Here is a 144,179-nt window from a genome sequence, read left to right on the forward strand (position 1 = left end):
GAAAAGCAGTTAGACTTGTTCAGCGATAGCTTGTTGGAACAACAGGAGTTGTTGCCCCAAACTCTCAGGACTACAATCAAGGGAGAGGGGTAGCAGCCAAATCCAGAGGGCAGAGGCATTTTCCCTGGGGCCTGAAGACAAGCATAGAGAACAGAGCATTGTTTGGGGGACCTGCAAGTGAGAGAGGGGCAGAAGTAGCACAGAAGACTGAGGAAGACAGCATAATCTTAATAAAATGCCTGCAGAGCTTTGGGACAAAATGCCAGACGGAAAGAAACTTTTCCTTGGTTCTTTCTGCTGGAATCCATTTTCTTTTTGAACACGCTCGCACCAGACTTCATCTCCCAGCAAAAAACAACCACCAGAACTCTAAACATTGACTAATCTGTCAAAAGGGATAATGTCCTTATTTTGACTTCTAACTCAAAAATGAAGGTTATAATTCTTCTTTGCCATTTTTCCCTGCCATGGAGAAGAATTTTCTAATAGTCACTGAACAGAGATGGATCAAAGCTGCTGATACCTGATTGAATCTGCAGTTCCAAAACATCAAGACGGCTGAGATTTGTACTTTTGCCATGGAGTCTTTTGTCTTGAAATGGGACACACAGTGAAAATCACGTGCAGAGGACTGCATTTTAGTTGTGCATAGGGAGTGCTTTTTACAGAACACCTATCAAAATCACTCGGCAAAGACTGTTTTCTTCCCCACTGCATGGTCTGGGCCATGCAAGGTCATAGCAGGAAGCAGCATGGGCCCGTAGTGTAGGCATCCTCCTTCACTTACCCCACAGGAGTTTTCCAGGTGATCATGTATCATGCCAGCTTTTACCAGTCTCAGTCTAAGTTCCTCGTGATTCTTGGACAGCAGATTATAGGACAACAAGGGAAACTGGTTGTTCCTGCAGTACCAACCAAATACGCTTTTCGAAGGGGTCGTGAAGCATGACCATCTGCCTTGCTGTGGAGTATTGCTTGTTTTGCTGGGACCTTCCTGGTCCACCTGTAAAGCTCTCAGGGCTTTGGTTGCCTTTCTTCTGCTGACTAGAACTCAACAAACATCCCACAGAGACCACAGCATATTGCCAGCCATGTCTCCTCTTTGCTCCCCAGGCAACCTGACTCTGCTCCTGCTGCGGACCAGCTCCCCTTGCCTGGCTGTTGTCTTCAGAGGCACGTGGAGAAGAAGAAATGAGGTAGACTTGTTCTTACTGCAGCTCCTCCATCTCTTCTGTTTGTTCATTCATTGGTATTGAATCTTCAGATTGCTGGTGGTATCTAATGGCCACAGACTCACAACAGCTTCGCTGTGCAGCATCACCACAGCCCCAGCACGAGTGAATGATTCCACTTATTAGCAAGTCTCTAAGATGAGATGGACCAGGAGCAACAGCATAATTAATAGAATAAGGTTAGTGTTGGCTTTAGCTGTGTTTCATGTCTTCATCTTGTCTCCATTATATCCTTGTTTAGGTCTGGTTCTGGCAATGAACTTTCTCTGGCGATACACAGCTCAGCTCCTAGGGCCTGTGCAGCTTTCAGGAGGAATGCAGTAAATTCTTCAGGGGAAGAGTGGTCCTTGGTGCAGTTTGGTGCCGTATTGTTAACAGCCATCCTATAAGACAAATAGTAGATGTCTGCAAGATGTGAACAGCCCAGTTCACCTTTCTTCTCTGTTTCTTGATTTTTCACTCCTTCTCTAGTGTTTCGCAGATCATTATTTCATTTGTACCCCAAACCTGTGCTGTCTTTCCAAAAAAGCAATACCCAGAGTCCTAATACAAAATGCGAACAGATCCCTTCATGCCTTAAATTCATTAAAAATGATCCTAAAAAAAAAAAAAAAATTTATTCCTCGGGTTTTTACCCAGACTTCTGCATGGAGTTGGCAAAGACATTATGTAATAGCTAAATCTTCATTAGTTATATCTGTTTGCTTTGTGCCTTCGTGACAATGATGAACGCTGTAAATAAGTATATTGTCCCATCTTAACAAGGATAGCATATCCATCAATAAGGACACTTACTCTGTTGAGATCTTTGCAAGGCTGTACAGGGGAGTAAATTAAAGGGAGAATAACATCCTTCATCTAAAGTGTCCTTGTTCTGTCACTTAATGTTTTACCCTTGCTAATATCTTTCAAAGTCTGGCTCTTAGTCAGAAAAGTCACTCAGTAAATATGACATATTTTATCCAACCTAAATCTACTCAGTCCTAGAATGATTTTTCTAGGTAGCCATGGCTGCAAGTATAACTTGAAACTCTGCCTGTGACTTCTCACCTTAATTTATCAGCAGTCACAGAAGTTTCTCAGCAGGGTGAGTGAGGCAGGAAAGGGCATCCAGAAGAGTCACTGATGCTCAGCTGGACGAGGAGCAGCAAACCCTTGTTCAGGCCAGCAGATGAGTGAATCTGAGTGAAAGGCAGACAGGATGAGGCTCTGTTCTCAGGAACATTCATTTCAGCCTAGACTAACTTGATTGGTAGCACCGCGCTTAGCCCAAGATGTCTCCACTCAGCAACAGTCTCAATGTGCAGCAAAATTATATGCTTACTTGTAACTGCCTTATATTTCAAGGACATCCTTAATTTATGCACAGATTATAGGATCATAGGTCCACAGTGTCCAGGCAGGAGCTAGAGGTGATCTTCAGGGTATTGTGAGGAGGGGGAAAGCATGGGTCTGTGCCACTTTTGGGACAGGTCCATGCTCACAGCTACCTACCAAGTGGAGGACCTAGAGATAGCACATCCACCATAAACCCATTTGCTTTTGTACCAGCATCGTGAGATCGATGCTGAGCAGAGACATCAGCTGCAGGCTCTCCCTCTGCAATGGCAGTGGACAGGAATTGTCTCTGACACATGGAACTGTGAGCTTTCCACCTGATGTTATGTGCACAGCTGGATAAAGGAGTCCGCCACGGTGAGGGACTGAGGTTCCCACCAAAATCAGCATGTCCCCTGGCTAATCTGCACAGTGCTTATACCACTGATTTCAGCACAGTTATTCCTCGGTCACCCCAGTGTTTAAAAAAAAAAAAAAAAAAAAAAAAAGGAAGCAAAAGCGAATTGTAGTGGTGGACTTGTTCCAGGTTTACGGAACAGTCCAGGAGTAAAAATCAGAGCATGGCCTGCAGAGGGAAGAAAAGAGCTGTGGTAGCAATCACAGCGGTCTCCTGGTCCTCTTCCCTCTCTCTGTTTCTGCTCCCTACCAAGTTATTCCTCAGGAGCAGGCTCTGATCTGAATAGCTTGTATTTAAGCATTAGGTATATTTAAAACCCATTCATATCAAACCAGAATTAAACTCCTGGATTTTATTCAAGGTTCATTCCCTCTGAGAAAGGACTGAGAAGAAAATTATGGTTAACTGAATGCCTCACCCATCCAGTATGCACAAAAAAATCCCCTCAGGAGGTAAGAAGTGAGGCTTGACTATTGTCTTGCCTCATTGCATTGTTATCTGTATATAGGCCAATTTCTCAATCCATTTAGAAATGCACTAATCGTCATTGGAGCTATTTGCTGACGACTGTGAAGTAGCTTAATAATGAAGAGGAAGTCCATTTATTTGTTAACATTTGCAAAAATAATTGCCTGTCACTTAACCGAACATCCTTTGCCCCAGAAACACTTGCTCTTCAGCACTTTTTTTTGAGCTGCGCTCTTTGAAACGCCACTTATAATTTCCAGTCCCTCAAGGGCTCATTCTCAGCTGCTGTGACATGAGTCAGAAAACACACTCCACAAGGGGACACTAAACGTCCTGTCAGTTTTGCTGCAACAAGAGGAGAGCATATTAATAGAGCAGCATTGCCGTACTCCAAGAGGCCTCTGGCAGTCGTGTTGCAGCTCCAAGATACTGCTTAAAACTGCAGGGGGTTAAGAGACTGCAATTCCTCTGCTGCCTGCCCTGCTCCTCCACTGGACATTGCGACAGCAGTGGAAGAGTTTTCACCTGCAGGGCCCAGCATCCACAGGACCACCTCTTGGTGGCTGCCCAAGGAGACAGGCGCATGGGGTAGCCCTGGCCCCACTGTCCACGTGCCAGCAGCTGTCTTCTGCCTCCCCTTTGCTAGCCCTGCGAGAGGGGCAAAAGAGAGACAAAATGAAGGCAGACTGGGCATGCAGAGTAAGTGCTAGGGAGTGAGTTCTGAAGCAAGGAGGAAAGGTTTGGGGAAGGTGGAGGAGAGAAAGATGTCTTGGGGGAGAGGGCAAGGGATGGAGACTTGTCTTCCTCATCTCAGCATAGCCCTCTGCCCACGAAACCTATCGGCAGAGACGGCACCTCTACCAGCTCCATTCTGTGCCTCAGTGAAACTCTGGGAGGGCTTTATCCTTTACATGTAGCAACACACTCCTCTCCTCTCCTCTCCACTAGGCCCAGCATTTCCTCTGCCATCCCAGCACTCCCACCACCAGGCATAAAATAAGCCAACTTGTTCATTAGTTCTGAGGAAGCAAAATTCAGCCTTTTTATACTACTGAGAAGCTTTGAGGTCCTCTGAATACCAGGGAAGATGGGTTTGCGTCAACAGAATGGACAGGTAACCAGAACATCTGAGGTGCCTTGCCAAGCCCCCTAGAGATAAGTGGGAGCAATCAAAAGTAACTCCCCCAAAATCAATAGAGATTTGCCTATTTACAACAGCTGGTCTTCTGCCACTGTAATATTTTTCACTCCAATGATTGCTCCATTGTATGCAAGCTGTGTTGAGTTTTTATTGCTTCCCAGGCATGTGAAATCCCCTCTCCGCCCCATCCGTTCCACAGGGCAAGGAGCTCCACTTCTCATCTCCTCGGGGTGGACAGCTGCCAATGTTGACTTAAGAGCAAGGTGAGCCAGGGAGCGCGAGATAAATGCCGCTGTCAGATACGGCCCAGCAGAGTCGCACTTCTCCCCAGGGTGCGCCACGAGCACATCTCACCTGGGGCGCCAGCACTGTGGGAGACCGGCGCCCAGGGCCAAGGATGCCTTGCACCTCGGGCTTGCATCATCCGCCCAGCAGCAGTGGGCAGGGACAGCGGCGGGAGGTGGGTGACAGCTGTATCCCGGGCAGAAGTGCAGGAGGAGCACGCCTTCACGCTGGCCCCAAGGAGCTGGCTTGGAGCACGCCTCCCCAGCTGGTGCCAGGGAGAGGAAGGCCACAAGACTGTGGGGCAACGAAGCAGGACGGCACTGCGGACAGGCTCAGGTATTGGGTGCTTCTGCGGCACAGCCACTGCAGTCCTAGCCTACTGCACCAGCAACGGCGCTGGCCCCATGACTTGGGTGAACTGGTCAGTGTAATAACACTTGTTAGGGTCCTGCGGGCACAAGTCAATGTCCTTCTAGGGGGCTCAGGAGACTCGTGGTATGTTACAGCTTCTGGGAATGGGATTATTAGATTTATTTACTTTTTAGGGGTGTCAGTGCTGCAAGTGTTTGCAAATGTTAATTTTTACTCGTACAGTGTCTCAGGATGATAGGATGAAAGAAGCTGGGTTGGGTAAGTGTTTTGGGTTGGGTTCCCTGTAGAGGGCTGGATTCTTGGTTAGGGTGGACTGGAGACACTGGTTTTGCTTGCTTCTTGGGGAGGAATTTGATGCATTTCAAGATTAGGCAACTGTCTTTTTGCTTTTGGGTGTTGCGGTGTTAAGAGGGAAGTGTGTGGGTGAGTGTAAATCAGCTCTGTGCACCGAGCGCTGCCTGTTTACACCAGGGGATTTAGGTTTCCAGATATTTAATTTCTGGTAACTGTACTTCAGCTTGTTGAAACAGTTCAATCTTGAAAAGCCTCTTGTGGATAATGAGACTATGGGGAGGCACTGCTCCCAGAGAGCCTCAGACCCGGGAGTGGGGGTGGACAGAAGCCTCGCTTTAGCAATGCAATTAATTAGGAAGTCAGTAGCCAGCATTTGCAAGAAAATTCATTGCAAAATTCTAAGTGAGATGCTGGGAGAGACAAGAATAAAACAAAATGAAGGAAAGGTTTTGATGCCTCTCTTGAAACAAAGAGCAAATGAAGCTCACATCAGTTTGAAAAGTCACCCGTGATCTTTCACGGGTGGAGGACCACAGATGGTAGGGAGGGAGGTTGTGGGGCTGGAGATGGTTGTTCTTTGAGAACCACAGGGACTGCCTGGGGAAAGCTTGTGCCTTATAGCTAGCTTTGTCACTGCTTTGCGATCCTGGTAGGAGCACTGGCACGCAACTCTCCCAAAGCTGTCAAAACAAGGGAGCAGCGGGGCAGCATGACCCACACGCCAGCCTGGGGCAACACTGATTCAGAGGCCTGGTGATGTCAAGGAGAGCTGGGTTGGTGCAGGAGGTTGCCCACCACAGATCAGGCAGGGTGGGTCTGCCAACCTTGTCCCCAGACCAGGTTGGCACCCTCAGAGCTGAGGACCCCGTCCCACATTGGAAAGTATGAAATAGCTGCAGGCAGAGGTAATGCAAGGACCTTTCCAGACAGATCAGAGCATTGTAGAAACAAGACAGGGTAGCAGGAGTGGTTTCCCCACCCCACAGAGCTACAAGGCTTCAGAGGAAGGTCCTGTAGAGCAGGGGACAGCAGTCTAGATCTTCTAAGAGAGCAACAAAATGCTGTCAGCTCATGCTGCCACTGACTGTTTTTCCAAGAGCGAGAATAATGTCTCCAGCATGCTGAGGCATCACAAAGCAGTGCAGACCCTGGAGAGCCGTTGTACTTGAGTCAATGGCTGAGATTGAACTAGAGCCCTTACAGGAAGAAAACTCGCCTCGCTCGGGTTGCTGGTTCTCCGGGAGAGCCAGACACTTTCCTCTCATAAGTTAGATTTTGTCTTGAGCCATGGGCTGGGAGAAATGCTCGTGACCAAGCTCTTGAAGACCCCTGGGGAGGCCATGAGTGTTAGCCCTTGCCAGGCCTTCTTGGATGGATGAGGATGTTTGAGTTTTGGGGGCTGGTACCAGGGTCTAGATAATCCTGTATGTGCCCTAAGTCTTATCCTCTTTCTCTTAGCATGCAGCTAGAGCCCTTCATGGTTTCTTTTCTGACAGTCCCCAGTGCAAACCCCACTGTGCCTGCTAGAGCGGCAGACTCCAGGCAAACATCTCACAAGGAAATCTGTCGTAGCTTCCAGCTCTGTCTGCTAGCTCTCTTTGGGAGGACGCCTGCCCCTCTGCTGTGTCTTCTACTGCAGTATCCCCTCCGTAGGAGTGCTCATGAAATGCCTCCAGCACATTCATGATCTCCTTGGTGCTACCACAGGTGGGGAAACTGAGGCAGAGAAGTGCAGCTCTCTTGGAGGGGAATTCACAGCACTGTGGGCGCTATGTGGAGCTGTCAAGGAGAAAAGTAGCTCTTCCTTAGCCAGCGGAGAGAGAGGGAGAGATATCTCCAGAGGGTGACCAGGGCCAGCCATGATCTGGAGATGCTTGTCTTTATAAACCAGGGAGGAAACAGAGGCCACAGGCCCGTGTGGCATTGGTGGTGGAATTGGGATCCAAAAGGTGGATGAGGTGAATGCCTTTTAGCATCTTGAGGAACCACCCTGGGAAGCTCAGGGTCTATGCCTGTGCTGCAGTCTCTGTCTCCTGGAGTACATGGATTATGACCAGCAGTTCAAGTGCCCCCAGGACTGTCCTGGATGCCTCCCATCCCCTCCAAACAAGGCCGAAGGGCAGAGGGAGGTGGAGGGACGGGTCCTGCTTGGCTCAGGTGTGAGGAGGCGGAGAAGAGCAAGACGTTTCCGCACAGCTGGGAAGCGGCCCCCACTGCGCCACGTGGCTGCCAACGCCTCCAGGACAGGCAGGAGGAGCTGGAGTTACCAGTTTGCTGCCGTGCAAACCGCGGGGAGAGGCCCCCTCCTACCTGCCCGTGCCCACAGCACCTGCTGCTCCTGCTGCCGGTGCACTTCCGTCACGCAGGGGCGCTGGCTGAGGACGTGCTTGCCACACAAGCGCCTTAGTGACGTTGGCTGAGGACGCGCTTGTCACGCAAGCGCCTTAACTCCCTCGCTGCTGGCTGCGGTGGTGCTGGGGAGCCTGCCGATAAAACTTAGCCGTCTCCCCTGCTGCGCTTTCCGCCCTTCGCTACCCACAAAGTGAAAATGTTCAGCTTAGCACACCTCCCCTTCTGCTGATGGGCCGCTGTGAGCCCTTTTGCAGCACAGAGGCTCCCCGAGCTACAGCGTGAGGCTGCGAAGGAGGCAGCACACGGCCGGCCTGAGTGAGGACAGAGGCACCAGTGCCCTGCCACGGCTCTGTTCCTGGGCTGGTCCAGCCCTGGGAGCCTTGGCGTAGGGGTCTGGGCGTGGGTCCTGTACCCCAGGGTGGGCTCTGCTTTCCAGCTGCTGCCCTGCCCGAGGGCAATGGCAGCAGCCGGCCCTGGGCCATGCACAGCAGTGGTGCCTGCGTCCCCTGGGCTCTTCTCACCTTGGCTGCTGCCAAGGGCTGTTTGTCCTTCAGCTTTTGGTTAAGGTTTGGTTTTTTTAAGAGCAGCTATACTTCAATACCAAAGTCCAAGATGCTCTTTGAGAGCAGTTCTCTGCAAATTCCAAACCTGGGGACTTGCTCCCATTTCCACCGCGTGGAAAAACCCCTTCTGAGGGGCAACGGGGTTAGAGCATCCTGCCTGGTGTGGGGACTGGGAACAAGGACTGCTGGCAGTTTCCTCCAGCCCTCAGATTCGTGATTTGTCTCAGTGCTGTATTTTGTGCCCAACAAAGAACTTTTAGGATTGTGAAAGGAACTACCCAGTCTAGGATCTTTTGTCCTGGCTCTCGCCATGCAGGGGAAAGTCTATGTAATGATGTCGTGGACATGCCTGCCATGTGCTTTTGGTTTATTTACTTGTCTTTACCTTTAAAGCTCACTAGAGATTTTTAAGGTTTCTTCCTGCGTGTGTGCAGGCTGGAAGCAGCTTTACTGTCTAGTGAAAACCGAGATTGTCACTGAATCACAGGATTCTGGCACCTGGCGCTTTAAGGCAAACACAAGCTAAACCAAAACTTGGAAAAGCAATTTGCTGCAATAGGAATTGAAATATCCCTGTTACTAACTGCCCATATTATGATAGCACCAAAGAGACCAACCACAAATTAGCACCAGATTGCAGTGGGTGCTTGTGACCACAAGGCGGGCAAGATAGGGTCGGATACTGATGGAGAGAGACACTCAAGGCTCATAAGAAGTTAAACAGGATAGATTTAATAAAGTACTTACTGAGTACGGGTCAGACGCATCGGCTGGACGCATGGGTGGGACTCAACTCGTTGTTCATAAGGGCCCCTTAAATCTACTAGAACTATTTCCTTATTTAAGCTGGACTGACCTTGAGTAGCTACTGCCCAGGAAGCAGCTAGACATTGTTGACAAAACAGAATATGCATGCCTGGCCCTGCTGGGAATTTGGTCAGTGTGTAGTTTCACATGCTGGGCCTGCTACCACGTACTGCCAGTCACTGACTTCTCACCAGATCTTCCGCAGGTGTTCTCACTACAGTGCTAAACAAGCACAGAACAAAATGCTTATTTATTCCTCTAAGAGCTGCCAGTCCAAATGGACTGTGAGTATTTATTTCCACCAAGTATATGTGGACTCTTCTCTTCAGCTGGCCATGGTCAGCAGATCCTGCACAAATAGACATCTTACACAAGCATGCCCTGAAAACCCACATCCAGAAGAAAGAATGACTTCCCTCTTAACTCAGTTCCTCTTAGGAGGAACTTTCCCTTCTAGGACACTATGGAAGAAGGTGATGGGAAACATGGGGGAACAAGCTGATCTGACATTTATTCCTTTGCCATCCTGACAAAGGCTGTCCCGGATGGATAAATGGAAAACAGAAGAGACCACTGGTCAGAGGACAGAGAAGCCACTGGGAGAGATGTTCACACCCCAGAGGTGCAGGGAGGGCCTTGCTCATGAGCCACGGTCCCAAAGACACATCAGGGGCCCCCAGGCAAGCATTAGCCGCAGTCCTGCCTGGCTCCTGCTGCCCACTAACACCTTCTCCACCCTGTTAATTATTACAAGGGAACTGAAGGAGGCCAATGTGCACCAAAGTCCAGTGCAAAAGGGAAAATCAGCAGTTCGTTTGCAGCCATGAGCCAGCCCATCTCAGCCGCCACGGAGCTGCCCACACTGCCAGAGGAGACAAGCGCGCCCTTTGGGGTGGCCGACATTGTCGTTGTGGTTGTTTACTTCGCCTTTGTCCTCGCTGTTGGGATATGGGTGAGTTTCCAAGGTAACCGGGTTTAGCTCTGCCTGAGAGAGAGCACCTGATCTGCACCGGGCCCCTCCTGCGTACAAAGGTATTTGCCTGCAAAGTGCCTGCATTATCCCAGACCTTACTGAGCAGGTTTTGGAGGTGACAGTGATCTCCCTTTGAGCATTCATCCCTCCCCCACTTCCCCATATGGGGACAACTACGTGGTCATTCCTTGCATTCCCTGAATGCTCTTCTGGGGTTGGGGTCCATCTCCAGTGTTGCAGTGTATTCTCAGACCAGGCTGGTGTCAGGCAACAAGGGCAAGAAGGAAGCTGGGGTGACGAGGAGGAAGACTGAAATGAAACCTTAAAAAGATTGTTATTTATTATGTGTTCTTGCTTTGCAAAGGCATCTTTCATAGATATCTACAGTGCTGCGGTTGGCTGAAGCGTTTTTCTCATTCCTAAGGGGTACATTCAAGGAAAAGTCATTAAATAGGCTCAAGCAGCCTCTCTCCAAAGCTGGACCACCAGAACTCCAAATGAAGAGAGGCAGAAGCAGAGTGTAACCTGGCACATCTAATAGATACACTAAACAATTTCTGGAGCTGTTGCTGATACCAACCACTCAGGCTTTTTCTGACTTAGTGGTAGTGCTGCTAACCAGTCCAGGTACTGCCATGCAGATTGGTGTTTTGCAGCAAACCAGTCTATTATGGTGTCCAACTGCAAGGGCCTAGTGGCTGAAAAGAGCATTCACAGTGAGCCTCAGTAACACCAGGGGTGCTTGCTAGCCTATGGCTGTCCTATGGCTCTTGAAATCCCTGCAGTTCCCATGTAGCCCCTAAATGGGACTGAGTAACACGACCACACTAATGCAGGGCTCCTGGATCACTTGAATCCACAGCAGTGGGAGGACACTAGGCAGCAGGGACTGCTGAAAGGGGCAGTGCTAGTCATCCTGGTGTGTAGCTGCATGCCATGTCCAAACTGATTCCTCATCAGGATCCTATGGGATACATGGTTGTCTCCTGCTTCCCACCCTTGGGCCATGCTCTCCATTGTTTGGCTCTGAAGGTGTTTGCTAGGTGCTTGGCAGCTCTGAGCCATATGAAAATTTGGGTCTGCAACTCCAAGGAAAGCTGCCCACCTTCTAATGAGGATATGAGTTCAGAGGAAGCATTTCCCTCATTGTGGTCCAGCTACACTGATCGGGCATGTTGGCCACTTTCCAGGGCATGGTGCTGATTGTTCTTTCCCTCATGCTGGGGAGAAATTGAGCTCCTGCACAGGCTTCACGCTGGTGCTGCTCTTCCTGGGGTCTCCACAGCACTCAGAGTCTCTGCTTTGTCCTGAAAGGACATCATGAATACCATGGTTTCCTTCCTCCAGCCTTGTCAGAGAAGAGTTCCTGGTCTTCCCTAGGTATCAGCAATAAGATTGCTATTGCTATCCCAGAGTGCCTGTAAATCAGAGGTACAGCAGGCTCTCTCTGGACGCAGGAGGATAATGACTGTTGGGGTCCCACCGGGCACTATGTTCAAAGAAGGGCTCTGCCAAGGTCACCACCACCAGTACTGGAAAACCACAACTTGACCCATTCCCAGTCACCTCCACTACCTGACACCTGCACGCACATCTTTCCTCCCACATCCAAGTGGACAACTGAGAGAATGTAAATCCTCTTCAAAATCAGGTCTCATCCACGTGGGGTCCTGCTTTAGCCTGCATCAGAGCCACCTGCAAACTACCTTTCTGTGCTGCTCTGAATAGGGGGTCCAGTTGACTTCAGTGATGCCTGAGGGAGCAGAACTAGGGTGGTGGAAGAGGTAGCTGACAGGATGTTTCAAGGCTAGTGGGATGGGTGCTGGGTCTGGCTTGAGGGTGGGTGAATGGAGGCGCTTACCTTTTTTCTGTGTTTTTCAGTCATCCATACGAGCAAGCCGGGGGACCATTGGAGGCTATTTCCTGGCAGGACGATCTATGACCTGGTGGCCTGTGAGTGAATTGCTCCCTCTGTTTCTCATGGTTTGAAAGCAATTCCAGATCCAAAGGAAGCAGGTCTAGCAAGGGGACCTGGTTCATACATTTTTTGACCATAGCCTTGAGACACAGGGGATCCACAAGAAATCATCCCATGCAGTTTTGCTAAAGGGCTGCAGCCTGGAGCTGCCAGGCCAAAAGGATAGTTTAGCATCTTCAGTTTTTAAAATGCTCAATTTCTCCACTAAAGTCAGCAACAAAAATGTTCATGTTGGTAGATGTGAGGGAGCTCTGATTGCACATCTGGGTTTGAAACCCCCTGGCCCCAACTCATGAAACATATGGTTGTCCCCAAAGCCAAGAGAGCATTAGGTAATCTAGGAATGTACTATCCAGTAAAAATGCATTTAGAGATTCAAAAAGAAAACAATCTCAAATCTCTGGACTTGTGATCCAAGCCCTTGCTATTTAGAGTAAAGTCGACATTATTGACTAACGATGTAAAGGATATAAACTTCAAACCACCAAAGTATAAATCTTCACTATGAAAGAAAAAAATCTGTTGAAGGTGCCTTTTCTTGGGAGTGAAAGGTACATATAAAAATAATTTAAAGGAATAAAAATGCCACAGGAATAAATATCCTTTTCAGCCAACGCCAAACTCTAGCACCATATATCTCTCCAGTGAGTCATGGGTAATGGAATGCGCTTCTCAACCAAAACACTGTGTTTTTTTCATTTTTTTTTTCCTTTGGATGTGCATTGCTCATAAATTCGCTAGACTTAATTTTCAACCTCTTCCATCAGAGACACACATGCATCTCTAAAATCTGTTATTTCTTAAATGTTCTTTATACTTCTGTCTCAGCCAAGTGGCATTTAGTGAAAAAGCTTAGCTTGATGTTTTTCTCTAATTGGGAAGGGAGAAATTAGAAGATATTAAAATGTAACATTTTCTTATCAATATCCTTCTTCTTTTAAAACAAATTTCTCATTGTTCTTGGGTCCAACCACAGGTGGCCACAAAGTCTGTTCAGTTAAATATGTTGGTGCAGGTTATTCTTCAGTCTTGGCTCGTCTGACTTACCTTCTTAGGTCCAAAGCAACCTCTAATGTTGTTCACTTTTTGATTTTGATTGTCCAGCTAGAGAGCTAATTCCAGCTCTGCAGATCTTTCTGCAGGTTCAGGTCCCCGTAGCCTTGACCTTGAATATGCAATTTACATGCGTATTTTTATGGGAGTGACAGATTTCTGCTGCGTGTTGGACAGCCTCAGACAAACCCTGACATTATGGCTGCTGCTCCTCTGCTACCGTCTTCTGTATTTCTGTGTCTGTCTGATGTATATATCAGGAAAACTGTTTACATTTCTTGGGAGCTCCAGTCCCTCTCCAAGGTGCAGAATCACATTGCAGCAGCCAGCTCTCTAATCAGGACTTTTCTTAGATAGATAAGAAGGAAGAGCTGTTGGCAGGATTCACTGTGAGCATTCATGCCATATTAATGTTTTACTTTGCTCAGAAGAGAGAAGCAGGTCAAATTCCACTATTCTTTGTTTCAAGTTGAGCAGTACCAGGGAGAGAAATGCTACTCACAGAAGATTTGGCTAAAAGCAAACTTCTCTGGAGAGTTAAGGGCTCGACTTGTCCTTTTGGTAACTTCTCAACTGACCCTGAAAGTGATTTGACCTTGGCATACAGAAAGGAGGTGTGGCTTTGTGCCAAATAAAAGTAGTAATTAAGTCACATATTCTTTGGCCTGTGTTTAAAGCACCTTGGAGCTTGCATTTTTCCAATTAGAGGGTCAATGAGCCGTGCTAGGGATGGTGTTATAGTCAACCTGTGGCATTAGCGATTTCCAACCTACTACAGAGCTGAGTAACTTTGAACCTACGTGTAGGCAATGAACACAAAAGACTGCATGTTTCTAGCATTGTCCTTGCTATGGGTCAGTGATCCCCTTCCTTAGGAAGAGCTCCAAAAGAGCACCATGGCTATGTAAACACTACATCATGTTCAGTGCAAGACTTAAAGAAGGAGAGATCTCTGCAAGCAACAGAGAGGTAGAGCCCAAAGGGTCAGCAAGGTTGGAGAAGGCACATTGCTAGCTGTATAACAAGAAAACAGAGAAATCTATCACATTTCCTGGTCAGTGAGGTGTCCGATTTGGCTGCCACCAGACTTCCCCTCCCTGCCAGAACTGATATATATCTAAGGAGACCATTGACAAAGTGAATTCTGACTCTGCGATTAAAATTTGCATTGGAGTGGGTGGAAGGCAGAAGACACACCTTCTTTAAGACATAAATATGTAAGGTCTTTTTAAAAGAGGTGGGGAGAAAACCCAACTCTCCATTACCACCCAGCCACCTACCTGAAAGGAACCAAGGCCCTGGGAAAAGTGCCTGAGGGAAACGTTTACACCAATATAGAAATTTCTCAAAGTGACTTTCTGTTATTTGTGCCTGTGCTGTGTGTTTCAGATCGGAGCATCTCTGATGTCGAGCAACGTGGGCAGTGGCTTACTCATTGGCCTGGCAGGCACTGGAGCAGCTGGGGGCCTTGCTGTTGGGGGCTTTGAGTGGAACGTAAGAGTCAGCTAAGCTGGCAACTAAAATATCACTATTTACAAAGGGACTGCGGGGGGGTCTCTCCAAAATCAGCTGCTAACAGTATCGGCAACTCCAAGTTCTCAAACCTCAGGAGAGAGACCTCCAGAAATTGAGACAGCTTTAAGAACATGACATCTTAATTTTACTTTAAATGGAATCCACTTAAATTATTAGCTCTCTGACCTTCCCAGAAGCACACGGGCCATGTTTTTAAGCTTTAGTCTGCTGTCATCAAGACGAAGATAAAACATACCATATGACAAAAAGGTACTTGGATGATCACAGGATTCTGGAACAGGAACTTTGAAAAAAGGCATCGTGTGCTGCTAAATGCAGTTTAAAGCCATGAGAACTGGCAACACTGTATTCACCTGTCATCTTCTGAAATGTGACATCTCTGGGGTGAACATCTGGGTGCGAAGGCAGATCTCATTCTGCCCTATTGAAATAACCTGGAAAATTGCCACTGACACCACATGGAGCATGAAAACCGGGCCCTTTGTGTGTGACACTAATGAAATTTCTCAGCTGCAGTGATGAGGAGTGAGATTAGTGCCAGCCTCACAATACGCATCACTCACCTACCTCTAAATCTCTTGTCTTCATCAGCAGAGACTGCTAATAGTGCCGGATACTTGCCCAGCACAGGCAGGGCCCACCAAAGGCCCTTTCCTGGTGTATGTATTCACTGCAAATGTTTTTTCCTAAACCATTAAGATCACCTTCAAACGCTTTGTGAAGAACCCAGAGCCTGCATTCAGGCTGATGCACGTAGAACATATCAATATTCCTGTATTTTAAGTAAATCAATGCAGATCATTTTAGAAACCCATGAAGACAATAGATTGAATTTTAGGGCAAATCTAACTTCATGAGTTTAGATTCATTTCTTTGAGATTGGAAAGGACCTTAGGATATTCCTTTATTTTTTCCCTGCAGCATGGGACACCATTCAGCTACAAGGATCAGGGGCAGCTATGGGCATCTTTTACCTAAGCCTGTCTCAGCCACTGCAGGAGCCATAGGTGTTCTCCTAAGTCTCTCACAGTCTCTGTCTCCAGGGCTCAGTTTCATTTCTGACAATTTAAATGACTAATCTAAGGAAAATCTAGACTAATATAAGGTACTTGGATGAAAGGTAATAGCCTGAGACATCCAGGAGGTGGGGTTTGATAGTTTAGTGGCTTTTTATATAAATTAAAGATCTCCTGTTTGGACTTTTGCTGGGTTTTAGAGAAGAAATACATGCTGGGAGATGCCTTTATGCCTTCCAAAAGAATCTTCACCTGTAGCAAAGCAACTGAACTGCCCTTGATCTGCCTGACACAGAAGCAGATCTGTCTGAAAGTAGAACGTCCTGGTAGATTCTTGCTGTTGCTTATTTTTATGCTCCACAGGGACTCTGTTGCCTCAGCCACATCACTTGCTAATCAAGCAACAAACAGATGCTCCCATCCTTCTCTGAATCTCTTAACTCTTCAATGCCACAGCAGCAATGACTGCAAAGGCCAGCAAATACAACATCTCCTTTTAGACACCCATAGCAACAAAATACATCATCTTGCCAGAGGCACAGAGATGAAACAGGATGTGTCACCCTGTGACAAAGAGGCAAGGGACTTAGGAGGAAAAGTTCAAAGTTTATAATTCTGTTGCAATAATTCATCTATCATCATATCTGCCGAGCAGGGACAAAATCCTATGTGCATCCCCCAGACTGTTTTCCAAATGTATTGCATAGCACTTCACCTTTTTGCTTCTCAGGGTGTCCACTGAAAGAAAAGCAGAGACAGACCTTCCCATGTGTTGAATCCTGTGCATTTATTTTCTCTTTCTTGTTACCAGGCTACCTGGGCACTCCTGGCTCTCGGCTGGATCTTTGTGCCTGTTTACATCGCAGCAGGAGTGGTCACTATGCCCGAGTACCTGCAGAAGAGATTTGGAGGGCAGAGGATTCAAATCTACATGTCTGTACTGTCCCTCATTCTCTATATATTCACCAAGATATCCGTATGTATCCAATTGAATGCAATCTTTGTGTCTAGGGCAGTCGTAGGGCTTCCTGGAACAACGCAGGGCAGCTCAGAGATAACTCAGATGTCCTTGAAAGGACCAGCTCAGCTATCAGAAACAGCATCACTGTGCTAGTGTGCTGCTTTGCTCAAGTAAATACCTGCCTCTGCATTGATCATGGAGACCTAGCCCGAGAGAGAGAGAAAGAGAGCCCTCATTAAACAGCAATGCACAGTGAGAACTTTACAGGGATATGGCAGCTAATTGCTAAACAGAATAAATACCATAGCTGTCTGCCTGCTTTTACCCATCCATCAGAGCAAACCTTAGGCAATGTAGACAGGGGAACAGCCGCAGCATTACCCCATCTGAGGATTTGGCAGGCTGCATCTTGTAGATGTGAAATTCTCTTAAATTACCATAAATCTGCATTGTCCTGGTGATTATTTTGATGTTGTTCTTGTAATTGAGTTTTCAACATTATTATATGAACATATTACAGTTATTCCTATCTCTCTCTGTTATTTGTGTTGTATGGTAAAAGGGAGATAGATTCTAGCTTAAGACAAAACTCAGCGTCCTTCCTGGTTTCTTGCTCCCTGCTGGTAGCATTGTATCCTGCTGGTAGCCAAAAAACAGTGTAAACTGTTGGGTATTTCCTTTCATTTAAATGTCATGAATGCAGGTGGAGAACTTATGCTCAGAGATTTGATAAGGACTACCTGTGCTCTTGAAGGGAGACGACTATATTTCAGAATCCATTACAAGGACTGAAAATGTCTGTCCTTTGTCTCCAGCTGATTGCTCCATGTCCAGTCCAAGTTAGTTTTGACTGGACTCTGCCAAAGTATTTGATGTCAAACTGCCCCAGGAGACATTGACTGGAGATGGGGCACCCACATGTCTTTGGAAGCAGACCTCAGTGTCTTTCTCCCAGGCTGACTGCATCTCAGGTCTTGGGAGATGTGTTTCAAGGAGCTAAATAAGAACTACCCACTCACTAGGCATTCACACTGGGGGATCTTGAGGAGAAGTGGAGATGTGAACAGGATGAGAGTACTGAATAGACTTCCTCCTCTAACAGCCAAGTGCTGGTCATGTCACTCATTGCTGCTACCACTGTCTCCAGGTGCTTTGCTCTGCAGGATTGAAGAATTGTCTAAAATGAGGTCTTGCAAAGAGACATTTGGAGCAGAATTGGACACATGCAGGGTAACCGGAAGGTCTTTCCTGCCATAGCACAGCACCGTGCACAGCCAGGCACTCAGTGGGCATGGTGGAGAGACCAGTCTTTCAATATGACTTTCATCAAGGCAGTACTTGCCAATGCCTTTCAGAGCAGGACCCTAGTCATTGTTGTTTCATCTCAGTAGTTTCTCCTCTGTGCAGCTAATTCACACGTGGCTGACGGATGTGGCTAATGGAGTTTATGGGCATGACAGGTGCTTTCTATTAACCACTGCCTTTGTTTGTAGAGAGCTCATTTAGTGGCTGGCTGGACAGCAGGCAGTTGGTTACAAAAAGGATTTTTCTCCCTTTGTTTTTTGACCAAACATTAGGTTAGCAACTAGGGCATTGTAGAGTCCTTCCTGCTTGCAAAGAAGAGCAGAGAACTGAATAAACAGCATTGTCAAAGGAGTGGTCCTGCAGGGCTGCAGAGCTCTTTGCATTTCCTGCTAGGAAGTCAAAGACCAGAATAGAGTTGCTTCTGTAGTGTCCTGACACCAGCACTTCAGAGCATGTCTCAGGGCTGCAGAATCAGGAGGTGTACTGGATGCTTGCTTTCCAGGTGCTTAGTTGTGGAATATAAAATAGCAACTTTTGCCCCATCCCTTCTGTCTCGCTTTGCAAATGCCTTTGTCTGTATCTTACCAGGTTTACAGGTGTCCTTCAGGTTGATTTCCTAACACATGCACATCTCCCATATCACATTCTGCATCTGAAAGATATTTATCTGCATAATTTTAGGTTTCTCCCAGACTCTGGTTCCCCTCTCTCTGTTAATAGATCCAATCAAAGTGGAGCCTATGGGGATTTCTGTATTTCTGGTCAGGCCCTCAGCAGGTATAACCTGTTTTACTGGAGTCACTCCAGCACGATGAACTGCACAAATAGAAAAGCAGGCTGCTGACCATTTCAGACAAATAAACCATGGCACAAGATACAGTGATTCATCAGGGGTCTTTCAGGCTGAGAGTGTCTCCTGGCCATGAGGCCACCAAGCCACAGTGATGGGAAGAGCCTGGCCTGTGTTACTCGCCCCACGTTCCTCATGAATCTGCCCTGTGGAGACGTGGGCTCAGTCCAAAGGCTCCCAGGGCATGGGGTCCACTTTTCCATCTGTTGCCTTCTCCCCACAGATCTCTTCACAGTCAGTAAATGGTGTGGCTGTTTCCACCAATACCTCTCTGTGCCAGTGAGGAGCCAACCTTCATGTGCCATGAAGGCTGCTCGTAAGATAGTCATCATTTTGGTAGCTTTGTGGTCCCTTGGGGTGGGACCTTGATTTTCAGTCTTCTGCTGCCCCAGCTCCCAGAAACTGAGAGCTGTGACCTGGAGGAGAAATATTCTTTACACTGAGTACAAGAAGATTCACTACCACCAGCCCCCTGCTCTCTCCTCCTCTTCCACTTCACCTTCATGGTGTCCTCCCTTGTCATTGCTTTCAGCCACAGAGGGCCGCAGATTGCTCTATTTGGTTTCACTTGCATGAAGCACTACTAAAGTCAGACCGGCTTTGTTGTTTTTTATTCAAATCCAGACAGACATTTTCTCTGGAGCATTGTTCATCCAAATCTCTTTGGGTTGGAACCTCTACTTGTCCACTGTGGTCTTGCTAGCAGTGACTGCTGTCTACACTATAGCTGGTAAGTAGCTGACTTTAAAAGAGACTCTATAGCCTGGAGCCTAGAATATAAGTTATCCCTTTCTTCTATAGGGAAAAGTATTCAGGTCCTGATCTGTGGCAAAGACTCCTCTGGCTGTGTGCAGTACCTGCACTGCCGTCCCCAATTGTTGAAGACCTCTGACTATTCCTCTCTTCCCTCCTTGACCAAGGGGAAATCAGTATTTGGAGAATTTCACTGTTTTCTAGAGGAGTTTCTCATATTGCAGATGTTTCTGGATCCCCCTGTGCAGATAGGTGCCACTGCCCATTTTTGCTCTTTTTTTCTTTTTGCAACATTGGCGTCTTTAGCTGTTAAGATGTTGAACTGCAGCTCAGGAGAGCTGTTTTCACTGCCTTCAAGTCCTCTCCTGAATGTGGAGAAATGAGTCAGCCAGTTCCTCACAAGACGGCTTGTGAGAGATCCTGGGGTCTAGCTCGGTACCAGGTTCTCCTGGTGGGTCTGTCTTGAAATCACAGGGCTGGGGCAAAGGAAAACATTTTCCCAGGTGAGGTACCTGTTTCCATGTATGTATGTGACCCACTTAACACCTCTGTTTATCCTGACAGGTGGTTTAACAGCTGTGATATACACAGATGCGCTGCAGACACTGATCATGGTGCTGGGAGCTTTGGTGCTCATGTTCATTGGTAAGGGGACCTGCAGTGGCACCATCCTCTAGTTTAATGATCCCAAGACCATTAGACCTTAACAGGATATTTCACCCTTTCATGTATGTCTCAGAACTGGGCTTTAATCATTCACAGAAGTGGTGCTAGCACAACTGGAACTTGCTCTTCCCCCAGCAAGTCAGTCTTGCTTCCTCCTTTGCACTAACTGTACAGATGTGAGGTTCTGTATAACGTCCTCTTGCCTGTTTGGGTTTACCTGGAGTTGCCAAAGAGCCTGCAAAGCTACACCCCCCAGAGCCAAATCCTGCTGTCACTATGCTCTTATAAATTCAGGATAATTCAGCTGACTTTCCTTGTTGACTTTGGGAGTTATTGTGGATTCACCTGAGTGTAACTAAGCATTAAGAAAAGAAAAAGAGAAACACCTGAGCATCATCAGTCTTTGCTTTAAGTCTTCTGGGCAAACAAAAATACAGATACACCTTGTTTCATTTCATACCTTCCTATTCCAGCTCTTGGAGGGTATTTGAGCAAAGGCCAGATTCTGAGGTCGTCATGGGGATTAGGATCATGGAGATTTTCTTGCACTGATCCTCTTCCAAGATGCACTGTTAAAACCACAAGGACTCTGGGTAAAATCTGACTGATTCCTGCACAAACCTTGGCCACCAAAAGCAAGGGTGGAATGAAAACAGATATGAGAGGAAGATAGAGAAGAATCACGAGACTCAGATAAAGGAATACCTTTGCAGGAGGCACCAGACCTTAAATCACTACTATTTTCTTTTCAGGATTTGAAAAAGTTGGTTGGTATGAAGGACTTAAGGAGAAATACAGCATGGCAATACCAAAGGTCATAGTCCCAAACACAACCTGTCACCTCCCACGTGCGGACGCCTTTCATCTGTTCAGGGATCCAATCACAGGAGACATTCCTTGGCCTGGCCTTATATTTGGCCTCTCGGTGCTGGCTCTTTGGTGCTGGTGCACTGACCAGGTAAAGGACATCTTCCTCCTCTCTTCAGGCAAACCACTGCAGTAGTATTTCCAGGACACTCCTCAGTTTGTAGATCTGTGAGCCGAAAGGTGTTGTGCAGGAGTTACTGCCTCCATTACTGGACTAGACCAGAACAGCTCACATCTTCTACCTTCTCAACAAGCTTCTAATTTTGTGCATTTATTAACTGGGGGGAAAGCATGTTATTTTTGTCTGTCTTTATCCCACTGTGAGCTGGTGAGTGTCGGGGGGGGGGGGGTTATGCGGTTAATTTGACAAGGAGGTGAAGGAACTGCCTCCCCAGTGGCTTTGTGTGGACCTCCAGGCAAGCCACTCATATCCCAGCTCATCTCAGTTTTCTTATCCCTATCCAAGCTACAAACAAGGAAAAATGTATTTGTTTCTTAAGAAGATTGCTTTTGTGGTTCAAGGTGAGATAATCACCAAAACCCACCACTGAATTTTTACCAAGTCCACTTCATTCCTTGTCTCTTGCTGCTGTGTGCATTGCTGCACAGCCGCTGTGTCTCCAGTCCTCAAGGTGGCTTCGTTTCAGTCAAGGGCGAAATGATTCCTGTAAAGGAAATTTCCACGCTGCCCTCTCCTATAGCCTGTGCACTGAGCACTGAGCAGTGGCAGCAGGCAGCAATCAGCTGAGATGGGAAAGTTGTCACTGGCATGCAAAACACCCTGGGATCCTGCTAGATGAAAGTCATCCATGAGAAGAGGAGAGAGGGGATGAATCCTGCTATCTCTGCAGTGCTTCTGTTTACTCCCTGCTGCCTTTCACTAATTGCAGGTGATAGTCCAGAGGTCTCTCTCTGCCAAGAACCTCTCCCATGCCAAAGGTGGATCAGTGCTGGGAGGGTATTTGAAAATCTTCCCAATGTTTTTCATCGTCATGCCAGGAATGATCAGCAGATCTCTTTACCCAGGTAGGCCTTCCCGTGTTCCTCACTGTAGGGTGTTGCTTGCATGGGCCTATGCAAGCAATAATCCCAGCCAGGCCCTCTAGCACTGTTACACTTCAGCACCTCCCCTGTCCTCGGAGTCCTGCAGGCATACTCAGATACATTGCTGTTGCACACTGATGTTCTCGTGACCTCCCTCCACTTCTGCTGCTCCCACAGTAGCAGAAGTCATTGGGAGTAGCCATGTTGGGCATGTTGTGCCATTGGGGGCGTATAGCTCCATGCTGTGAACATTGCATGCATCTGTCTATCTGGAGGAGGTCAGTGAGAAGAAATATATGAAGCACCGAGGTAGTTCTTCAGGTCCTTATACTCCCTTAAGGGAGTATGTCCCTTAGGTATTTGGTGAGAGTCATAGCAATCTGCAACAAAGATTCATGCAATTCCTGGTGGATTTTGCAAGGCAGTTTAAATCCCTCCTCTGGGCAAGACCAAGAGTTCCCCTCATGTTGTCTCCCAAAGAGCACTTGTTGCTGGTTTCTTTAGAGCATTCTGCTTCTTGGAGAGAATACCCTTGTTAGGAAGACCAGTCCTCGAGGAAAACCTAAGTGCCTCTAGTGTTTCACTCCCAGATTTCCTCAAATAGGAGTAAATTAGCCTGCAACACTCTTGGTAAGCCACCTGACTGGCTCATAGAACCAATTCAGTTCCTACAAAGAACAAATCACCAAGGATTACAACTAGGTAACATCCAGCAGTGTTATTTCTATACCTTGAAGAAAATTGCAAAACGTCACCTTGAAATTTCACCTTTATTTTATGACATAAAATGCTCTTCACCTCAGCTCACTCTAGCAGCATTTCCATCTATGCCTCTGAATTTATATTAAGCCACAGAGGGCATCAAGATTTGTTCTCTTGAATTATATGTCCTATAGCTAAACAGGCTTTACGCTAACTTGTTATTATGTTCCTGTCTTCGACAGATGAAGTGGGATGTGTGGACCCAAACATCTGTAAAAAGGTCTGTGGAGCTGCAGTGGGTTGTTCTAACATTGCCTACCCTAAACTCGTAATAGAACTCATGCCCGAAGGTAGGAAAACTTTATATGTGCAGAGGTGGGCTTGAGGCAAGCACTGCACGGTGGGATCAGACTGCCCTTATCCATTATAAAGATGAGGAACTCTTTTCCTGAAGTTATTAGCCATTGGAATGATAAAATAACAAGTCTTTTCTTCTACAACATAGTAGAATATGTCTACATGTGCGGCACGACAAAAGAGATTAGTGAGTCCGGTAAGAAAATGGAAAGTACCATCTGCAAAAGATCCTGAAAGAAACAAAGCATCTTCTGATTTTTCAGCTGAATTGTTTGGTTGCTATGTTTTTAAGATATATATGTGGTACATGCATTTAAAAAAAGAAAAATCTCAGGGTTTTTTTTTGTGGATGCAAGACATGGGAGTTAGTACTCAGGAAGTGCTGGTATCTCAGTCTGAACCAGGCCACAGATCAGTCAAGGCTCTGATGCAGCACACACTACTGCTGCTGGAAGGCAAAAGGTCTGCTTCTGATTTTTGTCCCCTTTTTTTAACCCAGGGCTCCGGGGTTTGATGATCGCCGTGATGATGGCAGCCCTGATGAGTTCCCTCACCTCCATCTTCAACAGCAGCAGCACTCTCTTCGTTATAGACATCTGGCAGCGGATCCGCAAAAAGGCTTCAGAGCAGGAGCTGATGATTGTGGGCAGGTCCTTATATTTCTTTATGTCTCATTGCTCTCATCATCTGTTTTGACTGCAGTATTTACATTCTTCAGTTTGGCTCACTGAGAAAACACTCGTGCCTAAAACATAGAACAGGAACAGCATAGCCTGGGAAAGAGCATTATGTTTTCTAGCTTCAACTCAGATAGACTGAGCAAGGAAAAACACTTGAGCTTAACTCTGAGCTAGATAGATCATCACTTCTCTCTTCTCTAAACTTAACATAAATACTGCCTTAATTGTAATATACCGAAAAGCCAAAGATTCTCTGTAGTTAACATCACCAGCAGTTTTTAAAAATACCTTAATTTTGCAGCAGACAGGAATGATACAGTGCAATTGTTCCCTTTTCAGGGAAAAGAGCAGCCTTGAGCTGGGCCTCCCAGCTCTCTGCCTCTGTGATAAGTTATAGTTCCCCTTACTGGCGAGCTTTAGTACTGCATTATATCAGGGACATGCATAGTTCTCTTCCTCACAGAAGAATTTGAGCCACATTCTGCATGTTTGTGGTGCTTTTCCTCTCTGCTCACAAACAGTAAGTTTCAAAACTTTGATGTGAAGTGGGTGAAGGATGCAGGCAATTGCATACTTCACCACCATAAGGTACTGAGAGGGAAAGTACCTCTTGTTCAGCAGTATGGGGAATCCTCTTTAACAGCCAGTGCAGAGATGGAGGAGAGTACTGCACGCACCTGAGACCCCAGAAGTAATTTAGTAAGCAGCAGATGCACTGGTATTTGGCATAAACACTAGACTGAGCATGTTATCTGCCTGGAAAGGCAGCAGAAAGGTTGTTAATGATCCAGTTCCCTATCTCCGTCACATCCAAGAGACAGTACTTTGAAAAACACCTCACTCTCTAGGACACACCAGGCTGGGGGGCTTGCAGTGATCCAGCTTGTGGCAGGAGGGCCCTGTACAGAAGCACCATGTCCTTGTGGAGCTCTCATGCAAGCTGACCAGCAAGTCCCAGCACAGCACTCTCTGAAATCTATGAATGAGCTCTGGGGATTAGTTGTATTGACTTTCTAGAGGAGAATAATTTTCTCTTTTCCTGTGTGCACAAGAAGAACCCTTACATTCTTCTTGAAAGTGATCTGTGGATTTTTTTCTTAGGAAATTCTGAAAGCAATCGGAGGTGTGGTTTGCTGCAAAACTTTATTTTCTGGAGGACTCCATCACCTGAAGAGTTAATACCCTTTTATCTTCATCTTCCAGAGTCTTTATCCTCATCCTCGTAGTCATCAGTATTCTCTGGATCCCCATCATTCAATCAGCCAACAGTGGCAAGCTCTTTGACTACATTCAGTCCATAACCAGCTATCTAGCCCCACCAATCACAGCTCTGTTCATCTTGGCAATCTTCTGCAAGAGGATTAATGAACCTGTAAGTAAGTGGAGTGTCATCAACCAATTGATACACATATTTGATTTTAATAATAATAATAAAAAAAATCCACTCACTATCTAGGCTTGGAGTCTCTTTAGACTCAAAGCCGGCCCAACTAAAGTGTGGCAATTAGAAACATTTTCCTGGCATGCATTAGTGGATGCCTCTGGTGCATGGCGGTTTGCTTCCAAGAAGCCACTGCAAGTGATACTTCTTGGCAGTCTCTGTTGAAAGCACAAAAGCCAAAGTTTTTCCACCCCTCAGGGATGGTGTCTTAGGGTCTGGCTGGAGGCACGTTGCTAGGAGGAGACTCTTGCATTTTCTGTGCTCTATCTGTTCCATGTTCAAGGGCAGAAAAAGAAAATCAGGATTTTTAACTGAAAATGTCCTCCTCTGATGTGTGTCAGTGTGGGATTCCATCAGGCATAAAAGGTTTTAGTCTAAGAAAAGAGCCGTATTAAAAAAAAAAAGAAGAAAAAAAAACCTTCAACCAAAGGTAACATGTGCAGTGACCTTTTTTGCCTATGCTTACTTTTTCTCAGGGTGCTTTCTGGGGCCTCATGGTTGGGCTGGCTATTGGTCTCATTCGGATGATCATGGAATTTAGTTATAGCACACCATCTTGTGGTGAGGAGGACAGAAGACCAGCTGTGCTAAAGGACTTGCACTACCTCTACTTTGCGCTCATCCTCTGTGTCATCACTGCCATTGTCATTGTCCTTATTAGTCTTTGCACCCCTCCGATCCCTGAAGAAAAGGTAAGTGACTTGCAACGGCACCTTTTTCTTAGAGTCCCAGTTTGGTTTCCTACAATCTGGCCTTTTCTCTTCCTCCCATGGTTGAGAAATGTTGTGTAATGCATATGCTGCAAAGAAGCACCTGTTCCTCAGCTTTTTATTTCCCAGGTCTCATAGTGTTAATGCTTCCTGAGGCACTGAGTGCTCAAAATTGAGTGCAAGTTCCCATGCTGTGCCTGAAGCTGGGCAGACACTACAGCCCGTCATAACTGGAATAGAAGGGAGAAGAAGAAGGGGGAAGGAGAGGAAATCATATTACAGACGGCTGCTGAGGAGGAATTAAATATATCTAATTGTAGCATCTACCCTATTTCAGCAGAGCCAGCATCAATCTTGCAGGCAAACAAGATTAATATCTTCTGCAACATAGGCATTTAGGAAAATAACATTTTGTCCCAATGTGATCTCAATTACATTTAATAACTTTGAGTCAGGCGCAGTTTTCTTTTACTTAACAGATTTAAAACAGCACAGAGTTTGGAGACTTTATTTAGTAATACCTTAAAGCAACTCTTCCCTTTCCCAAGTTCTAAAGCAGCTGTCAATATAACAAAACTGCCATCTACCTCTGAAGGAAGGTTACTGGATAAATTTTAAAAACATTCTTTTCTGTCTAACTTCCTAAAGAAATAAGGATGATGTTGTCATAGTAGTTCTCTCTGCTGCTTCCTCATAGCTTGTGAAGCATTAACCAGCTCCATCGATGTTTGATTGAATGGTAGTGGTGTCAAAGATCCCCAGCTCCTAAAGACTGCATGAAAGCAGGTGCTCAGATGGAGAAGAGAAAGAGACTCTTTGTGCCTGCATTGAGATACAGTCTCAGCTTTTATTAGCTATCAGAGGATCCACATGGGAGTGAGAAATACTGGCAAGGAGACGCCATTAGTTCTGCTGCTTACGGGATGACTTGTTCACTACTGCTCGGGGGTGGGCAGATGGCTGCCAGCAATTAACTGCTGTGGTTTAATGAGTTCCCACTCATCGGCTGACCTGTGATAACTAAGCATGTGCAGTGCTCCCTGCCCACAGCAACAGCAAGATAAGATACATTAGCGTAACACTGGCAAAGAGTGAACATCATACCGATAGTGCAGGAGATGAAAAACTGGCCACAGCACCTACAGACTTCTTAGTCTGATCTCAGTGGCAAAGAAACAATTAAAACACATTTTAAGAGGTGGAGGGAATAATAAAAGGTGTGTAGATCAATGGAAACTGAGACAACATGCAACATGCATTTACCAAGAGTAGAGTATGCCTGCCTAACCTGATATGTTAGACAAGGGAAGCTTGGTTTATCTTAACTAGCTGGATTTTATAAACTATGTTTAATATCATATGGGATGTGATTAGCTACACTGGGGAAGATGGTGGTTAGTAAAAGAAGTATCTGGCTGGAGGAAGGTACCTTCTGGTTTGATGTTATCTAGCTATTTCATTAATAGCTATGTTGCTAGAGCCTCCTAACTTTGTATGATTGTTGTTCTTGTTGATGATAATGACCTGAAATCTCACAAAAGAAGAAGTGTATGAGCTTAAAGACTGACTTATTAAATAGGACTGATACTAAATTAATTAAACATGCACAGAGGGGCTAGTAAAACTAAGGGCTGCTACAAGCTGAGGGCTCAACACATCGAACCACCAGAGAACTGAAAAAAAGCCCAGAGAGTGTCTCTTAATGATGGGATGAGCAACTACTATATGATGGGATGAGCAACTACTATAATGGCATCAGGGAAAAAGAGGTTATGACCATAACAGATTCCATAGAAAGGACTTTCAGTAGAAACAGGTGAGTTTAGAGCTATTGGACTTAAGGAACCCTATTGGCATAATTCTCAAAGAGCCAATGCTCTTGCAAAAGGTAGGTATGACGGGTAATGGTCCAGGGAGGATGGCTAACAGGAGGGCCAGGGAGGAGAGCGTTTTCTCTGAAAGAACAGTGCACAGTTATCCCCAGAGAGCAGAGGCCAGGGGGTGGCTGCCCCCAAACACAGCTGGAGAGCCAGGGAGGGAGGGGAGCCAGCTAATGCACAATGCTGGCACGAGAGCAAGAGGGATAAAGCTGGCTATCAACAAATGTAGACTGGACTTTTTTTTTTTTTTTTAAGTTTTCTAAAGAAAGATGTTCAGTGTAGCCTTTTGGTAGGCCACGGACCCCATGTAGAGGTAAGCTTGGCACTTGACTTCTGTGTAAGAGATTCTGTTTAAGATAATGAGGTGATTGCCCATGACAGCAGGATGCTGGACATGGAGACCCAGATGAGTTGTCTGATGATGGTGTCTAATGGTGATGATCATCAATAAGTCAGCAATGTCCCATGTGTAACCTCCCTGTGCCTTCCCACCACAATGAAAATGAGCAGGGCTAGCAATTTGTGCTAGTAAACGGTAACTAATTCCCTCATTGAATGGCTCTATAGGACTGGTGGAGTCTGCCCATATTTGGTTTTAGTCTGATTTTCATTGACTTCCTGCTATTTACCCCCAGTTTCAATAGGAAAGATCTGACCTTGTTCCTCAGAGAACAGCCAAAGCAAAGGGGTGGTTTTTAACCTGAGGTAGACGCCAGTATAGCTGGGTTGCTGCCTGTCTGGCATGCATCTGAGTGGACGTCATTAAAATCAGCATCTTTAATTTTCCCTCAGTCAGACTCACTCCAGCTTTCGCCCTGCACGCAAGCACCAGTGTAGGGTTGGGCCATTATGTGCAGCGGAGCGTTTTCCCATGCTGTCCTACTGATGTGCTTGGGTGGTGCTGAGGCGCCCCTGCGAACAGGGGTTGTCTCCTTGTCTCAAGTCAGTCTGTGGCTGTGCTGAAATGGCTGAAGGACAGAAGGGTTGCGGGGAGGAAAAGCAGGAGGTAGATATCAGAACGGACATGTCAGGCTCCAACCCTCTGGGTAGAGACTAGCACCTGAACTTAATCTTTGACTACAGGCAGTGTTGAGTTTCTCTTTGTTTTGCATGTGAGTGGGCAAACTGGCAGTGAAGAGCCCTCATGTCCCTCTGATAGTGGCTGGGGGAATAGGGGTCATTCTAGCCAAGGATATCCGGAGATTATTCCTGGCTCTGGCCTTTCCAGGCTCTGTATGCTTGGACAACTCACTGAATGAGCCCTAGATATTCCCCCACAGAATTGCATGGGGATAGTTCTGCTGGCTCTTATCTGCGCACCGCTTTGAGATATAATGATGAAAGACACCATATAAGAGCTAGGAATCAGGCCATTTATTTTGTCAAGCAAAAGGAAAAGAAAAACAAACCACGAAAAAAAAGCCAAGGAAATATAATGATAGATCAGACTTCAGCAGATGTAACTCAGCATAGCTCCATTGCGTTCAAAGACCAGGAACAGCTGTTGAACTCAGTTACGCCACTTTACACCAGCTGAGGATCTACACTGGACAACTTTAAATATTGAATCTCAATACTTTGCAGATAGCAAATGGGCAGAAGGAAAAAAGAGATTTGTATCTGATGTTAGAGCAGTACAGTTAATGTGCCTGGCTTTAAATGAATTACAATCCAAGAACTGCAAGCTGTAGCATTTTCCCCTGCTGTTTTGGACACTCTCCCATCCTGTGGTGATTGATGCTGTGCTGGAAAACAAGTATGCAAGGAATTTGTTTGGTATGCTCCAGAGTTCATATGTCTTCATTGTAGGTAGTCCATATTGTGTCACGCCGTCCTTGAAAACCCTGCAAAAGAGCTTACAATTAAATTTGAGACTGTGAAGCTGAAACACAACTGTCAGGTGCCAGATGGCATTTTGGAACAGAAGGATTTATTCTAGTTTACAAACAACAGAAGAAAAACTTTGCTGAGTTCTTGCGAACTCCCTTGTCTGAGGAAAATATGGAGGGGAAAAGAGAGAAAAACAGTCCACAAAATAACAGTGCTACACAAGAAGGTCACCTACCCAGGGATCAGGGCTTAGGTTTGCCTGTCAGGCTGATGGATCAGCAATTCCAGCTGTTGTGCTGCACAGTCAGGAAAGTTTTCCCAGTGTGCTGAGGTCTGATGTCTCCTTTAGGTACATAACCTAAGGCTGACTACATATGGTAGCCAGCTTTGACATGCCCAGTTGGTCTGAACCTACACCATGCACTCCTGAGGTGCTGAAACTGGGCAGGTTCAACCTCCCACAGCATCATTTAGTGCCACTGAGAACAAAAAGTGTTTGACTCCTGTGGAAACCAGGCACTCATAAAGGAGCAAACCAGTCAGTTTGTCCAGCAAACCCCAACCCTGGCTCCATGCCTGCATCTACTACACAGCCCTGGTGATGCCCTGATGGAAAAGTGCCGGTCACCAGCACCTCCTATGCCAGGATCTTAAAGCACTTTGCAAATGCTCTGCTGTCCTTCCCACCACTGCTGAAATGAACCTGTAGAGACAGGGGTGACTTGGGTGGAGGGGGAGTCATATGTGCCTCTGTTCGGCTCTGCTCATGATGCTGCATGGCCAGGAGCTCTGCAGCACAGGAGAGGCACCGCGGGCTGCCCGTGGCAAGCCCAGAGTGAGCGTGGCAAGAAGAAGCAGGTCTTGATGGAGTGGCAACTCTGATCATGCACAGCCTCCCCTTTGGGTGCTGCAGCTGGGAACAGGCCAGTGCCGTCATCCTCTGCTGCAGCCCAAGAGTTACTGCGCCCTGGTGAGTGCAGACCCGCAAAACCCCATCCACCAAGGGGCTGAGTCATCCCCAGAAGAGCTGGGTGGCTCTTCACAGGCAGCACCAGCTCCCATGGGAACATGGGGCTCCCAGAGCGGTGCCCGTATGTGGCAGTGTTTCTAAGGTCCAAGTCAAGTACGCTAAAGCAGTTCCCCCATCAGCAGTTCTCTATTTATTTATTTGCTCGCTTGCTTTCTCCACATATGCAAAACATGCTCCGTCCCCTTCCTTCAACCCTGTCCATTTGCAAATTTGTGCCGAGGCAGTGTAACAAATTTGCTAGTCGTGCTGTGGCTGCCTCCATGGCCATGAAAAGCTGCTGGCTGCCCTGGCGTGTTGTTCTGGGTGACGGCAAAGAGGATAAAGAGGGACCTCAAGGAATTTACCTGGCCAAAACCCACCCCAGGGAGGGTTGAAGCTGAAGCATGTGTGTGAGACTTCACTGATGAGCGCCCATGGGTCCCTCCTGCTCTCTGTGGACGAGGGCTTGGGTGAACAGCTGCCATGCTTGTGGGCTGCCCCCGCCAGCCGTCCCCAGGGCAAATAAACACTGAGAAGGAAAACAGTGAACGAAAGCAAATCTGGCAGCTCATCACTCTGCACACACTTGAGGCAGGAGAGCACATCTCGGCTGAGAGCATTACTGATGGTGCCTAAGCACCGTGAAGGGCATCTCAAGGCAGTAAAGGGTCTGCTAAGCTCCCTCTGGTTACTGGGTATGTTCGGAAGCAACAGCTATTATCCTGAAAGGAGAAAAAGGATATTTTTTTGGTGTGTGCTTTCCGAGGTGTTACTGACCATTCCCCTCACTCTGGAGGTACCGCTCTCCCTCCCGACCAAGGGCCTGGCTCTGACAGGCTGTGGATTCATGAATACAAGGTGGTGGCTGGTTTTATTGAACAGGCTGGCTGCTGTCAAAGAGTCATGTCCTGGGTGGGTAGATGCTGATATGCAATGAGGTAACCCAGGGGTCTGTGCTGCTTTCAGCACCTACCTGGGAATTGCTCCCATCTGGCAGAATCTGAGCCCCAGGGAAACTCCAGTCCTGACAGGTTTTGCTGCAATGGGCAAAAACAGTCATTCAGTGACATATGCATGGGGGGGGGGGGGGGGAAGTTTCTTGAATTCTTTAGTACCCTGAAACTTTGCTATGTTCCAGTGACATTTCCTAAGTGATTTAAAAAAAAAAAAGAATCCTTGAGAAAGATGAGGATCATCAAAATCAAAGCAATTTAGCACATCGTGACAAGAAAGATTAGCCCTGCCCAATGCTCATCTTGGTTGAAAATGATTTAAATAAAGCTATAAATCTTCTGGAAATTATGCAACATTTTGTGTCAGCTGGAAACTGCTGCCTAGATTTGTGTGTGTAAAATTCAGAAATTAAACTCACGTTACTTTGTAAGTGACCCATTTGAGACGTTCATTTCCATATGGGCAGAGCAAGGAGGAACCTCTCCTCAGATAAGCGAGTGACTTTGCCTGATGTGTGGGCTCCAGTGCAGCTTCACTGCCTTGGTGCCGTCCTGCGGCTGCGGTGCAGCATGGGCAGGTGAGGGAGGACATGCTATGGACCGTGCCAGCCTCTTGCAGGCAGGATTGCTCAGTGTGGGCCTTGCTGTCCCGCTTGGCTACATACAGAGGCTGAGAAAACTCTGGTGCCACCAAGCTCCTTGGAGAGCCATGGCCAGCTTAAATTCAAGGTTGATCTGTGAACCCCTGGGATGGCACTGGCTACCCTTGCCAGGGTGAGGGCATCTGCATGAAGGGGAGGTGGGAGGAAAGCAGGGGAACATCATGGCCCCAGAGCAGCTTTCCCAGCTTCTTCTCACACCCATGCCCCACAAGCAGGGACATGCCCGGCTCGCCAGTTTGGGACTGGTGGGTGCTAACCTGTTTACTCTCCATCCCTCTGTACAGCTTGCTTGCCTGACATGGTGGACTAGACACAGCAAAGCACCCGCCATTGACCTGGAAAATTATAAGAGTGAAGCAGCACAGATCAACCCAGCCACCGGAGAGAACAACGTGGTCGAAAATGCAGAGTTGGGTGATAAAGAACAGTCAGGTAGGGTGCCTGGCAGTGAGCAAGCACACAGGCCTGCCTGGGGGTCCACAGCCATGATAGGGTCCCCCAAGTCCCTTCAAAGCCCCAGAGAGGCCATCCGTTGCATTCACGGGAGTCATGGCTTGTATTTACGGGTGTGCCAGTTGTGGAGACGAAACAAATGAATGTGTAGTGGCTCTTGGCCTTCCAAACATATCTTGGAGGATTTACCTTCATGCCCAGTCCTCTGAAAGGCTCAAAAGGGCTGCCACTCCTGAAGAGCAAAGAAAACCCACCATTCATTAAAATCTTATTTCCTTTTTCTCCTTAAACAGGATATTTACCCATCCAAATGACCCTGGTCCATCCCTGCCCCAGTCACAATGTTATTTTAGCACTTCAAGCCTGGACAATTAATGGTATGATGGACTCCTTAGATGGGGGTCACCAGCCACCTCCAAACAGCCCCTGGCAGGATGAAGGTCTGTGCCCAGGGCCTGGACCCAGCTCCCCTCATGGGCCTGTGCGTTCCTGACGCTGCGTTGATTTGTCGCTTACAACATGATTTTTGAGGAGCTCCATAGCACAATGGCAGGGATAATGCTAACGCTCAGGCATGGCAGGCCCTGTAACCTCATCTTCCAGCACACACGAATGCCATCCATTCCTGTCGTCCAGAATGGCTAGCAATTAAAGCATTTATGCATGTGCTAGAGATGCTTCCTCCTTTCCCCTCTGCTGTCCCTATTGGATTAACTCACTCACTGATGCTATAACCTGTTACATCAAAATGGCGTCATGGGTCAAAAGGGAACATACTGCACTGGGAGCTCTGCTACTGACTTTTTGGATGCCCCAGGGTAAATCTACAAGCCTCTGTTTTCTCATTTACACTATGCCAAGGATCCTCTTACTTTAGGATAAAAGCCACGGTTAAGACTCAGACCCGAATTACTTAAGTAGCTGTGTGCCCAACACAGTGTATTTAAAAAGGGGGAAGACAAAGCGACAAATGAGCTTAAAGAATTGTCAGGAAGGAAAAAGAGAGCAGGAGATGCTACATCTGCAAGCTTTTTCAGAGTGGCCAGAGGTTTCTTTGGCAAAGCCACTAAAAATTTCAGCTTTTTGATTTTGAGCTTAGCCTTCCAAGGTCACAGAGCAGAAACACTCAGAAGAAGGGCAGTTACACAGGATGCATGCATAGGATTTTTTTTCACTCTTTCCTTTTGCTCATCAAAGGATGTCAGTAGCAATTACAGCCAAACTAAACAGAAGTGAAGCACTAAAGAAAACACTTTTTTTTTCTTTTTTTCTTTTCTTTTTTCTTTTTTTTTTTTCAACAGAGTAAGTTTGGGCTTAAGTTGAATGGAGCTGTTCAGCATTATTATTTCTTATCAACTCCTAGTTCACCTAACTAGCTCATCTTTTTATAAATTAATGTCTTGGTAATTTGGTAATTAGTAATGATGGGAAAGGAAATGCAGAACACAGCAGCTGACAGTTTAATGAGTTTGGTTTTTTTTTTTTTTTTGGTAACACCTTTTTCAAGGCCTTATGACATTCTACCTTTCAAAGAAAGTTATATTTGGAAAGAACACCCAGTGACATCCACATAGCACTGGGCTGACAATTAAAACATATACTTCACCCCGCACAGCACGTGTAATAAATAAACCAGGCGATCTCTAAACAGACCGTCATGCTGTCAGAAATTTGTGAAAGTGGATGGAAGACTGGTTGGGGAGGAAGGAGAAACGTTCTGTTAGTTAATTAACGAATGATCCATGTCACAATCAACTGACAGTAATCAGGCTGCGCTGTAGATGATCCAGGCAGCGCTTTGCTTCTCCCTTCCCTCCTCTCCTCTCCTCTCCTCTCCTCTCCTCTCCTCTCCTCTCCTCTCCTCTCCTCTCCTCTCCTCTCCTCTCCTCTCCTCTCCTCTCCTCTCCTCTCCTCTCTTCTCTCATCCTACCTCGTCCCTCTCCCAAGCCTTGCCCTGGGAGTCTCCTCCCATCCAAGGTGCATGCCAGACCCCACTGCAGATTGTCCAATGCACCTCCAAATTGGAGGAGCGTGGGAGGAATCACCAGCTAAGGGATAACACCCATTTTTCTGCCCGTCTCTTGCAGCAGCCAAGCCTCCTTGTTGGAAAATGCTCTACTTCTGGTTCTGTGGACTGTCTGCCAGCCCTGTACCCACACTGTCCCAGGAGGAGAGAGCCGCCCTGGAAAGGAAGCTCACCAGTATTGAGGAAAAACCCCTGTGGAAGAACATTTGCAATGTTAATGCTATTCTCTTGCTGGCCATTAATGTCTTTTTGTGGGGATATTTTGGCTGAGGGTGGGGAAGCAGCACATGTCTTTTTTCCTCTCATTGCTCCTCATCTTCTCCCAGCTGGTGCCATCAGATGACAGAGATACTCGTAATGGTCCTCGGACTGGGCCTTGGCGCAGCCCTTCCCCAGAGGCACTGCTTGCTGGCAATGACTGTGGGGTTTGGTTTCTCCATAATTAAGATGAGGTATGACCAAGACTCAAGCCTGGTCACATCTAGGGTTCAGGGGATATGTGGGACAGCATGTGGGTCAATCAGGAGACCTGGGGTCAATTTTAAAGGCTCGGAGCCAAGTCTGGCAGAGAGCTCGGCTGCAGCACCTCCAGGGGCCTCCCGCCTCACGTGTACCAGCTCCGGGTTGACTTTGCACCACTGGACTCAGAGGAATGACTGCTGGTTTACTCTGGTCTGGGGAAGGAGACTTAAATGCTATATGTGTTGAATTTACATGGCTAAAATTTGGGTGTGGTTACGCTGGATCAGCTAACCCCAGGGACAGCCCTGGCTCTCGCGCTTCCCAGCCAGAGCCGTGGGTGACACCAGCCGGCTGCTGCTGCCCGAGAACCTGCGTTAGCCGGCCCCCAACAGCAAGGGAGAAGGGGGCTTCACCTGCCCAGATCTCCCCCGTCTCTGTCACGTAACAGTGTGTCTTCCTTACAACAACGTGATCCTATTTATTCATCGGACCAATCCTGCCCCTTAACAGCATTACCAGCAATAAAAGTGCCTTAGTAACAAAGCCAATTTTGACTTCAGGTTATTGTGGTTATATATCCTGTGCTGACGCACAAAGGTCTCAGTGGGACCATGTTGTCCTGGCAGTGGAAGGAAAATAAATGCCTCTCGTTGGTCCAGGTTGCCCTGGCGTCTGACCCATCCTGGTAGTGTCACGAAATGTAGCATGGCCATAACCTTTCAAATCTCCTCCAGACGACAAGGTGACAGTCCCCACTATAAATATCTTTGCCAGGTGTTTAGGAAGCTCATCCAGAGAATGTTAAAAATGCCTGCAAGGAGTCTGAGTCTCGCTCCAGCACCCTAGGGACACATCCAAGCCACCAGGCATGGCCTGTGCTGGGAAGCGAGGGTATCCAGCAAAGCACAGCACCATGAAGATGAAGAAAATTAGTCATGATCCAGCAAAGAGAGGAGGCAAAGGACTCTGTGCCTGCCTGGAAAAGGGAGCCCTGGGGGTCTGGTTTCCTAATTCTGGATGGAGGAGCCTGAATTAGCCATGGCAGGACGGGTGCAAAGAAAAGCGAAACAATAATTTGTGCCCTGTGTGCACAAGGCTGCACAGACGTCGCCCCAGCTGGCCGGGTGCTCCCTGCCGGCAGCCGAAACGGCCACCTCCCCGCACCGAGCTGCGTGATTGCCCGCCTCCCCCGCTGCTCCCAGTGCCACCGCTGGAGCCGAGGGCTCTTTTCTGCGTCTTTTTATAGCCAGAGGATTTTGTTATAGTTGTTGTTTTTAAGCTTCAAGGCCAGGTTTGTGCACGACGAAGCTTATGCTGCTTTTCAGTGCGGCATCCTGCAAGCAGCGCGATAGCGGCCGGCCCGTGGCCGGTGCGTGGCCAGCTGGTCCCCAGGGCGGCCAAGCTTATTGCAGAGGCACTTGGGGCTGCGCTTTTCACATTGAAATGAGCCGGGCTTTGGGCTCAGCTGGCGATGCCAGCCGGACTGCCCCAGCCCGGCTTCACCACCCCCGGCACGGCACGGAGCGCAGCACGCCTTGCTAGGCCTAGCCTGGCCCTTTGATTTCCTTCTCTTTTTGTTTAAAAGCATGGGCGTGCGAGGCCTTGGCCCGGGACATCAGTCCACAGGGCTGTTTGCAGCTCCGCGGACGCCAGCTCCGCGCAGCGCTTGCGGCGAGGGCTGCACACGGGGCTCAGCACCGCTCTGCAGCCCCCGCCGCGGGCTGGGACGCAGCGATGCGGGGGGCTGTGCTGGCCCAGATCAATACAAACGCTTGCTTTTTCTAAGAGGAAAAAGTAAACTGCCTTTAAACAAGGGAAATCTCAGCCCCTCTAGCCAGAGGAGGTCACCCGTCCGTCCCGGTGGGAACAGGCACCCGCCGCAAAGCTCGCTCCCTGGCACGGCCACTGTGCAACTGCGAGCAGGTGGTGCCCGAATCAGAGGGTGCCTCAAAACATTTAGAGGTAATCAAGTTACCAGCTGTGATTAATAGCTGGTAAATGTCTAATAATAGCGGACGCATTTCCAATGCATTTAGAAATACCACGGCTCCTGCCTCCCTGCCTAGAGCGCGGAGGCACTGAGTGCTTCTGAGACGCAGCGCCCCTCAGCAGCACTTAGCTCAATGGCTCTGCTGGGTTTTTTTGGACCACACACCCGCTAATGCCATGGGAAAAGCAACACAGAGTGAGTTGAGGGATAACGAGGCAGTTTTCACACATTTGAGATGATTGTTTTTTCAGTAAGAAAATTTCAATTTTGCGATGAATGGAACTGAAGTTTCACTCTTTTTTTTAAAAAAAAAAAACAGTACAAAACACTTCTGATCTTTGGACGTATGATCTTGACCTCTTCCCCTCCCCTTCTCACCCCATGGACCCTGGAAGACTGTTTCCTTTAAATGAAACTATGCGTTTTGGGAGATGTGACTTCATCCCTGAGCTTGGCCCACAGAAGGGATGGAGACACTGGAATTGCCAGCTGCAGCCAGCTGTGTACCCCACAGGAGAAATTGATTTCCTTGGTAAATGTATTTGACTTACTACTGTATTTTTAACCACTAAAGCAAAACAAAAGAAAAAAGCATATGAGGGTGGGAGGAAACTGAAATGTTTTGCAGAAATAAACCAGTCAGCTCAAAACATCTCGACCTTCCCTTGTGTTTTCTGGGAAAATACCATATTTAACCAAAAAAATTAAAACCAAAATGAGAAATTACATTTTGCTTCCTGGCTGAAGATGAGGTTGGGGGGGGGATAGTTTAGAAGAATCAAAACTCCCCAAGCGCTTCTCAGGCCTAGGCTTCGTGGCTAAGAGAGCACCTTTGGGAAGCAGGCGCTCGGGTCAGCGGGACAGGACGGTCCTAAATCAGGGTCCTTTGGGAAGCGCACTACTGCCAGGAAAGGGACCGGCGCCGGCGCCAGCCCCACCGCACCGCGCACACCGCCTTGCGCTCCTTCCCGTTCCCGTTATCCCGCCTCTTGCTCCGTCTGCTCCCTCCGTCTCGCCTCTCGCCCTCCTTCCCGTTAGCGACCCCGACCTGCAGCCCAGGACAGCAGAGGCGCTTTTTAAAGCTGGGACAGCTGCGGCAGGCTCCGGAGGAACCTTTCCGGAGCTAGATGAGGTGGGAGCAGCGCAGACCCCAAGCAAAGGCTGGTGTCAAACGCCGTGTGCCGCCACCGCTGCAGCCCGACCTGCTTTGCCTCGGGACCAAGCTCCCCGGTGGCACCAGTCAGCCCACACGCTCCTGGGGGCGGAGGGACAGAGGGAATTAGGATTATCTGCGAGTCCAGCCCGCTGCAGCCCCCAAACAAGGTAGGAGCAGACAAATTAACGAGGTCCAGACGACTTTGCACCAATGACGCAGGGAAACGTACGTGGAAAGTCAGCGCTGAGCAGAGCCGGAGCTCCAGCCACGGCAGCGGCACCGAGCACCCGCGCCAGCTCGCTCCGCGCCGGCCCTTCTCAGGGAGCATCCTCGCTCTTCACGGCTTGTGATAAATTGCAATATCCTCACAAGAACACATCGCTTTCAGAACTGTAACCAATATACAAGTCCATTGGCAGCAGCTGTTATTAATGATGCCAATACATATTTTCTTATTAATCTTCCATACTAGGCTTGTGTCTATCTGCAAATGATTATCATTTGTTTTCCTGACAAATCTATCAAGATCATTTATTACTGTTCAGCAAAGGATCTTCTTTTAAACAAAGATTAATAACATTGCATTTTATCCGGCTGGCTGAGCCAAAGGAAATGAAATTAACAATGAACCCTACAAACATGTCATCACTTTAATTTACCGGAAAATATTTTAAAATGTTATTTAAAAAAATAAACGCTATGGTGGGCACAGTTTATTACAAAAGGAAGAAACGAGACTCCATACATTTTAGCATGGCAGAGAGTGAGTTAGCAACCAGGGCAACATCTTTTCTCTGGTCTTTGCGCTCATTTTCTGGGACAAAGCTGGAGCTGCATTCACAGCCTGCTTATCAGCGCGGACCAGACAGACTGCCACCATCCCAAGTGACCTCTTGGGAGTCACCAGCTCCTGGTTAAAGAGGTTAAAAGTTGTTTACCACCTGAGGTCACAAGCTCTCACCCTTGCAGGGAGTACTGACCTCCCTGTATTCCTACAGAGGAAAACGTCACCAAGGTAAAACTCATGGAGATCTGAAGAAGAAGGTGGGATATGTTGGGTTTGGTAAGAAGCCCTGGCTGACAGACTCCTGGTGCCCTTCTCCACCTGGGATGTCTATTAGGAAAAGAAATAAAACCAGCAGCTTTGCATGGTTTAGTTTCCTTTCTTCTGCTCTCTCTCTTCTTGCTTTCCCTTCCCTTCGAGAAAAAAAAATAAAAAAAAATAGAAAACAACCGATCAGAACCTCCCTCCTGCTTTTACTGCAAATAATAATGCAAAAAACTAGTATTAACTTTGCTATTGCTTTGGTCTGTTCATACACATGGACTTAAATCTTGAGCCCGGTTTTGCTGCTGGCACCCCTGCACTGTACTGCCACAGAGATGTTGCCCATTTGCCAGGCTCTGCCCGGGCTGGGACACTGCAGGCCGTGGGAACCCCTCATTCCCCTCCACCTTCCTCTGTGTGGAAGTTTTTCTCCCTAACACTGCAGCTCACTTATCCATTTTTCAGTGTCCAGTGCTTCCAACACCAGCATAATTTGTTTTGTAAATGCTTGCATGTATCAGAAATCTCATTGCATCCTTGGAAACAGCTCTAAATCCTTAGTCATGGTAAAGAGCCCCCCCCCTTTAATCATCCTCCCCAGGACTCTCAGTTAAAATCAAAGTGTTTATCACTGCCCAGATTTCCCTTTTTCTCCTTTTCCTTGGTGGAGTGTGGGGGAAGGTTGCGTAAAACAATTTTGAATTATGTACTCAAAGCGTTTCTCCTACAGATAATAAAGCCAGCTTCCTACCTTCAGTGGTTTCATCTTATTTTATGCAGACACCAGGTTAGGAGCACTGGTCTAAACCCCATACAAGAGAAAATCGCCCTGCTAACCTCAAGCTGCAGCAGTTACGAAACGCTGACATACCAGCAAGAGGATTTCAGAGCGTGCACCTGGTATCTCCGAGGAGCAGCAGAACACACCCTCGTGAAACCAGCCGGCGTTTAGCTCTACATTTTATCTCTACAAAACAAAGTCTTCTGGATTTCTTTTTTTAATTTATAAATGCCATCAATACAGCATAGGTCTTCAAAAATCTATAACAAACACAAAAAGCCTGAATATAACCCAAAGCAGGGTTTGGCATGTCTGCAGATAAAAAGGTAATGAGTTAAGAAGAGAAGCAAGCTGGTTCTCTTTTGAAGCTGTAACTGTAGCTCTTGTTAATTTGGGGACACTACACAGTTTTCATAAGTGGCAAGAGTTTAGGTTGCATGTGCCCAGGCATACAGTTCAGCCGGGCCAGGCTCTGAGCTTCTAAGAAGTTTAACCTATTACTATTTGCCTTAGTTTTTACAGGTAGGATTTGGGATCTTTGGCTGAGCGATAACCACAATGCATGTGACAGAACATCCCTGCTTATTTCTTTATCAGTCTGACAGCTTAGCTGTGTTTCTTTTAGCACAATTGTCAATTCTGGCATAAAGACTGCAAGCCGAGAAGAAAGCAGAGTTTCTGGATAAGTTGTTCCAGAAGTTAAATACTTGTTACATTAAAAAAATTACAAGTTGCACCCTATTTCTACTGTGACTCCATCTCTCTCCAGCTTTCCACTTCTGGGTTTCATCAAGCCTCTTCTGTTATATTGAACAGTTTTCTGTTACGAACTTACACAATGTAAGTAAAAAATCATAGGCAGTGCGTGCAGAGGAACAGGGCTTTATAATCACGGAGAGGCAAAAAAGGGGCTGAAGTCAAAAGGAAGTGGCAAAGGACAAAATGTAGCAGATCTGAATAACCAATGCAAGTCTCTCGTCTCAGATTTAATGGAGTACATTACCCTTCATTGGTCCTAAATGGGGAAGATAATGTGGTAGTGGCCATCCAACCTCAGTGAATCCCAAATGTCTGGCATGAAAAATTTTTAGTTCATTTGCCTTGTGCAATATATAAAGGTAAGAAGAGATGTACAAGGTGTTGTGAAGGTGACACAGGGAGCAATAGATAAAAGCGATTCTTTGTCGCAGATAAAATGTTGATGTCACAACAATTTGAGGTTTTTGTGTAACTGTCCCTGAAGCAGGTGAACATGAGTGAATAAGCCAATTGCCCACTCGCTGCCCCAAAAGAGTTGCTGCAAAGGTGCCGAAGGCGTCCTCCCAGGCTGTGACAGGCTGCAAGGAAATGTCACTGCCTGTTTTTCAGAAGAGTTCAAAAACACAACTTCCTCATCACGCAAACATATTTTTCTCCCCACTAGAGACGGCCAATCTGCTGGGAACACCAAAATAACGATGTTGTTGTTGGAAAAACACTCAGGCAGGAGTCTTTATCAGTGTTGGACATCATTGCTCTGAATTCGACCGTGCTTCTCCTTCCAGCCGCCATCTGTGGTCAGGCTCAGCTGTTGTGCCCCAACCCACTGCCCACAGGGCAGACCTTCACAGCTGTCTCACAGAAAAGCATACATCACCATAAAGCTCTTGCAGGAGCGTGTGGCAACGAGCCAGCAGGCTCCACAGCTTCAGGAGTCTTGGCACTGTCTTGTAGGAGTCCTCAGAGCGAAGGCTGTGAGGTGGTTAACATCCACAAAGTTGAAAGTGGCTGGTGGGGAGCAGCATCCATCTCCGCTACTGAAGCCAAACCACGGTGCAGAAGGGATTCGTGTTCTCTGCCTCAGAAGGACAGATCATCAGCTCAGCACATTTCATCCGAAACACTCGCTAGATGAAACGTATGAATCATGACAGCAGCAAGGACAAGCACACAACTCTGCCTTTTCCCAGGTGTACCCCAACCCACAAAGTCACATATCTTCTCAGCCTTCTCCTGGCCCAATGAGCCTTGAAACTCCTCCAGAAGAGATGAAGAATGCTTCTGTCCCAAAACAGCTCCTCACTCCAGGAACTGTCTGTTACAGATGTAAAGCTCTTCAAGTGAGCAGGGCGGTCTCTGGATGTCCAATGACTCTTTACTTCCTGACCAGAATTCACATATAATGCCTGAAGTAGTCTTCCTTCCTTCCTTCCCCTTGTCTCAAATGCAATATCCAGCACCTCTGCTTATCTATTTATCTCCATCACAGCCATTTGTACATGGGATGGTGTTATTTCAGCAGGTGCCATCTGGTCAAAGGCTGACACCAAGGTATCAGTGGATCTCTTGTGCCATTCAAGCACAGCCCAAGATTTCATAAGCAAAAACCAAAATATCATGCTGTGCAATATTACAGATAAGCTGTCCAAGCAAGACCAGATGGCACCACCATGCCAAGGACAACAAGCAGAGATATTAAGATGTCAGCATATGAACCAAGTCAGCCTGAGCTGCTGAATTTGTGCCATTTCTGAACACTTTTCCCTGAAATGAGAAGCAAGCTGTCCCATAATACACTGCAGAAATATTCCTGAAGAGTGCACTTCCGCAAAGCTCTGCGAACCCCAGGATGTTCCCCCAAGGCATCCTAGTGCCACACAAGGAGGAGCGTGCGTAAGTGTACTTAATAGTATATAAGTGTATGCAAAACATAACAGCAGCTCTGCTTGCAGTACTCAATTATTGCTCTATGGTGCTGTCTCTTGCTGTTGACTAACACGGGAGTGGGTTAACAGCACTCAAGATACAGCACTGTGGATAGACACCATTAGGGACCGATTTCTCTGGCCACTTTCTGGTTTAGTCTAAGAAAGCGGTCTCTTTTTTTTTGAGAGGGAGGGAAGAAGGCATCACAGTAACCATTATTAAAAAAAACATAACTTTTGTTACATTTGTTCGAAACAGAAATGTTGTTCAAAACATTCAGCTGTGACTCGCTACTGTAGCTTCCACAAAAGAAGCATTCAATTTAATATGTGAGACTCATAACCAACTCACACAGTGCAATAGTTCACATCAGTCTGAAGAAAAAAAAAATTCTGCTGGAAGCACAGGCAAGTAGCAGTGTCAATTTTTCATTAACCTACAGCCACTGTCTCTATAGACTTACAGCTATAAGTAAGATTACTGTTATAATTTCCTCTGGTCCCTAAGGGGAGGGGAAAAAAAACTTCACAAAACTTTTAAGGTCATTAAAAAAAAACCAACCTTAAATTGGAGGTAGTTTCAGTTTACTTTCATATTTCAAAATCAAATCTTAGCTTCAGCCTCACATCAAAGCAGAAATGTCAGTTGCTTTGTTTCTACATCTTCCATGAAAGAAGTTCCAGCTTATACAAGAGCTGAATGCCAAGTAAATAGATTTTCCCAGGGAACAAAGGCAGCTTTTTTGTTTGCTTTAAACATATGTAAATAGAGTCCCAGGAGTTGATCTGCCTGTCACTTCAACCAGGTTTACACTCGTGTCACTCCAGCTGGTTATTTCTGACCAGCCCTGGGGTACATTAGGTCAGAATTGCAAACCTTTCCCTCCCCTCTCCTCCAAGCACTCATTTCAAGCAGCCACTTGAGCCCTTTCCCTCCAGCCTCACGCCTCAGCAAGGGGAAAACAGTTGTTTCGCTAGTGAGTTTTTTTTTTTTTTTTAATAGCTCTAGTTACAAAATCACAGAAATACTTTGGTCCTCTTTGTCATAGTCAGCTTTCAGCGGATAAGATCAGTATCTGGCAATATGACCACTATCAATAAACAGTCATGGGCTGTGTTCCCACAAACTGGCAGTATATTAAAAATTGAAGGCACCTATTGGTTCATGGTCAAGATTATGGGGTGCAGGGAGGGAACAGGAATGGATTGATCAGATAACAAAAAAGCCATTTTTCTTAACAGGAGGGCACCATCAGGCTCATGATGATGAAGGATTACTCCCTCCTCAGTACCAGGCATGTAAACGGGGAGAGTTATTTTTCACAAAGCCAGAAGACAACAAAGAAGAGTACAATTCTTTCGCACTCACATCTCCCGTAACTCACGTTTTTGTATTTTAAAAAAGTGGATCAGTGCAAAATTAAGAGCATTTACAATGCCTGTCATCTCCAAATCATCTGGGTTATATCTCAATCTCCAGCACTCGCTTTGGGTGTAAGGCTGGGTAGCACTGAGGGATGCATCATTTTATAGGTTATGCAGAAGCCACAATTAAAGAAAATCCTCAAGTACACAAAAAGCCTTAATTTTGACTGGCCAACTTAGCATAACTTATTGATAATTCAAATCACTCTAGTACTATTCACTGTTTTCTTCTCCCTGCTTATTTCATCTCCTGACAAGTTTACAAAGAAAAGAATGGAGTTGAGCTTAGCTGCATTACATCCAATATGCTGCCTACGCAAACGCCAGAGAAGCTAAATGAACCCCAGAACATATGGCACTCTGCTGACAGAGCTCAGAAACTGGTTCTGCATGAGCAACAAGGAACATCTTGAAACGCACAAGACATATGTGTTTTAGGAAGAAGATTGAAGTGTTTCATAATAAAACAGGACAAAGTGAAATACAAGTGCTGTATAAAATTTTAATTAAAAACTGGTTTTACCCCTCAACGTGAATATACAATATGTTTCACAGATGGATTTCATATTTAAGTATTATCCAAACCAAAAACGTAAATGAGACAAATAAAGCTTTCAAAAATGGCACAGTGGCTAAAATGTATGTAAACACTAGATGACTGTGGTGAAAACAAGGCAGGCAGGGAAAGCAACCTCTTAGCAATTGTTTACTACTGGGGTACTGAATGAAACAGTTCATACAACTATCGTCTTTATAATTACACAATTAGCTCAACATCCAAAACTTCAAGTCAGTGTAACAATACAAATATAAGCATTAGAATTCACCACAGTTCAGTAACGTAAATGGTGCTTTTGTTACTTAAACACATATTTATAAGTTTCACTGATAGTTTTATACACCCACAATTCATGGTATGTAAATGCATAAAACATGGAAAGCCATGCACTGAACTGCTCACAAAATCTACTCCTGCTCTCCACCTCTCACCCCACTTCATATAAAGCAATCTCCGCTCAGTGGTATCAGTTCTACAGGGTTACACAAATGTCTGACCACAGGAAAAAAAAAAATTGTGCTATATTCTTAGGATCAGTAAATTCTGATGAACTAAAAGGGACCTTGTTTTGCAACAGCGAACTCCTTCACTTGAAGAGGAGAGAAGGCTCAGATCACCACATCTCAGAGAGCTCTCTGCAGAGTCAAAAGCAATCACGCAGAACCAAGTGGAAATACACAAGGAGGCAAAGCACAATCTCCACATTGATCAAGCAAACAGAAGGATTGCAATTCCTCCCTGTTGTCATCCAGACAAATTATCACTGCACTTGAGAGAATTTTTCTCTCAAGACAAACACAGGAAACAAACTGCACATCTTTGGTCAAATGGGTGAAATCAAGCCAACATCATTAACGAAAGCAGCTATAGCTTCACCTTTAAGAGTTTTGATTGAAGATGTTTTGAATTCCGTGGACAAAGTAGTAGAAACCAGTGCAATGAGGTTTCTGTTCAATATTCCATTGCATAAAAGAAACTGGAATTATTAAACATTCTTGATCACTTCCCACAACACCAGTTTGTTTATGGAAACTCAAAAGAACCAGGGAAAGACCGCTGCTACCAGGGACCATCGCCTAAACCAGGCGTCACTTTTGTCAGTGAGGTAGCTCATTAAGATCATCCACAGAAGTGCTGCTCACTCTTAGCTTCAACTGGCACCAAAAAGCTGAACGGCTTTCCCTAAGTTTCATTGATTAAAAAGTTTTCCCAAATTCCTTGATTCCTAAACAAATCTCTTGAGATAGTCTCAAGCATTCTGATAATGAGCATTTTGTAACCAGGCAAGCAATTAACGTCGTGGCTGGCTTTCACATGACTCAGAGATTCCACATTACACGACATACAATTAAGCGGCCACTGCTAAAAGGCTAATTTTGTTGCATAGTTCAGTGTTTCAGAAAACAAGTGTTTAGAAATACCTTTAGAAATACCTAAGAATTAGGAAGACTGGAATAATATAATAATAGACTACACCTTGCAGGTGGACTGAAAAGGTGGAGATTCCTTCCAACTTACTTTGTCTGATAAACCTATGGCACAGCAGAAAGTTTTCCACTGTCAAGTTATTGCACGCACCACTGCACCCCCCACCCCTGGGGAGAGGACGAGAACAAATGATCTGATAGGTGTTAATAGTGCTGGTTAGTACACATCGTAGAAAGCATTAAGACATCACGATGACAAAAACAGAACTTGCATTCAAAAAAGATATCATGAGAGCAATCATTATGAATATGAAGAACCTGGATCATCCAGGAGACATAAGCTGAGCAGGATACCCATTGTAAAGATTAGCTCCTAAAAATGCAGGTAGAAAGCAGTCCCTTCTTTTTCTCAGTGGCGTCTCTTAGATTTAAGAGACTTCTGTCTTGATAACATTAAGACTTGTTTGATAGTTGCCTGATTAAAACATAATAAAACTGGGAAAATTAAAATAAAACCTTTCTAGTAACCTGGAGATGGGACTTTTCAGCCAGGCTGCCACAAAATAAAACAATTTCTCTAACAACATTCACCTCAGGATCCCAAAGCACTCTACAGTCATTTAATTAAGTTTCAGAGCACAAACTCCCCATTTAACAGCTGAGGTAACAATGACAGCGAGTTTAGCACAGACTACTTAATACTGAGCAGAGCTAAAAGTGTTATTTAAAACAAACAAAAAAAAACAAAAAAAAAACCCCACAGGTTCCCAGCCCTTATGGGCAGACTTCTTTCTCCTCTCACCATTTTTGGCAAATCCCTAAGCAATAGTAAAATTCATACATATGATACACAGTCTAGACAACAGCCCTCATCACGTTCTGAGCTGCTTTGGGGAGGGGGGGAGTTGAGGGTTCAAAGCTGATTTGGGGGTTAAACACGCCTGCATATCTTATTGCTACCTGTTCCCATTACTCTGTCCATCCCTATGCCTCTTGCCCCTGGTTGACCAGTTTAAGTTTCCCTCTTCTTAGCTGAAAACTTAGATAAGGCAAATCATTAAATAGCTTGACATTTTTTAATCTGCAATAGGTCCCAGACTGAGTGATTTCCAAATCAACTACTATTTAACAGAGGATCTGGCATGCTACTGAACACAGTTAGCTGGTTTGTGTAAAGCCATCCCAAGATCCTGAACTATAAAGTTACTTGTAGCAAAGGGGCAAGGGAGCAAATTAAAATAGGACTCTGACTTATTAAAATGAAAAAGATTAAAATACTGTTCTGAATATATTGCATACTGCAAGCAACACTGGAAGCCATAACATTTGGTGAGAACACTCATAGGTTGTAATAACTTGGGGAGAGCAGGAGGAAGAGACAGACTCTACAGAAAAACACTAATTCTCTCTTAATCTAAACCCATTATTTCTAGATTTGAGTAGGCAGCTTTCCTTTAGGAGGTAAAATGATGATGGTGGAATTATGCCATCCCACTGTCACTAACAGACCACTTTGTGGATGACAAAAGATAAGGAATGAACATAGAAAATGCTATTTAAAGCTCCACTCAGGAACCTAGAAATTTGCATTTGATAGAAGGGATTTAAATTGTATTAGAAAGCAAGGTGCACTAAACAATTACAGTTTATTACTATGTTGGTTCACTGCCTGAACCTATACTTATCACATACCGCAGTAGCAAAGGAGCAGCAGTGTTCAGTGCACTTGAGCTGTATGCATATTAATAGGAGAGCTAGCTGAGCAAACAGGGAAAGGGCCAAAAGCTTTTAAAAAACAAGTGGCTTGCAGATTTTGTGGACAGATTGGTGTAATTTGGGTCTTAAGTCACATTTCATAGAAAAGTTTTCCATTAACCAAAATGGATTCCCAGCACAGTGCTTGGAAGAGAACACGCTTTTCTCTGTCACAGCATATAAGCTGTGGAATGACTCTGACCCAAGACAGAAACACATATTCTGCAGCAGCTGATTCAGAAAGACTTTATACACACCATCTCCCTTAGCAGTCAGATCATGGCCAAAGACACTTATAGTCTATCTGCTTCATTTGTTGTTATGCTGCATATGAAGGCTACAGAGTGCGAATATTCATACCAGTCAAAAAGGTATGACACTTTCTTTTTTTCCCATTGAGTCCCCATATGAAATACAGATTAAAAGACCCTTTGATGTAAAAAACAAAGGTTTCCATATTTACCATATGCTTCCCATCTTTAGTTAGGGGAACAGAATGAAACATACCCCAGCCATTCCTCTGGACCCTCCGAAGTTTACCCTGTTTTTTCACAGTGGCCTCCAACCTTCTTCGTCCCCTCCTTGTTTCTTGATTTCTTGACAACCCGTGTCCTTGGTCATCCATACAAAGAGATTGAGCATTCAGGCCTTCCTAAACACTGAACTAACTGGGACAGAAATCTGCAATACTGGAGTGCCACGGAGGGGTAAGCAAAACAGTACTTCTATGTGGCAGACTGAGATTCGGCCAAAGGGGAGCAGCCAACCTTCTGACTACACTAACTTTTACCAAACTATGACACTAAGGAGGCCAAATACAGAGAATATTAAATGAAGACTATAGGATGCCGTGAGAAGAACAGGAAATCTTGAAGGCTCCAACACATATGGGAAAACCACAGCAACTTTCAGATTTCAGTAGATTAATTTTAAACCAAAAGCTTGGAAAGAGTCTCTCAGAATGCGCTCTGCTTATTCAGGGCCTGTCTGCGTATGCCTATATTCCTTAGCAGCAAGAAGAAAGAAACTATTCCTTTATGGACTAATACAGGATCACAGGAAGAGGGTAATGGATGAATACCAGATACTGGTGCTACAACGCTCTATGGCCACCATCCTTCCGTGACACAGCTTGGACAAGTTTTACTTTTCACTTCTGGAAAAAAAAAAAAAAAAGTGTACTACTTCTCAATAGAGTGACTCAACACTTATCTATACCATAAGACTGAACAACTAACGCCCTTTGAAAGCACTAATGGGCTAAATGGCATCAGGGACAGGAAGTTATCAGTGTTAATCCGCTTCAACTGGTTTAACTGTTACAAGGAATAGAAATGTCTATATGCAAGACACTTCCTCTGAGAGTCCCCTTTCCTGAAACAGAAGGACACAGTCTTTCAACGTGCTTTCCCACTAGCATAATTGCTCACCAACTGCTTTCGCAAATCAATTATGTTGTCTCAGCGTTAAAGGATGGAAGGCAGAGTAGACCAACTTTTTGTTTATCTAGGCATGCTGGCAGGTTACAGTCATATGTTCTGCCATCTGTACTGCTAGCTTTATCCTTTATCCAATCGTAACAGGTAAAATGGCATTGGTGTAACTGAATCTGTTCTCTCAGTCACGGAAGGAGCCAGAATATGCGTTTGTTTTTTCCCCATTTTAAGAAGAAGCAGGAGATGGACACTCTTGCCCTTTTAAAACATTCGGTTTTTCAATAGATGGGCAACTTGCCCCGGTCTGTTAATGTGGGATCTGTTCAATGCAAAGCTGAAAAGGTTTCGTCTCTTGGGAAAGCATCGAACTGCTGATGAACATTTGGTGGCCTTTAGCAAAAAGGATGCAATTTCTGCCAACAGGATCCCAGCAGGCTAGTAAGGATAGGCTCCAAATTAGGTGGGATTGTGATGCCGGGACTTCAGAAGGCCTGAACTGGGTATATGAGTTTGCTGACTAGATCCAGGCCTACCCCCTCCTCGGCCTTTTCTTACTTGTAGTTTTTAAATTACAAGTATGTTGGCAAATGTCATGGCTGCATTCAAGAGAACCTAGAAACTTTCAAATGCACAGGGTATGTGAAGAAGAACTTTCCTCTGATAAAAAGACTGCTAGGTTGGGCAGGTTTCTTTTAAAATTTGATTATATTAGAAAATTTGCTACTAAAGGTGCTTGAAAATGCTTTGAAAGTATGTCTATAGGTCAGTATGAGTTTTTTCCTTCTGCCTTTCTCAACGAAACACAATCCAAAGGCAATTTTCTAAAAAACAATTCCCTCTTTCCCAAAGCAGACGCTTTTATATCAACACACACATTCACCCTTCCCCTTTAGACTGCCTCTCTGAACAGTAAGACATATTACTTTTTCAACCAATTCTATTTATGTTACTAAATAGTTATAATGATTTTTTAAAAAGTTGGCTGCAGCTGAAACCTGACTTGAAGTCAGACAAGAATGTCCAGCAGACCTATTAATCTTCAAATGACTATCTTCTGATAGCCTGAAAGGAGCAACATAGCTTGATTAACTAGGAAGAGGCTTAGTTTTGTTTGTTTTTAATAGTTCCCCATTTGGCAACCCCATTGCTCAGCAACCCTGCCCAAACATAACTACATCTTAAAAATAGAGTACAAATATTTGTTACATAAAAATAGTTTTCATTAAAAATATGAACATTGTGTACTGTGCATTTCCAAGCAAAATGCTATCAGGAGTGGGTTTTTTGGTCCGAAACAGTGCCAGAAGCTTTTCGGTACATATTTCTGTATATTTTCTCGAGACTGTCTTCAAAGATCGCTCTGTGAGGCTTCCCTTTGTATACAGCTGCATGACTGGACCAATATTCACCATTATCCAAGTGAACAGTGGTGTTCTGCTGTACTGGTGAACTGTTAACACAAAGAAGCAAAGCAATAATCATCAAATCAAGAGAAGTAACAGGAGTCAGAGCACAAAAACAGCAGAAATCCAAAGTAAAGCTGCTAACCACAGATTACCTTTCACAAATAGAAATAAAAGCTGCACTGCAGCTACTTCTAAGATATGGGAGCCCCATGTTATTCATTCACACAAATTCTCCCCCATGTAACCAAGAGCACTTGATAATACCTCTTAGATAGAAAGAGAATTAATTTTCAAATAGCATGCAGTCATTTTGCTGTATTTTGATAGGCAGTGTGACTAGGCACTGAGCCTATGCAATAGAAACACAGTAGGATTTTTGTGTCATTTGAAGGTCAAAATGTAACCACAAGCAGTTATTTCAATATGAAGACAATCTATCTGAGGTATATTAAATTACTGTGGCTGCAGCTGTAAAGTGTTCTATCAGAAGCATCTTGGATTAAGTATTCTACCAAATACATTATGATCTAACAGCAATCAAGTGTTCGTTTCCCACCCCGTCTTACGTGTCACTGTTTTAATACTAAACACAAATATATTCTCATATTTCAGTTGCTTTGAGAAATTATTTCCTAGATCTATGAAGCAAAGTTTATTATTTTAAAATCATTATGAAACACTGACAAATTTGAAGTATGTATACCTAAAATTCATAGCTGTTTGCATTCTCTTGAACCTTTGAAACAAAGGGTTATGTTATATAATGAAATGAGCCTTTTTCCTGTAATAAAACATGAAACTAGATCAAAACTCATAAGCAAAAAATGACTACTGAGGTGACATCTTTCACATCTGCTCAGAGATTGAGACACTTAAAAATTAGGACTGAGTTACTCTTAGCCTTTTGAGAAGGTTATCAGTCTGGGAAAATAAACCGGAAATGCGAAACTTACTGGTGGCCATCTTCACCTAGGAAATGGATTAAATTTCATGGGGAAGTTTTACATTTTCTTATATACATACCATCTATTAATCTAGTATGGTCAAACAAGTTGTTAAAGCTTTGTCCTCAATATCAGTAAACTCCTGTGACAAAATTGAAAGAATCCTTCCATGAAAGCACTCACTCATATACTTTTAGCTTGCTACAGCAAAACATATTCAGGTTTTCATTTTAAGAAAGGAAAATGGGGAGGGAAGAAAAGAAAGAGGTAGGGACAGTTTTTCAAATTCACATTTCTAAGCCTCCACTGTCCCGTGGAAAACAGAAGGAGGAACAGCTTTTGCTGTTAGATTAGTTAGCTTTTGCACTTAGATTTCTTACATTTGAATACTATAGTGATGCCAATCTCTACCACATGAAACAACAACAGCAAAATCTATATGAGGTTCCAAAATTAAAGATGGAAAAAGATCACCTTCACACTTTTGGAAAAGTCAAGCCCCAACACTTTAGTTCAGTCAACAGCATGAAGAAAATTTAAACCTATTTATCATCCTAGACACAGTGAACAGTGCCCTGCAGTTTGGACACAAAGAAACATAACAGCAAAATTAACAGGGAAGTTACACAGGCCTATGTTAAATGTAGACAAGTGAATACACTGGAGACCATCAACAACTGCACTAAACTTCTGCTTTCTTTCCACAGCTCGTATCACCTCACTTCCGATAGGGCCTTCTTAGTCCAACAAATAAGCAGCACACTAGGAGGGACATTGGTGTACAATCTTGCAGACAGCTCTGATATAGTTTTCTTCAGAATCTATTTCCTATAGTCAGCCTTATGCTTGCACTTTCTTCTACTAAAAGCAGATCATCTGCTTAGAGAAAACCCACATCCAACAATTTTAACTGCAGTAGGAGGAAAGTATCAAAGAATAATAGTAACTTTTGCAAATTCCTTATTCTGTTTCTGACAAAGACTTAAAAGACATAAGCTTCATTATCTTTTTGTGTATTTCCATTAGTCAGTCCTTGCACATGAGGTACATAGCCCTGGTGTGGACAAAGATTCAGCCAAGCTAGGGAAGAGTCCCTCGCCTGTCTCAACTGGAAACCATCTGAATCTGAGCTAAGCAATCTGGGAATTACACTCACAAATCATATTAACAGTAGGATTTCTGCACGCAACTCCCTGCTCTGAAATACCTGTCATATGCTTTTGTTCCCTCATACATCTCCTTTAGGAGCCCCAGAAGTTCTTTTCTGAGTGAGTCATATACTAAATATTTCACAAAACACGGACCTTTTCCTTACTCCCAGTGGTTTTCAATCATCTACTTTACTGCCAACATTTGGTCGACAGTACCATGTCCTTCTCTGAACTCTGTCTCTGTCCTTGTATCTTGTTTACGAGCGCTGTGGCAAACACTCGGCAGTCAGACTGTCCTGGAGTCCTTAGGCGTCTCTCCCTTTTGTGAGTGGGATTAGTGCTGCCAGTCTCTAAAGCCAAGGAACTGTCCTTTCCCAACTTGAGTGCCACATTTCATATCACATCATCTCTTGATGCTGCAGTATTAAGATATGTTTCTTCTTTTCTCATGGCCTTCAGTTTCAGCATCAATCTCAAAGTCCTAAAGCTGCCCCAAAACAAAAACTTGCACTTTCTCTCTCACAAACACATCCTACACATTTTACTTGCAGCAGCTGTCAGGACAAAGTACAAAGTAGCAAAGAACACAGGAGTGAACATAGGTAGAGAAATGCTAACAACTTCAGTAACAGCTTCATGCAAATGTGAAAATCTAAGATTCATTTTATTAGATACCTTGTCCAAAGGTATCTACAAATTACAGGAGCTAAAAAAAAAAAACTTCTTAGGCCTTTTTGAATTATGCTCCTTTCAGTCGTGTACAGTGGTGATTCATGAGGCCATTGTTACAAAATATTGCATCACATTTAATTATCAAAATAAAACCTTTTAAAGTCAAGCAGTCTCAATTTTAGCGCCATAGTTCTACGATTTTCTCTTAAGATAAGCAAAAACAGAAAGCCATACAACCCAACTATGTTTTATGTTACTTAACATCATTCCTCCGAGTACCCAAAACATTCTACAAAATACGGTGTGCATACATAGAGAACCTTAACAGTGATCCACTTCTACAACAGAAGTTGTCAAAATCAAATCAAACAGTACATTCTAAGTAAAATATTAAAATGAAACCCTAATCATACATCTGAAGAATACACAGAATAATTAACCTATATAAACCAGACAGGATCTCAGGTTTTCAAGACCTCTGATGAAATATTGCATGCTGAATCTCTAACGGGTAGTCTATGTTTTTGCTGTAATTTTTAAAATGCTTTCTCTTTTCCAGGCATGTCCTTTGATAAAAAGACAAATTACTAAATAAAGTTAAACTTATTTTTGCACTTCCATAATTTAAAAAGTATAGCCAAATGGTTATTTTTAAAGTTACATTTGCTCTGTAGCTGGGCTGAAGAAAACCCAAGGACTACCATCCAAAGATCATTTTTATGACCCAGTCCAGTTCCAAAATCAGGGTTTTATGAAGACTATACTGACACAGTGCCAAACAGCATGAAAGGCATAATGATAATTAATTGTATTTTGCTTTTAGGTGAAAAAGCTTGGTAGGACTAACTCCTACAGAAGCCTTTTCCCCATGCAATATATTATATAGCTCAAAATAGGAAGTGAAATTTTTAGCTAAATTTAAAGGGCAATACCATGAATAAGACAGTTCTCTACTGGCCAGAGAAAAACTCCATACCTGCTCTGCAGTTCACTCATGGATAAGGATGCTTTATGTGAAAACTCTCCTGTTTTAGTCAAGTCTTCTTTTGATGAGTTACTCTCATCCTAAAACAAAGCAAAACAAAACAAAAAACAGAAATCACATTCTCATTACCTTGGTTTCTCATTATAATGATAACATTTCAAAAATACTTTCCTTCCATTTAGTAAAAGACTATTAAAGCGCTTACATTTCTTGGGGGAGAAAGGGAGAAAGTGTAATGAACCAAATGCCATTTATGAACACTTTTAATTAAGTTCACCAAAATTGCAGCTAATAATTTTCAGGTAATAAACTGGAAAGAATTTCTTGGCATTGTAGATCTAAAGAACTATGCAGAAAACATAAGCCTCAATAATCACCAACAAACATGTGGCATAAATGCTACGAAACCCATTGCTCACCACCTTACTTCTGTGTCTTGCAGAAGAGGGGGAAAAGAACTTTAAACTTCCATGATTCATTAGCTTTTTATAACGAGCTACTGTTATCCACATAAGGCACTGCATGAGACAGCAGTATTCTACACATCTAAATACTTCCATTCTACACACAGGGTTGAGAATATGCTTATCCAACTTTAAAAAATATTTGTGACGTACCTAATGACCCTTCGCTGGTATTCTTAAGAGTTGCTACAAAGCAATCTTATCTTCCAAATGCTATCTAGACATTAATTAACCTACAGTTACCCTTTGAGGTAAGTAAGAAACAAAATACATCTTTTGAAGTGAGCCAGTTGCTCACCTGAGACAGACAGGATGGTGGGAATTCCATCCATATATGACCAGGTTCACTCTACACTGAAGAATAAAGACACTACTTAAGAGGTGATACTAAGTGATGCTTTCAGCAGGACCCAATTGCTACAAGGATTAGGAAACAAAATAATCTTTCATGATACATAAGAAGTTACTGGAAAAAGAGACTGCAATAAAAATAATCAAGCTTGTTGTTAACACAGAACTGGGAGAGAAGACAATAAATATAATGGCAGATGACAATAAGATGCAGAGCAAGCTGAGTGGCAGGAGTATGGATGAGGGAAAACCTAACACAATTTATTGTGGTGAAATACAAGGTAATAAGTGTGTTTGTAAACAGGAAAACTCTCTTCCTTCAGCAGTCACAGACTATAAAGCACTGAGTAGAAGAAATGGGGTACAGTGATAAATAAAACTCTGCAGTATTTGCCAGAGGCAAATTATGTTCTGGAAAGCAGAAAAAGATGGAAACATTATGATACTGTGAAAATATCTTAGTGGAAAGTTACAGTGGACACCCTAAGGAATCTGCAGCACAGTTCCAGCCACACTATTTTTACAGAACACTATGGAAACGAAGTTCTGAAAAACACAGCTGGATGCTTCTGGGAATGGTTATTTAGCATTAGGCTCATTGGAATAAAACAGAATAAGAGATACTTTTAAACTTTTCAAAGTTTGGAAGAGGATCCAGACTGGAGCCAAAATCTTTACTCATCAAATGGCCAGCGCACTTGCTTTACTATTGCCTCACTTTCAAGATGACCTGTTTACCTCATCCACCCACTGCCTAACTATGCAGTCTAGATTTTGGGCCTTCTGGGGAAGCACAATACAATCCTGGTGTATTTTACAGCACTCAGTGCAAGTATGCCTGACTTTTTGTTTGTTTGTTTGTTTAACAGGTCAGCTGCTATTATAGCTTTCACAAGTTAGCAGCACATGATAATTAAACACTGCGAGACTTTTCTGTAATATCCTCCTATTCCTTTTGCTCAGTGGAAGAAAATGGACCTAGAAAAATGATGCTTTTCTGATATTCTTCTGACCTGATCTGTAATTAAGGATCCAAAAATCCTATCCAATGCCCTGATGGTTGGAGTTTTCAGGGCAGACACATGAGGTTTTCTGGCAGAAGAGGAATCAGAAAAGCTTCACTTCTAATTATTAATCCCTGTGTATATTCACCATGTGTTCAATACTGGAAGTGACCATGTGTGCTAACAGAAAGCCAATAGAAAGCACCATGCTTTAAGAATCTAACACCATACTTTCAAATTTGTGTTCTTTTGTGCAATATTGTGGCAAGAAGCGAATACCAGCATGTGTAAGTCATTCTAGAGTAGCATATGACTTCATTCCAAGAGTTGCTTCAAGTGATGTTTAAAAATAAAACTAATAAAATACCAAAAGAAGAAAGCAATGGAGTCCTCTTTTACCCATTACTGTACTTAATAGTCATAGTCTTTATGACTATATAGAGCAACAGTGTAACCAGTCATTCAGATCTCCTAACAAACTAGTAAATCTTTTATCATTAAGTCATGGTCTACTGTTCAAGGAAAGTAGTCAAGGACCACTGGAGATAGTTTGCACTGTGCAAACTTTCATTACATGTAGGTGCTGCACTGTCATAAATTTCAACCTGCTATCCTAAGTTCATTGAAACATCAGAGGAGTATTTGACAAGATTTGTACCTATTCTGGAGTAGCTGAAACACAAAATTATGATAGGCATCTTTTATTTGACAGGCAGCAGCTCACAAGAGATCATAACATTTGTATAAAAACTCAGGGAGGTACAACACGTACTACATCATACAGTCTTAACATGCATGAGGAAAGGTTTTTCAGGGTTTAAAACAAAAAAGAACACACAAAAACTAAGCTAAAAATAAAGGCTTGACAGACAAGAAAATGAACAGATTAAGAGTGCCTACAGGTGACACAAGGAGCTGCCCATGGTGGCTAAATCTGGTGGTGATGGTGGGGTGTCGAGATTTCAGGGCCAAGACAGATATTCTTCAGTACATCTCTCAGCAGTGAATTAAAACAAGAACCTTCATCTTCTGCCTCAGTCCTCTGCAAGGGCTTACTGTAGCCACTGGAGTCACTGCATCCCAAACAGCACAGTTCATACTCAAGCATATTAGCGTTACCCCTACCTGCTCTGTGCTGAAGTGGGAAGGGAGGAGGCCAGGGCTCACACACTTCTGTCACACTTCCCACAGACACAGTAAACTCTGCCAGAGGGACAAGATGGGCCGCTGGCAGCAGCAGTAAATTAAAATTGCAGCAAAATTTGAAAGTGGATTTCTGTCACCATTCCTTTTCCAAGAAGAGAAACTGAAGCAAACAAGATGTCTTTCTCCACTGAGAGACTTGTGTCTCTTCTAACTGATCAGTAACATCAGTCTGTTACATTTCCAGCAAAAATAATAACTTCATCAGAGGTCTTTATCTTAACCTTACCTACTCTAATTCTTATATCCTTTTATCTTACCTCTCTTTTACATCGTCTCATACATAAGAACCTAAGTTCTTTGCAGATGGACAGTCCTGTCATTCAGTTTGTGCAATGTTTTGCCCAGGGAGATCCTGTGCCACAACTGGGATTCTTAGAATCACAGTAACAAAAATTGTTATCTGACTAAAACTGCACTTCAAAATTCCATCAGACTCAAGGACAAAATGTTCTGATCCAGGGCACAATCTCATTAGATAAAGAGCTCTGCTCATTGAAAGCCAGGTAATTAAGAAAAAAAAAAAAGCACACATTTGAAGAATAATATTAGCTCTACAAACAGCTGGACACCAGCAGCTGGTGATGTGCAGCTGCACAACATGTTATGTCCTTAATGTTCTACAGGTCAGTAATGTATTTTTTTTTCCTTAAACTGAAAGCAGGGGACCCAAATTTAAAAAATAATGTAATCATCTTCAGTACCCTGCGAGAGGGTTACCCATACCACCTGTCCACAAAGGTTGCATAAGGAGGCTATCAAAATCAGTGTGAAACAGTTCAGCTTATATACCAAATCCACATTTCTACACTCAAGGCTGCCTCGAAAAACAAAAGTGTAATAAAACCAAATCTCTAGGCACAATTCTCTTCCTCACCCATTTTGTAAAAAAAAAAAAAAAAAAAAAAGTTAGTTTGCAGTCAAACTTACAAATATTAGACGCTGTCTAGCGCTGTGTGTCCTTAAAATATTTTTCACTCGTTTATGGATCTCATCTCCATTTGCTGGTGTAGGCCAACCAGAGTTAAATCTGAAAGAGGAAGAGGGAAAATAAACCAACAGAAGATAATAGTTCCTGGGTAGAAAGCTCCAAAATACTTTTGATTCTGATTTTTTTTTAATTATGAAGAATACATTACTTCCTTCTGTTTGGAACAGATACAATGTTCAGATTCAATTTTTTTCTCCTCTGGAGTACAACTAAAGAAACATTTCAAAGCCACGCATAAACAATATGCATTCACAATCCCAACAGAAGATACAAAGCAGAGAAAATGTTGATGATTTTGTAACTGAGTAATATTTCTGTAATGTTTGTATTGTCCCTACAGAATAGAAAAGCTATGCAATTATTCTATTCCCAGTGATCAGGTTGCATTTTTTATCTTTTTAAAGGAAGTATTACATACATGAAGTCGTTTCCACTGGGCTAAACCATCAGGAAGATAACCCCAACGTGCGCAAATTGGAAAACCCATAGAGTTCAAAAACTGCAAACTCTCAATCTTTCCTAAACATGAAAGTACTGCAAATTTCACAAGACAGAACAGGATTTCAAGTTGCTTTTTCATATTAAAAACAAGGTAGCTTGCTTGATATGAGTGACTGAAAAACTTTGGATTTATTCTTTCATGTTTTGCAGTATATTTTTTCCAGTTTACTCAGAAAAACCTTCATACTTCTCAGTGAGCTCAGAAGCTGGCAGAAATTTCATGTCAATAGTTATTCTCAGACTACTAAGGGAGGCAGATAAGATTTCAAGGATAGGATGATTTACACACCAATCTCCATATTTTAGTATACTCAAAAATATATTATCAAAAAGGTTCAAGATTAAGGCAAAGCAAGAATTCACTGGGGAACAGGTATGAGATTGTATAAAAAAACCCATTTCATCACAATCACAGAAACAAGACACCAAATCAAGATTGTGCATCTTCTTTTCAGTGTTTCCTAACCTTTGAGAACCTGACTTTGGAGTGCTAGTTTCATTTACACTGTTTCCTAAATTTGAAGAGCACCAAGGAAATAATAACTCCTGACATGGTATCATGCTCACGTGAAAATGGGCCATGAGCAGGACTGCAAGCTGTAGATCCACTGCAGACCTCTGCAATTTGAGCTAATGGAAGAGCAGCTAGGAGCGGTGCCGGGCTGCCATACTCTGGGAGGACTAGAAGCACAGGAACAGAGACATGCTTTGTTAGTTGGCTTCACAAGTTTGATGCAGAAGAGAAATTTCACGACTGCATCCTGCGATTCTGCACTGGGCTGTGGACAGGTGTGAGAGACTGTAAGCCCTTCGGCCCTTTTCCCTCCCCTGGCTACCATTGCCCTTTGTCACATTCCCTCCCTGCATTATCCAGGCTCTCTCTCCAATCCCCAACATGATCGCAACAGGCTTAGTTCACCTTCATCAAACTCCTAAAAATTTTGGCCAAAACAACATAGCTCCTTACAGAAGGAACAAAGCCAAGCGCACATATAAAGCTTCAGTCCAAAACAAGTAACTTGGCAAAGTTAAAAGTGACCAAAAACCAGGATCTTGAAGACGGGAAGTGCCAGGCTGCCTTAATGGTTGCAGACAGGGCTGGGAGCACCTCCTAGTCTTTTTTATCATTACTTCTACTAGAGGAAAAGATACAGCAGAAAGTGACCAGCTCTCTGCTTTTGAGCAACTTTCTTCTGTCTTCCTGTATCTACTTATTTCTTATTGCTTACCTCTCCCCAAATCTACTTTTGTTCTAAACAGCCCCAATATTTTCAGCCAACCCACAGGTTTTCTTAGATCAGATCATCTATTTATGAATGCTTCTTTTTTTTTCCCATGAAACGATGCCAGGAAATCACACCATATTGGAGTGATGAATCATATAACCTATAGGGGGATGTATTTTCCATATTTCTAATTACATTTAACATTGTTTATCTTTGTGCCATCACTGCATACCAGGCAAGCATTTTCACAAAGTTGGCTACAAGGACATTGATATTAGTATCCTGAATATTTACAACTCATTTCGAATGAATTTTTAGAATCTAAAAATCTGTTACATTAAAAGAACTCAAGTAACTTTTCCTAAAAGAAAGTAAGTACTTTGTGAATCTGGGGGGAGGGGGAGGGGGAAGGGTTGCCATTAGAAAGGTAGAAGTCTAAGAAACTTAAGCAGGCAGGAGCATTCATTTCTCTAACACAGTCGAACCCATATGAGATATACTGCATTACAATGCATGCACTGTTATCACTAGCAGTGTGCTGAATAAAAACCTGCTGTCCGGGTAAAACACCCTGCTTAGAATAAATCAGATCAGGCAGGGGTCAAAAACAATTTATGAAAAAAGAAGAGAGGTAAGGGAAAAGGGGTTGGAGTGGTACCGACATCTTACAACTTCCCATTAGCATTTACAAGCACTAATACTAAAGAACCTCTGCAATCCATGTTTAAAAACATACAATCTAGATGTAATAATAGTGGGTCATTTCCCATTTAACAAATAAAGAGAGGCCAATGAAAGCTTGGCATTTTCTTATTTATACAGCAGCTGTTGTTCTTCCAACATCCAGGTTACTAGCAGTGAGAACGGAAGTTCGAATAGATTGCCTTTGGGAAATAAATTTTATGAAATTCGTATGTAAGATTTCAGATCGTTGTTATTAATCTTAAATTTACAAATATCCTTGGAGATAAATGTATTTGCTTTTAGAAAAAAGAAAACCCAGCTTGCTATTGTATTCAATTATAGAAGACATGGCTATGTCTGCAAGAAGAAGATTTAAGTATTTAATTCAAGAACTATTAGGTGTTTCTTTCTTCAGGTGATTTTATTAATCAATCCACTAGTGTGCGCTGTGGTATAAGAAATGTTAGCCACTCACATTATATCCCAAACTTAACGTACCAAAAAAAAAAAAAAAGAGAGAGAGAGAAATCAAAACCTTAAGTAAGATTAAAACAGTATCATCTTCTTTTTAATTAGTTTTGCTAGTATAGTTATTGTCTAATTTTAGTAATGACTATAAAATCTAATCCACATTCTAAGTCATAATGTTAATATTTACACCAGCTGAAACTCAATCTAAAATAAAATGATGTCTGAAATATAACACCCATAATCTGAAGTGAAACCATTTCATGATATGCTCACTCTTGTATTGGAGATATTTTATAAAATAGGCTTTAGAGCACAGCTTCTTAAACTATACATAAAGGGTTTTCATTGGCCAATAATGTGTTTTTAAAGCAACTAGCTACTTATATATGTGATTAAGGTGTCATTATTGTATTGCAGTGTTGAAAGAAAAGTCATTTCATTTCAATGACTGTTTGTCCTGATAAACAAAATAAACTTCCACAGCTGTATTCTTTGTCATACTTCCAATTTTCCCTGGGACTTGCAAACATTCTGCAGTTACATCAGTTTAAATTGTTTATTGATTCCAATAGATTGTATAAACACTTTGGAAATATAGCTCAGTGACCTAGAAAAAGCCAGATCAATCAGAGAACTTCTCAAGATTAATTTCAAAGATGTTGTGTCGAGTACGATCAGGGAAACAGAACCATTTTCCCCTGTAATGTGACTAAAGGCATTTATTTTCCTTTATGAGATAAGGATTTTTTTTAAGGTCATACCGACAACATCTACCTTGATGGGAAGAAAGAAGCCAAGCACAGTCTAGATCCTATGCTGAAGATTAAAGTTATTTTCATATATAATTTTATCCATTAGGATGAAAGAGTCCATTACAAATACAGAGTATACATCTACCCATATATTCCAGTCAAATAGCAGCTTGCAAACTTGAGAGCTGTAACAAACAGGAATTTTCAAATGTCAGACAATCCAATCATACACTTGCACATAGCAAAATTGTTAATATCACATTGCAGCAGCAGCAACTAATACTTTTTATATCAGTAGAATTAATGCAAGAGTCTACTGCAGAATATTTGCAGTGCCTAATGCGACCCCTTCCCCCACCATCACACCTCCCAGCCTTGTGAACAACTCTGTGCATGTGGCCTACAAGAAAAATTCATCAGCTTCAAAGACACAGACTCCACGCTGCGCAAAACCACATACAAGGACAAACTATCAGAGGACAGAAATCAATGAAGTACTGTAGTACCAGATTCACAATTGGAGAGAACGCTACTACTGTAATTGGGAGGAAGGGGAAGAGGGAGAAAGAAATAACTCTTAAGCTAAGTATAACCTGAAAAACACAATCTACAAGAACTTAAACATGGAATAAGAGAGATTCTCAAGAAAACCAAACATAATTAATTCTGAAATTGAAAAAGAAGTCACAGATTTTATACTGAAGTAGGCATTTATGCAGCATTCACATTAAGTGGAGAAGTTACTTTATTCTCATTTAAAAGGACATGAAGTGGTAATTTACTATGATGAAATATATATCTATATATATCAGTATACATAGAGGCACAATAGAAAGGCTGAGATACAATTAAGAGTTTTACTTGTCTATTTAGTAAAGGATGCAATTTTTTTTTATTATTATTATTTTTTTTTTTAGGACTGATGGCAATAAACCTTGGCATAGATGCAGCTTTACCAGTGTGAAATTGTTTTAGAGACTATATTGGTACATACTAGTTTCTGAATTGTAATAGAAATATGCCAACATAAAAATCCTTACATTTTTACAACATTTGTGGTGGAGAAAGTATGTGGCTTTCACTATACCAGGATACTACTATGAAGGAGAAAAAATCATGCACAGACAAGGCCTTAAGTCATAGCGTGACAGTCCAAACATTTGGAAGCAGTAGCCGGCAGCTTAGTTATGTACCCAATTGCTCTCCCTCTTCAGTAAGAAATTAAAAAAAAAAAAAAAAAGTAAAGATACCTCATCCTTTCTAAATAGTTTCTCTTACTTTCAAAAGCCATGCTTAGAGCTAAGCCCTGAAGCACTAGAGACACATTCAGAGCAGAGTTTAACTTAGTAAATACTCTCTTTCCCCTACACTAAGCTTCCTATCTAGCCCTTAAAATGGGGGCAAGGAGAATGAAAAGAAAGACTGAGGAGTTCAAAAGGGTCCTTTTATGAACCACCATCTGCTCCCTGAGTAGAATCAAAGAATATATTATCCTCAGGTATAAAGTGGATTCCAAGTAGCAGACAACTTCTGAGATCTCGGGGAAGGTCCAGTACTCTAGCTGAGCCATTCCCCCACAAAGCAGCTCTCAAGACATTCTGTAACTACATCATTAGCTTATTTATGTCATAAATGGACTACACTTTCTTATCCTCTTTGGAAGCTTTTCCATTGCCCCATCTTCTCTGAATTTCTGAACGAATCCTCCCATTTACATACAGAACAATTTTGACAAAAATCGCTTTCAAATTTACCTCCCTGCTGCAGCAAAATCAAGTATTTAGATGACAAATAATGTAGAAGTTGGTCAAAAATGACAAATAATGTAGAAGTTGGTCAAAGATACAAAACAAGGCTCATGTGCTGCTCAGTCTTTGCAGAATATGATATGAAATAAGTGATCTTCAAGGATTGATTCCAGAGGCCAACTTAGCAAATGCAAAATAAGTAAACCTCCCCAAGAAGTGACATAGATAACAAACCTCAAAGATTCAGGAACAACCTTACTACCAAAATTCAGTTCCCAAAGATCAGAAATAATTAGTTTTTAACGGTTAGAATCAGGCAGGAAACCTAGCTGCAGCCTCTCACTAGAACAAGCTATTTTCTAAAAAGCCTGCTAAATTTTTCAGTGCTCTACTTCCTAGTAGAAGGCTCTCACAACTTAACTGTATATTCTCACAGAAGTAGAATAGGCCCTATCCTAGGATCCATTCCACTTTCTAAACTATTAGGTGAATTACTTTTGGTTTAGATATTGCTACATGACAAAAGCAAAACCCAATATCCTGAGGTAACATTGCAAGAACACTGAAGCCAAAGCTTCTGATAACTTGAATTTTCAAGGACTTCACACAGGAGCTAATCTTTTACTCTTTATATCTACCTTTATGCTGACATTCTCCTAGTACTTGAAGAAAGATATAAGACAGAAGGATGGTAGTAAAACAATATAGGAATGCTACAGAAGGGCATCTGATCCAGATGGGTAACCTCTGTCTTACTTCAAATAGAGGTTAGGATTTTTGTTAAATTTTGTAGTAGATAAGACTACATTGCAGCAGTACCACCAGGGAAACATCAAAAAGACATCAAGAGGGACTTCACTCTGGGAGTGATTACTCTTCAGATCAATAATAAAAGACAAAAACAAAAGCCTGCCGTGTCCAGAGTAGGAAAAAGAATCCCTTGATCCCAAACGCATGAGAAGTAGCTTTGCCTCCCGACACAACAAAAATGGCCAAATACTACTATGATTGTTGTAATCTCTTGAGAAAAGCATTTCTCTTGTGCCAGCAGATAGTTCCATTCAGAGAACTTTTGTCATTAGCTTAAAGAATTCATTTCACTGTTTCACCTTTTCTTTACAAAATAATGACTTCAGCTTGGTATTTTGCTTCCTTCAGGTTTCAATATCACAAGGAAGGCTTAGCTTACAAATCCCCAGGGACAAACACCATATTCTAGGAGAGCATGAAGATATATATGCACTAAGAAAGCAAGAGCCGGACTTGAATTTTGTTTTCCTGCAGCAGAGTAGAGAGACTTCAACCCTGATGCTCTTTCTCAAAGCATAAAAGATACTTACCTACGCACAACCAACCAACCAGGCCCAAGGAACATATTAACTGCACTGACTTAACACCCAGACATCACAGGCAGGAACTGAAGAGTGTGCTTGTACCACAGCACTGTACACAATAAGAGCTAGATTCAAAATGGGAAGTGGCACAGCCACATCACTATGTCTAGTGTCAGTTTGCAACACAGACCTTCCTCAGGTGACCTAAATAATGAAAAACCTAAAAATAAAATGTAAAATAAACATTTAGAGCTTTCCTACCTTGTCCTAACAGTAAGTCTATTTACAGTTCTGCTTTTGACTCAAACCCAGTGGAAAAGGGGAAAGGATTGATTTGTAGTCTCTCTAGCAGGCTGGCAGAAAGGGACTGGAAACTGCTAAAAAGGATGCAAAAGGACTCAGAGGACTTAAGCAAGACCCCATCTTCTACAGCACCGAAAGGTATTGCAATGGTTTAGCAACTCTTCAACAGGGCTCTGGGGAGGAACTCTCATGAAGGGAGACGCTCACCTCACATTATGTTTTTTAAAAAAGGAAAAAAAGGAATTAAAGGGAGAGGGGGAGGGAGAGTAAAGTTTTCTTTGACTCTGGGTTGATTAGCATTAAAAATCTGCCTGGATATACAAAGCTCTTTATCTTTCTAATTCAAAATAAAATGGAGAAAAAAATAAGCAAATCACTGCAAGATAAGGCTCTGTATTCTTGCAAATACACTAACATTGTTATACTTTCAGTATTACTGATTTTCCCTGTATTTATATGATCTGAACAGCAGCATTTGCATGCATTTCCAAAGACTGACCTCTGATCCATGTTTGTCATTCCAACTATAATTCTCAGCATAGAGGCAACTAAAGTCATCTTTTTTTCAGTAGTACAAACATACAGATTAAATTTATTAGACTGTGCCCTTTACTTCCTTATTTTGGAATTTTTCTGATGACAAAAGTAAATGCTTACATCTTTAATACAGAAAAGATGTTACATCTCTAAAGAGCTGAGAGCATTTGTTCTAATAAGAAGAAAAAGCGTAATTTCACAAGATCACAAATCACTTCTGGAGAGGGGCTGGTAAAGAGAAAGAGCAAGAACATTCAGATGATTTCAAGATTACCTGGCAGATGACTAAATTACTATGTATACAACAGCAGCTCACAACACACAAGACATTCCTGCTATCAATATAAGGGACCCTGTCAGCTTTAAATACAATCCATTTTAAAAGAAAGAAAGAAAAAAAAGAAACGTTCTGGCTGAAAAAAGATTCATACCACAGAATGAGGGATAAAAATGACCGTTGCAATACCTCTTCCTTAGACATGGGTAACTAATGAACAGACAATGTCAGAAGAGAGTGGGGTGGTAGAAAACATGACAAGAAATCTCCTCCAAACCCCAGATACATCCTAATTTCTGCATTACAGTTCACAAGAAATATTATTACACAGAATAACAAGCAAGCATGTTTTCAAGCAGAGGAAGATGTTAAAAGAAACAGCAACTTGATCTTCATGAGTATTAAAAATTTAGTCCCCACCTGCCATCTGTCATTTTTCTTTCTGAAGAGAAAACTAAGGCAATTTTTCTATTTTGAAAAAGAAGCTACACATTAGGCTGTGCCTAGGCTATAAAATGCACCCTGCAAACTTTCACTAACTAGGGTACCAATGGCATCAGGGAGGAAAGAGCCTGGAATGAGCATGAACTAGCCACCAAAGTACATCTCCAAGCAAGGCCTCAGATAAACATTTCAGTACTTAGGGCAGGCCATCAGTTTGATGCTCAGCTTCTCCCAATTACGTTACATATTTGGTTATTCAGGTCCAGTTTTGCACTCAAGGTTTAAGCCTTTCTACTCCCAGAAAGTCCTCTAGAAACTAACTGAACTGAAAGTACAGTAGGAGCACTGTGCACCAAGGACACATTCTATTCACCAAGAGGTAGGGAACACTCTCTCTCCTTGGAGGGCTGGAGGACTTTGGCATGGAAAATCTGTTTCCTTCTTTTGATACTTCTTCCATCCCACTCTCATGAGACACTGAAACTACTAGGCTTGCCCAAAATATTAGCCCATGGATTGAAATCCACTGAGCTAAGGGATATTGGATGCTGTCCCCACCCCAACCCCATTGGGATCAGTGGAGGACTACTGAGAAAAGAAATCTAAACATAGCAGTTAACGAAAGCAGAATCGCTGTGGGGGCCCACACTTCAACTGAAAAATTTCTTAGGATGCCTATAAAGCAAAGAGGTTGAAAAATGATACACTGACTAGACTAAAGCTAGTCCAAGCATGTTACACACTCTAATCACACATGTAACTACAGCATAGCCACAAGTATATGCTTACAAACACTAGGCTGAACAATAGTCAGAAGGAAAAAAGGTTTCCAAATACCTCCAGAATAGTTTACTTCATATACATATTTATCTATATTTACGCTCCTGATATTTTAATCCTTTCTGATAGAGGGGCTATTTATTTAAATATTCTCTGTTTTAGACATGCGATGGACATGGGGTACTTGAAATTTGGGGCTTCATTGTTTCACAGAGAGTTAGCAACACAGATGTCAAACATTCTTTTCATCACCGTATTATTTGGATTGCATTCATTAAGTAGATAGGTGATCAAAAACACAGCTCCTGAGGACAAGTCAAATGACAGGACAGTTGTTGGGGAAAAATTCTCTTTCTCTTCAGCCTGCACACCTCCAAACATACAACCTCGAGCCATGCAAATGCTATTATTATCTGCTCTCATTAATGAGTCCAAAATTTCACAAAGAACAAAAACAAGTCATTACCTTTCTCTTAGAGAAGATCGACTTAGCACAGAGCTTAAGGAATGTTTATGAAATGCTGAAGGTGCTGAACACATTAACGAACCAGCAGAACTGCACTGTCTGTTCAGTAGACCTGAGATCACACGCTCATTACAGACATCAGAAGAACTATCAAAGTCTTTTCCATGAGTAGATTTTACCTGTAAAAAAAGTAAGCCTTGCTAAAGTTTATTAAATATATGAAGATGTATACTTTACAGCTTTTATTTTTGTAAATCAAAAGGATACAGGTTACCCATAAATGCAAGAATATCTGCCTACTGAGGAATAGCATGGACCCTAATTTCTCAGAATAGCCCTGGTCTAAAACTCCAGAAATGATTTCTGGCCCCATGAATTCAAACAACAAGTGCCAAAGGGCTCTGTTAGTATCTGACACACCATCTTATGGCAAAGGCTAGCATAACAGCCCTTTTATTGCCTTTTTTGCCTGCATAGTTTAAAGGTTCACCACTTCCAGGACCCTCAGAGAGTCAGAACGATACCTGAGAGTCTACACAACACGCATCTCAGACCTCTCCTCAGTTTAGGACCCCTTGCCCTTAGACTTCTGTTTCCCTTCACTTGCCCTTCTTCCAGGGAAAACTCAGGGCCATCTATTCATTTTCTACTTACTCTTCACTATACCAGGTTTCTACTTTTCCTCCTTTCACAGATCCTCTTAACCTGCACCATTGAAATGTCTCCATGGGTTACCTCATTCTACCTGAAAGGGGGACTTTTACAGCAACCATTTCCCAAAGCCGGGGAAACAAATCAGGCTGTTCATTAACCCTTTCCAGGCTGCAGCCATGTAGGGCAAATATACCCCATCACAACTTTTTAAGAGGTACTGATGTTAGTTACACAATTAAAGACCACTCAAACATAATCTGATGGTTACACAAACTTTGAAAAAAGCCAGTGAAAATATCAGCTCTTTTATTAAATTCAACAGTGATTTCCCATTAACAGTTACATTTCACTATGAGCAATTCTCAGGTCCTCTGAAACTACACAATGCTGACTACATCTAGTTTAAAGCTGTATAGTATTTTGGCAACAAAAAGATACATTCTTCTCTGCGTTGACTTTGTCGGAATCGGCAGTGCTTAGGGCATCAGGAAGATGATGAATTAATTAATCTATAGCTCAGCTAACTGCATGCGCCAAACAATGACTGCTGCTATTATCTACTTCCACATTTAGAGGGGGGGGGGGGAAAAGACCTTAATTAAAATAGCCATTATAAAAAATATTTAGTAGAAATTCTCTATTTTCTTTACAATTTCTCAGTTAAAACCACAGAACAATCCAGAGGTGGCAAAATATATTAAATTCACATGGTACATCAAACTACAGCCCTACACAGTAAAAATTGAGAAGCTGACAAAAGTGTGTCTAATTGTATCAAAATTTATCCTTTTAATTCCCCTTCCTTCCGCTTCGCTGTGTCATTGCTTTTACCAGCCATTAGGAAATTAAGAGGACATACATAAAACAATTAAATGAGGACAACCCCAATTTCTGCAGTACTTCAGAAACACAGGCAAAAACATCTAAATGAAGAAGGAAAGAAAAAAAAAACTCAAAGGAACTCAGATATTAATCTTCAGATCCACTTAGGGCACAAGCAGCTAAGATCTGAAAAAGCAAGCGTGGGAAATAACAGAACATTGACTTACCATTTATATTAGTGCCACCTTACCATACTCTTCTGGAATTAAGTGTGCTCTTATAATGATTGGGAAAGTAACCGTAAACTGCTTTTAAAGGATCTTCTACAACCCTGTCACAAGCCTTAATGCCAAGGAGAAGCAAGTCCTGTAACTACAGGCATGACTTAACTTTCACATTTGTGTTTGTAAATCATCTGTCAACAGGGCTAGACCGAGTTATATCAGATTTAAAATTCCTTTGTCTTGTTTTTGATGCTACAGTAGATACTTCCACTGGACAAAGGTTCAAAAATACCTACACAGGACAATCCTTCTTACTCAGAGCTTCCCAAAAAACGATTTGTAAACAATGGCACTTCAGGGTACTCACTTTGGCTTTCTTGGGCCTGTAGCTGCCGAGAAGAGAAGGATCTGGAAAAGGAAAAATAAAAACAAAAAAGGAAGAAAAAAGAAGAAATCCCAGGAGAAATTCAAAAGAAAATTTTACTTCCCTAAATTTTATGCAATCTTTTACAAAATAGCTTACCTCTTCTTCCAAACAGCACTAAGGCAATTTATCATTGTTATATATTTTGTTATTCTAAACTGCCCCAGTAATATTTCAGGACTTTCTTCAGTTGAAACAATGACTTCATATTTAATGCAATACAATGTTTACAACAATGTATCAGTATAGGCACTGTGTTCTGTATAGATCCAAGTAGTACATTCTGTTAAGCTATTAACTGCTTAAAATCAATATAAAGTAAAGCTCTACCAGTCCCCTAAATTCTCATTTACATTAGGCTACCCTCCTAATCTTTTCTGAACAAGCTTTCCTACTACCACCTCTGCCTCCTCCTATCACCTCTTCATTCCTTCCATCACCACTGACCCACAAACATGAGTATGAAGCCAATGGAGAAACTATTAGGTCCATACTGGTTGAGGACACTTCACCCATGTCAATATATACCTTACCCTTAGGGGACTGACACTACACCATGTCTGGCTTCTTGATAGGTTATATCAGTCTGCACTGAACACCCTCCTACTGTGACCCAAGATAAAAGAGGTGCTTTTATGCTGTATGGCAATGTAAAGACACCCCTCTATTACCTACTTGCACAAAAGCAAAAAAGGACCAAACCACACTGTCAGTAGTAAGATCTCTGATCCTAAGAATCTATGTTTTTCAGAAGTTACAGTTAAGCCTCAAGACACAGACAAGTGACTGGTGAATCCTCTTTAGCAATTAGGAATCTCCTCTTTAGGAATTAGCAATAAGGTAGTTTTCAGTGTCCTAATTACTGGTCAGAGACCACCAACTCATTTCATAAGTACCTAATAGTATCAGGTGATAATAGGTCCAGATACTACAGATGCATATATATGAATGCAAAGGGAATGTGAAACCTTTTAAATGCTACATCTAGTTCTATTACAAAGAGCAAATGTGAAATAAATAATTCATAATATTTTGCTATATAACTATTTATAAATAGTGAGGAGGCACAATAATAGTAAAGCAGAGCACACATAACAAAAAATACTTGTGAGACTCATTAAAATCCTCATATTGCCAGACATACTAAATAAAATCAAGTTTTATGGTACTTCCTTAAATTTGTGGTGCCACATCTTTTACAACCCCCTCACTTACTGATACCAATGAACATCCAAGTGGATATGCAAGCACATTCTGGATGCTCACTAATAACATTAAGTCACTGATCCACTGCTCACAAACACTACTGAAATAAACATTATCCATTTTGAAACAGCAAAGTCCTGGAAAAAAACTTCAAAATGATCAATTCTGAACAAACTCTAAACCTGACCAACACACCTACAGATCAAGGTGCAGATTTGCTCCACTATCCAACTCATGAAAACAGGTAAAGCGAAAACAGAGCACCTGGTTGGACTTTGGTATTTTCTGCTCCTACTTTTTATATCGTGTAGAACTAGGTTCTGAGTCTCATGAGGTAAAAAAAATATCCCAAACCATCTTTTGCAGCAGTGGGGTTATTCAGCATTCTCACTATTCCCAGGAAGAAAGAATAGCTTTTTCACCATTATGGACTGTTTTTCAAAACACCTCCACTAAACTACTGCAGAAAATAAAAGCATTAAAGGGAAATACAGTAGAAAATACTAACCATGATTTACCTTGGACCAGGTTTCCACTGTACTTTCTCGAGGGGGACACCAGGTGTGAAGTTCAACACTAGGACTTGGTTGTTCAACCTGAAGCAAAAATGCTTTTAAAGCACTCTGTATTACCCCTTTTCAATCTCTATACATTTTTTTTTATCCCTGTTTTCTTCCATAAGACCATCTCCATAAGACTATCTCCTTTCTAAAATAATTTATTCATATTTAAATACTATTTAGAACTATTTTCACAACACTCTGTTCATATATTACATTTATATTAGCTTTACTATGCTTGAACAAAAATACTGCTAGAAAGGTCTAGAAAATTCTGAATGTCATATTGTTAAAAGAAAAAAAAATGCAGATAATTTCTCCTTCATCTTTAATGTCTAATTTTTTTAAACAGTTCTAGGTATCGCACATATTTAGTCCAGTTAGGATCTCACTAAGTGCTGTTCTTCCTAATTAAAGAGGTAACGTTTTAACATAATCTAACTTTAATCTTAATGTAACACAAAATCTCCAGGCCAAAACAGACCTCAACAGTAAAGATGCCCTAAAAAGAACATTCTCCAATCTAGAAAAAGCCATGACATTTGGGATATGGTACATTAAGGGACAAGCTTTTTCCTTTTTGTACAAATATAATCAAGGAGTCAAAACCAATAATCAGTGTTTAAAGATGCAGTAATTAAATTGTGAACTTCATCTATAGATCAAAAAACACAAGAATTGATTAAGAGGAGTTAAAAGAAAAAATATCTGTAGAGAGAGATAAACTGTTGATTGATGAATGATTAATGGCTTATTAAGGCTAATCTGAATTTCGAAAAGGTACCTAACAGCAGAAGAGAACTTGGAACAGAATTCTAGAATTTGACATGACATTACTAATTCATTTGTACATAAACTATAAAAATGAAATAATGTGAAGAGCAAATTAATTAAACGCTAAATTATCTCAGCGGCTGTGATAAGTGTCTGAAATTGTAGACAAATCATAATGTCATAGCAAAAAGACAAAACAATTCCATCTCTGCCCCTACATTCAAAGTAGGATTCTTAAAATAGAGAATTACTGCAATCATAAGAAATGTTAAGAGACAACATAAACATATATGAGAACATGATCCTCCAAGAGGCTGGGCAATTTGGCCCTTAAGCAGTAAAGTGCTTAAATACACTTACTTTAAATAAGTCCCTAATTCCAGAACAATTGTCCACATATGATTAGCAACAAGTCCTTACGCAGGTGCTAAATTCAGGATGCTTATGAACCCTGAGTCAAAGTGTAAGCGATGTAGCTCTTAGCAAAGGAAGCGTTTCAAAGATCACAGAATGCCAGCACAACAGAAGTTGAAAGAGAGGCAGTGTAAGTTTTCATAATGTGACTAGACACTCTTTCTCTAAAGTCTTATTCAGGCACCTTTAATACTAATATCAATTACTTCCAATTTGAATTTATACACCCATTATCCTGTCTAGTACACTAGATGAAAAGAAATGGGGCCTCAGAGCTCTAATTTAACCAGGATATTCATAAAAGAATTTGATCTTTGTCTGTTACTAATGCTGATAAAAGAATTTTTATTTTAGTCAATTCCACATTTAAAACACCATGTGGCAGACTGTTAAGGAGAGAAAAATTATTCATTTAAACTAAGAACTGAATGAATTTTTGCAGTAATATTTAGTGAAAAAACAATGTTCTAAGCTTAAGTTGGAAGCACTTTGTAGAGAATACATACACGTCTAACTACAAACGGAGGTTTATCGGTTTCTCTTCTGAATTCAAAAGGTCCAAGGTTTAAATGGGCCAGTCGTTGTCTGGCTTCTTCTGATAGCTCACACATTCGTCTTTTTGTGTATGGAGATGGAGAACGTGATTTAGAAGCTATTGTAGGCTGCTCGTAGTTCTTTGTTGCTAAGCTATGCCTGTTTTTCTCAGGTGAAAGAGTGTTTTTCTTTGGTAACCTTGTTTGTAATTTTCCATTTGGGGTTGAGTGATGTACCCGATTCAAATTATCCTAAAGTGAAAAGAGAAATTATCTGGTTTGACAGCAGGCAGAACAAAGATCACTGATAATAATGCAAACAGTGAACAAATAATTTTAACAGAAATAGATGCATGTCAGCTGAAGTTCCCCTCACAAAACTATAATCAAGCAGCAATTTGAAAAAAAACACCGTTTTTATAGTTTTGTCTGAAACCAAGAGGAGGTTAAAACATACATTGCTAAATGTTAGATGTTAAGGTTAAGTGCCCGATACTTGCCTAATTAGCTTGCTCACACAGTTAGTGCGCAAAGACTGAAAAGTGAACTTGTGACAAAATTCAGGTTAATTTAACACAAACCTTATCTAAAACACATGGATTGGCCATACACAGTTTAAAGCATTTTTTTCCATCTTTTTAAACTTATTTTTTTTAAAAAAGATCTTTTAGAGTTCTTATCCTTTTAAACAAAATAAACAAATTAAAATAGAAGCCTATTCAGTAGTTTAAATTACATTCGGGTAGAGTTGCCAAAATTCACAAGTGTAATTACATTCTCTGAAACGTATATTTTCTTGGATGATAGTGAATTTACTAGTTCTTTAGAAAGTTATGATCAAGAAGCTATGTTTAGTAAAAAACTTTAAAGAGAATCTTTCAAAGATCCTCCTAAATGATGCAAATAATTTTGCAAATGAAAAGGCAAATAGCTCTTTATTCATACAACCGGCACTTGACATCCAAGATATGGATTTTGCAGGCAAAAATGTATAAAATCACACCATTATCAAATATTGCCCCAAATATCTATTTCTGAGATGATAAATTTTTTTAAATGCTTATGTACAGTAGAATAAAGAAAAGTGGGGGAAAAAACAATCCCACCACCTTCCCACCAGAAACACAGGATCATTTGTTTTACCAGCAAAACTTACCTAAGAACTAGGACTGACCCTTCTTCCAAATAATTAATAACATTTGTGACCAATTTAAAATCCTGGGAAACCTTTTCTGACACTAAAGTTTTGTTTGAAATACATTATCATTCCTTTGTAAGTCCTAGCATTAAATGAGCATTCAATTACTCTTCAAGCTTCATAGGTCAAGGCACTCTAGATTATACAACACTTATCAGAACACTCAGTCAGTCAGTAGCATGTTCTAACTTTGAATATCACAGTATGGCTTTTTGGTCAAATTTGGCCCAAATTCCCATGTTGTAGAAGGTCAAAAAATAAAGTAATAGGAATATATTTTCTGCCTCTCAGAGACTCTTTTTCAAGCTTGAGGAAGCTGACATTACTCTAAAGTGTGAATGTTGCATGCACTGCCTGTGTTCAAAAGAAGCCAGGAATAAAATCCACAAAAAAGTTTCCAGCTTGCCTTCTTGCCTTTCTCTCTACACCTAACAATGAATGAGGCTGTGGTTGTGTGTTTGGTTTCCATCAACTTAATTTGTATCTGCATTATGGAGACTGCTTGTTCATGCCACTATCCTTCTCATGCCTGTACCAGCACCAGCTGAAAACCGACCAAATTCTCTTCAAGATTAATTTCAATTTCACCAAAAGTAGCTGGTGCTTCTGCCAGCTTATACCAACCATAAGACTACACCTCCACAGCAACACATGCTAAATTTGATGTGCTGTTTGTAACGTAGTACATAGTTTTTAGGAACTTTTTATTTTAAATCAAGTTGTTCTTTCTGAAGTCACCTTCAATGAAGCTAGTTTTCGGACAATGCTAACTTTTACTGATTTTGTTCTTCTTCATTTAAGTGTCCCCATGTATTTCTTTTGCTAAATTTGAAAGAATCTTCTGAGTGAACTAACTGGCAACACTGCAAACAGGCCCAATTCATCCAATTCTCTTTGCACGCATTCCTGCCTGATGACCATTCCATTTTAATGATGCTGCACTGCTACTGGTCATCACCATTTTTCAATAATCTAGAGCGACTTTGCTTGGCAGCCTGTGTCCCAGGAAACCCAACCAAAATGCCAACCAGTGAGACCACAAAATAGTGCTACCAAACAAACCAACACATCAGGGTTTTTTTCTTCAAGTTTCTTCAGCTTCAGCCTTTAGCTTTGCTTGTTGCAGGAGCAGCATTTCCAGTTTAATATTGGTGACAGTCTTCTCAACAGAAATCTTCACTTCCATTACTGTTACTGATATTGTTATGAAAGACAATTATATTAATTGGTTTGTTTTTGATAGCGTATCTTCTCTGACTTCACCTAGCTTTCATTGTCCCACCTTAATTTTAAGTGCCCACAAGAAATGGTGAGAAAGCATCTTCCTACCTACAAATACACCAGAGATTGACACTTCAGTGGATCATAGGACAGAGCAGCTGATAATTGTTTCAGATTCAAGGAACTCTCAACATTTACTGTCATGCACCAAGCCCACTCTTTACTCATACTTGATTAAAAATTTAATCAAGTTGTCAAGCACCCATGACAACTGCTTTAACCACAACAAAAGAATGAGAAAAGTTTGAAGTAAGTAGAACATGCAAAAATTAGAACCAGAGCTATCAATATTAAATCTAGAAATTAAATTGCAAACAATTAAATTATACTAACCTGTATGTGACTCCTTCCTGAGCTTAACAGACTTTCTGTAATAAGAGAGCTTGTAGAAAATCTCAATTTTGGTGCAATTCCCTAGAAGGGAGGCAATAATTGAACATCAAGCTCCAACTCAAGATAAAGGGTATCAAAGAAGTAAATGTCACCTAATGTAACAAACCATTCCTAATTTTAAGCCATTTCCTTTGTTAATTTCAGCCTTTAATAAAGATAATTAGAAAAGACAGAACAGCAATGGTAAATGTCAAGATGCTAACATTTGCATTTCTGACAATTCAATTACAGATGATTATATTGCTTTTGTACAACAATTAAGGTCTGACTTTTATTTCAATACATTTCTTTGTCAAAGGCACTTTTCAAATTTTTTCCTGCCATGTTATATAGCATCAACAAAAATTGCAGTCATGTTGTAGAAGTTTTATTAATGCTAACTTTGCAAACTTATTTATAAATAATTTCAATTGTGCAACCTTTCTTGTAAAAACATTTTGAAAACTAGTCACACTGTAAATAACCATTTGTTTGCAATACAAAAAAAAAACCCAAACCACACTTTCTTCTGTAACCATTAGAGCAAAGTCCAATTTTGGTGGATTGTCTCCCATGCTCTATAACCACATTCCACTTACCCTCAACCCCGTCTTACACATTTGGCTGGCAAAGGGCAGCCCTGCTCTGACTGATTTGGAGCCAGTGGGGTCCAACTGGGCCTGCTGGTCAACCAGCACACATGCTAATTGGCCAGCAAGTCCCTGCATCTTTTTATGAATAATAGTTTGTGTTGAACCTGTCTTATTTTACTGCTGACAATTTTTATGACATCTCTAGAAACATAGTATCTTTGAGACCTCTACTTCTTGTCAAATTTGGCTAGAATTGGTCAATGTATAAAAAAATCTACTGGGGTGAAATGGACCAAGATATGACACACAGGCACTGCTTCCCAAAAGAGCAACGTTAAAAAAAGTGCATATAAGAACTAAAGATCATGTTTTCTGTGAATAGAGATCATTTATATGTGCATCTTATAAAGCTCTGCAGAAGCAAAGTAGGAATCAAGTGTCCCTAGGGAACTTTCTACCCTTTTCCTTCTATACAGAGACAGTTTGCTGCACGTCCCTGAGTATTCATGTGCATGGGCATTTGTGCATCTGAATGTACAAAATGACTGAGGATGGAAAAGGAACTTTTTCCTTTTGTGACTCTACCCCTCAGTCTAAAGAATTAGGAGGAACTTCATCTATCAAGGCTACTGCTGAACCAAACAATTCTCTACCACCTGCCTAAACACACTGATTTCCCATGAGGGAATATGATTCAGTCTCAGGTTAGAGTATGGAAATGAAATGTATGAAAACATATGAAATGACAAAAATGCCAAGAAAGCTCAGTCACGGCACTTAACAGAGTCCAGGATTCAATCAAGTCAAGGTATGGCTTATAAAATAGATCTTAAAGCTGACCATCTTTAATCAATTCATTTTTATTACCAATGAATTACCAAGTGCCATCAACAGTTTAAAAAGGAACATATCAGAATTAGTAAATCTATAAAAAGGAACAGTGGAGCACCTACTCCTCTTACAGAGACTGAGAATGATTACAGAAGTGTTAGAAGTTTATAGCTAAAAATCACATAAAACCACAGTTCCTTCAGCGAAATGGTTTGTGGAGAGGAAATACGGGATGGCGCTTGCATTCATAGGAACGGATATGTCAAAAGTAACTTGCCGTCCAACATCAGAGGTGTTATTTTTTTTTTCAGCAGTTCCCAAACTAGGGATTGCTGAAAGATAATTCAATATAGTATTATGTAAAGACTGAAATTTTGTATAACCCCAAAAACATTTGTAAATGAACCTCCAGTCAAAACGTGTTTGGAATCTACTCCTCTGCCACTGACACAGTGGTGCCTGCAGCTCTGGGCAGACTTATTTGTCCTTCTGTATCAGTCATTAAAAAGATGTAAAATGGATGTAATATTAACTTGATTATAGTAAAACTGTAAAGGCAGTTGATGTTTGGAAGAACCCAAGTTAGACAGCAAGTCTAATACGTGCCTTTAACTGTAAGAAGCATGAGGAGGAGAAGCGTGTAGTATTATAAAAAGTATGTATGTGTACAATCGAAGGTCTTGTATTGGTATGCTAATGAAAGACAGTGGAACTAAAGAGAAAACTGTTTTAAGTAACACAGCAAATAATGCATGAGGGTGGAGAACGGAGATAAGAGTATCTGTAAGAAGTCACTACTAGTCGAGGTTTAAACGCATTCTGAAAGGCAAGGGTTGCACAGAAATACAGACAAGCCAGCGAAAGCCTCGGCTGGGCCACACTGGACCAGGAGAGATAACTCGAGGCATGTCTTGTATGCATATTGTGTTTGTAAGCCTCATAAGACATTTAGCCAGAGACATTATCAGCCAAGTGCCAGATTTCTGGAGGAGTTCTGATCCTCTCAACTTGGGATTCCTTCCAAGTGGCAGATTAACACTGCTAATCAGACGCTCCTTGTCGCTGCCTATCTGAACTCCACAACCGTAACCTTGCTGTTGCTACCTTTATTTTTTTAATAAAAGACAATTTTATTGGGAATCAAAATGCCACTGTAGCACAGCTGTCAGTCGAAAATACTCAACATCTCAGCTAGCTATAAATAACTTTTTTTGTGGGAAGAATACAGCTAGACTGCCATAGAAATCATGTGAGTGATTTTGGTCCTCAAGACGTTGTTTAACACTTTCCCTTTTGTTTAGCATTTACATACAGTGCTTGCTGCTGACAAAGCTTGCAAGAGATATTTGCCAATGAAGCTTAGGGAACGCTACAAGGTGGAATCACTCGAGACTGTATTTACTCTGGAGGTAGAGTGAAAATCCTCTCATTGCTATCCCAGGTGGCAACCAAGGGGAGGAGCCACAAGTTCTTCTCAGAGCATTTTTCCAACCCCATGAAGCACAGCTTCTATATTATTCCTGAAAATAGGGTTAGTATGCCAAAATCTTTGACAAACTGTTCTGCCTTTCTAAGATGGAACAGAGTAACAGATGCTGCTGCAGTCCCTGTTCCAGGGCAGAAATGGACCTGAGGATACAGGAGCACAATTCTATCTTCCATCAGTTGATATTTTAAAGCTACTACAGTGTCATCATCCAGGTACACATTCAAATGACTCTGCTCCACATCTTCTCACCATCCACAAAGTATGGCACCTTTTCATTATTATAAAATACACATATTTTTATATTAAAGAACTCAGTCCAACAAAAAAGCTTCTATAGTGGCTTTACTTCTACAAAGATTCCTTACTCTGAATTTACAAAAAAATTGAGACCATTTCACTAATACCTCCTCATTTATTACTACTTAATTATCTGTTTTCTTTCTCAACACTAGAAAGGTACCTATACCACAAGTAATATGAAAGTAATACAAGAACAGGTATCATAGTTGTACAATTAACTTTTCTAAAAACAGAGGCCATTCAAAAATAAAGGAAATGTATGAAGCATTTGTGTAATCAATACAGCAAGTTCTGGCTTAGCAGTTCTTGTCTAGTACCAGACTGACACAATTGACAGCCTGATTATAGCAAAAGGACATTTCAAAAACAATGAAAACTTAACAGACAACTCCAGCTCACCTCAGCTGAAGACTTATTTAAACAAAGTTCCTTCAAATTCACCCTCTGACCATTACATCACTTCTGCAGTTCAGGTTGTCACTTTGAGACAACAAATCTGCAACATCAAGAACTTCTTAAGGTCTTTCTCTCCCCTAATTGAATCAGGGTACCAGTTTGTGGGGCCATACCAAGAACTGCATTGTGGAACAGCTTGGATTTACAATCATTCTTTTTGCATGATTTTACCTGACAAATATTTTTGAACATTTATGTTCCCTGAACTAGTGCATAGTGTGGCTGTGCCCAGAGAAAATCACAGAATGATGGGAAGGAAGGAATGAACAGTAGGATACAGGGATGCAGTACTGGCACTGAAGACTGGGTACCTAGCTACGGCAGCTTAAACCCATATAAACCATGGCTATTGTGGTCCCATCTCCTCCCCCTCTTTCCTTAAGCCAGAAACAACATTCATAGGATAAGCCATATCAAAGAGCTGCTCTGGCTTTAAAATAATGATTTTTTTTTTTTTTGTAGGGACAGTTTAAGGTGCTGCAGAACCACACGCTTTGTCTCACAAAATCACAGCTTTAATTCATTCAAGAGTAACACAGTATTACCCACCAAATTAGCACTTTTAATTGCAAGTGACAGGGCAATTTCTAGGTTGCCCTTACAGCGGAAACAGTATACCAGTTGACAGATACCAATGACCTTCAATCAACTGTCTTTCCCTGCCACCACCACTTTTTTTTTCAATCCAATCACAGACAGGGCAACTGAGTCCCTATCTTCTCAATCCAAATGTACTGCCACTCTACTTGTACAGCTCAATAAGACAAACAAATCTCAGAACACATCTTCTACACCATCACCATCTTCAAAGTGCGTTCCTGAGTTATTCCACTATCACCTAAGATTCAGCTGCCTTAAACACTATGAAGGGACAGTCTGAGATGAATTCATTTTCATTTAGTATATACTTGAGCCCATATCTCCAGAAAATTAACATTAATTCATTCCACTCATTCTGCCAATTAGTTGTCATTTATCATAGCTTTCGTGAAACCGTAGAAAAGGCAGTTACTGTATGGGTGTCAATGGGCTGAACAGACCTTGAGAAACAAACTTTGGAATTGAAAATCAGCCACACAGCACTAAGCCAAATTTCATTCACTTACTATTTTGGTGGCGATTTTGGACCTCAAGAAGGCCCACAGGTCAGACGGAATAATGCTGTATAAAGTTTTACTGTCTGTCACTATCCTAAACAGTATGAAAAACAGTCTGAAACAAAATGCTACAGAGAGACTGGCGAGGAGGGTTACATGATTTACCTGTTGGAATCCATCAAGTTGATACCAAATCTCCCTCTCCTCCCACTACATCCCTTCAACTACTAACTGCACCATGGCTTGAATTAAAAGAGAGACATGTCATAGTACTGCATTCCAAACCAAGTGAAAACTAACTTTTTCCCACTAAACACTTTCTAAAAGCATTCTGAAAAAAGATTACATCTTCACCAAAGTTCAGCCCTGGATTACTACATTCAACACCTGAAATGGCAAAATCTGTCAGAAGTAATCGCTTTTCATCTGAAGTAGTTCAAGGGATTTCTCCAGTGAAACACACTGTACCATAAATACAATCCACAGATATTCACTCACTGTAAAAGAAGAGGACCTCTTCATTAAAATCTCACGATCTAAACCATGGTGCCCACGAGTAAGCTTAGGGTCAGGGAACAGGAAATCTCTTGTATTTTCTTCATAAGTAGCTAGAATTTCTCCCACTAAAAAGGAAATATATACTTTAATTGGAAAATAGACAATGCCATAGAGTACAGACACCACACACAAGACCATACTGAAACTAAGATAAATTTTGTTCTTTATAAATTAACAGCATGGCTCTACAACTCCATCACACTGTGCAATAACGTCACCAAGTTAAATGGGACTTTGCTCAGCTGCAGAAGTGTGTGGAATTCAGTGTGTAAGTATGTTTTACTCTTTATTGTAAAAAGTTTATAGAACAGTTAATGCAGTCTTCTTTAAGAGACGTATGAGAAATTTTCTCAAGGCAATTCTTCAATATTTTCCTCCTCTTCCGCCACCCCCCATGCACAGAAGAAACGAGTAGGCTTTTTTAACAGCAGCCAACCCCTTATGAAAAATTGTATTATTCCATATTACAGAGCATTCATGCTTCTTAAATTGAAAATTGGCACAGCTGTCAGAAAGAAATGCAAGATTCTCCCAACATCCTGGTTTGCTACTTTTTTTTATTCTTTAGGGGAAAACCCAAAAAGTATATTACAAATTTTTTTTTTAATTGTGCTGCCACCATCATTTTGTCAGCTTAGGTTGGGCTATAACACATCTATCTCCACGCCCCCAAAATTAAATTCCTTACCCAAGATCTTTTACCCTCCCACAACAAAATCCAGATTCAGTTCATTTGTTCAAGCAGAGTCTGGTGAGTCACCTGAGAGAAGCAATCATTTCCTTGAAACTACTAAGGACACGTAACTGAGAGTGCTTTTAATACCAGAGTTTCCAAATGAGTCCTCTTTCAAACTTGACTTTATTTCCAATAAAATGCAGATTTACATTATTCATGGGAACACTTGAATTTCATTAAAATAGATTTTTATAATCACACAAACCAATAACAGAAGTATGACAAATCACTATTTATCATCTTCACATATCCCAAGAGACCTGTAATACTTATAGTGAGGATAAGAGTTTTCCCAGTGGTCACCATTAAAATAGAAGGAAAAAAAGTGTGTCATTCTGAGAACAAGATTATGCACTCTGAAATTTCACAGACAGCCACTTCGCAAGTGAATTGTGTTGCAGTTAATAAGTGTGCACTGGATGATTTCAGTTTATTTTCCATTTCTAAAATACTATCATTTTCCTAAGTCCAAGTATGATACATCTCAATATTCAGTTATTATTCTCTTTCAAGAATAAGATCCTCTTGATCTATTAACATTTTATATTCAGAGGACTATTTGTTGAAGAGCTTTCCATGTTGTTTGTGTGTTGGAAAAAGCGATTGTGCTATAATGGGTAATGTTCTCATGGAAATTCACCTATTAAACTGCATAGTTTATGAAGAGACTGATACAATACCTGGAGGAACAAGTTGTATTAGCTCAAGTATTGCTGTGTCAACTAGAAAGGAAAAAAGTTTTTTCATGAGTTAAAAAAAATTACATTAGAAGTAATTTTGATAGTCAAAACCAAGAAAAACTACTCACCAATTTAACCCTCAGAGCAACGTACATAGCTACATTATTTCCACTACATCAAAAGTAAGAATAAATTAAGAACAGCTCGTATAGGTACTACAGGCTAACCCAATGGCAATAGCAGTGTACAAATACTGACTCTAAACTTGACTTAAAACTTGACAAATTTGGCATCAGATAGAACTTATCCTTTGAAAACAGCTTTTAAAGAAGATGATGCAAACTTTGCTGCTTTTTCAGATAACTCCCAGAATGAGGGAGGCACATTCCTGGAGTTTGGGCTCAGGGTCAACACTGTCTCAGTACAGTTCACTATGCTCCACATGTGGCAGCACTGTTTACAGTAAGCAAATTCCATTTGCTTAAAAAAAAAAAGTATAATTTGACAGGAATCAAAGTTTTATGCTGACATTATTTAAAAATTAATTAAATAAATGGTCAGATGGAGGAATCCATTAATTGTTTGGATTCAACTGGACTTTTGTTTATTAAAACATGTTTTCCCTTTCTTCTATTCTAAAGCATTCAGCACAAATTTCTAGAGGCATTCTCTTAACTAACAATATTTTGGGAAAGTTATTAGTAGCCAGAAGACAATAAGAAACTTCTGCCTGCACTTACAACAAAATTTCTGTTTTGAACAGCCACTAATACTATGGACCTACTTATTTTGTAATACATGGGATGCTATATTGGTTACCCACTAGGTTTTCAGAGACTAGGTTCCTGACAGAAAAATAAACACATACATTAACCCTCCAAAACATCTTTAGAGTCCATACATGCATGATATTAACCACTAAATGCATACAACAGTACACATAAAAAGCAGAACCTACACTCAAGTAACTCCACAAGGTCTCCAGGATCAACTATATCAGCAAATGCCTGGGGAAAAAAAAAATGGAAGAAATGGAAATACAGTAAAAAAAATTCACCAGATGGACCTCTTAAAAAAAAAGAAAAAAAAGAAAAAAAAACCACCACCACACACACAATGTTATTCCTTGCTTCAAATGGTTGCCAACAGTTCTATCCCCATTAGGAAAAAGAAAAGAAACTGAAATTATCATTTGGCACATAATCAAATTCATCGAAAGCTAGCAGTCCATGTCATATGCTTCCTAGCCATTTCAGGGTTCCCTTTCCATATTTAAATTAGGAGGTATTGAGAAGAATTGAACATATGAAGATATAAGTATTGTTTGAGCAAATTTTAAGAGAGAAAGATAAATTGCTAATTGTATTAGAATTCTGAGAGATGCAGAATAATTTTTTTAATATATTAGTAATACTTTAAGCTTTTTTTTTTTTTTTAATCCAAATCCCATGTGATTAGAAGGGAAGGGACAAGGAAGGAATTCCTTTAAAGAGTCACATTGGATATTAAGCAGGTAAGACACTTTTCTCTAATTCTGCGCAAAACATCTCAGCAAGGTGCTACAGATCACTTTGCCATTCTAGGTACCAAATATTTGAAAATATCAAAACACTGGTACCCCACAAATATCTAGAATTATTCAAAAGCCATTTGTAAGAGAACAAATATTCTCTGTTTTCTTGTTCAGCCCTATAGTAAGCAGTTAGACTGTGCTGTATCGGACTTCCCCTAAATTATACTGAAAACAGCATTCAGCACTTTTTACTTTAAGTCATTTGTGGGATGTTTGTGTGCCTTTAACGAACTACAGGGTTTTTTTCTATTCTTCAGTGGTTGGTGGAATTACCACTGTTTGTACCTTGCCCACATCGCAAGAACATCATTGATGTTTAGTCAGTCTGGTTTTCAAAGTGCTGGGGGATGCTTAAAGGAAAAGAACTAGAAAGGGCACAATATTATTATTCATAGGTAGACAAGAAACCAGATCATATCTGTAAGATACTGTGTTTCATTATCCCTGTGGTACTAATAATGAAGCTAGTAGGGCCTCAGAATATGCGATAAACAACTATAAATTTTAAGGCCAGGGTACAACCCAGGGAATTCTGGTGACAAACACTGAAAAAAGTATCTCTAAGGGAGAAAGATGTCACCAAAAAGGCTTGAGCTGCTATTCCATCTTTCCATTGAATTGAGTTGAATCTCCTGTATCTAATATTCTTTGTTTTTCACCTTGCCATAATTTTTAGAACAATAACATTTAGTTCCTTCCAAACTAGGAAAACTGATATTGAAAAAGCATTGTTCATAAAAGAATGGACAAAGACGAAAAAATTCTCATCATATATTACAGTCTTCAGTATTTATCCTGCTTAAGTCACTGTGTGGGTAATACACGCACACACCTCCTTTGTGCTGAAAAGAAGCACATCCTCAGTGTGATCACTTGCACTCGGGAATTTTGCACTTGGTTTCTGTGGAGTTCGGGACGGGTTTTGTTTGCCTCATTTCAGCACTTGACATTATCTTACCTTTTCAAACACTAGTTTTTCTTCAAAAAGCAGTGGAAACGCTGCAGGGACACATCGAGTTTTTTTGTACTGCCCAAGTACAGAGACACTGAGATAGAGCTCCTCTTTGTCTTTCAACAGCACTCCGGGGCAAGTTATCTGGAAGAGTAACACATTCATTAAACAAAGTGAACTTTAGTTATAGAAGTAATGGCTTTTTTCAGGATAAGAATGAAATGGTCAAGGCAGAAATGGTTGATTGCTGAGAATTAGATGATAACAGATTAGAGTGAAAACATTTCTTTTTCTAAAGCAATTCTATTTGTGCAGCCTGACCAGGAAAAATAATCAACATTTCAAAATAACCAGGACCAAATTCTTCTTACTGCAAGCAAACTTGCTCCCTTGTATTCAACCAAAACTAAAACCGCTATCCTAATCCCAGGTTAGGACAGTTAAAGGTATGCACCAACTATCATAGAGTTAACCATCAAGGGTCGTAACAAACAGATTCTAGGCAAACAGTTTAATAGGTATGTCAACACAAAAACCTGTCCAGATCTTAGCCTACTCAAAGAGAATAATAAGCTGGTAAATGCACGTGCTTGGATATTATACTCTATCCAGCCACCAAGAAAGGGAAGGTTTATCTGGAAATACTATGATTATATTAACTTTCCTTTTTAATATGTAAATAGGAGAGAATAAGCAGGTGTTGCTCCTTTACTATCAGATCCATGCCACACAAGTTTTTATCTGAGAACTCTGGCTACCTCGGAGGGCACTCAAGGCAGGGAGGGCTCCTCATTAGGCTGCCAGGTATTGCTGCTGCCCTCTCGACTTTCCCTCTCTGGCCAATTCTTATTCTTGGAGTAATAAGAAGCTGGTATGTTTTTAAAGCCCTGATGAACATCACTCATTCTCACTTGTGCTTCTACTGCAAGATTGTACACAAATCATTCCAAAACTATCTGTTATTTTCCCCACGTCACATGGTTTTGTTCTATTAACCAGCCAGGGAATTGTCACCTTTTCACTTAAGTTCTATTCTACTGCTCACTTTTTATCACAGTATAATAAATATGAGGTTGTCTCTTCTAACATAAGGTTGCAGAAGAAACAGTGTTCAGACTTTCAATTGCCAGGCAGAAAGACAAAGGAGCAGAGTGACAGGAATTAAAATAAGTGCTTTGGTTACAGTCTCCTACTCCCAAATGAACATTTTACTTGAGAAATCCTTACTGGATCTAAAACAAGGCTATATAAAACAGCAGAAAAACAGCCGCAAGTGAAAGAAATTACAGAAACCAATGTATGATAAATGTAGTATGGCTACAGTATAAGCTTGAAAATAACGTTACTAAACATAAATATCTGAAGGAGAGAGGGAGGGGAGAGAGAGGGAGGGAGGGAGGGAGAGAGAGAGGGAGGGAGGGAGGGAGGGAGGGAGGGAGAGAGAGAGGGAGAGAGAGAGGGAGAGAGAGAGGGAGAGAGAGAGGGAGAGAGAGAGGGAGAGAGAGAGGGAGAGAGAAGGAATTGCACTCTATGTAAACACAGGCTTCAAATCTGGAAGAAAAGAGCCAGAATAGTAGATACCCAAATTGAAAAAGCCTGCCAGGTCATTCAACAGCTTGTATGACACTCACACAGTTGCGAGTGTGAATAGGAGTGAGCGAGCGAGACAGATTTCATCCATACAAGGCAAGATCCCTTAAACTATACACAAGTCCTATTAGGTTAGTTCTGACTTTTCTCCTTGACATTTTTGTAGAATTTACAATCCTTGTTAGCTTGGGCTTTGTGCCTTTCGCCTTGGAGGAGGCGACCAATCTTTGCCCATTTATTGAGATGAAAACTGAAAGGTCAGAAGACATCAGAGAAGGCAACTATGCAACAACAGTTAAGTGCCATTCATTCTGACTATCCTGTAAAAGAAAAGAAGTTCTTAGAAATCAACGTGCAGGGCAAGACAGCAAGTGGGGAAGCATGTACTTCTACTACCCTGGAGGTGAACTGAGCACTTCATTGCCTGGGCCTAACACCAGATCTAAATGTTCATATAACTTTAAGCCAGCTCCAAAAAATTAATGAGAAATATGTATATCTGCAGGGTTTTTTTCTTTTTTTAATTTGTGATGCATGGAGCTGCATAACACTTCAGAGATAAACTGAAGCTCTTATCTGACTGTAAACTGTTCAGGCACTTTAAAAACTAATCTATGGATCAGCTCAGGAAGAGGACTATCGATGCTGCAATTAACTGATCTCAAAACCAACCAGGAGGACTATTCTTGAAGATAAATAACCAGGACAGTGTTATCCTGCACTCCTCTGCTGAGATTCTCAGAGGGATGGAAACACGTCGCAGCCCCATCTTGGGACATCACGAATGGCCAAAAAGGAATCACCGGATTAATCTCATGGAAAGAAGCAAAATCCTACTGACCTCCAGTTCTACATGGCATTTTATTTTTACATTCAGTCCTAAAACCGTAGCATGCATATGTAATCAATGAAAAAGGCAAGCCTTGAAAAATCCTTTCAATGACCCGTTATTACCAAAACAGGAAGAGTTCTGTACCAAGGGCAATGGACACCACTAACCTCTGCAGAGCGCAAGCTTCCAGAAAGAATAGCACTTTGGACTTAAAGTTGCAAAAGTGATCTTCTCAATGTGAAGAGATGCCATTTTTAGCCTCCTTACCTGGCAGTAATCTACAACACCATTAATTCATCTTAGTACTTAAAGCTTTACCTACCTTCACTGTCACAGTTGTGAATTCTCCAAGCAGCGATGACATGAAGAATAACATGATTGCATTCTCTTGCTACATGAGCAATCTAATGCCAGCAGCAGAGGTTGGCACCAAAATTAGTCTCAAAAACAAATTACAATGAAATCTCGGTCTGAGCAATTACAAGTTATTCTATTTAAATTAATGGCAGGATAAACGAAATAAAGTCTGTAACTAAGGTTTTAAATTTTGAAAGAGCAGCCTTTCAGAAATCAAGAAAACTAGTAGTGAAATAAAGCAAAGAGCTCATGGAGTCAGATAGGAGAAGACCTCGGAATTTCATTAAGTCAAAGGAGCAAAAACAGTCTGGAAGATGTATCCTAAGCAAGGAAAAACTTAAGAGGACAGAACTTCTGACACAAGTGGATGGATTTCAGACAAGGTTTAGAAATAAGCAGAGCACTGAAAAACAAAAGGAGTCAGCTCGGAGAAATCCAAGACTTTAGTCACTGGGACTTTAGTCACAAATAAAGAAAACAGGAGAATACAAGTGGGAGTATTATAAATCAACAAGGATGTCAAAACTAACAAGTGTGGCCCACACACAACTGAATGAAATTATGGAAATGGAAGTTACCCAATATGCCCCAAGCCTAAACTCCTGAGCCAGAGTGAGGCTGAATCTTCTTCAGCCCAAGTTCTGAAAGAATCTAGTTTCTCTTGATGGATCTCATACATCATTAAAACCTATGTATGAAAACAAGGATAGTACTGTCTGACTAGAGAATGACAAATGCAGGGCCCATGTCAGGTGGAAAAAAGGATCTGAAAAATTATAATCTCATCAATCAGAATTTTTTAAACATGCAAAATATGGCAAGTAAAGAATAATAATGGATGTGGAGGAAATCGTGACTAAAAAAACCCCCCAGCAGTGCGTGTTTAGTAAAAATAGATCAGTCAAGTACAACCTGACATTTTCTTGAAAGCCTATTTTCTGAGCAAAGAATATCTAATTTATCTGGACATCAGTAACATCATATGGTGCCACATGAGAAGTTATTACTTATGATGCAGAAGATGGGAATTAGTAATAAAGTCCTAAGGTGGCAGAAAACTGGCTAAAGGACAGCATCAATAACGTGCTAAAGTGGGAGGCATCAAGTTGAGGGATGCTATTAAAAAAAGTTGCTCTATCTATCCTGGGACCCATCTCATTTTTTAATGACCTTGGCACAAGAAGTCAGAGTGTACTCAGAAAATATGCCAATTAAAATTCAGAAATCATCAGAGGTGGAAAAAAAGATACAGAAAGAACAGTTTGGGGGACCACAATAATAGAAATGAGATACACCTACTGTGTAATAACAACAGCTTCTGCTTTTACTGGAGGGCTCACCCATCAAAGCTAGCTAAGGAAGAGATGAGTGTGTTAATAAATGACAGCATAACCACAGTGAAGCTGTGAAGAGACTAATACTAGGATATATAGGATGAATTTTGGATTTTTTTCCCCCGACATCATCTAAGGCAACAGTGAAACCCCATCTGGAATGCTGAATACAGTTCTGATCCTGATCAATGCAAATTCAAAGTGGAAGAGCAGCACCCATGCCTAAGATGATCAGAAGACTGGCGAGCATATCATACAAAATACAACTAAAAGAATCAGGTCTCTTTAGCTCACAGAGATGAACTGTGGAATGATAGAACTGCTGCCCAAAAAATACATCAAGAGAGCAAACACTAGGGAGGGAAAAAAATTATTTGAGTGAAAGGATAGTGTTGACATTAGTGTAAGAGGAGGGTATCAGCTAGCCAGAAGGAATTCTAGGCTGGAAAGTTTTCAAACCATCACAGGAGTGAAGTGCTAAAGTAGGCTCCAATGGAAAAAAAAAAAGAGGGGCAAAAAAATAACTTAAGTGGTTTAAAAACACACTAAATACACTTATGAAAAGGGTTATCTGACAGAAATTATATGGCATAGCAAGGACATGACTGAATGACCCACAATCTAAACGGGCCACCTAGGCAAGTGCTGGAGATTGCCTACTTTGTCCCTTCCCACTACTATTTGCAACCTTGAGAGCAGGCTGATTAGCAGATACCCCACAACTGAAGAAGCCTGACACTGGGGGGACCACTTTTCTGTGCTCTCTCTTACCCCATGAAGAACTCACGGGAGCAGAAATGGAGGAATAAAGCACATCTCCTACTTTCCTGGACCAAGAAGGGCTTTGTGTTATGAAGACAAATACCAGCTGCTGAAACAGCAGAAAGACACTGGTAGGGCGACAACTTCTCCATCTACGAGCAGAAATTCACAGGTGTATTTTAGAGCAGCCAAACAAGTCTAGGAGCAAGGGGGATTAAGGATACAGGAATACTGGCCACTTTGCAGCATGCACTTTCTGAACCTGCACTTGCTTTCTTTTGGATGGCACCTCAGATTTCCCTTTTGGCAGCAAGTATTCCGGCAGCACTCACCCTGTGAGCAGGCCTAGCCTATAGATTACGGTGACCAGTACCTACAAAGTCAGCAACAGTTCCAGAGCGACAGAGCATTACCCATCTCAAGTAATTCTTAAGAAATCTCAGGAGAAGTACTTAGATTCTTATTTTACTCCACCATGGTGTCTAAGGCACACAAAAGACCACAAAGCGCGCAGGGAACTGTCCTAACACGATTAATGCGAGAAGGCTTCCACTTGCACGCCCCCTGACAACGCTGCCCTCAGCTAGCACTGTGCTCCTTGAGAGCTGCCCAGCGCCGCGTCCGCCCGCACGGGAACGCGTGGCGCGCAGAGGGGCCCGCGCCCCGCGCAAGCTGCCGTGTGTAAGGATGCCTTTGCTTCCCGGGGAGTGCTCTTCCCACGCAGCACAGCTTCCGCAAGCAGCTCAGCATCTCTCACAGAAACGCTTTTCCACAGCAAAACGGGAGCTGCGAGGGGAGGGGCAGGCTGCGGCCGACCTGTGCGGGGAAGCAGAGGGGCTGCGGGCGAAGGATGCAGACGCAGCAGGAAGGGGAGGCGCTGGCGACCCCGGCCGGGCCGCAGAGCCGGCCGCGCTCCTCGCCGAGCGGGCGGGGGGAGGCGCCCCGGGGCGGCGGCGCGGGCGGGCGCAGGGCGGTGCCGGAAGCCAGGCCCGCGGGAGGCCGCGCACCGGGCCGCGCCGCGGCTTCTCCTCCAGCCTCCGGCCGGGGGCAGCGGGAGGGCGGAGGGGGCCGCGGCCCGGGCACTCACCGAGCGGATCTCCAGCTGCAGGACGCAGAGCAGCGCCTTCCGCGGCATGGAGGGGGGGCGGCCGGGCGCCGGCGGCCCCGGCCCCGGCCCCGGCCCGCACCGCCTCGGCCGCGCCGCGGGCCCCGACGCCGTCGCCACGGCAACCGGGGCGCTTCCGGCGGCGGGGGCGGGGCGCGCGGGGCAGCGGGGCAGCGGGGCGCCGCGGGCAGGGCCCGCCCCCTCCGGCCACCCCTGCCGCGCATGCGCACACCCCCCTTCGCGGGCGGGTCCCCCGGGGGGGGCGGGGCGGGGCCGCGCCTCCGCCGCCTCGCAGCGGCACCAGCCCCTCCGCAGCGCTCCTGCCCCTTCCCACAATGCCTTGTGCCTTCAGCCGGCCTCACTCCCACGATGCCGTGCGCCTTGCGCCGCCGCTGCCCACAAGCCCCCGCGCCATGGCCGCCGCCCCTGCGGCGCGCCTCGCCCGGGCCCCTCGCTCCCTCCTCGGGCTGCAGCCCCTCGCCGGCGCCCCCTCTCGGGCCCTGAGCCGCCCTGGGTAGCCGTCGCTGTCGAGGGCATCCTGCATCCCACCCAAAGCGCCACCGGCCCTGCGCGTTCTGCCCCTCAGCCCCGGTGAGGGCAGGTGTTGGCACCTAGGTCAGGGGCTCTCGGTGCTGAGGCGTTGGGGTTGCGGCAGAGTCGGGGGATTTCCAGCCACCGCCACCACCAGCCTGCCGCAGCTGGTGGCCAGTGGAAAATCTAAAGCCCAGAGCATAGGACAGAGAGGCAAAAAACCCATGTCCTGAACAGCGCTGCTCTGGGGACTCTGAAAGGAGACACCCGTCGCAGAAGCGCTTCTGTATTCCTGTGGCTTCCTAGGCCTCCTGCAAACGGGTGCCAAGAAAACTTTCATTTCAAAAAGGAAAGCACCTACCAGGTTTTAGACAGTTCCAGGGCTGAATAGCTAAAAAGCAGTGAATTTCTTTGCTTTCTTCTGTCTTTTTTTCTTTTGATAAATATTTGGATTGCATCTACACCCTGTTTTAGGCACCTGGGCGCTTCTGAGGATCTGGTTTTAATGTCCTCTGTGTGTGAGGCACAGATGGGGACGTGATGTGTTCTGACTGGTCTCATCCCCAGAGAATCGTCTCTATACTCACATCTGAAACTGCCTTTCCATGCTTACCTTTCTGCTTTTATAACCGGCCAAATTAAATTTTATGCCACCAGCCTGACTCTAACTTCCTGATCACAACTATCTGCATTGACTTCACAGGGGACTTGCCTGAGGAAGGCTGAAGGCTGGAGCTGAGGTTTAATAATTTTGCTTCTTCCTGGACTCAGGAACTTTTCCATCTGAAGGGTGTATACCCTCGTGTATACAACCACAAGAGTTTGACTTACTGTTGTGGCGACTGCAACTCAGTCTAACCTCAGATTGTGAGGAGGTTAAACCTTCAAATATTGTTTCCAAACTCACAAGTACTTAAGACTTGAGCTGACTATGACTCTCCAGTAACTTTAGCTGTAGAGAGGTGAAGAAACTCTGGACAATTTTAATTGCCTCCAAAAGAGGGCAGTGGCTCAAATGCATCCCACCACTTTTTTTATTTTAATTTTACAATTTCAAAGACTGACTGTTAATGCTAAATGATCTGGAAAGAATCAGCATTCTCAAAATGTTTTGTTTTTTAATTTAAAAAAAAAGACAAGACTATGCAAAGAGCATTATATGTCATTGCAGACAAAAGTGGAATCAACTGTTCATGATGATATTTAACCCATCTGTAGTTTTCAATCTTTCACCATTAATCAATGAGTAGAAATACAGGCTTTATTTTCATTAATGTGGCTTCTGTAACAGCTGTAAGTCTTTTTTGTCCTAGCAAAGGACAGGATCCTGTAGTTAGCAGCGGAAAAAGACTCATTCTTTGAATTGCAGCGGTTTACACTTGGATAAGGTCATTTTCTATGCATTATCAGTCTCCAGCTTATGAATAACATTCCAGAATTAATGAGAAGGAAATTCTCAAAGATCCCTAGCCTCAGATGGTACCAGTGTTAAAATGGTTTATTGCTTATATTGCTTATTTTCATGTACCTTTCATATACATACTTTTTGGAGGGAAAAATAATGCGTTAAACATTGTGAGGTATAAGATATTATGGTAAGTGTGGCCATATAAGAATAGAAGATAGATAAATGCTGAAATCAAAAATGGCATCATGTTTATGTTGAAAATTTCCTATCTATGTGCACTGCCCTGGAACAGAAGTACTCTATAACCCTTGAAAAGGAGCATAAGGCAGGACAGGAAGCTTCTCAGAAGTGATTGGACAGCAGCAAGCTTCAATTCTTCTCCCTGGTAAACCCGGGGAAATTTGGAGTGGATGGGTTATGCACTCAGCACAAAGATGCTTTTTCATACCCTGGTCTGCGGAGTTTTGGCCACTTTGTCCCACTGGGCCTTGAAAAGAAAGGCTGCTGCAGCAATGTTTTTCCTCTCCAACCCTTTCTGCAGCAGTGTGAGATCCATCTGGACCTTCTGGTTACAATGAAGTGCATAATTTAGTCTTAAGTTTGTACAGCAGAAACAGGAACAATGATGCAGGGATTTGGGGGACAAGGAGGGGAAATCCTGACTTTCAGCACAAATCCATTTGCTAATAAGCCAAACTGATAATCAAAACCACAAAAAGCACATGCTACTTTAATAGACCTAAGGTTTTAACTGCTATAAAGTTTCCCTGCTGTGAAAGTACCTCTTCATTTCTGAATTCCTTTGCTTTTACAAAACTAAATCTTCTTGTAATGCTACTTATACTTAGTTTCATGTAATAAAAAAGCCTGGGTGACAGCTTTGCATTATGTTAATGTTTTTGCAATCTGCTTCATTTAAAAGCTTCATCTTTTTCTGTCCTGCAGCCCCTCTCACATACGTGCTATGGAAAAACTTTGGTGTCATCAAAATATTCAATTCTGCTCTTATTTCTACCATTGAAAATCAAGAGTAACTATCAAAAAGCATAAAGTTGCACTGGTGTAAGATAATTATCACAAGAATTATACCCTATTATTGCAGTGCTCCTGAGTGTCAGGCCTCAGGAGTTTCAGTATGTTGGCGTAAAAATGTGTGTTGTGCTATAAAATACTTAAGGTAGGAAATATGGGAAGAATCACATTTGTAAACGGTGGATATTCCAATGTCCAGAATCTAAAGGTACCAAGGACTAGAGAGAATTAGAGCAGGTAAGATTGGAGATCAGAGAGCAAGTCTTAACATCACTGAGTTTGTCAGAGGTTCACTTTCAGCTAAGAAGGAAGCCAAGAATGTTTTTTTCCTTAAGCTTCAGAAGCATTACAGTGGGTGCAAAGTGGCATTTCACAGTCATTGTGGCAACAAGAATCAAGGAAATAAAGTACCTTTCCATGTTTTTCCACTTTCTACTGCAATAAAAGTGTTGTCAGCCATTTCAGCCTGCTTTAAGACCTTGATGTTGATGGAGCAGCCAAAAGAGACCTCTGTCTAACTGCACGTCCACCCTTTCTATTTAGGTATCATCACTGAGTACAGTTGTCTTGTCATTAATAACTCTGGAGAATTCCAGGAAGACATCTACTCAAATAACAGCAACAAATTACGAGCTACGGAAAGATTTCCTTATTAGAAAAAGCAAACAAAACAAAACATTCATTAAGACTGTTTTACTTTAGAGAGGAGAAAAATAAGATGTAATACAAAAGAGGTACATAAGGGATTGAATAATATGTATAAACGGATTCTTCTATTTACCCATGCCTATTTATCCTTTCAAAGGACACATGCAATGAAATTAAAAAACAGCACATTCAAAACTGAAAGAAGAAAGTACTTTAGATAGTGGAACTCATTATCACAAGATACATTCAACAGTGTTCAAAGCAGAATCAGCACACTTTTCAGACCCCATAGGACAATACCTGCATGCATTACGTATTTTGATCTTCTCACTCACTGCTAGGTTAACTGTACAATTCACAGAAGTCAATTCCTGTGCAAGTAATTGTAGTCAAGGAAAACAGCCAGAAGTTAAGACTAAACAATCCCAGTATGCTGTAGAGCAGAGCTGTAAGAATTTTGTAATGTGAGAGATTGTAATAGGATCTAAGGGGACCAAAGTGAATTACATTATTGCAGACAGTAGTGTAACAGGGAAGGTAGAGTTTTAGATTATTGATGAGGACAGAGGATGGAGATTACCTGAGGGTGTCAGCACACACTTCATAAAATATATTTTCATATAATCTTTCTACTTTAAAGCAAGAACAAAGAGTTGCTCAGAAGTTTGCATTCATTAATATCCATTGCTTTAGATGAAGGCCATAATAATTTTGTCGATCCCATCTTAGTACAGTATATTACCTTCATCTTGTTCTTCCCTAACCTGCGAGGACACCACTGGGCAGAGCTCTCCAGCTTCCAGTTGCACATGATGAACCTCCAAGTTGCTATGGGCAAAAGGCCACATGGATGTATCCTTCTGTAGGAGGCGCAGTGACCTTTCTTCCCCGTGCCCTTCGGGGCTCGCTACTGCCTTTTGAAGAGCATTTCCACTATGCATCTGGAAAAACTCAGTGCCTCCCTAGCATTTCACTGTGGCTCAGCCACGATAGCCTAAGTCCTTTGTATTGCTGCTAAGCCGATATTTGCTTTGGTAGATGTGACCATTAACCTTTACTGATTCTTGATGTAAGTCATGTCTGCAATAAGAACTAGGCAAGCTGCCTAAAGACGCTGAAGTTTTGCTTAACGTGTAAGCTATTTTCTAGGTCTCCATAATTCTTTCTTGACTGGCTGCAGTTGAAGAAGAAATCAAATCTGATTTGATCACAGCCACTAGAGGAATATTCCGGATCTTGAATTAGTTGTACTAATTGGAAACTTGCCTTGTAAAGGAATGATCTAAATTCATCTAAGAGATAATTTCTATGAAGCCAGTCTTATGAATTCACAAATGGTACATATACAATCAGCCAGTGCAGCATTAGATTTCTACTCCTAAAAAGTTTCTGCGCTCTCCCTTAATCAGTTCAAAAGAGGTAATACTTTTCTTTGTGTTTTACATTTTTTAAAAATTATCTTCGGTGGAGACATTGCACGATTGAAGTATCTGCCTGAAACAAAATTCTTCCAACCAAGTTATAAACCCCTGAAAATAGGGGTTTATAATGGGACTGCTGATAGACCCTTAACAATAGCGTTGTGAATGGCGCTGCTATAATTAATGATACTTCAGAAAGATTTATGGTCCTTAGACAGAGATAAAACAGAAATATCATTGCTTCTTTGCCTCCCATCATTTTATCCTCTATGAAATTTTATGTGAAATAAGTCAAATGAAAAATGTAAGCTCTTAATCTTTTCCCAGAGTCCCGTCTCTCACTTGATGAACACTTTTGTAGAATAAATTAGAGCGTTTTATTCCTTATGTATGTACCACTTTGTACTTGAAAAGCAAAGAAAAGGATATTGTTGGGTTGGCAAAGCAACTCAAGATGATGGTCATGGAGGAAGTAGAAACTACCAACTTCTCTTGTCAAGTTCAATTTCCTTCTTCTGCCCTCCCAGAAACAATGATTCTGGTCCTTCAATAATTCAGAGCAGCTGACTGACGAGCGTCCAAAAGGGCGCCCGTATTCTGCTTTTAAGAGTCGCTGCTATCAAAAAGTTTGCAGTGATGACTCTGGCTCTAGCAGCAGTAGCACACTGGCCAGAGCAGAAAGCCAAAAGGTGGAGCTTGTTTGCAGTGGGCTAGTACCTCTGTGCTGAAGAATGCAGGATGCTAAAGGGTTCTTTGCCCTAAGGGAGAAGGGCGTAGCAGGAACCAGTTGTCTGGAAGCAGCTGACTCCTTCAAGAGTCAAAAAGAGAAGCTGCCTAAAGAAATGCTTTCGTCAAATACAAATCGTATTTTAGTCAAACAAAAAGAAAGGTGACAACAGTATTTAATGGTCCGTATACAGGAGGTCACCTGAATGGTCTAATAGTATGTTCTGGCCTTGAGCTCTGTAACTCTCTAAAGCATGTTAAAAAGGTAAATGATAAAAGTCCTGATTTCTGGGCAGAGAATAGAGGAGTGGACTCCGATCCCTTTGGAGCTTGTACCTTGCAGCACCTAACTTTTAGGCATTTCTTTGCCAAAGGAAATGCCCATTCCTGACATAAGTGTCTACACTTTTTATCCTATTGCCAGGGAAAGTTTGGTGCCAAAGTATCAGAGCTGCAAAAGCCAGTGAAAGAAGCTGAGACCTCTCTTCTGTACCTTACTGCCCGTGCCATTCACACCTCTAGCCTTTTCCCATGATCAGGTGTTTTAGTCCCTTCGTTCTAAACTATAGAGAAGCAGTCCTCTTATGCTGTTTTAGTTAATAATCATATTTTACCTAATCAACAAAATAAAACCTCTTAGTGAGTCCTCCAAACCAGTCACATTCCTGCAGTTTCTGGGCCAATGAATTCTGTGCGGAGCTTCATTATCATCACAGAAAACCTGGCTGCTGTCCCAGAGCTCTCTGAGAGCTGTGGTTCAGTCCCCCTCAAGAAGGGCAGAAACAGAGCAATCGGCTTCTGAGCCTTTAAGAGCAAAGGCACAACATGGACTCCAGGCTCCTCAGAGCTGGCTTAACTGAGCTATTTCTGAGCATGGCCAGGAAGCAACTATCACACACCTACAAATGAATTTGTAATGGGAAAACCTTCACCTTCAGGCAGCCAGGCTGAGGCAGCAGCTGAATTGGGGGTTAAGAAATCACAGTTTTGGCATAGGCCATCTGAAATAGCAGTTAAAGCTCTAAATCCATCACGTCCCATTATAGTCCTAGGCTCTGGCTTCTGCTAGCTTCATCCAGCTCAGATGTCATCTAGTCACTTGTTTTTCAAAAATCTCTCTTTACAGTGCGTCAGGAGTTTTGTCCCTCTGCCCATTAAAGTAGCAGTATTTGAGCATCTTCTGTGTTAATGTGATTGACAATGGCAAAGTCACTAGAGAACCACAGGGATCTTCTGGCTGGCTTGTTTTCCTGTTATGAATTGTAGTTTGTTGTTCTGTTAGAGAAAAATACTGTAACACTTTCTTTAAATAATAGGTGAAGTTACTCTGTCTAATAGGGAGCTCTGAGATCTATGCTCGAATTCCCCATAAATTATAGCATTGCTCCTTTAAAATTTCTCCAATCCATCAGGAACGGCGAGGGTTGTTTTTTTTTTTTTAACAAAAACTTTTGGTTTTCAATGGAATTCACTCTGGAGGGCAGAACATTTTTTTCATTGTAAAGAAGATTTATAAAGGGGCAGGATTGTGGCTATTATTAGAGTCCGTCCTAAAGAAAATCATCAAATTCTTTACAGTACTAGGCAGATCTGGGCTAGAAAGCATAACAGGGTGGCATATAGCAGCTCATATAGGAACAGAGAGAAAATGGAGCAGGAAGAAAGAAAAAAAACAGAAACCCCAAAAGAAATGCAGGCGCCAATTAGAATTTTCAGGCTGCAGCAAGGGACGAATATAAGAAGCTGTAGGAAGAGGAAGGGGAGAGTGGATTAGTGTTAATCACAGACACAGGAAAGTAGGAAAGGTTTTAAAAGAGCTTTAAAGCAAAAAATGAGTTAGCAGCTCAGAAGAGAATTCTAGATCCATCAAATGTAGGAGCAAAAATAAAATGCAGAATATCAGGAGATGCATCTGGGACCTGAGCAATTACCTTCTTAAGGTAATAAGACATTTTGGGGGAAGCGGAAGCTTCTCTCTCTCTCGCCCTCTCTCTCTTTAAGGACAACACCATTTTCCTTATCCTGGTGGAAGGGTGCATTTAGTATTAGGAAAAAGTGACTCCTTCCTGATTTCTTTTTCACTGTCCTGATGATATACACATACAGCACCCTGCTATAGTAAAAACAGAGCACTAAGGAACTGGAGCTTGCCCAATCATTGGTTATAAATTTGCCTGGACACCCAGTCCGAATGTATCACCTCTGGATTTGGGTGAATTACACCAGGTTAGAATTTGGCATAGTAGTGTGGTATTTGCAGAACAGTCTTGAGTTGTGTTAAGACCTTGGGGTTGAAGATTAGTTCCAAAATCCACTAAAGCCGCTGTTGACTTCAATAGACTTTAGAGCAGGATGACTGGATTGTGAGGGTAGGGGTTCCCTTTGCAGCTCTGAGATATGAAACATCACTTAATATTTCTGTGCTGCCAATTTAACTACCTGTAAATGAGGACAGTAATACTTTATACACTTATAATAATGAAAAAAAAGCCAAACATACCAGTTATCTGTTCTTACAAGCTGCATGATTCTATCATTAAGAAATCTTATTTCTGCCTTTGGATTTATTTGCAACATAAGGAAGAATATTATGGTATTTGAGTTTGGGATTCTTGTACATGTGAATCATCATTTAAAGGTTAGCAAGGAAACTAACAGTATATGAAAAGTTTGATTTCTCTTCAATTAAACACTTCATTTTTAAAAGCACTATATCATCCTAGAATATTACAAATTTATCATTTGCCAAACAAAATCTTAAACAGCCCCTTTTTTATTTGCTTACATGACATCACTTTAAGCAAATGCAATCAAGGCCATAGTTCCAGTCATCAGTCCTGGCTCTCTGCACTGCCGGATCTCCAGCAGAACAAACGTGATCCAGACGAAACACAGACATGCACAACAAATCAGCCAGAGCACCGGACCCAGAATATATGCCAGCTTTATGCTTTAAAACTGGCTTTGCACTGGCTACTGAAGGACAGACAATGCCTCATCCAGCGTAATGTTAAAAAGTGGCACAGAGGGTCAATGCCTAATCTAGCATAAAGCCTGCCAGCACCATGTCATACCTTCAACATTTTTTGAACAAATGTAAAGCAACAGAGTGAGTTTATATGAGATCAGTGTTTTCCATCAGATTGCCGCAGTGGTTTGGATCCAAAGTAAGAGTCTTAAAGGTGCTGTCTGGTCACAGCCAAGCGTTAAGTTAAATTTTGCTCTCAGGTTACAACCAGTTCCATCAGATTTTTACCAACATCATTGAATTCAAATCAGTACTAATGGCAGATCCTTTTCTATGCACTGGGATATATTTTGGTGATAAAAGAAACCCTTCTTCTGACATGGCAGGAGAAGATAGAGCCTACGTTACAGCCCAAAGCCAAGCTATGATATATTTGGCTGCACAGGGGAAAGATATGTTCTCAGGGAATAGAAGACCAAAAGTTTGCTTAATCTTCTTGCTCCATGCCAAGGATGCGCATGCCAGCTTTTCCAGCCCGACATGACGTTCTTTTTAAGGATCAAAGCTACAGAAAAAAAACCTTCTGAAAATAGGGCTTCATGATGGAAACACCTACACAGCTGTAACAGCCACTTCTCAAATGTGCTGCTGCTTATGAACCACAAGAATAATACAGCTAAATGTGCCGACTTTTGCAGTTTTTCCCTCTTTTGTTGAAACTAATGAGTCACGATTAGAGTAATGCTTTTCTGTGACTCGGAAACCATTTTGCTTAATGAGGTACTAAGTCTTTATAATTAGGCCCAGAAGGGAACTGGGACGTGGCCCCTTAAGAGCAATAATTATTTAGGTTATTTATGGTAATAAAAAATTGAAAATAGGAATTCTTCCTCAGAATGTGAATATTTATTCTTTTACATATTGCCTAACAGGCAATTACCCTATTAAGGCAACGTTTTGTTGCTAAAGACATTAATTGAAATGTAAATTAAATGTAAATCAGCTAATTAAATTGATATGTAATGAACTTGTCATGCAGGCCTTTGAGATCAGATGCATTTTGCTAATAAACAAATGTTATAGTGGTGCCATTGCTCACTGGAGTTAAGGTTGCTTAACATGTTGCTTCTATAACACTCTCCCTCCCCAGATTCAAAGGTTTGGATTGTGTCATTAGAGTCCAGAATGAAACTGGCACTGGGAGTTTCCAGATGTATTACCTCCAATTATTTCTAAATCAACTTTAGTGCATGGCAAGGTAGTTCTCCTAATGGTTAGTGCTGCAAATCCCATCTGGGTGCAGCCCAAGGTCTGACTATTCCTCCTGGTCTGCAGAAGTGATAAAGCACTGCATAAAAACGCTCACCAAGACTGACCTGCTGTTGTTTGTCTCTCTCTTGCCACCTCAGCTCTGCTCTGGGCGCTCCAGCAGATGACTTCTAGAGGGGTTAGCATCAGTTGGTGGTGGTACCCTCACATGTGCCTGCCCCATCTCTCCACCGGAGGTTGCCACCTTCCCAGCAGGTTAGCAGAACTGGACATGTGCCTGTCTCTCAGTCAGGTGTCTTTCATTAGCAGTTTAAGCAAACATCTGACAAACTGGGTTGCTGGGAGCATGTTTTCTTTTGCTGCCTCCACTGTTAAGCAGTAACCTCTCCATCAGAGCTCTTAAAAAAAACCACAAAACAAAACCTTGAAATGTGTGCTGTAGCCACAGTTTTTTGATACTTAGCATCATTTCCCAGTTACCTTTTCTGTTCTGGTTGTTGTATCACTGTGCTCGCTCCCTCTCCTCAGATTTTGACTGCAAGCTGTTGGGATGGCAACATTATTTTTGACTCTATACTCTGTGGCCAGTAATGAACTCTCATGGTAGGGGGACTCCAGACATTCCTGAAATACAACGAAATAAAATGATAGATGAAGCAATCAAAATTTGCTTGGAGATTATGTTGCCAATGTGTAAAGCAAACAACAAGGCTGACATCACCAAGTCAATTCAGCAATAGGAGAATGAGCTAGAATAACTTTCTGCATTGTCCGTGAGACACAAGTAACTTTAATCATCAGCTTGTGTCAAACTGTAAATTAAGGGGAAGGAATATGAAACTATCAGTTCTCCTACAGCTACATTTTGAACCTGACCTACTAAAATTTCTAGCATAAATTCAGGCCCTATATTAAAGATATCTTGGGGGACAGGAGTCCCTCCCTTAATGGATATGTGGACAAAACTCATTGCCTACAGTTATGCAACAGTAAAGCAAATGCCACAGATTTTGCTTTTGAAAAAGCTCGGGCGGGTGCCTTATAAAACCCACTGTCCTCTTCCACTCGAATCATGTAGACATTTTGTGCCTGTGGTCATGAAACTAAAGCAAATGTGGCAAAAAGGGCTGCAGAAGTGAGAAAATAGAAACACGTCAGAATTGCAGAAATGCTTTTGCTGAATGTTTTCCTACATTCATCATGCCTTAGTTGCACCTGAGCATCCACACATAATTGTTCTGTCTTGAATAAATCTGATGCTGCATTTATAACTTCTACACAGAGAACCTTCCACCCTGCAATCCTTTGGGGGCTAGGGATATTTAATAAACATGTCAACTACCACTCTTTTTTAGCTTGAATACAGCATCTTGTTTTTTCCTACTGAAGAACACTCTAGTCTGAAGTTTACAGAGCAATTAAAGACCCTCACGGGGCCCCTGATATGTAGAGATTGTCAGCATATGTAGATTAGTAATTGTCAAGTTTCTCCCTGAGGCCAAAGAGCTCTCAGTCAAATTCCAGAGATCATCAAGTATTCAGATTTCAGTGGGCTTTGTGTCATACACAACATAGTGGCATAATTAAACTACAATGCTTCTTTTCTAATAAACTTTCGGATCTGGCTATGTTTCTATTAATTTCTTTTAATTAGCTATGATCAGAAAATAAAAATGAACATCAATCTAATGCTGCAACTTCGCTGCTTCCAAAAAAATGCTCTGGGAACAGCTTTCTCTTCTAACTGTTGGGGCTTAGGGACCACATTTATAGACGTGACTTGCAAAGGCCTTATGTAGGACAAAAAAACAATGGACTGACAAGAGAATCCTTTCTAATTTCTTTTCAACTGACATGTGGACATAGATGATTGAATGATATTGCCATCTTGTTTTCTGATATGGAAAATGCTCACCAAAGACGAGAACTATGTCCTCACTGAATGCTGGTTTGGGCTATAGCTCAAATTTTAGTCCACTCTCCACTGGTTTCCATGTCTTTGGAAGTGATTTTAGCCTGGCACTGTTCATTCAGATAAGAAACTGAAATAAGATTTGGGTTAGAAGTCACAGAGAAGGCAATTAAAATCAGTATCCTCAAGACCCAGACTAATATTTTAATGGCTGGCTGCACCATCCTTGTTGACCCATCTGTCTCCAGGCCAAGCAAATAAATATGCACCTAAATTCAATATTCATTTGCTTAAGTGTTGAAGAATTGTGTCAGCTTGCTTAGCATCTTGCATGGTCAAGTCCTTGAAGATCAAACGGTTGCTCTAATACAGTACTCCCTGGAAGCCACATGGTAACAAGAGCAACTGGAGGATGCTTTCATATAACAAGACTGACCTAGCAGTTGGACTGTGCATGTTCTGCCAGCTGGATCCTCTGCTGCGGTTCCTACATATGTTGTATTGTGGTCACTGAGCTTGGATGATACAAAATGTTATCACTGGTCTTGCACCCATCGTTTGAGTCCCACTCGCTCAGTCTGTCCAGCTGTAGACAAGGCCTGTGGTAAGGATCAAGGCGCTACAAATCTGCATGGTGTTTCTGACATACAACTGAGATTCCCAAAGCTACATGTGGGATCTGAAAGTCCAGCTCCTAATAAATAAAACACCCAAATAAAAAATAAATAAATCAGACATCCAAAACCCAAAGGCAGCTTTAATAAATTTAGCTACAACATGCTACATAAAAGCTAAGTAATTACTCAGATGCATAGATCTTCATGTCCATGCTGTTCACACTCTCTGGCTGTAGCAGAGAACAGACTTCATTTGTGATCATGCTGGGGAATCAACAAAAATCTTTTAGTAAAACAAGACAGCCCATGCACACACGTGTGTGCTCCTGTATGAACAGCCAGACATACACACCCAAACAAGCGTTGTTCTTCTCTTCTCAAATGGATCCGTGGAGTAACAGCCTGAGAAATGCCCACAGAGTTTGTGCGTCTGGGAGGAAACCATTTATTATCTTCATCTCTATACTTACACAGCAGTCTTTATTGTGTAAACCCCCTGTTTTATTTGTCACAATGCTCCAGTGCTGAAATATTGGCAGCTCTAAAGATTGAGATCTTTTATTAGCCCCCGTAGAGGCCTCCCCATCCCAACACAAAGGACAGTCTGAAGCCAGTGGGCAATTCCAGAGTGGAATCGTTTCACCTCCAAATCTCTAAGGTCATCATGCCCCCCCCAGACCCTTTATGGGCTAAATCCTCATTTTAGGAAAATCACTTACATTCTTCCCATCGGTCATAACAGCCCTGGAACTGAACTGTCTCGTCTCTGCTTGGCCCACTGGATGTGGAAGAACATGATGCTTCTTTCTTTTCCAAGGTATGTCTTTATGCTAGAGCATGAAAACTTTATGCTAGAGCAAGAGAAGCAGCAGCACAAAGTTTTGCTTTAAATAGTAGCCCAAAGGAGAATCTCAAGGTAGAAGAGTCCTGATAAAAAGAAAAAAAAAAATCACATTCTTTCTATGATGATAGGTTTCAAAATTATTAATTTTGCTTGTCCTGTATCATATCTTAGGGCAAGCTACTTTTCCTGACTGAATTGCAACGTGGAGTTTGGTTTGGTGGGTTTAACTGAAGCATGGCTATCTGGAAAGGGCAGTGTTATCTGTAATAAAGTAACTCCTTCAAATTTACTTTCTTGATCTTGTACTTTGGTTGGGCTGCCAGAGTCTTAATGCCTGGAAAAGTATCTATCACCCAGAAGCCCTCATTTTAAAGGACTCCAGGTTTTTAGGGGCTGTATGGCATCATCTCCCTGCATCAATTTTGTGGATGTATTCCTGAGAGCGAGCCAACCTGAGCTGCTTGCTAATTTCCCATTTCTTCTTCTTCTGATGACAGTCCCTGGCTCAGCGAGATTTCAGTTTTGCTCACTGGACTCTTCTCTCCTTGCCCTCCCTGAGCTGTATTTTCTAAGCACCAATTTCTCTCCAAAATTAAAGATGAAATTTAAAGATTAGGGACTGCAGGTTTTTTCCAAAGGCATTTAGATGTCTCATACTCATTGATTGAGTTAGGCATCTAAATCATCCGGAGCAATCTGGCCCCCCTCCCAAATAATGTGATGTAAAAGGTCAATTTGACTTTTAAAACGTTCTCCATTTTAATCACCTGCTGTGTGATTAGTAACACACGTAATAAATACATTGTATGCATCATGAATAGGCCAGGTGTAGGGTGATGCAAGGGATCTCACTGACTGGCCTCAGTATAAATGCCAGAAATATCAAATACCACGTGCCCCAGTCTTATTTCCAATCAATTCTAATTACTTTAGTGGTCTGACTCCAAATTCATATGTACCACAGTGTAACTGAGGTCAGGATACAGTACATGGTTTTTATCTTAATACCACTTTAGTACTGTAAAGGTCAAACTGAGCATCATTCAAGAAGAGGTAAGGGCTTTCTTAATTATTCTTCTCCCTACTCCTTGAACAAAGGGATGCAAGATTGTGTCTGCTGAAGAGCATGTTACCATTGGACATGATGCAAATTTACTTTACAAAACACATGAAGAATGAAAGAGCCATTCCTGCAATAAACTCCGTCTTAAGTGAGCCCTGCTAAGGTCTGTGGAAGCAGGGTCAGACCTGAAACCTCACAACATCCCTCTGCCAGGCTTTGCAGCTACAGCTGCACCAACCCCCTGCCAAAGCCCCAAGTCCAGCCTGGGGAGGGCGGTGTCCCCTCTCCAGGCAAGGATTGCTCCCATTTCTGACCATTAAGAAAAGCCAACTGCATCTACCAGGTAACAAATCCAGAAAACATGGCATTAAACCTCCATGTTCATTTGCAAAGGTTCCAGCTCTCACAGGAACCATCGATTAAGTGTGACACAAGATTGGAGCCTTCCTTTGCCATTTGCCTATGACTGCCCCATTTGTCTGGCCAAAGGGGCTGTATATCATCACCAAATATAAATGTTCCCTGCATGCTGGCAGTAGCATTTTGCTTCACTGTTTAATTCAGTAATCCAATCCAAACTCCAATAGTTTAATTCCAAACTATTTTGCATTGATTTGAATGACTGTATTAAGTAGAGAGTGGAAAGCTGGGTTCAGAAGCTGTTTTTAGTTGAACTAGGTTCACTGTTCTACAGATTGTTATATGATAAGTATTATCATTAACTGCATATACTTCCAAGTTACCGTCCCAGAAGCCCACCCTTGCAAGACATCAAACTGTTCCTTCTCTCAAGGCAGCAAGCACAGTCTTCACTAAAACCAGAGAGTCAACCCAATCCATATTCATTCCACTCATTTCCTTTTTTGTTATCTCTAAAGTGTTAACTGCTGAAAGCACGAATATGAAAACCCAGCAAAGCTAGTGAGAGCTGATTAAAATTCAGCCCACTGTATCACCCATAAATAGGAAATAAAGAATACATGGCTGTGATTAATCGACCATAAATGGCCATTGCTTGCTTCTTCTATTCCATATAAACACAGTTCATGTATTTACTCAGCTCACCAAAAGAGTAACAAGCAGATCATTCCTATTTATCAGGACCTGGGATTTAAGCAAATGCTTACAGTGGGGGGCTCTGTATTTGCGTGTAAGTATACATGCATGTACATCTGTTTTTCTATCTGATTTTCAATATTCATGAGAAAATCAGAACATTAATTTTTCTTCATAAAGGTGTACTCCTGTCAATAGGTCAAAATAAACCACTGAGGGCAAATCACAGCAGTGTAGGCTTTAGTTAAGGAGTTTTTGCGACATGAGAATTAATAATAAACATGCTATTAATAAAGAGTGTGTTTCTATTGTGAAGTGCTGCAACTCGACCAAATCTGAGACCTGCAGTAGGATCATCAGCAAAAAATAAAAATAAAAAAAATCATGTGATCTAAGGAAACCAGACCTGTAGTTTGAAACACTGGCAGATACTAGATTCTGTTCCCCAGCTGCGAACACACCTTTTTTAAAATACCAGCTTGCTTGTTTGTGGTTCAGCTGAGCTCACCAGAGCAGAGCTGCTCCATTGTCTCGCTGGCAAAGCATCTCTCATTTGCTGTGATTTATAGTTCAGGGGCTGGATCCATGGACAAAGGGCTGCATCCAGCCCTTTCAGCCTCTGGTATCACTGGATGCTAGAGATGGCAGGCATCCCTCTTGAAATATCAGTTGCGTAGGAGTTGCTGCTGCAGTGCTGGTCCAGCGCTGCAGAATGGGAGGCGAGATTCAGGAAATTTGGTCCCTCTGCCCCTAGCTTCCTGAATGTCCTTAAGGAAATCACTTGTCTTCTGTCTGTCCCAGTTCCCTTAGCTATTAGAAAGTGATGATGAACTACAAACCTCTGTAAAGACATTGCAGATCAATGAGTGAGAAATGCTGCATAAGGGCTAGATAACAATATTATTACACTGTTTGCTGCAGACTCACCAGTACAAGAATCACAGCTGGGTATGAAAAACAGGGAACATCTAATGTGTGCACCTCATATACCCTTCAGCTCCCAGCAAGTCCCCAGTGGGGACTGCATGTGCCTGGATGTGGATTTGAAAGCCCAGGTATTAATATCCTTTTCTTTTGTGGATCTCTCCCACAGTGAGGTCTGCTCATTCCTGCTTGGGACCTGGGATCAGCTGGTTGAACCAGTGGGTTACCAGCTTCTCGTCTGTTGGAGATGCTCTGGCACCATCCTAGGGCCCTGAGCTTCCAGGTCATTGGCAGAGATTGCCGAGCCATAGGGAACCTTCCCTGGCCTGCCTGCATAATTGTAAAACACAGCCATTACCTCCACCACCACCACAAGACAGCTCCTTCAGAAAAAATAAAGCTCATGCCTAAAGATGTTATCATGCATAATTCAGGGGAAGAAATCCATACTGCATTTAAAAGATTACATCTTATCATCCAGGGTACTTATTAGCTTGATGACTTAAAAGTACATGGGGATAGATTCTTTTCTGCTATTTTGCACTGGCATCAATGGAGTTGTGCTGATGAGAGATTAGCCCTGGAGCCCGGTTTTGGACAGAACTGCTTTTCTAACTCCAGAACTGGCCCAGTCCAGATTGGGATGGACCCGACACACTGTGAGCAGCCCTGTGCCTCCTTGGGTGCTTGGTCCATCTGGTTTACTCCAGGTTGCCACCAATGATTATGCCAGAGACGGCTTGCTGTTTGTGTTAGGTGTGTTTAAGTCTGTGGCAGGCAGTAACAAGGGGTTAATGGTGCTAAGTGCCACTGATTAATGTCCTTTCCGGAAACCCACAGCGCTCCCATCTCCCAAGTGGCAAGAAAAGTGGGGAACCCCAAGAAAGTGGGGTTTCTCTTACGTGACATTCACCGCAGTCAATCTCTGTCATCTCACAGATCCCCCATTGGTACAGTGGACAGGGGACTATCTAATAGCCTAGGCACCATGTTGTTTATAGCCATTTCACTCAGAAGTCCTCAGATGAGTGTTTGGAAAGTCTCCAAATGTCTGAGCAACAGCTCGGTTCAGGAAGAGGGTGTACAGAACATGTAATGCGAGACTGACAGAAAAGGAAACATTTTGTAAAAACCCTTCTCCCCATTTTTTCAAAGTTGAGATCCAGAGGAATGAAAGATCCCCACTTCACAGACATTAATAATTACCATTTACTCTCTGCCAACACTTCCCTGGGAGCATTTCATGAAACTGTGAATATTTAGCCAAGCACCCATCACCATCACTCAGCTGGCTGCTGCAACCCTAAGCCATGGAGTCTCGTTCACTTCCCTCGTTCGCTTTGTGACCCACTTCTGTCCTCCTTCAATTCGCTTCAGCTTCCTGAGTCTTGGGCCACCATATGAAAAATGGGGATTTCCTCATAAGGAACAATGCTATATCAAGCAACATTATTATGATATAGAATTATCATGGAGTTTTGAGTGGCACAGATGAAACACAGAAAGAAATATTCCTTACCTTATGCTGAGCCTTGCAGCATCAGATCCATGGAAGAGCGGAGAGTTGCATTCAAAATTTCCAAGGTGAAATCCAGGCTCTGTTTAGATTGACAGCAAAACTCTTCTTGACCTGAAAAGACCAAAGGTTTCACCCTACCCTTAGTGCTGAACTGCAAGCTAAGAGCCACCCCTTCCTCATGAGTACCCCTATGTTCTAAACAGCTTCCAGAGCTAAAGTTAAATTGTGATTCTCCATTTTTTATTCTCTCCTCCTCTTCCTCCTACTTCTTAGTCAAGCGTTCCCAGGCACACTATGTATTTTCTACTTCGCAGAAGTAGACTCGGGACCAGCTGCTCAAACTCTTTGGGAATGTGACAGGGCTGTGACTGATCATGAGGGACAGGAATTTCCCTTAGGAAAGATAGAAATGAAGGTGCTAAGTACCACATGGATTTACCAGAAAATAACTTTGCCGTAAAGAACACGGTCTCCCTGCAGACCTGCACTCTGCATTCAGCAGTGCAAACAAGAGCAAGTGGCTTGAACATTTATTGCAGCATGGTTCAATAAAGAGGCACGTAGCAACTGTATCACCCAACATGGGTGACATTTGGGGCCTAAAAAATTCCACTGACAGGAATTGCTTCATCCATCCTTAAAATAGAGCATAAATGCTATGGAACAGTCTCCAGTCATCTCAGTGGTACAGACAGGGAGCAAAAACAAAAAAAATCCCCTGCCTTCACCTAGCACCAAAGGGAAATGCATACAAATACTTAGCATTTGTTCAGGCTGCTTTGGCTGAAAGTATCAGGTGTAACAGCCCTAAATGTGCAAAATGAACAGGGGACTCTCTATACCCAGTATAACTTTGCATATATAACAGGGGATCACAGTAGGATGTTGGCTCCCTTCTGACTGTGAGAAAGACTTCTTCCCCAATGGCAAAGCTTGCTCTACCACTTTATTTTTCTTCCAAACACTAGCTGGTAAGAAAATCTTCCGTAGTATACCCAGGCTATTGATATTGCAGCTTAGGTTAATTTGGATGGTTTCTGTTCACACTGCTTCCAAACTGTAAATTTCATGCATTGCTGGAAAAGCAGTGTTTTTTTATTTTGTAAATTTGAATTTTTTTTAACATTTTCAGTGATAAAGAACTCCTCTAATGAACAATTTCATGGAAAGTACAGGGTTGTGACTTGAAAGTTTTGTTACTTACGATTCTCATCAATACCCGTGATCTCAGCATACCTTGCGGTTCCTTTCACAGGAGGGTTTCAGACCCCTCCAGGCTCACTCTCTCCAAAGCGTTTCCTCCACGTGTGCCACGTCTGCCAGGGAGAGGTGCGCAAAACATTAAATAAATCACACCTCCCTGCATTAACTCGCTGTGACAACCCCCTGACTGCCATACTGCTGCAATGCAGTTTGCTTCAGCTGCCCTTGGATCACAGCTCAGGACTACCAGATGGGGATGAACATGAGTAATGAGATGGGCTCCTCCATGCCCCAGCACAACCACAGACAGCCTCAGTGTGCCTCCTCTGAGCTCAAATCTCCCCTCCCCTCCCACTCCCCATGAATATCCTGCCCATAGAGCACTTACCTCCAGGGAACGGACGAGGCAGTCCATCACCTCTGCTGGGACCAGAATTTTTGGCTTCCGGGAAGCCTGGCTCTTCCACACCCAACACTGCCCCGACAGCAGTCGCACAGAGGTGCTGCAGGAGTCAGAAAGCTGCTGGCCATCGTCCCCCTCGAGCGGGGCCCCTAAGGTGCTCGTACTCCACGGGGATGCTGCAGCGCGTGGGCAGGCTGCACCTGGCCCTGGTGCAGCAGCATCAGGACACATCTTGTAGCCCCGGACTTGCGGGGACCCAGTAAACTTGCTCTTTACTGTTAAACCAGGGCTACAGCCTACCGAATACTAATACTAGAGCACAGGCAAAACCTTAATCAATGCTTGCAGAGTGCTTTGAATCTTTCTGCGCAAGGACAGAGAGACTTTAAGGGGACAAAAAAACAGATCCTTTGCAGCCATGTCAAATATTTTTAGCAACCCTCAGTAGGAAAGGAAACACAGTGAGCTCTGCTTATGGATCATTACCACCCAACGCCATGTCTGGGCTGCTCAGAAAACTGGTTTAACTTACTTTATATGAAAAGAGATAGACAGACAGACACACACACACACATATATTTATGTATGTAAAGCACACACATACAGTATAGGACGCAAAGAGAGAAACTGTATCTACATTTGCAATATCTTCCTGCACCAGGTAAGGAAAATCTTTTTTCCTTTTAACCTGCTCCTGTATATACATTGTTTCCTTGCAGTCTATCTTTAGGTTATAGCAGTTCACAAGGTTTTTTCAGCAGATGTGTTATTCAATTACTTCAGGGCTTTTCCATTTGTAATATTATGAAGCAATGATAGCCAGCAGACTTCACCTGTCTTTTAGAGATAGCCAGCCTGGTAATTTTAACTCTGCCCATTTTATCCACACCAGTAAATCTCATAACATGGTTATAGAGAGATTCCAATTTTTGTAGAACCTTCTCCTGGGAATTTCTGTATACAATATTGCCATAGTCTGTAATGGACATAACCTGTGATTGGATTAATGTTTCCCTAGTGAAGAAGTCAAAGCATTTCATGTTCCTATAACTGGTTTGCAGCTCTGCAGTAAAGGTCTTTGGTGTGGCAGAGAAAATAATTGCAAACGCAGCCCCAATCAGAATATATAATCCCCTCACAGCAAGGGTCCAATTCTACGCAGTTAGTCTGCCTGTGCGGGGGTTTGTAGCAGGATTTTCTTGTCAGGAGAGCAGAATGCACAGAAAACAAGTTAATTTCAGCATTCTAATATTCATGACTCAGCTCCTGCGTGAAAGTGAGGTAAATTCATTGTTACTTCGCCAAGGGAGGGCCCTCCAACTCCCCAAGCATAGAGTGCAAACAGGCAGGGCAAGGCAACGTGGCTCCAGTCTCCCCCCAAGAAGGGCCCTCCACTTGCGCTCAAATAAACATATGCATTTGTTCTGAAGAGTAATAAATTTCTGTCAAGTGAAGTGCCCAGTTTTGGGCCCCATATTGGCTTTTGAACCTTTCAAAATTCATGGTATCCCCTTACCTGTGGACCTGACACTAGCAAGGGAGGAGCTAGGAAAGAATTACTCCTTGAGTATACAATTTGCATTGCTTACATCTGAGACACAGATCAACTTCTCCAGGAAGAAGGGACTCAAACCATAGCAGCTGGCAGCCCAGAAGTAGGCTTTGAAGCAGGATCTGTCTCTTCAGATGGAGGAAAATGAAGCAGAGACTTGGAGCAAAAGGCCTCAGATTTTCAGCTCCCATGATAGTGTCCCCAAGCATTTGTAAAATGATGGAGGCAATGGTGAGCCCTCATCACATGAGCTAGCTGTGAGCTGGCAGTGAAAGGCTCCGGCTCCCATCCCCAGCAACTCAGGGAGAGCTTTCAAGACACGCAGTTTATTGTTGAACCACAGAAGCAGAGGTGGGTCTCCAGAGAGAACACTACTGATTCACTCTGTCTATGGGGTTCAGAGGAGACGTGATAGGGAACTTACGGTGGAAAGATAAAAAAACAGGTAGGAGCAGCTGCGGCTGTTAGTGCACTAGAAGATGCAGGAGACAAATGGAGTCGGGAAGGAAACGGAAGGCGAGGGCAAAGAGTTTGAACATCACATGCTAGAACGAGGACGGGGAGCGCAGGCTCCAGTACAGGCATGCTGCCCAGCTGATGAGCAAGGCAGGTGCTCCTGGCATGTAACCTTATGTTCGGAAGTTATGGGATTGCTAGGCAGGTGGAGAGGATGGGAGGAAGGTTACCGGCATGGGAGCTGACAAATGGGATGTCATTTCCCATATGGGTAACTGTCTGCAAGCTGTCCTCTCTATCCTACTAAAAGTTTGGGATATCTCAGCAGACAGGAAGCAAAAGGAAGCATCTCTTGCAGAGATGAGGAATCTAGTTTTAGTCACATTAGGTCTATACTCAGACTTGGAAAATGCAGGCTGAGGGGCAGGTTGTGGGTGGCAGGAGACAGGTAAGAAGCACAGACAGTGATCTCCAGGAAGATCCAGTTATTACATCTAACTAAACAGCCGACTCTATGAGCCAGACAGAGGGAACCTTTGAGAACCGATAGCAGGACAGCACAAGGGCTTCCCAGAACCTACTTGTCTGCTTCTTGGTTTACAAAGTGACTTTGGGAGCCTGTTGGGAGGAAGGAAAAAAAATGAGACAACACGCAGCTGCTTCTATCACTTTATTCATGTTTCTAGAGTTTAATGGCTAAACCCCTAGGGGCTAAGCAAATACCTGAAATTCTCTATATATGTATGTATATGTATTTATTAAACCATTCAGAAATAAATAATAAAGAATTCTGCAAGTGTTTTTTTTTTTTTCAATGAATATGCAAAAAGTTCCTCCAGTAAACTAACTTTGCAAGTCTTCCACTAAAACCCTATAAAACCCAATGATAGTCATAAATTAACATTAGATTAATTCAAAGGAGAAGTTATCCCCCTTCTGCATACCTTCTAATCCATATCTCCAAGAGGTCATTTTAATTATCACACTGTCACTGCTATTCATTACGCTGCTTTTGGAGACAGAAAGCCAGCACTGTGTCTTTTAGATGCCTTGGAATTCATCATATTAAGGCATTTCATTCCCCATAAAAACACACAGTTTAACCCCCTCACCTTGAAATTCTGGCAACATCAGGTTTGTTAGGTGTTTTAAATCATTTTCCTTCAAGTGGGACATCTCTTCCTTTTTCAGACAAGTTCTCCTTATTAGAGAGAAACTAACTAACTAATGAAAGCCCAGGTAATGGCTAGCTAACACATGGGTGCAATCAGCTCAAATTCTGTCAGATCCTTAACAGCTGGTCCTTTTTCAGAGGCATGCAAGGCCAAATTTCTGCCCTGGCTTGTGCCTGCCCATTCTTTCTGATTGCAGTAATGCTAACTGGACAGAAGCCACATGCCAGTGGCTCCCAGAAGGTCTGCCTGGGTGTTGTGGTAGAGCTACAGAAGTGTGTGTGAGGCCCTGAGACACAGAACACATATCTTATCCTTGACTCTGCTTGCTTTGTGCTTCTCCAGTATTGAAAAGAGCCCAGAGGAACTTATACAGAGCTCTCTTCCATCCCTTGTGACATAGATATGGTGAGAATGAGCCAAAGGTATTCAAAGACAGATGAGAACATATAAGGGCCTGTTGGATTCCTGGCTGCATAAATGTAACCTGAGCTGCTTTCAGTTCTTCTTAGGATCAAACCTTGGTTCAGTGTTGGTCATGCCCAGATTTAGCAGTTCTCTACTGCTGAAGAATCTGTGAGTATTTCCACAAGGGATGATAAATTTAAGTTGCCTGGAAGGTCCATTTCAGCCTGTAATTGTCAATTTTTCTCATGTGTCCTCATTTCTTCCCAGGATATATTCTTCTCACGCACAGCCCAGGTTGAGAAGCCAGCTGAGTTTTGTCCTGCTCCTAGATCATAGGGCTCAAGTCCGGGGAAAGAGCAGAAGAACAACCAACCCTGCTCTCTGACTAGTGAAAGAAGTGTCAGGGGCTACTACTTCTTTAGGGCCACCCCACCCTAAGAGAAGCCAATTCAGTCTTATTTCACACATCTCTCTTCATCCTCAATCATCTGGTTCATCCTTTCCCTCTCTATCCAGTGGGGCTCAGCACATCTCTCTTCCAAGCCACTGCTGCAGCTCAGCTCATACCGGAAGGAAGTCAAGAGAAACTGCTTCCAGAGGTTTCTGATGGGTGGGCTTGAGGCACTTCCAAGCGCACTCTCCCTTCCCATCCCCTGGGAGACTCTCCCACACCCCCTCAGGTCACCATCTTTCACTTTCCAGTTTGAGAACCACTGGCCTACAGCATCAAATCCACATCACTGGTAGGTACTTCTTATTAGTCGCACAAGACCAGGAGACAAGACTGCCTAGTTACAGTGGCTTTGAGCAGAGGTTTCATGCGCTGGCCATCTAATGAGAAGGTGGCAAGGCTTTACCTGGGCTTTCTTGCAGTAGTGGCACAATACCTTTGCTTTGTGCTTCTCAATACCTCACTCAATACCTTTAGTTCATCCCTTTCAGTGTTTACCCCTAGCTCGCACTGCCTCAGTGGTACATCTGTTGGGGAGTCCAGTCTTTCTGGACCCCAGCCAGCTATTGCCAGAGGACCAAGGCTTCTGCCTGTTAGACAGGTCTTGCAGTGAGTTTCATGCCTGCAGCATGATAGGTGACATCAGTAACATTCCTCCTATGACCCCTTTCCTCAAATGATCTGATAGAAGAGCAAAAAACTAACCATGCAGCGGATGATAAACGGCACACTAAGGAGCGCCTGCCTGACTCCCACAAGCTATTTATCAGGCTCTCTTAATGCAAGCTAACTGGACTAGTGCATGCAGTTGGCACAAGAGCTTCGGAGCCTGACACTGAAAGGAGAGACAACACATGCTGCAGCAGGGGAGCGAGGAGTCCCTCGTTTGCCCGTCGTATGGATTACCCCTTTAAAGAGAGAGAGGGGCTGGTGGAGGAAGGGGAGGCTTTCTCGTTTTAACAAACAGCTTTTCAGCCACAGCAAATGATTTCTGTAAATCCATCGGGTCGCTCTTTTTCCCAGAGATGAGCCAAAAAAAAAAAAAAAAAAGAGGCCTGAAATTGATTTACCATCTATAAATAAAAAAGAATCAATAGTAAAATTTCTAGCTAATTTCCCTCTCCCTCTTTCCCTTTGGCCTATTCGTTATCTTAGAAATACTTGTCTGGGAAAAAAGAGAAACATTATCAGTTCCAGACCCTAGACGTGCTCCTTCGCCTCAGCCCCGCAGACCAGCCCTCCTCTCCTAGCATCACGTGGAGAGCGTCGGCTCCTTGAGATTCGTCTGGCTCCTCTTCTCTGGCTTGCTGCCAACGTGGCTGCTCCCTTGGCCCCGCTGGGTAGTGCATTTAAAAAGCGGCAGTTTTTCTTTCCTGCCAAAGGAAGAAAGAGGGAGGACAGGTATTGTAAAATACTGGAGTGGCTGAGCAGCAGCAGGTAAGCCGTATGCGGGATATGCTCTGAAGAGAATCCATGTGTAAAATCTCACAGCGAAGTGCATCTGCAAGTGAGGCTTTGGCAGCTCAAGAGAAATCAGAGGTGGTAAAAGACCAGCTGGTCCCATCCTCCTCTGGCCAGAGCAGGCTTAGTCCTTCCAGGAGACTTCAAGGGCTTTGGACTAGCTCTGAATTTTCCAAGAGAAGGGTCCCACTGTTTCCCTTAGGGCTAATGCCCTTACGGCTGTTTTCTCCTTATTTCAGCGCACACACCCCTGAACAGTTTCACTTCATTTCTCCTCATTAACAGCTCTTGTGGCACTGTAAATATGTCCTTCCGGGGCATACATCCCTTTACACTACAGCAGGGTTCACAGGTCTGCTCACCTCTGGATTCCCCCCACAGTGAGTGATGCTCACCAGCCAGGGCCAAACTCTTCTGTGACATCTTCAGACTTCTGCTTTGTGGCCATGGAGCATCCATGACACTGAAACCTGATGCCAGTGCTTCCAGCATCCACACGGGAGCATTCAAAGCACTCTGCACAACGGTACTGTTTTGAGTAGACCTACTCACTTTGCCCACTGACTCCACGTGTCTAATGGTAATGTAAAACTTTAACTGTCCCTGTCGCTTGGAGCCTGGTGTTTCCAGTGCACCTTTTGGGCTACAGTCCTAGCAAAGCGGTAGGGGTTTAACTACTGACCTCAGAAGGAGCCAAGTTAAGCTAAATGCAAAGCATTTTTGCAATGACACCCCGGGAGATGACACGCTAAGAACTAAGCTCATCACAACGCAGTACCTCGGAAACAGCTCCTTGGCTTCCCGCAGCTTGTCCGGGGGAACAGACCTACTTTGCAAGGCTTTGGTTTCTAATAAGCCTCGCTACTTGTTTCCCAGAAAAAGTGCTGCCGGGTGTGTGTTTACAGTGTGCATGCGGGATGTTTGCTATTTTAAAGAAAAGTAAATCTCTTTCCTCTCTTATCAGTTAATTCTGTAACACTTCTATTCCACTTACTTGTATCGCCTCTTTGCTTAAAGGCCTTAATTAAAATCCTCCGCCTCACAGCCCAGTGCTCTCGCCACCTCTCCTCCCCCGGGCTCCCGACAGTTGTGTTTTACAGCAGGATGGGCCCAGAGGACTGGGCAGCCTCAGCCCCTGCCTGCCCAGCTGCTGGCCTGCGAATGCAAGGCAAAGCACACGCAGCTGTGCCCAGAGACGTCGCTTTGGGGAAAGGCTGCGGAAAGGCAGGAGGACACACGAGCCGCGCCGCTGCCCGGGCCGCGGCGGGTCGAGCGCTCGGCGCAGCAGACGGGAGGGCTCCGCTCCTCGCCCCGTGGAGAGCCGTGCTGCCCGTCCGCCTTCCTCCCCCCGGCCGAGGGCACCCCAAGCCCTGCCGATTTTCTTCGTCCACCCCCGAAACGCTATGCAGAGGGGGCTCCTCCGCTTGTGCCTGGTCTAATCTGTAAGCACGCAGTCTGGTCTCTCCTACAGCACATCTGTCTGCGACGGCAGCGGGAGGCCCAGGCCACGCTGGCGTTAGCGCTGTACAAAATTATAGCGAAACGCAATGAAGTGTGTGTGTCTGGGGGGGGGGGGCTATCGGTTCTCACAGCCAGACGGCCAAAAGCGAAGGGACTCACCCAAGGCCACGCAGCGGAGTCGGGGCAGAACAGAGATGAAAGGAGCTGAGGGGGAGATCGAGCTTTCCCGATTCCCCCGCTCCTGGCTCGTCCCCTGGTGAGCTGGGCCCCTCTAACCCTGGCTGCAGCAGCGTCACGAAAAACCTGCCTGCCCCGCTGCGCCAAACGCGGACGTCTGTTCGGCAGTGCTTCTGCTTTTATTTGCAGAAGGAGGTTTCAAAATACATTTAAAAAGCCTGAAATAACTTAGAGGCCGATAGGCCACGGGGCTAAGGGGGCTCCACCTCCAGCAGCCCCCCCAGCACACGCACCGCCACCAGCTCAGCCTGTGCCGCATCTCCACTTCGATCACCAACCCCGCGACACGGCGGTATTTTGAAAAGGTAAAACCCTGAGACAAAAATAAAAAAATTAGGGCCCCGGGAGGGGGAGCTGAGAGGCCCACCGAAGTGAGAACAAGCAGCTTCTTCCGTTCTGTCTGCAACCACAGTGACACGTTCCCAGGCACCGCTGGAGACCCGAGCGCAGCGGCCGCTGTGGGCCAAGCGGAGGATCCTACAAAACAGACGGGAAGGCGAGTCGCTCGATCCAGCGCTGCCCGGAGGCTGCGCCGACGCTGCCCACGTCGCTGCCGGGCAGAGACGAGCCGGGGAAGGCACGGCTCCGCTCCCGGCTGCCCGGTGCGGGGACGGACGCACCGGCTGCTCCGCGTGGCCTTTCCATGTTTCCTGTCTCATCTCTGCGAGCAAAGGGAATAGGAGCCATGCAAAGAGGATAAAAACAGGTCTTAAACCTCCTTCGTTTTTCATGAGCTGGGTAACACGGAAAAAGGAAACCCTAGTTAACCAACAGCGCTTACAGGTGGGATTTTTAGACACTGGCATTTTTCAGCAGCTGTCCAAGCATCCGCTGAACTGAAGCACCATGAGTATCACGCACTCTGTTCACATGAGGTTCCTGTGACAAAGTGATTTTTGGAGATGTACAGCCAATTGACAGACAGTCACGATCAAATCACGGCTCTGCTGCTTGCTCATTGCACATACAACAGTTAATCTTGCCACCATGCAAACTGTTTTGCAAATTGAAATCTCAGAGGCATAGCAATTACAATACCAGATTTATACCACATCTCTCAGTCAGCTAATTGTACATCCAAAAAATCACCACTTGAATAATCTGAATACATTCACCTTTACTGCTAACCCCCCCACTACATGCTTGATCTCAACACAATTCTGAGTTACAGAACCCCATGAGAAAAATGCCAACCTTTGACTTCAGCAGCAAAAATGCTCCTATCTAAATAAAGCAGAAGCATAATTCTCGTTGAGGTCCAAAATCTCGGCACTTCTTGTGCTGCTTTTTTCCTGTTCTGCAAACTGGGGACATTCCTATTGCTTGTTTCAGCACTCTCAGCCAGGATGCAGAAACACAAGTCTTATATACATTTACGTCAAATGTGCTGCACATTATTAACATATAAAACAAATATATAGGTATTTCTAGATTTTAAGAAACCCTAAGCCTTACAGGTCTTAAAGTGAATCGTCCAACTTACAAATCAGGCTAATGTTTTAGAGGAGCTGAGTTTTAGACCACCACCTCCCAGAGGACAAGGACCCTCACAGCCCGTAAGCACACTCCTGGGGTTTTGAGCTCTTTCACACACAGATTTCTTGAATTTTGTTTCCATACAGTGAAGCAAGTAGAGGTGGGGAGCAATAGATTTTAATTAGCAACTTTGCAGCCTGCAAATTAAAGAGGGTGAAAATAGAAGAGGATTCTGTGTTTAAATTGCAAAGAGAGGAGAAAAAAAGAAGTTATTCAAGCCATATGACTGGGATCAAAAATGAATCATCAAGGCTTGAAAATGGCTAACCTCTGATCCTTGAAACCAAGAAATCTGGCTGCTGTCATGTAGCTGCTGATCTAATTTTTACACTTTCCCCTCCGTAGAGCAGAGACGCGTTTCCATTGCAGATAGGCGGCCATTGCAGCTAAACAATCAATGCCTGATTACTTCAAACACTTCGCTCTCAGGGATGCACAATTAGCCAGGCCCATCTTTGACACTGCAAGGGGAGCGCAGTATTTTCTGGGAATGTCTGACAGGTTTCAAATGTAAAAAACACAAATCAAATGGCCCGGCAGATAATGACAGCCAGTGCCCTGGCAGTTAGATAATGTGCATGCTCCGAAGCAAGGCCAATTAGAAGCAATAAAAACAAATTTACAATGATAGAGCAAAGGTCAGAAATCCTCAGCCATTACTGTGGGATTGATTTTTTTTTTCAGTCGGTCACCAGTGCGGTCACCAATGCCTATTTTCAGAGAGTGAGCACAAATTCACACTTTTTGCCAAATGACCACCCACCTGTTACAGCAGAGGATGATTTCTGGGCCATACAGAACCCACTAGCTTGGAGCATGAAAGATCCCAGCACTGACAGTCTCAGCGGGTCCATATGCTGTGGCGGTACCTTTCTGAATGCAGGGGCTGGTCTGGTCTCCTGCCCCACAGGAGAGTTTGCAAAGGTCTCTCCCCTACTGCAGAAGGGATCCTGCTGGGCCTGCCCTCCTCCACCGTCTCACAGAAACAAGGCATACCTTCCTCACAGAGGGGACAGTGCAGAGACAGGAATGATTAGCTTGCCACTGGGACCACGCTTTCCTGCAAGGAAAGGAGAAGTAGCCACAACTGCAACCAATGCACGTGGCTCAGTCCCAGGTGCAGCTGTACATCTTTTCTGACCCTGGAGCAGAAAAGCTACAGAGAGGATGAGAATAAGTTGCGTCTTGTCCCCTGTCCTCCTATTTTCTAAGGATCAGCAGGGTTGTACTTACCTGACAGGATGCTAGCATTAAATGACTATCCCTTGAGTTTGCTCCAGTTAGCAATATGAAATCAGGATTGCATGCGATCTACATTAGACAGTACCCATGTAGACACACTCAATACATAGCAGCTCCCTCTGCTTTCAAGGTGGGGTACGCTGCCCTGCTCTTTGGAAGCGGTCAGGCATGGGATAACACAACCACTGTGAATTCACTTACTGAGTCCTGGCTTCCTTGGAGCAACAAGCCCAAGGAAGGAAAAGAAAATCAGCTGGGATCTCCAGGCTTGTCTACATGAGGATGCCCAGGAGAGCTAATCCAAATACATTTAGGGTATAAATGTAAAGCTGATTAGTGAAACCACAGTAAGCTCCTATGTGGATATGTTCCTTCAGAGTTAAAGTAGCCATAATTCAATTTAGTCATTTAGCTCATTTCCAGAAGTAAATTAAGGTAAAGTAAATTAAATTAAACCAGCTGACAGCACCTTCATTTTGAAAGGGATTGTTAACATGGACGCAATCTACTTCATACAGTAATTCAGATTAGTTTCCCCTGCTGGGCAGCCCATCAGGCACACTGGCTCCCAGGGCTGATCCTGAAGTCACGTGTGTTACGCGCCCTCTGTTCAGGGACTGTCTGAAAGCAGGACCAAGCCTGGGGTGTATTTAGCTGTTCGTATTTGCAGTAGTGTGTGTGCTTAAATCCAGGATGAAATCATTACAACCAGCATTCTGATTTCCAAGCGCCTGACAAGGTAATTGTTGTAAGATGGTATTTTGGTGAGCCCTCTGCTGGAAGCTGGCCAAGCAATGCAAATCTCCCCAAACTCTGTAAATGGATCTTTTTCACTGAACCCACGCAAATGTGTCACAGTTTAAAACCTGAAAGGTTTTCTTTAACGACAGCTACAAGTATCAAGAGTTGCATAAAACGTGCAGACGCATGTGGGAGTGAGCTGACAGATTATAATTACCAATAGAGAAGGGGGAAAAAACAAAAATTAATTTCTGAGGCAAAACATATAATTTGCCTTTAAACCATAGTAGTGCTCCCATTACTAATGCAATTCACAGCCCTGGAATCAGATTGAAGTTGTTTGACTCCCTGGCAGTCTTTTTTCTTTTTTTTTTAATTTTCCTTTTAAAGGTGCACTGGCCAACGTGGGAGGATAAAGCCGGGGGTTTTTTTTAGACGCTCATATCAGCTTTGCACTGTTTGAACACGAAAGAAACCAGGTAAGAGAGAGTCTGCAGGCTCCGGCTGCAAGGCATCCTTTCTGTGCTAGCTGGTAGGATCATGTACCAGTGTAATGCTGACAGACCCTGCCAGGAGCACAGGGAAGGCTTTCAAATTCAGTCTGGTGCCACCAGACACCACTGCAGGCAGCCCATAGACCAGGTCCTGCTGAAATCCCTGAGACAGGTTGCAATCCTCCCTCCAAGGAGCCAGGCTGGTGATGGAGGGTTTTGCAGTTCACTCTTTTTTTTTCTGCCCTCATTTCATTTCCTCCTTTTTTTCCAAATTGTAAGTGGTCTTGCCGACCTTCTCCTAGAGCAGCACTGGAGGAAGGGGAACACACCATTTAGTTCACCATGTCTGCACGATTCAAGAGGCACTGCCAGTAGCGTTTATGAAACTGGCTCCGTTTTGGTGCCTTGGGACTTCCTGGGAGTCCCTTCACCACCTCACGTGCATAGCAGGGTGATCTGCTGACGTTACAAGTAGCCTGGGGAGGTTAAAAGCCTGCTTTTATCCACCATAGCAAACGAACTGGCCAGACCAACAAATGTCTTCAGGGTTGCTCTGAGGAACTTCTCCTTGAAGTCCCAAGTCAGTCTTATTTCCCAGTAACAAAGAAAAAACAGAGACACTCAACTTGTTCTTGGTGGCAGTGGCAGTTTCTCAGAGTGGCTGAAATGTGCAGCTGAAATCTGAACTGCCTCCTTACCCCCATGCTGGACAACGTATATTTTGTCTGGCCCGTGCAGACATTTCATTCAACTCAGTTTGCTAACTCTGGGCTGGAAAGCCTGTTTCCTATATTAATACGTACATATGTCCTGTCACTGGAGCACAAGGGATGATGACCAGCCACATCACCTTCAATACAAGAGAAGTCATCAGCTAAAAGAAAAGGTGCCAGATTTTCCTTTCTCTCACTTCCATAGAATTGCAATGATATTGTGCCCTGGAAGCTGCGGAGTATGTCAGATGATCTCAGTGCAACTAGGTGCAAATTTGGTCTGGAGTACTGCTGCCCTGAAAAAATTATAACTCTTGTTAGGACATCCACTGCCTGATTTATTAGGTTCTGCCCTCTTCTCTTAGCCACTGCTAATGGTGGGGAAAAGATGACAAAATAGTGATTTAAGTTTATGGGAAGTGAGCTGGGGATGGCAGCAAATAGATACCCTACAGAATGACAAGAAACAGCCATCTATATAAAGCAAACAGGTGGCTTCGCTCCCGGTTCTCATCTCAGTCATGGGCAGGTCAAAGAAAGCACAAAGACACACAGGTAAAACCCCAAAATTACTGAAGACAGATCTTCAAGTGCAGAGAGGAGATTCTTAGAAAGGCAGCAAGAGTTGGGCAGGAAAGAATGCCCTGACATGGTGGGACAGAAGGACCTACACACAGCACATGCCAGAAAGCAGCAAATCCCTCGGTTGGCATTCGTTGGTCCGTAAGACCATGTAGCCTCTGGATGCATCTCTGCAGCCTTGGAGGGGGCCCAAAATTTGCAAGACTGAGTTGCCCTGACAGAAGTGAATCCCTGTCAGTCTGTGCCCATATGCAAGAAGCCATCCCTCAGTTCCACCCAACGTGATGCAGGAGCAACAGCTCTGACAGTAACTGGCTGGTCACCCACAGGACTTTGGTTGCTATGAGGTGTTTTTAGTGTCCAAACAACCAGGGCCCACCACCTCTGAGGATGACGGGACAGCCCTATGGGCCTATCCAGCCTGTTGGACACACAGCTGTGAACTCATACATCATCATTAAGGCTGCAAAGTCAAGCAGCAAAAGGATGGAATTGCCAGAATAAAGGCTGTCAGAGCAATTTTAATTCAACCTCCTAGCAGATATGCCTTCTGATGTAGTCTTTAATTACCTCATCACAGCCTACTTTTTCTTCAGTGAGACTGCTGCCTCATTCAGGGCACAACAGACAGACAGCAATCAGCAATTAATGAAGGGCCAGTCAATATTTTGTTCTGTCTTTTTTTGTTCAGTGCGTGGCCCCAGGCATTATTTGCTGCATGTCATCAAAATCCTGCTCTTAGAATTATCCAGACTGGATTTTTCTCTCGTGTATCAATATGGCAGCTGAGTGCTTCCCACACAGGAAGGAATTTCTTTTCCAGTGCCCCTGAGAGGGGAAGGCCTGTATTTTACCTACAGGAAAATGCAGTGCAGAAATGAGTTCCAGCATGCTCCAGTAGTGAGGCCCAGATGGGATTTTTCAGGGTTCTTACCTTATGCATGCATTTGTTCAATGCACAGTTCCCCTCACCTCAACCACAGCTGTAAGCACTCTGCACTTCTGTAATTTGGATTCCAGTGAGTCCAGAAAACCAGAAACATGGGATTAATGGCTCTCAGAAAAAAAGGCAATGGTTAGAGAGGCAACAGCTCCTCTGCTGATGCTGCCCTGGGGCATGGCACTGCCGTGCGATGACTGAGCCAGGGGTGAAGGAACACAGCAACATTAGTATGGGCAAAGAGATGGACTTAAGGCAGTGCAAGGTGACTTGCATTTTCAAAATTTTCAGCAAAATTTCTGTTTTTCTACTGTAAGCATTCTCTGTAGCCACTGTACTCTGCTTTCTCTTCATTTCTTACGAATTTTTCACCTTTTACCAAAGATTTCAGTGGAGAAGGACTTTTCTCACTGTCAGCCCAAGCAATTTTAACCTTTACTTTGGCAAAGTAGAAAGAGATGAGTATGGGACAGACTCAGTAAGATGAAGTGCTCCCTGTGCCACCAACAATATCAAAGGGATCCCAGCTCAAATGCTTTCCAGTGAGCACAGCAGGAGCAGAATTTGCTGGTCACCGAGCAGCGTTAAAGAGAAAAGCACAATAACGAGTGGAGAGGAAGAGCGTGAACCTTCACTGCCACCTGACAGCCCCTTTCTACACTGTAGTCTCCTGCTCTGTGCTCACTTAACCCAGCCTTAGAGAGAAGTCTTTGTGTACAGGGCGGACTTTCTTGAGCCTCTCTGAAACACATCTAAGTGGCAATGCTCTCTTCTCCAGCTGCTTTTTGTCTCTGTTACTCCATTAGAAATTCATAGGCCTCCTGGATTCTCACTCCAGAAAACATCCAGTGTTTTCAGCAAGGCTTTTAATTTATTAGCTCACATCTGAAAATATTTTAACCTCCCTGCCCTCCCCAGCTGAGTCATCAATGCTTTCTTATCTTGCTGTAGACACATCACCCTCAGGAAAATAATTGCTTAGCAAGCTGATAACAGTGGACATTGCCTTCTGAACCGGGTGTTAGTTTAGGATCACGGGCTTCGCAAGATGAGGACTGCAGGGCACATTGCGGTTACTGTTTGAAACAAGTCCTGACCTTCCCTGGATGGCCATGGGAAATCCTGCAAGGCCACCAGGGAAAACTAAGTGGAAGGTTGGAAGAAGCTCATCAAAATAGAAGGGGCTGAAGGGTCCTGGGAGACAGAGCAGTTTAGCTGTGGTGGGAGAGAGGGTGTACGGGAGGATAACAGTGCTGGACAGGGAGGGGATGAAGAGAGAACTGTCTAAGAGACAGTGCTAAAAAGGAGCCCCTTCAGGCACTTCATTTGCATGTCTGGCCTCCCTACAGAGTCAGGATAGGGTCCAGAGGTCTATTCAGAGCTCTGAGCTATCTGGGGACTTGAGGTTTGCCCAGAGGTTCTTCTGGTTACAGAGGGAGTAGAAGCCCCTAAGCTTGATGCGAGTGGCCAGCTGTGAACACCACCTCTTGCTCACGAAGACATATTAGAGCAATGGGCAGGAACAAGGGTTACCCAGTGCAGAGTTCGGTGTGCACAAGCTCACCCCAACACTTCAGAGTGACACCACCAGAATGACAGGTTCAAGATTCATGTCTAGCAACCAATTATTTGAGGACAAAATGCTGCGTCCCCCCTGATCCTCCCACTGGCAGGCTCAGCAGATACTCAAGGGCTCCGGCCCCTCGGGAAATCGGTGGAGCCTCATCACTGGAAGCGTGGTGGGCACAGTTCAACAACCAGGAACAGAAAGCCTCATCTACTTGTGGCCTTTGTCCTAAGGGCTTCTCTAGATGACAGCGGGTGGGATTTTAATCACAACCACAGATCCAGCCAGTTGGATGCACTTATATTGGCACATAGGCACCTTATCCAAGTATAGCTATTCCCCTTTTCCTCCTGGGAATAGGCTACACAAGTATAATCCCCTTTATCCTGGGATAATGGAGGTACTATAGCCCCAGCTACAATCTTGGTTCTGTAACCAGAGCTGTTGCATCATTTCTTGTCTTTGGCTCTAGCTCATCCTAATTCAGTTCCCACCAAACTGCCCACGTGGCCTGTGCTCTAGGATGGCTGTCGTTGGACAGCCTGAGTGGACTAAACTCTGTGAAAAGGTGCCTGCATTTGGGTGCTAGCAGTAATTTTGACTTTCAGGACTGCTTCTCGCTACCCCTTTCTATGCCTCAATTTCCTTCTCTGCAACATGGTGAAAATGGCATAAACATTTTCTTAAGATCCTTCAGTCAGATGGGCTCTGTAAGCATTTACGGTTGTTGTTATTTCCAGGGCTATCATTGTAACACCTTTTGGTCACACTAACTCCTCCCTCAGACAGAAATTGTTCCATCTGTAGTATGCGGGGACAAAGGAGCCAATTAGTTTTCCCTTTTTACATTTACATACATTTATTAACTCTGCAGCTTTCTTTCAATGAGTATGTAGAATTGGGCAGCGTTTTAATATATTTTCATAAACTGTGGGCACAACATGTCCTGTTTCAAGCTAATAACCATGCCATATAATTAGTTCTGATTACACAGATATTTAGTATCATTTTACATATTCTAATCCCTTCCTAGCGCCACTGCCTAACCAAGGCATAACTGAAGCCACAACCCTCTCCCTTCCCTTTCCCAGCAGTTTGTAAGATTTCGTTTTGGACAGGTTTGCATTTAACACGACAGCTTCAAAGAAAGATTTCATTTCATTGATGTACATTTTATATATATTTACTTATATAAATAAATATATATATATACAGGCTCTGATCAAATGTCAGGTGACAAAGCCCAGGATACAAATAAAAATTATTTGTCTACTTAGAGGGAAAAGCTGGTATTTGAAAGCTATCAGGAAATTAACAACATGAATCTTTAAAAATCTATTCCTTAAATATCTGTTAGCTTTGGGCTGAACATTTACTGTATGTAGGATTTTAGTGTGAGGTAACACTCCCCAAACAAAAGCCTCCTCACCCCGCTAGATTCTAGTGGGGGAACAAGAAAAACGTGCTCTGTGCATCCCGATTACAGATGTGCATCTTTCCCTGCCGGCATGGCTGTCTCTATAGAGATGGACATGGATATCTGATGAGATTAAAATGCTTCAGTTACCACTGTCAGTGGTTCTTTAATTTAAAATGAAGAAAGCAAACAAACATTCCTTTTGATGAGGTAACTGAATGATGCCACGGAAAAGCACTTTGCTGTCAGGTGGTAATTAGGTTCAGTGATAGTTGTGGGGTTTTAGCCTTGGAGGCTGTGGCCCCTGGGAGTCTGAAAGCAATGATACATTCAATTTCTGGAGGAAAGGAAGATGCTAGATGCTTTTCTCTGCTAACCCTGCAGGTCTCTGCAGATAAGGGCATTCAGAACTGCAGAGCTGACACTCCTCCTTGAGCCAGCAGCCTAAACTGGGGTGTCGAGATCATGAGCAGGGAAAGGGAGATGAACCCAAAGCAGGGCATTTAAACACCTAACGTAACCAAGCTGATTCTGACCACACATATAAAGAACTACCCAAATGGCTGCACAGAAAGGACTTTTAAAGGCTGTCAGAGGAACTCCAGCAATTGTTATATGGCATAGGCTGATGTTTGTTACACACATCTTGTGCATCACTAGAAAATCTTCAGGAGGAGAGTGTTCCTTTGTAAATAAGTAACTGTTCCCACAGCTACGTTGTTTAAGGCAGCGGGGAGAAGAGAAAAGAAGGCTCAACTGCCTCCTTTAGTCGAGTGGAACAGGTCTATTTCAAATTTGCTTTTCCGCTCCAAACTCTAAGTTATATTTGGCTACGGTATTAAGAGTTGAAAACCAAATGAAACATTCCAGTTGGCCCAAATGCATTTAATTGGAAATTCTGAATTTGGGGGCATTATTGTTCTGTTCTCAGAACAGAGGCACATTGTGAATGTGACGCTTCCCAAGAAACAGGGAGGCTGGCTCCTGCTCTGCTCCCCTCCTCACGGTATCACACAGCTCTGCCTGTTCAGAGAACGACAGTCCTCAACAAACACTTCAGTGGCATCAGCCCTGCTCCTCACACCATGTATCAGGGACACTGAAAGGAAAAGGAGTTGGCCAACACAACGCAGGGTCCAGCAGCAGTGCAAGGATTTGAGTTTGGGCATACTCTGTTCATACTTTTGTGCATTCATCATTGGTGGCCTTACTTTGTGTCCAAAAGGACTTCGTTTTGGACAAACAGCCCCAAAACTGATTGTTAGATCCTCTGCCCTGCTCACAGGCTACGGCTCACAGCCGCAAAGCCAGAGTAAGGGCTCATAGTAAGAGGGGATCCCCAGGTATGTCCCGGTTGGACTGGCCATAGGGAACCTGCCACAGACCGTCAGCACCGCACTGGGTCCAAAGAGAGATGGAGAACCCTGCCTTCAGCACAGCCTCACCAGTAATTTCCTGAAGCACTGAAAAAGTTTTCACTTCCAGAACTAAAACTTTCCAAAATAAAGTGGGTCTGATTCTCCTCTCACTCTCAGGAGATAAATGAAGGGTAAGTCCATTAAAGATACTGGTGTAAGACTGGTGACAGCAGACAGAATTCAAGCAAGATATCAATATCTCCAAAATCCCCTGAATATTTTTTTAGGCATAAACCAGGTATCTTTCCTGATCATAAATGCTTTATTTCCAAATGGAATTTCAATAAAATAAGCACAGTTAGACTAGCACACTTATTATAAAGCCATAATGCAGTAGCACTGAAGTATAGTCATGAAAGATATTAAAAAAGCAGCCCTGCTAAAGCAAAAGAAATTGCTTTCTGACCTACCGAGTTTTAGGAATAGGTGCTAGTGGTCTCTCCACCAAGGCGTTCAGCCTGTAGTAATCCAAGAACGTCCTGGCCACATTTCTTCCAAGCTTCATATCTGTGAGTTTTTAATTAAGGAGTATTTTTGGAAATAATTAAAAATAATAGTAATTTAAAAAAGCAGAGTGTAAAGGTAAATTACTGTTATTTGATGCATGAGCAAGTTTTACATTAACCATCCCACAGTGATCAGGCTTCATGCAAAATGACTTATGTAAACAGGTAAAGTGACCTGGTCACCTGGTTTGCTTCTTTTCACAGGCAAAGGCTGCACGAAACCATAGATGGGAGGAAACAATCTTCTTTTTCCCCACACGCTTGGTTGCATGGTGTTCAAGGAATAATACACAAGACCAAAGAAGCCTTCCAATTTCCATGTTCAGAGAAAATAAATACCTGAAAATGCCTGGATACAGACAGTATTTCTGTTCTTGTATCCAGGAAACGAGGTCAAGAATGTCATGGTATGAACCAGCCGTGGACTAGCATCCAAACTCAAGGCTGGGATTAAAGCTGTAGCTCTCTGAACCTTCTGTGCTGACCCACCTGCTGTCCTAGGATGACCTACTGTCCTTTACTCGTGTTGTGTTCAGGACCTAAAACTATCATTTTAGCACTGAACTGGAAGGATACCATCGAAAGCTCTAGATTAGCTTAAGGAGGTCAACAGTAACTCTGGGGCCCCTTCTCTCTTTACTAGCTCTGATTTCTCCTTTGGCTAACCCCAAACCCAACACTGGGCAGATGCTGCACATCAGAGATGCCACAAAGACCTAGTAGACACTAGAACCAGATGCTCCTGAAGACTCGGTTACCTAAAAAGAAGCTGAATAACCCATGACCGCGTGGAAAAATAAAGTGGTGGACAACATTTGCCACGGGACGGCTCTCCTCCTTGCGTGGAACACCAGCACAAAGCTGGCCTGTCACCAGGCAGCACGTGCTCACCCTCTCCAGGGTGAAGTCCAACTGGAGGAAATACAATGGATGCCACCATCCACAGCTGTATTGCAGAGACTGAGGACTCCTTTATTTGCCTGTTTCTAACTCATGCCTTCACATGCTACAATCATCACGTTCCACCCCATGGTACTTCCCCAAATGGTCACTGTAATGACAACAAACAATTTGAGGGGTGCTGATGCAGTCACTGATGTGGGTATATAACCTGGAGAAGCTAAATAGACCTCTGTATCTGACATCCAGCAGTCTAGAAAAATAAGCTGTTGCTGGTGTGCTTTGTGTGCAAGTGTGCGTGCTCTGTTTTATCAATAATTATCCGCTGATGTTTCCACTAGAGGAAAATTCCAGAACTGCAACATCCCAGGGGCTTCCAAGCAGCTTCTATGAAGACGCTAGCCTCTAAATGAAGCTTTTATTACCCGCCCACTTACATTAGACACATCAAAACAAGTGAGCTTGAGACATCAGTTTCAGGCATCATTGTGAGATCTCTGTTTATCATTTATTTATTTATTTACAGGGGAGATTGAACCGACATGGCTCAGTCTCTGGCTCTAGCCCAGTAAATGAAAACACTATTGTAAGCCAGCCATCAGCCCTACTGGCACTGCAGTTAAGCCCTGATCTAATGGCTAAGGATGACTCTAGACACTGGTTTTCTCTCCACAGCGATCTGGTCCCACTTCTGCAGTTTCCGTTGCTGTGCCCTGAGGCAGTTACGTGAATCTGTCCCTTCTGTTTCAGGGACTGCCCTGATACACTAACTGGCATCTTGATACCATATGTGCCACGGGCATCTATATGCTGCCCAAGCGTACAGCACAGCCAGAACAGCTGATGTTCATGACAGTTGTCCACATGGGTGGTGACAGTCAGTTGTGTGAAACAGCACTGGTTTAATCAACAGCTGCTGCAGGACCCAGCAAGTTTCTGACTGTGCTGAATGATGGTCTAGCTGTATGCACATGCAAGTTTAGAAAGACAGCTTAAAGTTTACCAGTTCCAGGGAGGGCACCATTGCTTTGAAAGAGTTTTCTGATTGTTACTGGAATTTGGGGATGGCTGGGGGTAGTTCAGATTCTGCAGATGCTGAACTCAAAGCAGCAGCAAAGGTGAAGAGTTCAAAGTTGTCTGAGAAAGCAAGAATGAAAGGAAGAGGACTGTCAAACATTTAAGGGACTGAGAAGACTAACATGGCTTGATCTTGTATTTTCTTTCATTTACTCAGCACTTTAAAGACATAAAGTGGTAACTGGAATCAGGAAAGTCTCTAGGACATTTTGTCAGTGGCAGTCTCAGAAGGTTCCTCTGCCACTGACTGCCCATTGCTTTGTCTCTCTCCCTCATGTGTGTTCTCATGGTGGGAAATGCCTGACCCACTGTCCTTGGGGAGAAGGCCCTAAGATGAGAACTGGTGTAGCCGAGGAAATGGGTGCGCAAGCTCCTACATGATGCCCTGCAACTCTGCTTGAAGAATGGCTAACCACTGGAATAACAGCTGGGAATCTCCAGAGTGGAGGTCTTTAAGAACAGATTAAACCCATAACAGACAAGAATGGCTTAGGTCCAGCTGATCCTGCATGGAGTCAGGCAAATAAACTATATAAGGGCTCCTTAAGGCCCACTTCACACCAATTTTCTACAGTTCTCAACACCTTTCGCAGCCCACCCAGACTTCTTATTTGCTAAGATTACCAGGAAAGGCAAGGGCATTTTATGGAGCATGGACACACAGATGGACACTGGGAAGTAACTGAAAATGCAAACCTATCCCACATGCAGCCACTGAACAGCCACAAAACGGGAACAACTTGTAATTAGTACTGATGCAGAGAGAGTCAAATCAGCACGGGATAAAAAATGTGCATGTCCTATTACTAGTCTCTCAAGCCATCCTATCCCCACTGCCTACCTGCTGCCTCTGCAAAGGATGAGAAGTTTCTGTCATGGAAATCAGGCACCTGATACATAAAAACAGAAACAGCAACAACAAGCTCTCCCTGTGACTGCCCAGCCTGTGCGAGAGATGCCCTGGCTCGTTCAGTAAGTGCAGGAGGCATGCGCGTGCAGAACTACCTGAGAAAAACACACCAAAGCAATGACATTTTCATTTATTTCAGGATACACAGAAGACTCGGACTCCACTTTTATCCACTACATATCAATAGTCCATAAATAACTGCAACTAAAACCAGAACCCACTTTTGCTGGTGTTTTATTTTCTGTGGGGGTTTTTGTTTGTTTGTTTGTTTTCACCAGCTTTCCTTCTGCAATCACACATGCTGTGCTTTTGCCCACAGGAGCTCCTTACCTAATTTCAACCACACTTGCCAAAAGGCCGTTTCCCAGCTATTCAGGTCACATGAGCTCAGCTCGTATCAGACACTAGAAAATCCATTTGGGACAACTGCAGTGGGAACATCTGGGTGAATCTCCACCTTTCACTAGCTGCCATTTCCCTCTCCCCTCCCTTCCTCCCCCATCAATTCATTGCTCCTCCATGCTCCTTATTTCTGCCTGGAAGTGGAAACCAGTGCGTCCAAGTCTCCTCCTGTAAATGCTGTTCTCACAGCATTCACTCCTTGAACGGCATTAGCAATCTTGGGGAAATTTCAGAGCAATCTGTTCTTGCACAACTCAGCCAAATTTCACAGATGTTACAAAGTTCACAGATAAGATAACAAACTTGCAGGGCTCTCCCCCAAATCCCCCATATTTATTATTTCCACCATCCCTCCCATCCTGAGACTTCTAGCACTGGATGGGGAACAGAACAGAGGAGGACTGGGGATCTCATAAGTCATTACTGGTTTTCAATTGAGAAGATTCACTGACCCTATTGTGAACAGTCTGCTTAAGCTGGAGCCTCAAGAAGCACACAGCCTTGTTCTGTCTGCGCATGGAGGCAATAAAAATCTCAATTTGGAAACCAGCTAGCAGTACAAGTCATTAGGGGAGGTACTAAATGTTGCTGCTTTAATAGCTCACTGATCATTTAATAATGTCACTGCTGCAGAGCATGGTGGCACCATTTGCTAGCTTTTGTTTTGCTTTCTGAAATTCAGGGTCATTTCACTTTCAAGTGAGTGGATTATCTCTCTTTCCCCCTCTTGCTAGACACTGCAAACTGCTTTAAATAATTAGAAAAAGGATGGCTCCTTCAAGTTCACCATCTCATTTTCATAAGGTCTGGTGTCATTGCTTTGGAACAGGAAGTGAAGCTGTGGTGGTGGCGAGGATTTGACAAGGGCAAACCGGTTAGCAGCCCCCGCTCATCTTTGATAAGTCCTGTGGGGTCCCTGCCAAGCAGATTGGATCTCTGCTTTTATGTCTCATCTAGAGGACAGCACCTCCATCAATTTGAAACACTGCACTGGGTTATTAGTTTATGGAATTCATCCAAGTTTAGTCCTAAGCAGGATTTAAAATCATGACCTTCCAATACAGAGGCAGCACTTACCAGACCCACGCAAGTCCTTTGTTTCAGACAAACAGCTTTAAGTTATCCTAAAGAGTGAAGCGGGGGGCGGGGGGCAAGACACAAAGAGAAAGAAAGATTAATCTTTTTAATAGCTCAAATTAAAAACCAGAAGAAGCTCTTTGTTAGACAAAACTGAATGCTACAGCAAATCTCAATCCACCACAACAACAATCCTGTTATTTATGAAAAGACGGATATTTTGTGCGTGAGAGGCTCCCAGAAGACTGTGGTCAGTGAGCATACTGTCAGCTTCGTACAATCTCAGGAGAAATACGGATGAGGTTTTCTCATGTTTATAACAGCTTCCATCAATGGATCAAAACCATTCCCGACTCAAACAGGAACTCTAATGGAAAAATGGCATTACTTGGCTTTAAACCACAGTGTTGTATCATGCCAGGCCTAATCAGAGCTAGCGCTCTAGTTTAGCAGAGCTCTGTTTTCACCACAATTACTTGCTTGCGTTGTTTCCACAGGGCTGACACTACTCTCTGATGAGTAAGAGATGCTGCCCACGTCACATCTAACCAGGAGGGTCACTCCAAATTAAGTGTAATTGGGGCACTCTGGTGGAGGTGCTATTCTATGGCTTTTCACCAGCAAATCTGGGTGCAGGCAACATATCCTACCCCAAGAGAGTCACTTTAGAGAAACAAGATAAGCTTTCCATGGAAGGCTATGTGTCCACATATAGTCTAGCGTATCCGGCTACGTATTTCCAAATCACTAGCAAAGGAAGAAACTTCTAAAAGGGGTGTGGGGAGGGGATAGGACTTACCCTATTCCTCCTGCTGACTTTCAAGGGAGCAGGGTCTGAGCAGGCAGGCACTGAGCATTTCAGGCTGTTGATTATGCAGGACTGCGAGCCACGTGTGGGCAGGCTTCCTGGGGAGCGTCCTGCCACTCTAAATCATGCTGGCTCTTTCCACAGCTGCAGTGTAAGAACCAGGCTCGATGAGGGAATGACTGGGTTGCACCGTCTCAAATTCAGCAGGAGGTCAAACTAGAGAATTGCAGCTATCCCCTCTGGCCTTAACATCTATGAATGTCCCGAATGCAGCCAGACTGAAAATAGCAGCTGAACAGACTTTCCCCAAGTATTCTCACACATTAGAGGAGCATTTGCATTCCCAACAGCCTCTGTTTCTGATCCGAGACAGGACCTGACAGCATAGGTGCTTTTGGAAACAAAACATAACAGCAATGATGAGTCTTCATTTTTATTCTTCTTGTGTGTTATCAGAGAAGGAACCAGGCTGAAAGATTCCTGACTGACTATTTCAGGCCTTCAGGCCCTTTTCCTGAAACACTTGATTGTGGTGGAAGAAATTACAAAGATGGAAGTTGTGCGCCCTTCTCCCTGAGTAATCAGAGGCCTGTAATTTTCCCTCCTCCTCTAGAAGAGGAGGCTGGAGAAAAGGTAGCTCGGAGAGCACTGTTTTATCTCTGCCACAGGGCGTACGCCACGAGGAACGCACTGTATTCCCCATGAACTCATTTCAAGATCAGCTACAGCACCTGCCCTTCTTGTGAACTAAACCAAAACAGTCCGATCCCAGTTAACACCCGGCATGGGGAACAGAGCGATCTCGTGGCCGAGAGAGAAATGAGCAGGCAGGCGAGGTTCTGTGCGGGAGACGATCCCGGGACGGAGCCAAGCCACCAACCCTGCTGAGGTCCTGCCTGCCATGGACGGCAGAGGCAAAGGGGGAGCAGAGGGAGCTCTGTGGCCTTTGACGAGGCCAGCGTGTGAACCCCGTCTCTCCCACCTCCATGCAGCGGCACCAGCGAAGAAGCCACTAGGTACCTTCCTGCTGAGGATGAGCCCCGGGCAATTCTGCACTGCAGAGCTGCCACCATGTGCAGCCAGGGAAGGGGAGCACTTGGCTCAACAGGGGATTCAAGACACGTAGAAAGGGAAAGAAAATCAGGGAAACAGAAAGATGGGAGATGTCTCAGATGCTGCCAAAGCAAATCTGGGAACACAACACACTGCCCCCTTTTATCTCTGGCTCCACATGCCATTTATCCAGCACTATGAGAATGATTTTGCAAGGACATCTCTGACCGCTGCTCCATTATCCTAATGCCGTCTTCACATTGCTCTGTGCAAGTTGCATTTTATCCATCTTATGGTACCTCTACACCACTGGGGGATGGAAATGGGCCCTCCTGTAAAGGATGATCTCGCCCAAATTATCAAATGACAAAAGAAAATGGTATATTTAATATATTGGCTGTGCTGACTCCTGATAAGGTTATCTAAGGGACACCAGTCAGAATCAAGCTCATAGCTGAAAAAGAAAAACCCGAAAAAGGTGAATTTCAGTACCAGTGTATTTTAATTCATGAAACACTGCACCAGCACCTCTCTAGATATTGGTACACATAAAAAATGATTTACATAAAACCTGATTATAAAAGCTTCTGTCAAGTCATCTCAGAATGAATTTGGGCCAGTATTCACAGGTCCCACATTAATATCCAAGCAATGTTCAGTCAGAGTATCAGGAAAACATCAGGATAAGTCTCTTCTTGTGATTTTAATGTTTCTGATCTTTTGTATTGTTTAATTCTGGTCACTTGCCAAATCTGGGAAGGAGCCCTTGTGGATTAGCTGACCTCAGCTCTTTACACAGTCAATGAAAATTACAGAGCTGATTTTCTCCAATAGACCAAAAAGGGATGAGGGGAGATGAAGCAATTTTCAAGTGAAAATTCAGCATTCACAATCTTCTCCTATCGCTGATGAATGTTCTGAAATGCACAGGGGAAAAACAGCAAGAAAACTGAAGTCTTAACAGTTTTTTTGTTTCCAGTTTGGCTGGAAATGCAAGAACAGTACAATCATTTCCAACTGTAATTAGAACCCAAAACATACAGTGGAAAATCATGAGCTGAATTTTTTTGAAGAGTTTCTTGGTCCATCACAGATTACCCCTTAAACATGATGACACACATCATTCAATTTCTAGCAGTTCGCATTAGAGATTCCACTCAGAGGTTTCTACATAACATTCACCACCACCCAAACGAAATCGGTTTCAAAGATGAATGGAAGAAAGAGTGTTTCAACACATTAAAGTGTGGATAAACCGTTTTTCATCTCTAAATTGTTGGAAGCTCATGAATTGTATAAATCATAACTAGGCATCAGTAGCCCGCTGCATGCTGCATTCTCCCTCTTCAGCTGCAGCTTGCATTTTGAGACAGGGTATAGTCACTAGCTTTGACAAGAGCAATCCTAAAAAGAATTAAGAAATATGAGGATTGAGTGCCTTTGTAATATAAACCACATAACTGGTTTTAAGGTTTCAGGCAGAGGAAAGAAAGAGAACTGCACCATGCACACAGTGATTGCAGGACTCACGGTGATTCTGGGGGACTTTCCTCCCTCGACTGGGACTCCCCAGGCTCTTCTGTGCTCGTGTGCAAATATTTGCCGTGGGAACACGGGCTCTCCGGTGTCTGAGCAGATGCAGAGGACTTCCTGGAACCTACCTTCTACCACACATCTGAAAAATGACTCAGTACAGTGGCTATCAGATGGATTCAATCAAAATGCCTCTCCTTAAGCACCTGCTCAAAGACCTATTGGATTCCCCCTGACTTCCATCAGTCTGTGATCTGTCCTTTGAGGCCAAGGTAACTTTGGCATTTGTAGTGGGCAAAATACAAAGAAAAGCTGATTTATCCTTGAGAATTGGCTCAGGTTCTCTCTCAGACAATCCTGAAAGGAAAAGGGACCATGGTCTCAGAGGCTGTACCTTTAAAAGCACTTGCAGTCTCCAAGTAATAGTCATGCTTCAGTGTGTTCAGCTGAGCTCAGTACAAAATGCAGTGATTTAAAGCTGTGAGATCAGGCAGGATTCAGCAAATTCAGAATTATTTATTTCTTTAGAGCAGAAAGTCTGGCTACAGATTATTTACTGCAAATGGGCCTGTTTGGGGAGGGGAGAAAGGAGAGGGGGGAGAGAAGGGGCAAATTGAGTGATTGAAAATTTTCAATTAAAACAAGCAGTTTTTAAAAAAGATTTAAGGTTTTATTGACAAGTGGGAAATAATTCAGGCGGCTGGAGCCCTGCTAAGTGCAGATCATAGAGATGGGGATGGGAGAAAAGAAAAGAAAATTTTATTCTGTGGAAGAAGAGAATGAAGAAAAAGAAAACAAAGAAAAAATATCACTATCTTTGTTTCTTCTGCTACATTAATGTATTTCTCTCCCTGAGTTATCTCCAGTATCTGCAAGTATTGATTCAGAATAAGACACTGTGGTGTAGGCTGCAGGCAGCAGAAAGCTCTGCTGGGAGTGGCGCATTTTCAGGGCTGTCAGAGCACAAAAAAGATCTGGGGACTGGCTTTACAATGGGAATTATGTATGGCCAGAACAGAGAGGGGGCGTCTACCCTCTCTGTAAGGACCAGGCTGGGCTGCAGCAGTGGAGGGGGCCCAACTCAAAGGATAAGTTGATGATGGAGGTGTTTCTGGATGCTTTGCTTGGGTTTGAGTAGCACCAAAGGACAGGTGGACAACCAGGGTTAAATGAAGCAAAACGCACCTGGATGGGAAAGAGGGGGCTTCAGCTCATGAATGCCAAGACCTCGTTTCTGCCCACACTGACAGCCTGGACTCATGAATTAATACTGCTCTTGAGCTCAGGTTATCTCCTTTAAGGGGGTCTCCTCCCAAAAGCAGGGACACATGTGACTTGGGCCAAAAGCTCTCTTCACATCAGCAGGACACACCTCATCTGTAGGTGGTCACTCCAAAGTGGTGTTGGTGAAGGGCGGAAGAGAATTAGGGCTGTTACTAGTAGAGAAACGAATTCTATTTTGCCTGTGTAAGGAAGGAGTAAAATATTACTATAATCTCCATCCCCCCAATTAATTGCCTCTTTTACTATTATAATTCTCATTCCCAGATAAATTTAGCTTTTTCTAAAACCTTTGATTTTTCCTTTGTGTTTTACATTCAAGCTGGAATGCAGCGATAAGGGGCTATGTATATATATATTTAATCTCCACACACACACACACACACATATAGTTATATACAGTCCCTGCCACAAATAACATTACTCTGACTGCAGTCACAAAGCCCTTGCTAGAAAAACTACTCACTCAAGCTGGCCGGCTTGCGTACATTATGCTCCTCAGGGGAGGACCGCTGGCAGCAGTGGGCTGGTGTCCTTATAAAGACACCAGAACGGCCTGTAGCTTTCCCCGTCTCCACTGGCTGTTTCTTCCCCTCCCTCCTCCGATGGGGTGCAGATAAGCCCTTGCAAAACTTCAGATCCACTGTCTCCACTCATTTACACAACTGACTTCACTGAAGTGGCTGGAATTACAACACTGTAGAGTCCCTGTATGAGAGGCTCTTGATTTAAAAAAGGGGCATTTCAAAGCAAGTGCTTGCTAGGGGATTCTGTATTAAGTGGTAGGCCAACTCTGTAGTCAAGGAAAAGTGCTTTCATAACAACATGCCTTTGACCATAACACAGCCAGCATCCTCTGGAGTTTATCAGAGACCTAAGCAGTAACTTTGCATCTCTCCATTTTTCAGTGTGTCACTCATGGCTATAAAAAATCACTTTCCCTTCAAATTTTCTTTCTAAAGGTAAGGCCTGTCTCCTGATCCTTGCCCTGGCATAGCTCCTGTGCAACAAAAGGAGAGTTTGGACTGAATGACAGTCTGGCTAAAGGCCTGTCAGAGGAAAAAGGTAATAGGACTAGGAAGCTGTTTGCTTGTTCCTTATTTTTGTAAACAAAACCCCAACACTTGTATATGACTTTGCATTCAGAACCTCGTATTTTGAGACTGCTTCCTATTTTGCCTGTCAGCATAGTCTCGCTGTCTGCTTGTGTTCCTCATCTGTATCTCCATGTTACTAATACTGTTAACAACTAGAAGTAACTCCGGGAGCCCTTTTTGGCTCTTTTCACAAGTTTCAGTATCGTGCTGGAGAATTCACACCAACCCATAGCTCACCTGACACAGTGGCACCAACTTCTACAGTACTTGGAGAGCTCCCCCTTCCCAGACCCTCTTCCAACACTGGTGTTTGCATCAAATCACCAGGGGAACAGTCACCTGCGGGTGCCAAAGGTTGTCTGCTGCAGCTGCAGACACTGATCCGCAGGACCGAGACCGACTCACTTCACTGAGCAGCCCTCCCCGGTCGCAGCAAAGTGAGGTTGGATGGCCAAGCTCCCAGCTGTGTTCCAGGCTCTTGCAACAAGCAGTGTTTGGCTGTGAAGTCACCAAGCTGAGTTAGACTCTACTGCTCCTGAAATTGGTTTAATTTCAGCTTAATCATCTGGGTTCTTTAAGTGCTTTTGAAAGAATGATCAGAAACCCAGAATGCCTGAGAAGGAAAAACAGAAAGGATTTCTGGCCTTTGGACCACAGAAGAGTGAAAAGAGTCTTCAAATATGTAAAGACTGCTGTAGAATAGGATAAACTTTTCTGCATCTACTGGTGATGGAACAAGAACTAATGGTCTTAACTTACAAGAAAACAGATTGAGATTAGATTTTGGGGGAAGCTTTCCAGCCAAAAGACTATTGAAGCACTGGAAAAGTATCTCATGGGGAGGCTAGGCTGTGGGATCCCCATCTTCAGACAGAATTAGAAAAATTATGAGGAATGGGGTAAGTTGTCCTGATCCTGTTTCAACACAGAGGGCTGAGCAAGGCGCCCCCTCTACCTCTATTCCCTAGGTTTCAGACCTTGTCATGTAGGAGCCCTCTCCCCTGGGATTCTCTCTCAGTTCTTGGCAAGGAATATAAAACAGTTCTCTGATCCTTTTGCATTGCCAGGAAGAAAAGTAAGGTGCAGGAATTCACCCCTTTGCAGCCCACAAGCCCAGCAAGACTACCATAAACATCTCACCACCTACCAACATGGCCTGCAAGACAAAAATTTAGCCTTTCCCTAAAGGTGCTATCTGCTACCACCTTCAGCTGGACTGAACTCCAAATTACCTGCCCCATATTCATCTGCTCCTTACTTCTGAATTCAATCACTGTTCTTTTTTAAAAGCCTCTCTGCCTTTTGCTGCTAATTAAAATACTGGTTGCAGTCTGGCTTGCTTTTCCAAGAGGCCTGGACAGCATTGCAGGCAGTTCAGACAAACAAACAACCAAACAAACAGAATCCATTAGGAACTGCCACTGCTGACTGTCGCCCTTTCGCATACATCACGTTGAAAAGGTTAATGCTTCCCAAAAGAGGTGGAAGAGATGGGCAGGGGGGAGGGCAGGTGGGAACCAATCCTGTGAGGACCAGATGTCAAAGATGCTCAATACCACACAGAATGCCCCCCCCCCCGCTTCAAGTAAGGCTATTGCCCATCCCTTGGCAAAGCTTCCCTTTGAGGGATCTATAATTTATTAGGGAAGGTGGAGTGCTGAATAAATTGTGCATAGAGATGAAGCAGTGATGATCGCTAACTCAAATCCCTAGGAGCTTGGCATTTTCAATCTTTAGCTCCCATTTGCGTCCCCCTGGTCCCTACTAAGTGAGCAAGCCAAAGAGCTGAATATCGACAAAACATAATGAGCTCATTGAGATCTAAGCATTGCAATTAGCAGGGTGGAATGGAGCAGAGGGGCTGGGAGGCAGACTGTAATTATTTATAATGTTGATAATCACTTACATGTAGTTAAAAATATAAATACATCCCAATGCTTGATGGCATTAACTACCCCTCAATTAGCTCCAAGCCCAATAAGTAAGCAATACCCAAACACTTACAGGAGAAAGGCTAAAGGCCTCTGTCTCCAGGCTATGCTCACCATGAACCACGAACCTGAAAAATGTCAGCATGGGTGGGAGGAAGAAGAGTATTTAAAGGAGATATCATCATGATACCTACCATCACTAGTCTGTGTTGCTAATGGAGTTGTGGACAAGTGGTCACTGACTCATGTTCATGTAGTGATAGTTCTTATCCCCCCTCTGCCATCTTATTTCAAAAATTTCATGAATCCCATTCTTTGAATATCTCTACAGGTTCTCATCTGGATGACCAGAATTTGACTACATTAAGGGCTACTAGTACTGAGCCCCACCTGAGAAGGGGAGAGGAGAGGAGTCTTTTTCTGGGTGACAGGCTGGTAGCTGCCTACTACAGTCACAAACATAACTGTGGTGTATTGCAGTGACACTGGAACTACCATTAGAAACATTCGAACTCTGTTATCATGTGTTTCTACACATCTTGCCTCATGCTATTTCTCTCATTCCTGAGACAGCTTGTTTAAAAATAACTCGGGTACCCCTATGCTACAGATATTTCCCTACTCTGAAGTTTTTGACCAAAGCAACTCTTCCAGAAAGTCACAGAGTATGGAAGATTTCAGAGATGAACAATCAGCTGCTTCCCTTTCCTGCAATATCCTATCTCTTTGCTGATATTGAATCAAAATGTCTCTATTACAAAAACGTAAGAAACAGTTATGAGATTTGGTCCAAATAGAGTCATGTTTTACTAGCCAGAGGGAAGGGAGAACAAGCAGTGGAAAGCAACTCTGAGCACAGGCAAGCTCTCAGAGAAGATTATGTGCTTGAGAACTCAGCTGAAGATCAAAAACACACCCTCACCTGAAAAGTGAGCAGAAGTGACCCTTATCATCTCTACAGTGCACTCCATTGGTGTAAAAGTAAAGCATAAGTCAAGTTTTAATGGAAAAACAGATAAGAGTGAAACCATAAAGGAGGAGGAGATTACTGTACATCAAAAAGAAAGACATTTTGGTTGGGGGGAGCAGATAAAACCCCAATCTGCTTGTACCATTGATTTCCTTCCAGGTGAAGGGAGCGTTTAACATACTGGGGTTAAACTCAGGCCCTTTTTACTGCAGATGTACAGAAAAGGCAGCAGTGGAGAAATGGTGGCCAGAATTTAGTGAGGGAGCATAATGAAAATACAGCAAATGTGGAAAGAAAAAAGAAAAGAGAAAAGGAAAGGAGGGAAAACAGAAGCAGACTGTATATCAGTTGAACAAGCTCTGAGAAAATACAGGCGGTGTTCAGTGAAACTGAAAGGGAGAAAAGCAAAACCAGGGTAAATGGAAATTGTTCAAAGATAATTGAATGTATGTCCAAGCGCTTGCGTTTGCCAGCTAGCAATAAATACACTGCCTGAGAAAGCAAGCCAGTACGGGCAAATAGAGGAAGTGCAAAAAGCAATCAAGGGGAAGCAAGAAGCATATGCAAGCAGGGCTGCAGTGCTGTAGGGTATAGGAACAGGAGACGAGGGACGACAGGTTAGAGAATGAAGCTGTGAGGCTGGAAATGAGGCAGAACTATGTATCTTGAACTGCATTCAAATAGGGCCCTTAGGCCTACCTAGAGCATGCTGGAAACCTGGAGGAAAGGCAGCTGGACCACACTGTAAGGTCCTGGCAGTGGTCGGGAAAGTTGATGTGTATGGGACTGTGTTCTGGTAGAATAACCATTCAATATAGCAAGAAGGTATCTGAAATTGGTCCTTGTTCTGTGTGTGACTTCACAGGGACTGAAGCAAGTGATTTGCAGCTAATAGAGAAATATACCTGAGCTGTGCTAGCAGATGGAGAGCAGAGACAGCAGAAAGGGACAGAGAATTTCTGGCCTCAATAGAAAGAAATGTGCAGAGAGCAAGAGTAAAGGATTCTTTTCCAAGAAATACCAAACCAGGTCAGACCAAACCCAATGTACCCTAACACCCTGTCTTTGTCAACAGCCAATATTCAAAGAAAGAATATAAGATATACTGGAAGTGAAAAGATACTTTTCCTGGCAATTCCTCCCAACTTCTGGCACTCAGTAACT

The 144,179-nt window shown here is 43.1% G+C and overlaps 3 protein-coding genes and 1 non-coding gene across 8 annotated transcripts in view; 2 read left to right on the forward strand and 2 right to left on the reverse strand.

Moving 5' to 3' along the window:
* Positions 1 to 10,021: 10,021 nt before the first annotated feature.
* SLC5A9 (solute carrier family 5 member 9) lies at positions 10,022 to 35,959 on the forward strand. Of its 2 annotated transcripts, XM_067301217.1 has the most exons (14): positions 10,022 to 10,201; positions 12,104 to 12,175; positions 14,643 to 14,747; positions 16,617 to 16,781; positions 19,546 to 19,651; positions 20,239 to 20,319; positions 21,093 to 21,298; positions 22,098 to 22,233; positions 23,196 to 23,303; positions 23,810 to 23,960; positions 25,194 to 25,362; positions 25,908 to 26,123; positions 32,760 to 32,907; positions 35,016 to 35,959. In XM_067301217.1, the coding sequence occupies exons 1-14, from the start codon at positions 10,073 to 10,075 to the stop codon at positions 35,222 to 35,224; spliced, it is 2,001 nt and encodes a 666-aa protein (XP_067157318.1). In that variant the 5' UTR covers positions 10,022 to 10,072; the 3' UTR covers positions 35,225 to 35,959. The 2 variants fall into 2 exon arrangements, with proteins under 2 accessions (XP_067157318.1, XP_067157320.1); XM_067301219.1 differs by lacking the exons at positions 21,093 to 21,298; positions 22,098 to 22,233; positions 23,196 to 23,303 and having other exon boundaries at positions 10,023 to 10,201.
* A 9,023-nt stretch (positions 35,960 to 44,982) lies between these two features.
* SPATA6 (spermatogenesis associated 6) lies at positions 44,983 to 92,158 on the reverse strand. Of its 4 annotated transcripts, none has more exons than XM_067301221.1 (13): positions 92,061 to 92,158; positions 86,105 to 86,242; positions 84,532 to 84,580; positions 83,574 to 83,615; positions 82,098 to 82,222; positions 76,795 to 76,875; positions 73,956 to 74,234; positions 72,210 to 72,297; positions 70,439 to 70,479; positions 68,372 to 68,550; positions 58,788 to 58,887; positions 54,827 to 54,915; positions 44,983 to 51,127 (listed from the first exon to the last, which is right to left on the reverse strand). In XM_067301221.1, exons 1-13 carry the CDS (start codon positions 92,106 to 92,108, stop codon positions 50,947 to 50,949), a joined length of 1,440 nt encoding a protein of 479 aa, XP_067157322.1. In that variant the 5' UTR covers positions 92,109 to 92,158; the 3' UTR covers positions 44,983 to 50,946. The 4 variants fall into 4 exon arrangements, with proteins under 4 accessions (XP_067157322.1, XP_067157321.1, XP_013803914.2 ...); XM_067301220.1 differs by lacking the exon at positions 92,061 to 92,158 and adding an exon at positions 88,843 to 88,928; XM_013948460.2 differs by lacking the exons at positions 68,372 to 68,550; positions 92,061 to 92,158 and adding an exon at positions 88,843 to 88,928 and having other exon boundaries at positions 72,220 to 72,297.
* A 24,755-nt stretch (positions 92,159 to 116,913) lies between these two features.
* The window catches only part of LOC106489278 (cytosolic carboxypeptidase 6-like), a 243,963-nt gene continuing 216,697 nt past the window's right edge, over positions 116,914 to 144,179 (reverse strand). Inside the window, exons 7-8 of the mRNA XM_013948454.2 lie at positions 129,881 to 129,977; positions 116,914 to 117,034 (exon numbers count right to left, since the gene is read on the reverse strand). Coding sequence (XP_013803908.2) covers positions 116,914 to 117,034; positions 129,881 to 129,977 — 218 coding nt within the window. The remainder of the gene's footprint in view (positions 117,035 to 129,880; positions 129,978 to 144,179) is intronic.
* Positions 125,403 to 125,522, forward strand: LOC136992578 (U5 spliceosomal RNA). The gene has a single exon (XR_010884939.1). It is a non-coding gene; the product is annotated as a U5 spliceosomal RNA (small nuclear RNA).

The sequence above is a fragment of the Apteryx mantelli genome, chromosome 8 (genome assembly GCF_036417845.1).
Source record: "Apteryx mantelli isolate bAptMan1 chromosome 8, bAptMan1.hap1, whole genome shotgun sequence".
NCBI lineage: Eukaryota > Metazoa > Chordata > Aves > Apterygiformes > Apterygidae > Apteryx > Apteryx mantelli.

Coding starts and splice junctions, on each gene's coding strand:
- SLC5A9 (XM_067301217.1), top strand. CDS start 10,073: ATGAGCCAGCCCATCTCAGCCGCCACGGAGCTGCCCACACTGCCAGAG. Junction 20,320..21,092: donor TTTGGTGCTCATGTTCATTG/GTAAGGGGACCT, acceptor TTTTCTTTTCAG/GATTTGAAAAAGTTGGTTGG. Junction 26,124..32,759: donor CTCCGATCCCTGAAGAAAAG/GTAAGTGACTTG, acceptor CCCTCTGTACAG/CTTGCTTGCCTGACATGGTG.
- SPATA6 (XM_067301220.1), bottom strand. CDS start 88,896: ATGTTATTCTTCATGTCATCGCTGCTTGGAGAATTCACAACTGTGACA. Junction 74,235..76,794: donor CAGGAAGGAGTCACATACAG/GTTAGTATAATT, acceptor TTTTCACTTTAG/GATAATTTGAATCGGGTACA. Junction 58,888..68,371: donor CGATCTTCTCTAAGAGAAAG/GTAATGACTTGT, acceptor TTCCTCTTTCAG/ATTTAACTCTGGTTGGCCTA.